This window comes from Phodopus roborovskii, unplaced genomic scaffold (assembly GCF_943737965.1).
Source record: "Phodopus roborovskii unplaced genomic scaffold, PHOROB, whole genome shotgun sequence".
NCBI classification, from domain to species: domain Eukaryota; kingdom Metazoa; phylum Chordata; class Mammalia; order Rodentia; family Cricetidae; genus Phodopus; species Phodopus roborovskii.
In genome coordinates this window covers 2,259,739-2,403,917 of record NW_026126481.1, presented here as the reverse complement: position 1 = coordinate 2,403,917, position 144,179 = coordinate 2,259,739, and the positions used below count along the sequence as shown (strand labels likewise).

At 41.3% G+C, this 144,179-nt stretch overlaps 4 protein-coding genes across 4 annotated transcripts; 1 reads left to right on the top strand and 3 right to left on the bottom strand.

The window, feature by feature from the left end:
* Positions 1–11,372: 11,372 nt before the first annotated feature.
* CUNH9orf40 (chromosome unknown C9orf40 homolog) lies at positions 11,373–16,871 on the bottom strand. Its single transcript, XM_051194073.1, has 2 exons — positions 16,443–16,871; positions 11,373–12,598 (listed from the first exon to the last, which is right to left on the bottom strand). The coding sequence occupies exons 1-2, from the start codon at positions 16,785–16,787 to the stop codon at positions 12,437–12,439; spliced, it is 507 nt and encodes a 168-aa protein (XP_051050030.1). The 5' UTR covers positions 16,788–16,871; the 3' UTR covers positions 11,373–12,436.
* Positions 16,872–27,634: 10,763 nt separating this feature from the next.
* On the bottom strand, positions 27,635–56,859 carry Carnmt1 (carnosine N-methyltransferase 1). The gene is made up of 8 exons (XM_051194071.1): positions 56,391–56,859; positions 50,720–50,915; positions 49,792–49,955; positions 40,550–40,690; positions 39,293–39,471; positions 37,378–37,491; positions 28,759–28,862; positions 27,635–28,084 (listed from the first exon to the last, which is right to left on the bottom strand). The coding sequence occupies exons 1-8, from the start codon at positions 56,834–56,836 to the stop codon at positions 27,983–27,985; spliced, it is 1,446 nt and encodes a 481-aa protein (XP_051050028.1). The 5' UTR covers positions 56,837–56,859; the 3' UTR covers positions 27,635–27,982.
* Positions 56,860–70,774: 13,915 nt separating this feature from the next.
* Positions 70,775–91,579, bottom strand: Nmrk1 (nicotinamide riboside kinase 1). The gene is made up of 9 exons (XM_051194067.1): positions 91,478–91,579; positions 86,550–86,613; positions 83,243–83,333; positions 82,947–82,995; positions 77,646–77,793; positions 77,481–77,552; positions 76,828–76,934; positions 73,877–73,960; positions 70,775–71,137 (listed from the first exon to the last, which is right to left on the bottom strand). The coding sequence occupies exons 2-9, from the start codon at positions 86,576–86,578 to the stop codon at positions 71,130–71,132; spliced, it is 588 nt and encodes a 195-aa protein (XP_051050024.1). The 5' UTR covers positions 86,579–86,613; positions 91,478–91,579; the 3' UTR covers positions 70,775–71,129.
* Positions 91,580–91,738: 159 nt separating this feature from the next.
* Ostf1 (osteoclast stimulating factor 1) lies at positions 91,739–142,656 on the top strand. The gene is made up of 10 exons (XM_051194066.1): positions 91,739–91,929; positions 120,655–120,701; positions 128,215–128,265; positions 130,783–130,846; positions 132,538–132,591; positions 134,685–134,792; positions 135,451–135,500; positions 137,383–137,461; positions 139,581–139,679; positions 142,167–142,656. The coding sequence occupies exons 1-10, from the start codon at positions 91,896–91,898 to the stop codon at positions 142,223–142,225; spliced, it is 645 nt and encodes a 214-aa protein (XP_051050023.1). The 5' UTR covers positions 91,739–91,895; the 3' UTR covers positions 142,226–142,656.
* The last annotated feature ends 1,523 nt before the right edge of the window (positions 142,657–144,179 follow it).

Here is a 144,179-nt window from a genome sequence, read left to right as displayed (position 1 = left end):
ATGAGTCGGCAGTAAACAAGTTATGGAAGGCTGGCCTCCCTATTTCCAGCCTTCCTCCTCTTCTTCATCCCACCTCTGCAGCTGCATAGCTTGACTTCATTGCATCACCGCCCACATTACATTTATTCCCCTGGCTTCTTTTGCTCACCCCTACCGCATGCATTGATGAATTAACTGTTTACCAAAGACTTCATGCAGACTGTCTGGGCCGGAGTTACTACTGAGTAGATTTCCCCAACTCTGGGTGTCATGATTTTGCCTTTATAACTGCTCAAAGATTAGCTTTTTCCTGCTGGATCTGGAACTGAAAGAACATATTACAGTTCCTGGAGATTCTAGCTGCTACTTTGCACCCTTCTGAAGGAAATTCATCCAACAACAACAAAGCATAGAGGGGAGAAGGAAGGAAAGGAGAGAGGGAGTGAGAAAGGAACAAGGAAGTGAGAGAGAGGAAGAGGGAGCTATTTTGAGCCACACAGTCTGGCTATTTCTCATACCAGGAGCATCTTTAAGCTACCATCTGCTGATTTTATTTTAGTTACATTTTAAAATTATTTGGGGGATTAAAAATGTATTTATTATGTATGTATCTTGCACTTGTGCTCACACAAGCACATGTCAGCACACCATGAAGGCCAGAGGACAACTTACAAGAGTGAGTTCTCTCCTTCCTCTATGTGGATCCTGGGGATTGAACTCTGATCATTATTAGCCTTGGCAGCAAACATCCTTACCTGCTGAGCCATCAACCAGGCCCAATTTAGTCTTGCAAGTACAACATAATAGGCTTCTTCATAACATTTTCATACACATACTATATATACTCATTGTACCTGCTTATGTTTTCTCCTTCCCTTTTGCTTCTTTCTCACCCAAACAATAATCTCCTTCATGTTTTATGTTTTCATCTATATATTCATATTCAGTGTGTGTCTTTAAATTCTAGTTGTTTTAGTCACAATGTTCTGTCACTGGTCACCAGAATGATCCCAGACACACGTAGCCTCTTCCTATTTTCCTCAAGGCCAAACAGAACCCTCCACAAATACAGAAGCCCTACACTAGAGATGAGCGGCAATTGCTCATTCGGTAGATGAACATCATGCCAGGTGTGTCAACTAATGCACTCGTATACTGCATAAGAAGTATGAAAAGGAAGGACAGCAGCCACAAAACTGTGCAGAATGAAGCATCCCCACCCAGAGCAAGAAGTCTTCACTGCCCTAATCATATACAAATAATTTTGCTTTCCAGGAAAGGAATTGAAATATTATTCTGCCATGACATTTTCGAGTAGATTTTAAGGGGAAAAAAATACTATCTTGCTGAACAGAAATGTGCAACCATAAGATAATATTTTTACTGGAATGGAAATTATTGGTCACTTGACCTCTGAACCCGGAGAATCCATACAACTTCCAGACTGATGTTTATGACAATCAAAATGATGCATGTTGTTTTCTTTACACAAAATTATCTCCAGTGTATTTACTGAGTGGTCATATATCACTATAATAACACAGAAAGACATTTGCTAACAGATCAGTTAACTAAGCACACTGTTTCATCATTAATAAAAGATGTGCTTCTCCCCCAAAGGCATTGAAGTAATTTTGTTTGCCATCCATGTCTCCCTGTGCAGTTTGATTCCTTAGTTCAGCCATAGGTTCGCCTAAACAAGATCAACCACTAAATTCATTTATTTGACTTGTGATGGCGGTTTCCCCAGTACACGCCTTGAGCATTTTGTGAAGCACAGCATCTCACATAAGAGAAATAAATGCAAGCAGGAGCAATGGGGGTGTTCATTGACTTACCCTCTTGGTTACCATAGCCAGTGTGTAAACTTGACTCAGTCTTCAGACACTGAATCTTGTCCGTCAGTTTCCATCCACCACACAATCAGATAAAGACCAGCTTGTGAGAATAACGAAAGGGTTCTGTAAAAAGAACTGCCCAGCACATTCCCATGCACTTAAATCTAGGCGGCAGAAATGTAATGTTCGCTGAATTAAAAAAAAAGCATCTAACTCCACTTAAAGCAGAGGGGCTGATTTCACTTTTAACTGGAACTTGTGACTAAGGTTGTGTGGTGGGAAAATGATTAACGTTCCTGCTGACATCTGTTAGAGCTCTCCAGCTGCAGACGCCTGGCTGTAGGACCTTATCAATTCTGGGAATGCAAGTTGTAAATTCCTTGTCCCACTCCGACTGCTGGCCCCACTTCAGCTCAAGTGCCCAGTTATTCTAAGTAAAAATGTGCCTGTGACCATTGCTAACTTCATGAGTGGCCACTTTTATTAAAGTGTATCTCTGAACGAGTTTATTCCCTCTTCTGCACCTCACATTAGAAGGGCAATTATCGCTTTGACCCCTTTCTTTGAAATTCCAAAGGTTTATAAGTAGCATTGGCAGAATGTCTGTGTTCCTGTGTCCTCAATGACACTTCTAAGCAAGTGGCCTTTTGAAGTGCCAGCACTTACTCCTCTGGAGCCTTGGGTCAGAGACAAAAGGGGGAGGGTGAACACTAGGAACACTTCATTTGCAGGCAATCTCAAGTCCCCAGAGAGCCCTAAGTTTTCTGCCTACATAGTTTGTCGTGAATAACAATATGGATAGCAACAATACCCCTTTCATAGATGCTTCTAGAAGAAGAAAAGAAATATACTCACCCCATAAGGGAAGCGGCAGAGATTTATTGGATAGCTGTCTATGCAATATCTTTAAACCAGGAGCCCATGAAGATGGGAGCATAGGCTTCTCTCTGGCTTTCCTACAGTGCTCCACTCAAACAGGGCAAAGTGAACCATGTGAGGCTGGGTAAATGTCCAGTGACAGTAAAACCTGGGCTTAAAATTCGGTGCTCTGGAAGAGCAAAACAGCTAGTCTTCAGCCGTGTTCATTGTGTTATAAACTTCACTTCCCTGATAGCCCTGCGACTGCTCTTTAGGAGGAGATTGATGACTCAGAGTTCTTATCATTTTCTTTTTTCCTGCCAAGTTAGTTCTACGAATGCAAAGACATCTTCCTGCGCTCACCCCACCACACCCTACCAAGTAAACTGAGTTTTAATGATTTCAGTGCTGTTGAACATTTAAATGAATTCAGCTCTATCCGCTCTCTTCACCTCTGCCTTCATTTTGGTAGCAAGACTTCTGTGTGAGCTTCAGATGTTCCGTGAAGGCCCTGAAATGCAGTGGGTACTCACAGATTTATCTGCAACTCCCTCCTTTTTGCCTAGCTACATTTGGGTAGGAAGTAGGGGGAAAATAATAAATTACACACACACACACACACACACACACACTCACACACACACACACACACACACACACACACTCACTCATCCACATAGTCATTCTCACAGTGCCTGCTACACTGTGAGCACAGAACAAAATCAATCACTTTCCATCATTAGTCAGTTCTCAGAGATTGAAGTCCACAAGTGTGTAAAAGAATTGGAAAAATAAAAATGTACAGAACTTACGGACCTACTCTAGACTTTAGCCTAACTATAAAGCAAATTGGGAGTCTTACAAACACCCATGAAGTTGCACTTAAAACATATGGTTGTGTGAACATTTCCAGAGAAACCATTGTTTATAAGATCCTTAACTGACAGGATAAATGACACACAGAAAAAGCCGAATCCACTGTTCCAGAAAAGAACTGAAAATATGGAGGGCTAGAGAGATGGCTCTGCAGTTAGGAACACTTGCTGCTGCTCTTCTGGAGGACCCAAGTTCAGTTCCCAGAACCCATGGTGAGACACTCACAACCTTCTGTAATTCCAGCTTCAGATCCAACACCCTCTCCATGGGCATTGTGCATATGTGGCAAAACCCACACAGAGACATATATATAAGAATAAGTTAAAAAAGAAAAATATGTAGTTGTCTGTGGTAAGCGTGTGGTGTATATAAACTCAGAACTGGATACAGGTGTCAGGGAAGGGTGATGTCATCACCATAAAATGGTAAAGCCCAATATTAACTATTTTGAGTAACAATGTTCACACTTTCATTGCACACATTATAAGCTGAATATCATCAGAATAGAGCATACACAGACAGGTGATCATTGTACATGTTCAACTGAACCAGAGTAAGCAAATGATGACCATATAAGGTATTAGCTGCATACAAAAAATGCATGTAAATGCTTTTACATAGTTATAACTAGTTTCTCTCTTCTTGCTTTAACTTTTCATAAGCTGCAATAACCCGGAAGTATTACTCCAAGTGCTGTCATCCTCCTTCAGACAGAAGAGTTGGTGCTGGAAGGCCGAGTAGTCACAAAGAGATGAGATCGTCCTAACATCATTTGGGGAAACAGGAAAACTATCTGGCCTCAAGTGGGACACGGAGGGCGGAAAACCAACATTAGATTCCAGTCTTCAATGTCCTCCAAAAATGTGTGTGCTGAAGGTATGACCCCTCCAAAAATGTGTGTGCTGAAGGTATGACCCTCCTGGTGCACCGGAACTTGTTGAAACATCAGGAGGTGGGACCTGGTTAGAGGAAGCAGGACACTGAGATGCAACTCTAAGGGTATATTGGGGTCCTGGCTCTTTCCTCTTATCCATTTTGCTCCTTCAGTTACAAGTTGAGCAATTCTGTTCCACCATGTATTTCCTAGCATGATGTTCCATCCTGACACAAACCCAAAGCCACGGTGCAAACATGGACAAAACCATGAGCCAAAATGAATCTTTCTTCAAGTCAGCCTACCCTGGGTGTTTTGTTACAGTGATAAAAAGTTCTCTGACACAAAAAAATTGGGCACGAGAATTGGGGCTTGTTGCTGTGTCTGGTACACACACACAAAAAAAAATGGGAATAACCGTTTCCCATTATTATTATTGAAAGAAATGGGAACAAAGAACAGAAAAAGAAATATTTGGAAAATACGCAATCTACTCAAAATAGGAGCATGTTGAAAGTTGCACCCAAAGAGGATATCAAGGCTAAAGAGTTAGGTACCACTAAAGAGAAATCAAAGGGAAATGGAGGAATAGCTCAGCAGGTAAGAGAATGCACTGTTACTGCAGAGGATCTGAGTCCATTCCCAACATCATGTCAGGTGGCTCACAGCCACCTGTATGCAGCTCCTGGAGAGCCAACATCTCCCACCTCTGCTGGCACTTGCACAGATGTGCACATAACCCACTCACAGACACAGCCACACATAATTAAAAATTAAATGGACTAAAAATAAAACAGCTAAATAAATCACGTGTTTTTCAGGAGAGCCATAGGAAAAGATGCCATGAGTGTATCTTGGCAACAGAAAGACCCCACCCACTCACAAACTCAAAGATGTAAAAGTGTGAACTCCAGGGGCTGGAGACATGACTTGCTGCTCTTGCAGAGGATACAGGTTCAGCTTCCTGAATCCATGTACTTAAGCCAGGTCCAGGGGATGCAATGCTCTCTCCATGGGCATCAGGCAAGCACATGGTATATGCACATACATGAATGCAGGCAAAAACACTTATACACACAAAACAAAACAAATACTGTTCAGCTGTCTAGGACTCAGGGCAGGGTAGCTGAGGTTTGAGCAGCTGAGGTTTGAGCAGGCTTGAGTGGTGCAGTTCATGCTAGTGAAAGACCTTAGCACTGTCTACATGTTGTTGGTTTTGTAGGCATGTAAAATCCAAGAATGTTTCAGCCATGGAGGAAGGTATCAAAGGAAATCCCGAGAGACTAGATAATATATTGGCTGGACTACAGACCCTGAAACTGGCCCCATGAAAGAAAGACCAATGTGTGAAGCTGTAACACAAGGGGTAGGGCAGATAAGCTAAAACTTCAGTAGGCTACACATGATTTCATAATGCTATATACGTAAATGTAATTGATTAGTAGAGGATTTATATTGTGCATTGTGGGAGAAAACTGGAGGCAGCAATCAAAACAGAGGTGTTTTAATCTGTCTTTGTGGTAGTATACAGCAGGGCAGGGTCTTCTCGTTCCCACAGGGAGCTGAAGCTGCACTGAACCAACTTCTCTGTCTCTGACTCTCTCTCACACACATTCTCTTGCTTCATCTAAAGTGAAAGCATGTAAGTCACCAATGCTGTTTTTGTGTGGGGAGAGTGAATGTAAGAACTATATTGAAAGTGCAGTGAAATGAACCAAAAGCACCTCTCTTCAAGCCAAGGAATGGGCATGAGAGGACTCGAGATGCAGAGAGGAAGATAAATGCATTTTTTTTTATTTGCTATTTGCCTTATAATCTTGCCTTTTTGACCTTCAAACTGCCTATCCTTAAGCATATTGTGATAGAGACTTATGTCTGGCAGATGATAGACATACATCTGTGTGTCTATCATCTCGGCCCTCAACTCTGATGTAAACCTCTGGTGTAAGTACTTTTAACTACTCTAAGAGATAAAAATGCAAAAGAAACATTTATCTAGGAAATAGCACTTTATTTCCTTTGTTAGAGTAAAATTGTATATAAATTTTTAATAATAAATTTCATGTAAATGATGTCCATTAATAAAACTATTTTTGTTCACTTCTTCTTAGTCCCTAATTGTCATTTGTCCATCACAGTATCCATTAAGAGGGGCTGGGTGGGATGCTCATCTCATGTTAGTAAGCATCACTTCTAAGTTATATTGGTGTCATTTAAAAATAATCTTTTTGTGTTCCACTCTTGGCCTACAATTTTACAAGTTGCTTCTTTTTAATAGACCGAACGCCTGTGTGTGTAGGTACATGCATGTGTGTATTACCCTTGGACAATTTCATATATATATATATATATATATATATATATATATATATATACACACACACACACACACACACACACACACACACACACATACATACGTACATACATACACATACTGAGTCTTGGGTTATGCTTACATACCACCATACCCTCTTCCAACACTTCCTCTCTCCTACTGAAAAATTGTAAATTTCAAGCTCATATATAATCCCAAAAGCAGAAGTATGATAAATATAATACAAAATCTGGGGGGCAGGGGACCAAATGTGTTCAACAATGTTCATGAATTACTTTAATTGAATAAACAATAATAGATTCAAATGTATTTGTATAATTATAGATAAATAGCAAGCCAAAGTATTGACTGGAGTTGTCTCTGGGAAATGGAACTTCAGTTTTTTCCTTTTACACTTCAAATTTCCTAAATATGCACCTGAAACATATATAATCAGAAAAGGTGTGCACACTATTAAGATGCTGGTAGATTTAGTTCTGCACAGATAGAGCTCGGCACCACGTATACTGCTTTGTCAGAGTCTGCAGCTGCTACTCTGACCTGAAACTCAGTATTCAGAAGATGCCTATAAAGCAGGGCTGGAATGCAACTGGGCACCAATGAATGATCCCACACTTTTGCACCTGCAGTTTTATGAGTTCACATTAGAAAAACTATCTAAGTGTAAGTAAAACTATTGTTTTGAAATTTTAACAAGCTTCATGCAATAGCTCCACCTTTCATCTGGAGGGTGAGCCAGCATATTTGAAAGCTGGTTGCTGGCTTAAATGCTAAGTTATTTATACACAGAGCAATGTCAACAACTTGGAGATTCCAAAGACTTATTAGTTCTTGTTACTAATCAAAACATGCTCAGGACCAATCATGACTACACTATCTGTCTTGAAACAAAAAAAAAAAAAAAAAAAAAAAAAAGAAAAGAAAAAGGAAAGAAAAAAGAAAAAAGAAATATGCAGATAAAATAAAAACAATTAGGTAAGTAAAAAGACAAAGGAATGGCTATTAAACTCATTTTGGATGTCAAAGAGGAATATGTATTATCTATGTTAATGAGTAGTTTTTCTTGATTTCTCACCATTTTGTAGCAGACTTTTATGCTTATGCTTATGAGAGTTGTTTTGGAGTCAGAGTGATATTGGCCTTGCAAAATTAACTGAAAAGTGTTTCTCCATGTTTCATTTCTCTGAAGGAAATTATGTTATTTCTACCTTAAATGACTGGAAGAGTTTTCCAGCAAAATTATATGACTCAAGAGTTTTACTGTTGGAAAGTTTCAAGCTATGAATTCAGTTTCTTTGACAGACATGAGACTGTTAAGGCTACTTATTTATTTATGAAGATGCCTATAAAGAATTTTATCCACTTGATCTAATTCCTCAAGATAAAGTTGTATATAATTAACCCCCACCGTCCCTGTATTTCTTTGGTGGTGAACCCAGGGCCTCACCACACACACCAGTAAGCATTCCACCACTGAGCTACATCCCCAGCTCAATGACTCCTAGTGCTTCAATGACATAAATATTCTGAGTTTCTATATTGCACCATGAGCTGCTGAGATTCTTCTGTTCCTTGTAGTAACATCCTTTCTTCTTGTTTTTGAGCTGTGATCATCTCTTTTGACCCACCATCAAGTTCACTGGCTCCTTCCTGCCATCTTTTTTCTATTTAGCAAATCTGCCAGTTCCCTCTCTATTTTTAAACCACTAAATGTAATACTTACCGGCTGCAGGTGCGGCTCAGTTGTCAAGAGTATTTGCCTGACATACAGGTTTAATCCCCAGCAGCACATAAACCAGGTGTGGTTTCACACACCTGTAATCCTAGCTCGGAGGTGGAGGCAGGAGGATCAGAAGTTCAAGGTCATTTTCAACCAACATACAATCCCATCTACCGAAGAATCAGATTAGATCTACAGATCTCAATTTGAACAAACTCGAGGTGGATCAAAGGCCTTAATTTAAAACATGAACTGCTGAAACTCCTTGGGGGAAGCAGAGGGACAACACTCAAATGTAGGTATAGACAACAATTTCTGGATAGAATTTCAACATCGGCGAGAGCAGCATCAAGAATTAACATGCAGGATTATGTAAAATTAAAAAGCTTCTACAAAGCAAGTTTCAATAGGGTGAAGAAATGGGCTATATATACAATTGTCAGTTACACTTCAGACAAGGAGCTAACTAATATCCAGAATAGAAAGAATTCTGTCTCTCTCTCATACACACACACACACACACACACACACACACACACACACACACAGCCAACCAATAAATGTGCTAATGAACTGAACAGAGGTCTTAGTCTTAAAAACAACACAATGACCAAAAAGAATTTTGAAGAGTTTAATATCTCTGGATAGCAGAGAAATGGAAATTGAAACTTACTGTTTACATCTCACCCCAGTCAAAATGGCTATCAAGAAAATAGATGCCAAGCTGGGTAGCTGGGTATAGTGGAACACACCTGGAGTTCCAGGACAGCCAGAGATACACAAAGACTACCTGAGGCGGGCAGAAGATGTGGGTAAAGAGGGATCCTTATTGTCTGTGGCAGTGTAAACTAGTACAGCCATTAATTATGTCATTGTGACGTTCTCAAAAAAAAAAAAAAGAAAGAAAGAAAAAGGAAAAAAAAACCAACAAAACAAACTAAACTAAAAATAGAACTACCATATGACCCAGTTACACCATTTCTGGACATGAATGCAAAGAACTTTGTATCCAACTAGAGGTGTGTGCAGCTTTGTGTTTATCCCTGCCTTAATCACAACAGGAGTAAATGCAAATCAGCCTCAATGTGTATCAGCAAGAAAATGTGGTACCTGTAATCAAATTTTTGAAGTTGCAAGAAAATGTATAAAGTGGAAAGTACTAGGTGAGGTAACCAAGTTTAGAAAAACAACTATAAAAAATTCTCTCTTAAAATAGATCTGCTTCTCATATAGAGACGGCTTACCTGAACAAGGAGGAGCTAATGGCCACTAGACTGATAGCTGGGAAGCCAGCATGGGACTGACTCAGGCCCCCCTGATTGTCTAAAAGACTTCAGACAGTGGAGCCAGGATGTATCCCTGGTGCACAAAAGAACTTAGCGAACATATCCCCCATGGAGGGATAACTGCCTTAATCTAGAGACAGGAGAGAAGCCCTAGTCCCTACTTCACAGGACCTGTCAGGTCTACATGACCCCAACTGGATGGCACTCCCCTACATATGGAATTGGGGTGGGGGGATGGGAGGGGAGGGTGTTTAGAGTGCATGTGAGAGGGCAGAGAGAGTAAAAAGGGAGGGAAGGAGGGAGGGAGGGCTGGGGGGGAGGGAGGGAGAGGGAACTGGGATCGACATGTAAAATAATATATTAAACTAAAAAAAAAAATGCTTTGACTCCAAAATTTAAGTTTAAGGACAAGTTACTGGGGAAAAGGATTTCTATTTTTGTTTCCACAGAAAATGAAAAGATGTGGATTCCTCCCAGACTAATGTGGTTTGATCACGCCAGACCGCCTGAAACAGAGTACAAGCTGATCCTACATTCAAAACAGCTGGACAAAACAGCCCTACAGACTACAGCCAGGATATCTGAATCTTCTTCGAATCCCCCAAGACAGCGCCCCTTACCAGCAGGAAGTAGTTTGGAAAGAACGATGCCCAAATTCCCAAATATTGTGTATAAATGTTTGTTTTCATTTAATTGGACTGTTATATAAAATTAAATAAAATTAAAAAAAATAGATCTGCTTCTGACTTACACATATTAAGAGGGAGTGAGCATGGGCATGTGTCATGAAACTAGACAGGAGTCTGTGATGCTGTTGTCAACTTGACAAGATCTAGTCACCTGGGAGAAATTATTTTGATCCTAATTGAGATAGGAGGTTGGCCACTGTAGGTGAAACCTTTCTCTGGGCTTGAACCCTGAACCATATAAAAAGTTAATGTATGTGCTTCCAAGCCTGATGACCTGAGTTTGGTTCCCAGGAAATATACAGTGGAGAGGACCAACTCTGAAGTTGTTCACTGACCAACACACAGTGACACAAGGGGTCCACATACACACAGAAATACAGCTATCATTTTAAAGGTTAGCTTAGAATCCTGCCTGCTGCTGCATTGGATACGGTGGGACCAGCTCCCTCAGGCTCTTGCTGCTGTGACTCACACATGGTGAACTATAGCCTCCACACAGAGCTAGAGGAAACCTCCTCTGCCCTAAGTCCCTTGTATTTTATCACAACAACAGGAAAGGGAACTTAAGACAAGGCCGCAGGAGGTGGAAAAGGTTTGAAGGAAGGGGGTGAAAAGGCTGCAAGAACAGTGGCATGCACATGCACAGCCCTGTGGACAGAAAAGCATCAGGGAAGCCTGGGCAGGCAGACGGTGGAGAGCAATGACAGCAGTATCGTGTACGGAAATGCCACATACGCCAATTAAAACAGGGGATTTTGAAAAGTAGTTACTCTGAGGTAGGTACTATTTATTATTTCTCATTTTCCTCTCATTGACATGGACTACCTTTTCTGAATTTTGGATTGCATTTTATGTCAGAAATACAAATTACCCTTCTGGAAGCAATGCAAAAATTAGTCATTGATACGTAACTTAAGCATAAACAGTGTACTTTATTAACAATAAAACTGTAACACAATAACTTAGTAGTGACAGATTTAATAATGTAACAAATTAAAGACAAAACTACTCAACAGGTATTGCTTCAGCTCACACCAGCGATCTCCTTTAAACAGGAAAACGACTAGCCTAGTAGTTCTGGCAGCTCTGCACAATACAGGAATACAGACTTGGAGCCAAAAACAACAACAACAACAACAACAACAAAAAAAAAACTATGAGCAAAGCCCACCTTCAAATAACTGAATGAAATCTCTAAGATGGGGCTCAAGCAGACTGGTAAAGTGCTATCAGTGTGGAGAAATGTGGGTCTAAATAATCAACAATAAAACTGTGCTCAAACCAGAAATCAATATACTGACTGTATCCTTTCTTTCCTTTTATCTCGGCAAAGGGCGGGAAGGGCAGGCATCTACTTCTTATTGTTCTTTATACATCTTTTGGCTGCATCCATTGCAGCTAGTATTTTAATAAACAGCAAATACTGAAAGTTAAAACAAGCTACCCAAATGGAAAGTCTCACTAGTTTAAATTTACACTCTCTTAAAAACAATATTAGCTTTAAGAAACAAGCTCACATTTTAATTTTGCATAGATAGTCAAGTCTGTTTGTTCAACCAAGAGGAGCCAATAAAATGTACTAGAAAGTATTTTCTTACCATCAGTCATAAAAATGCATTCAATCCACATACCACAAATAAGCTTTCTGGTGCAGAGGGGCTTTGGACAGAGCACAAGAGGAAGAGCTGAGTGCTTCCTCTAAAACTGCCAACACCTCCTTTTCCAAGATAAGCATCTTCCAAGTTAGAGCATGAACAAAACTCTTTTCATTAAAAATGCACACACAAAGTATTTTGCCCCCAGCTACACTATATCCTTAACAAATCTCCATTAGGACATTCAGTAGTAATTACAAGTATTTAGCCTCAAACTCTTCCTCATTTTTCAGGTTTGATAACAGTATCATGTCAAGTATGGGAAATAACATTTCCTTTAGTTCTCTCAGATTCAAAGAACCCTGCTTCTTCAGCTCCTCCTGTCAGGACTCCATGTCAATCTCAACTACTTCGTTCTTGTCCCGAAGTGTTTGTGTCAGGCTGTCTGCAACTGCGCTCACATCTTCAAGAGCCGCCAGGTCAATGGGTGGCAGAGGGTTCCTCCAGTACTGGAATGTATTATACTGCCAAAACTCTTCATCGGGCTTTAAGAAAAGATGAAAGAGAACAAACGTATCACTGGCTTGGAAAACAACACCACACACTCACTCTCTCTCACTCTCTCTCTAGGAAATAATTGCTTCCTTTCAGTCTGGTAAGTTGACACACCCTGAACCACAGCACTGAGAAGACTGAATGGAGGAGCTGTAAACTAAAGGCCACCCTGGACTACCCTGTCTCAAAACCAAAAAGGAAACTATGTATTTTTTGTTTGTTTGTTGACACTGATTTATTTAGGGGAGGCACATACCATGATAGAGATCAGAAGACAACTTCCAGGAGACAGTACTCCCTTCCCACAATGGGAGTTCCAGGAACTAAACTCAAGTCCTCAGGCTTGGCAGCAAGTGCCTTTACCTGCTAAGACATTTTGCCTGCCCAATAACTACTTTTTAAATTCCTGGTTTGAAAAATATACTCAACTATTGTTTAACCACTCTTTCATTTTCAACAAATAGTTTTGACTTTGAATAAAGCACTTCACATATCCAATCAAATCTGTGGTTTATATTTGCTAATAGTTTCATTTAAAAATTTTCCTTCAATAGCATCTTTTCAAAAATATTATAATGCCTTAAAATTTTTTATTTGTGTGTATGGTTATTTTGCCTGGATGTATGTCTGTGTACCATGGGCCTGCAGTACCTGAGGAAGCCAGAAGGCAGCATCAGATCCCTTAAAGACTAGAGTTATAGACAGACTGTTGTGAGCCACTATGTGGGTTTGGGGAATTGTACCCTAGTCCTCTGAAAAAGGAGCCAGGGTTAAGTTTCAATGAGAAACACGAGATTTAAAATTCATAAACACTGTTATGACTCTCTTTTGTTTCCAATGTTTAATATTGAGACTAACTCCTATAAAGTTTAGGGCATAAACTTAATAAAGTGAAGAACACATGGGGCTGGACAGATGACTCAGCGGTTACGGTTACCAAGACCAGCTGGTCTTTCCAGAGGTCCTGAGTTCATTTCCCAGTAACCACATGGTGGCTCCGTAATGAGATCTGGTGCCCTCTTCTGGCCTGCAGGGATACATGCAGACAGAACACTATAATAAATAAATAAATAAATCTTTAAAAAAGAAAGAACACAGAATTGACAATTGGCATGACTGATAAATAATTCCACCAAGCAAAATGAGCAGTGATCCCTTAAACATTAAGCTGTTTAACTCTAATGATTACAAAATTGCTTTAAGTAGTGAAGTTAAAATTGACACAACACCCTCAAAATACTCCATGCAAAGGGAGCAGCATGGGAGTCCCATACAGGCTGTCAGGTGACAAGTCTCAATCTGAAGACCCTTGCCAGATCAATGCCTTACTACAGCCACAGTATTACATTTACACTTGCTACAGCAACTCCATCCATGGGGAATGACAATCACACGCACTTACTGTTCTCCAATGACAAGGAAATAAAAACAAGTTACACCAACTTTGATCTTATTTAACCCAATGTAATACAGATATTGTTTCAATGAACGTTCAACATTTCAAAACAATGGCATAATACATTCTTTTCAAAACTAAGAATACACCTTACACTTCTAGTAATACTGCTGTGTAGTAGTGGTTACATGGAACGGCAATGCTCAGGGGCTATGTGACAGTGTAAGTGGTCACCCTCCTAGACTTTCAGGCAGATAGAATTAGTCTTTTGAGGATTTTTAAATGTTGGGCTAAAGGTACAATAAAGTCAAAAGACACAGGGCTGGTGAGATGGCTCAGCAGATAACCAAATGCATCTGGGTCTATGTGTCACACACACATAAAACTTATAAAGGATATATATAAAAAAAATTCCACTTTAATAAGTAAATGGGGTCAAAACAGTTACCTTCTAGTTCTCTACTTATGAATACCGAGCAAAATACAACCCAGTGACTGAAGACAAACTGCCACCAGGCATACCTCACTTTGAATAACTACCACAAAAATCTCTGATCTTGCCTCATTAGAAACATGAATTAGGATCTTTGTGAGAATTAAAAATTAGCATAGTAAATATTCACTACTGCTACATATCACATATCCTCAAATGAATGGATCAGTAACTCTCTCCCTAATAAAACATTCCTGCTGTTACTGAACAATACAATGTAATATAGGCCAAGCGACTGATTTGCATAAAATTATACTGTTATTAAAGATATATTTTATATATAACACATATGCATTCTTGGCTTTGTCTTAAGTATACATACACATTAAACTATCCCCTCTCTAGATACATAAAAAAGTTGTGTACACAAACCTAAACACGTATATATGTATGTGATTCTCTGTATGAAACAATACAGGACACATCCTGAAGCTTGACAAAATAAAGTAGACACTATGCCTGGAAAGAAGGCATTCATGGTGGCATTTCTTACATGAGACTATGAGGTTAGGGCAAGGATTTAAGCCTTAATCTGAACAAACAGAAATCAAACCAACACTGATGTCAATATGCTTTTTGTTATATCCTTTTCTCCTGGATGACAAATTCTTAAAACAAACCTTGTCTTTGGAGGCAAGAAAGATGGAGAATTTGTGTCTTCTAATAGTTCTGCATAAGAGAAGGAACTCAAGAGTAGACCCAACAGAATTTAGCAAGTTCTTCTCCTGGCTGCAACTAGCACAGGGCAAAACCTGCCAGATGTAGCCAGTGTGTGAGGCAAGAGCCAACTGTGTCTATCAGAGTTAAAGCAGGTGCCTTGCCTTGTCAGCTCATTAAAGGCTCCCCCTTGGCCCACTCTCTGACGTTCATCAGTCATGGGTATATAGACTGCACCTACACTGCACACTGTATGTTCTGGTAGAAAGAAAATCTGCACATGGAAAATAACCTCTCCCCACACTTTTAACCCCAGCACTCGGGAGCCAGAGACAGGCACATCTGTGAGTTAGAGGCCAGCCTGGTCCAGGACAGCCAGGGCTAAGCAGAGAAACCCTGTCTGGAAAAACAAAACAAAAAAGAAAGATAATCTCTCACAACCCTGGGTGTGGGGAGGGGGGCGAGTTCCCAACTAAAAATTTTGTTATCAGATTTCTCACGAAAATCAAAGGCAAAAAAAAAAAATCTCAATTATCTATTGATTTTTGGCATGATTGCTAGCTTCGTCATAAAATGCTTAAGGCACTAGAGAAAGGCATTGGGCAGATGCACCCCAAGATGGCTGAGGGCCAATCACCCCAACCTCCACCAATTTATATCAAAACTGTTTTAAAGAAGGCTCGGGAGTTGTGTGTGTGTGAATTCATTTGAAGTTTTCCAGTCACATTTTACAAAGTAAAATTTAACATTTCATTTCAGCAGAAAAGTAACTTACTTAGAGTATAACAATAGCACAGGCCCTGGTTCACTCCCCCCCCACCCTTTCGATTCTTGAGATGTTTCCCTGTGTAGCCCCTGACTGTCCTGGAACTTGCTCTGTAGACAAGGTTGGCCTCGAACTCATGATCTGACTGCCTCTGCCTCCAGAGTTCTGGGATTAAAGGCGTGTATTATTATCGCTGCCGCCGCCAGGCAACTCTGAGCGCTCTTTTACACTAACACATACATTTGGATAAGTTGCATTTCTTGTTGTTTTCTGGATCGCGTGGCTAGCAGACAGCGTAGAGCAAAGTGATTCCCAACGACCCTTTCTCTCAGGACTGAACGCTGTGAGTTAAGGAGCCCTTCCCTTCTGCTCAGACCAGCACCAAGCTCAAATAACTGAGGGATGCTGCTGGACAACCGCCGTTGGGCTGACCTCGGGGCCACGGTCCATTGGTGCAGCCTCGAGAGGCCCGGGCTTCCGCAGCCTGGGACGCGGCTCCGGGCTTGAGCGGGGTGGACCTACCTGCAGGTGCGCCCTGTCGGATCCCCGCGGGCTGCCCGCGCTCCCCGCCCCGTCGCCGCCGCCCGGAGCTCGGCCGCCCCGGAGTTCCTCCTGCTCGCCGGGAGGTGGCTCTCCCGGCTCCAGGCCGCGGCCATGCCGCTCCTGGCCGTCGTCCCCGCAGCCGCGTCGCTTGCGGGGCGCAGCCGCAGGCTCCGCCATGGTTCCCGCGTCCCCTTGACGTTTGCGGGACCGAGCCGCCCCGGATGGCGGGACCCAGAGCGGCGGCTCCTCGGGGAAGTCGCTGAGCAAGAGCCGCTTCCAAGGCACGCGGAACGTGAGCGGCTCAGCCGCACGCCGCTTGGCCATGGGCCGGGGATGGGCGGCACGCGGGTGCCGGCCGGCGGGAGGGCGGCACGGAGCTGCGGGCTAGGGCGCCCCGAGGGCGGCAGGGACGTTGGGGGAGTTGCAGCGAGGCGCCCGAGATTCGAACCTGCGCCGCGATGCGCGCGCAGCCGCGCCGGCCCGACGCGGATGCTGGTTGGTGGAGGCTCACGGCTTGCGTTCCCGAGTGCCCTTGCGGCCGGAAGTGTGCACCTCGAGGAGGCGGGGCGTAGAGGTTCTGCACCGCTTCTGCTCCTATACCCTGGCGGCCCCTGTGCACCTGCACTGTAGTTCGCATCCCCGCGTGCGCTTTCCTGTCCGAAAACCGTCCCGGAGGCAAAGACACAGGCGGGGGCGGCCTGGGGCCCTTTCATTTTTCATCGTGAATCTACTGCGGCCCAAGACCCCGCTTACCCTGAAGTAATCCTGCCCGCCGGATTCCAAGACCTTTCCAGCGGGTGGTGTCTGGCGAAGAGAAATGCAAACCCTGATGGATTTGCTTCAGCCTGTGTTTTAGTCGTTGGACAAAAGCAGTAACTACGCGCTGGGGCCACAACTCAGTGACAGAGTGCTTGCCTGCTATGCCCCAAGGCCGTAGGTTTAATCCCTACTGCTGTAAAGGAGAGGAAAAGGAAAAGAAGCAGTAACCAAACAAAACTAAAGAAGAAAATAAGGCCATCAGTACTCCGAAAAAACGATCTTGGAGAGAGAGAAAGCATGCAAGAAGTTAATTCTGTTTTGGCTATAGTTACTGAGAATATTAACTGCTTTATGTATGTGTACCAAGTGCATGCTTAACCATCTGTATTTAGAGGTGTACTCTAGAAGGTTGTGGGAGGACAGCAAGTTTTAACAAGCACAGACAGTAGTGTACCGGGAAGTTTACCGTAGCTCTTCAGTTTGATCTCTGCAATTCCTGTTTGGAGTTGACAGTTCTTCCACCTGGAACAAATGAAAAGTTTGCCATTTTCAGACTAGTGACACAGACCAGACTTGAAAGAACTTAGTCCTTCCGATGATTTGTTCTGCGTAGACCCTGCTCTGGAACGATAGAATACAGCGTGTGTGGCGGCTTGTGCCTTGCCTATGTACACAAGCACACACGTGGCTAAAATAGCCACAAAAGCATTTGAGTTGCCTAACCTAGTTTCAGAAACAGCACAGTGCCAGAAGGGCTAAAGAGCATCTTGTAAGCCTCCCCCACTGGCACCACCTCTCTTCTGTGCCCAGGTAGTCAGTCTTGTTTCAGACGTTATTTATTACTTCTTTGTAATTTCCCCACTAGCCACTCACGATGCTTTTGGTTTTGCTGACATTTTAAGATGTACTGAGGTCTAACTGACATACGATAAACTGCTTATATTTCAAACATGACGTTTTGCCATCACATACGCATGACAGACCTGATAGAGCACAGATCCATCACCTTAAAAATCTTTATCTAGTGCCTTTTTGTAATCATTCCCTCGTGACCCCCCTTCATATCTCCTAAGTGTCAGATTTGCTTTCTATCATCTACACTATGCATTTTCTCTATTTTATAGAAATGGAATAATGCAATATATACTTTTGTTTGCCTTTTCCCCCTTGGCATAAGTATTTTGAGATCCGTCCATGCTGCATGTTCTTTACTTTTTATTGGCAAGTAGTCCACTGCATGAGAATGTTTATGTTTGTTGATGAGCTAATTACTTTTCAGTCGAAGTTATTATGTGTAAAGCTGCTAAGAGCATTGGTCAAAAAGACTTTGTATAGACAAAGACTAATTTTACAAAGTGTTTTCCTCAGTTTAAAATTTGTTGTTTTGTTTTTTTCTGCATCGGAAGGCTATTGTCTATTTTTCCCCACCTTCCAGGCACCTCTGGAACTAGCTCTGTATACCCTCACAAAGACCAGCCTGCCTCTGCCTCCTTAGTGCTGGGATTAAAGGCATGTGCCACTAACGCATGGCTATTTTATTTTCTTTACATCCTCACAAGCAAACATTATGGTACGACACAGTGATGTGAAATGGATCTCATCTGGCCTCAATTTGCATCTTACTCAGTGAAGTTTAACATTTTTTTTCCCTCTATTTATAGATTTTTGGGTTTTTTTTTTTTTTTTTTTTTTGGGTGCAGAAACACTTGTTAATATTTAATGTATTTAATGATATTCTTTGCTAAACAAATTCTATACTTACATGTGGCTCAAATAAAAAGCCCTGTTTTTCCTTTTGGTTTGGTATCAATAAATGGTATCTATATGCTTACAGCTTTATAGGCAGGAACCACCCTTGCCTCAAAACTTACACTTGAACTCTATTACCTACTTGGCCCAGTTTGGATGGCTAGACATTGGTTAAAAGTGCATTGCATCTTTAGCCCTACTGAAAAACTAGACTGGGTGTCCTTTCTTTCTGATTTGTGAGAACCTTTTTATTTTGTGCTCTAGAAAATGTCTCCAACAGTAATTATTGGTGTTAGAAACACCAACTCCTGCCAGTTTGTGTCATATTTTCATTGCATGTCGTATTACTTCTAACTTACTTTTGAGATAAGTTTTCAATATATATCCCTGGTTGGCCTTGAAATCTCAAACTCATAGAAATCCACCTGGTTCTGTGAACTGGGATTAAAGGTGTGTATTACCAGGTCCAGCCTTTATTTTTATGTTGCATTCATTACATTTATTGTGTTTGCACATGTCACAACACACACATGGTCCAGAAAACAACTTGTGAAAGTAAGTTTTCTCCTTCCATCTTGTGGGCCCCAGAGATCAAATTCAAATGGTTAGGACTAGTGGCAAGTGCCTTAAACCATGGAGCCATCTTGTTGACCCTGCTATGGCTTAATTTTAATGTAGCAAAATAGATCCGCCATGTCTGTTTTAGTTTGTACATTATGTTTTGTGTAAACATTTTACAGTTTCTTTTCTTTTCATACTTAAAGTCTTTAATTCACTTGGAGTCAATTTTGTGTGTGTGTGTGTGTGTGTGTGTGTGTGTGTGTGTGTGTGTTGTGTAGTTGCTACTCTATGCTAACTCCATTCCTCCCTAAACTTACTCAGCTCAACTATTGTATTTGCAGTTGTGTCTCAATAAATGGTATCTATGTGCTTACAGCTTTATAGGCAGGATTGACAGGGCCAGCAAGATGGCTTAATGGATAAAAGTGCTTGCTTCCAAGCCTAAACATGAGTTCAATCCCTGTGACCCCATGTGGTACAAAGACAGAACTGACTTCAGCTGTTGTGTTTATTTATTAAGAGATTTGACAGCTATAGAGCAGTGCTTGGATATTTTCAGGATAGCCTGTAGGATACATAGCTCCTGTCTCTTCCATATGAAACCACCATGGCATTTCCCTTTGGATCTTTTGAGTTACAGTGGAATTAGAGATTGGTTTGGAGAGAATTTTTGCCTTTACAGTATCAAACCCACTCCCAATTCAGGGGTATTCAAGCTCTAGCTTCATTTTTAAATGTCCATTAAAATGTTGTCATTCTCATGACAGAAAGCTACCTTTTGGCCAGGTGTAACTGTATAACTTTGGTATAATATCTTTGTTGCCCGTCACTGCTATCTTTAAAAGACCTTGCAAGTAGTACTTGCTGTCACTTTGCCCTCAGTTGGACCAATCTACGTAGTCAAGGAATGTGTCCACTCAATCCAAGTTGTCATACTTTCTTGGTGCTGATGGAGACTAAAATGGAGTGTAGTCCTTCTCGTTGTTTATTTGGTCTCTTGAGACATGTTCTCATCTTGTAGCCCAGGTCACCTCAGATTCACTGTATTGCTGAAGCAGGTGCTGGGATTGTGGCTTGCAGCAGACCCAGCTGTCTTCTTTGCCAATACTAGCATTCAAGCTGCAATTTTCCCAATACTGCTTCAGCTTCAGTCCACAATTTCTGGTATGTTGTTTTCATTATTCTTGAGGTTTGAAATGCTTTTGAATTTTTTTTACCACCCCCATCTTCTCTATTAAATAGCCATAATGTTTTTAATTTCATTTCCATTTAACCCCTTGGCACTTTAGCTGTTTCTCTTTGCATTAATATTCAACAGTTCCTCTAAGGTTAATGTCTTGGGCTCGTTTTCAGAGTCTTTGTACTGCTTATGTGAAACATAACCCACTCATACCTACTTTGGTACTGACTCACTAGTGTCTTCTGTCAATTGTGCATGTCCCAGTCTGGGGCTGGCATGGTAGCTCAGCAGGTGAATGCCACCAAGCCTGACAACCTGAGTTCAGGCCCTGTTCCTGTATATGGTAGGAAAAATCCAACTGAGAAGCAATTCCCTGATAACCTAACACTCACCTCCACAGTATGCTTATGAAGTTTACACACACACACACACACACACACACACACACACACACACACACACAGTGAACACATGTAACAAAAATAAAAAATAGCCTGGTTTCTTTTTCAACACTACTATCAATAATAAACCAGAAGTTGGTTTTTAATTATCCCAATTTTCTTGGTAAAGAGGGAATCCATTCTTAAGAATTCACTGTTTTGTTTCCACACTATTTCATCCACACTGTCCTCTGATTCATGGATTCAGGAAGTCCTACCTCTGCATTCCCCAGTGCTAGAACTATCAGCAAGGGCCTCTGCACATGGCTTTGTTCTGACATGTCTGTTTCAGACAGGTAGGAATCTTACAAAGTAGTTTTAAATGGCTGCCTTGTTTTTTGTTTTGCAGACTTGCAAGATCTCAATATTTAAAAATGTTGAAACCTATTTCCAATTGAACAGGTAATCCTCCCCTGAGCATCGATCAAATCCTGGTCAACTTCTGTGTTTCCAGCTCTGGTCACCATATTGAAAAGTGCAGCTCGCACTTGTTATGCTTGTTTCCCACACTAGAAATGAGATTCTGGTAATTAGGGCTCTTCTAAACAATTATGATGTTTTTAGTTTTTGCAATTATATTATTTCCTCCCTTTTCTGTCCTCCTTCCCCCTACTCTTTCAAATTCATGGCTGTTTTATCTGTGTATATTCCTAAATATATAAACGCAATCTGCTCAGTCTGTTTTTATTCTTATGTATGCATCTACAATACTATTTGGTGTTGTGTAACCAACTGATGTGCTCTTCCCCGGAGAAGACTATTTCCCACTCTCAGCATCCCTTGGTTGTTTCTAGTTGGCAGTCTATGGCTGAGGCCTCATGAGATTTTCCCCTTCTATGTTAGCGTATCCATTGGTGTTGTTCTTGTTCAGTTCATGCTTTCACACTCATGTTCATGAGACTTCATGGATGTAACTTCTCTGACATCAGGCTCTTTGTATTATCTCCGATACACTCAAGTGTGTGGCATATATTAGGTGGTTAGTATTTGTTGAAATAGTCATTCCTACTTAGATATTTCACGGGTGTGTCCTTACTATATCCCACTGTTTCCCATGTGCTGGCACTCATACCAAAATTATAGCTGAAAGCCTCATCTTTTATTTATTCATAGTTCATTCTTTGAGTAACCACTTTGAGTACCCACTATGGACCAAGTTAAATAACTCCTGCCCTTCAATTCTCAGTGGTTTGTATTGAGGGAGATAGATATTAAATAAGGATGTCTAATGTGATTGAAAATAAAGGCAAATAAAAGGAGTTAGTGGGCAAAAAGGACCTCTTTTTGACTGTCTGGTAAAGTCCTAAAGATAGTGAAGGGGAAATCATATACAGACTGGGAGTGATCCTCAGCAGAAGTCACGGCAAGGGTGAAATGTTCTCAAGTCCAAACCTAATATAAGCACGCCTACCTGAGCAAAGAATCCACAAAGCCTTCTCTCCTCAGTCCTAAGGTTTCAGACTGCTTGTTTTCAAGTCTGCTATTAAAGCCAGCCTATTTTCCACCCCAAAATACTTTTCACTTTACAAATTCAAGTTGGATCATTTTTGTTCTTCTGATGTACCTGATAGTGTCTGAATATGTATGATGGAAGTTTTAACTATTCAAATTTTATAATCTGTGTTAGTTTGGGACTGGTCTCATTTCACTTATCTTTCTCCACTCTCTGACCTACATAGCAATTAAGATTTTACTTTTAATTATGTATATGCCTGGGTCTATGTGTGGATATGTGTACCTGTGAGCCCCTATGTGTCAGATCCCCTGGATCTAGAGTTACAGGTAGTCTGACACGAGTGCTTGAAGTCAGACCTAGATCCTCTCCAAGAGTAGTAAGTGCTCTTAACTGCTGAGCCTTTTCTACAGCCCCATTAACACTTTTTGATTGGCCATACATTCTGGATTTTATTTGCTGGGTATTAGATATTTTTCCATTCCTATAGCCTTGCTCTGAAAGGCTATTGCATAATCACAGCCCTATGGGAAGCAGGATGGTATGTGTGTAGACAGAAAGCAAAGGGTCCTGGAAGATTGGAACTAGAGACAGAGATGAGCTTGCCACCATTATAACAGCAGGTTTAAACAAGAAGCCAAAATGGAAGTAACCATGCTGGTCAGTTTTATCACAAACTAAGTCATTTTTGAAAGAGGGACATCAATGAGAACCCATCCTCCCCCTATGATACTGGCCTGTGGTGCTTGTTCTTGAAGTGGGAGAGCCCAGTTCACTGTGGGCTATGCCACCACAGACAGGTGGTCCTAGGATATGATAGGGGATGTCTTTCTATATGCTGTGAATGTTTCTTTTATTGGTTGATAAATAAAACTGTAGAGCTACCAGACTAGGAGAATTCTGGGAGGATTGTGAGTCTTGAGATGCCATGTAGTCACTGGGAAGTTAAGATGCCTGGGCATTCTCCAGTAAGCGAAGATCATGTGGAGATACATAGATTACTAGAAATATGTTAATTAAGAGAGAGCAAGTCAGTAATAAGCCTGAGCCATTGGCCAAACTGTTTATAATTAATATAAGCCTCTGTGTGTGTTTACTTGGGACAATTCTGACTACAGGGATATACAAGAAAGCAGGCTGAACAAGCTATTAGGAGCAACCAGGTAAGCACTGGTTCTCCATGGCATCTGCATGGAGTTCCTGCCACCAGGTCCCTCCCAACTTTCCTCAGTGATCTAGTTCACTATGGAACTCTGTAATCAGAAACAAACCCTTTCCTTCCCAAGTTGCTTTTGGTCGACAGTTTTACCCAACAACACAAACCCTAAGACAGTAACAGTCATAGTTTTAACTACATGCTGAAATAGAGTAAGAGACTGTGAAGGCTATCTTTGGTTGTCAACCTAACTACATCTGAAATGCACTACAACCCCAAAATGGAGGGCACACCTGAGATCCAGACCTTGAGGCAGGATGACACTTGCCTTTAATTTAGATTTTGAGGTGGGAAGGCACACCTTTAATCTGGGCACACCTGCTGGAAGCTCAAGGACAACGGGAGAAGGAAGGTTTGTTCCTTCTTCCTTTGCCTGTTTGCCCCTTGCCTTATCGGTTCACTGGCATTGGAGCCTACTTTGGGATTCTAGCATATACAGAAGACCAGCTGGGACACCCAGCCTCCTGGGTGGATAAATATATTTGTTCTAAAAGATCTGTGACTCTAGAGAACCCTGACTAATAACAGAAAACTAAACCAAAAAGAGAGATCTACTTCCCTCTTAACCCCTCCCAAAACAGTACACCCAGATCTAGTACATTAACAGATAGGTCTTCACCACCCAGGGAACCCTGAAAAGGTTTCTGCAATATTGTGGATGGGCAAATGCAGTAGGGACTGAGTATAAAAGGGTCCTCCAGTGGTAGATATGTTGAAGGCTCTGACCTCATGAATGCATTATTCCTTTGATGACTTCATAATTGGATGGAGTGTTGGGAGATGAAATCTATGAGTATCTATAGTAGCATGCCTCTGGGACTATTTCCATCCCTGGCCTTATGATCTCTTGCTTCCTCTGCTGCTCAGCTGCCATGTAGTGAGCGGCTTCTCTCTACTCTGTGCTCCTCACCCTCAAGTTCTGCTTCATGACCACAACAAAAAGCAGCCAAGTGAGCATGGACAGAAACTGTGGGACAGTAATAATAAATCTACCATCTTTACTTTAAAGGCATGTTGTCATAGAAACAGAAAATTGATAGTACAGAGGAAAGAAAGGACTAGGAGTGGAGAAAATACCAAGTAAAGTGTGAAGTCCTCCCCAGGAGGCTTCTGCTGACATACTCGGGAAGCCTCTGCCAAAAGTCCTCAGAGACTGACCCTCCACCCCAGTTGATGAGGAAGTGTTCGGGAAAATGAACCCAGAAGATACAAATGCTCATCCTGGAACTTTTTTTTTTTTTTATTCCCCAATTAGCCTTTGTCAAAATCAGTTTTTTTCCTTGGGGGATTCCAAGTTCATTATAGTGAACATGAATGAAACACAGTGAAAATAAACACAAGCCACTTTGGCAAACTCAAAGGTCAAATACTCATTATTACTAACTTTCTAAAGGCAAAGAAAAATTAGGATAAGAGTTGAAAAGAATGTGATCAATTAAATAATATTCCCATTATGGCTATCATTATATAGAGGGAAACAACCAACAAAAAAAAGTTATAGCAATTGGCAACTTTAATATTTAAGAAAAATTAAGTCCATATACACATTAAAAAATATAGGAAACTTCATGCAGACATGAAGCTTCCAATTCAACCTTCTGGCAATGTTTAGAATGTGAATTACATATAAATACCATATCCTTTACAGTTCTCAAACTTGATTATTTCATACTGTGATTTCTGCAGCTTCCCTGTATATTTTATATGCCCTATCTTGCTCACTGATCATAACCTAAATTTGTACCATCTCCGAAAGTCAGACTTAAAAACCAATAAGCACATGATTACCTTATGAAAATGAAAAATTTGTGTATAGAACAAACTTAAAAAGAATTTAAAATTTCAAGGCTAAACCTAAATATAAAAAATATAAAACCAAACTCCAGTGATACATCTATTAATGATTTATACCACATTTTCAAGTTTAGAATATATTAACTTCAAAAGCAATTAAGAGAAAAGTGATGCAAATTTATAAGGAAATTCTTTAAAAATATTCATGATATAAGGAAGAAAAACTAAAAATGAATGAAATAACTGACTTCAGAGTTAAGTAAAATATGTAATTTAGAAATGTAAGTAGTATTACAAAGAGTAAAACATGACAGAAAAAAAAAAAAAAAAAACAAAAACAAAAAACCTTTAGGTAACAAAACCAACCCACCAGTGTCAGTCTGTTCTTGCCTTGGTAAGAAAAACAAAACCCGGGCTATAAAAATACTACAAAATGAATAAAAAGCATTCCTAAATTACAACTAAGAAAACAAAAACATGCATTCCTTGCTGTTCAATGAATGTCTTTAAAATACATTTCTTTAATTTTTTTTTTTTTCCTTAAGAAAAAAATAATCCCAGTGCTGGGCATTGGTGGCCCACGCCTTTAATCCCAGCAGCACTCGGAGGCAGAGGCAAGTGGATCTCTGTTAGTTTGAGACCAACCTGGTTTACAGAGTTAGTGCCAGGACAGGCTCCAAAGCAATACAGAGAAACCCTGTCAAAAAACCAAAATACTAATTCTACTACTAATAATAATAATTCAGGGAGATTTTTCACCTTTGAAAATAGTGAGAATTTCCACCAAATGAACATTTATTAAGTACTGAGTACTGGAAGAACAAGAAATACTTTGAAAAGATAAGTAAAATTGACTCCATGGAGCCAATATACTTCAATAAGGGGAGGAGAGATGACAAAAATTCCTGCATTGTGTAGAACTCTCAACTAGAATGACAGCAGGTCCTATAGACTCCCAAACCTAAGCAACACAGAGGCCTAGAGGTTTATACGTAAGGCTTCTTATTAAAGCATGGCAACAAGGCAGTTATGCCACCAGCACATACAAACTTCATCTAATACAAATGACACAGAGGCCACAGCCATCTGTAAAATATTCAGCAAGAGCTTTCTTTTCTTGTAGATGTTAAAACATCAGCTATCTTTGCTTTCCTAGCTAATGGATACAGAGTAACAAACATTAACAGTAACAAGGAAAACTACCCCCCAAGACAGGCCTCCTTAGAGGTAGAAAATCAAAGCAGCATGCAGACTGTTTAAACTCCAAACATATTGGACAAAACTGGGATTAATCCGAAATTCCACGAATGGCAGCTGTCTAGGATATTGAAGACACAGACCATGGGTATTACCTTATCCCTGAATTTCATACTCAAAACTTCTCACATTAATTCTATCATGACAGTTTTTAGTAAAATACAATTTAACTAAAAAAGTGCTTGCTTTCATAAGCCACATATTTAATAAATGACATCATTGTAAACATTACACTGACAAACTTTATAACTCATTTCTAATTTGAAGTTATGTGTTCCAGATGGGCAGTTTTTATTCTTATTTTTTCAGTTACTTAACACTGATTTAAAAAAAAAAAAAAAAAAAAAAACTTTTGAGCTTCTGAATGTTTTTATCTTATAGATTTCAAAAGAATCCAGGAGTTAATAGAAGATTCATTTTAGCATGGACAAAGACTGAAGTTCTCTGTTGATGTATTTCATTAACTCTTCACCTGTGATACAACTGAATTAGTATTCTATAGAAGACACATTTGATGCCTTTCTAAATTCAGGTGAGCTAAGAAAAAAACAACCAAATTTGAATAATGAAAGGACAGTTTCAAATTTCTTTTTTAAGTATAGATTATTTAGGTCCAATGTAAACAAAGCTCCATTTCCAGATGCTGAATGTGAGAGGATCCTTAGGCTCTTCTAAAAGTAATACAGGCAACGGAAAAGCTCAACAGGAGATTAGAGTGGACTTTAGTACTATTGGTCATTAATATGGCAGACTTGCAACAGCTTCATGAAGATGGGAGTTTAGGTTTATTTTCTTAAAGAAAGACAATTTTGGGCTTCAAAGAAAAAAGTACTTGAAGATATTTCCTCCATTATATACCTGCATGGGAGATATTTTCTCCATTATTTTTCTTGTGCAGTATAAATCTGCATCATATAGTATATTTCTGAAAAAAAAAAAACCAATAGATATTATTAAGAAAATAGACGCTATTTCTAAATTTTGTTAGGAATAAGAAGGCACCACTGATTTGAGGTTGTGTCCTGTTGTCACTGATAGTTGACTGTGAGTTGTTTATTTCAGCATTTGTTCATATTAAACTTTTTTTCTGGGTAATATCACTTAAGACCATTACTGTGGCTTCCGGACCACAAACAAAACACATTCATAGTAGTATTTCATCATTGAGAGATCATTCACAGTATATGTTGACAATACAGATTCTTTTTCCACCTGTAATACAAACAAAAATCATAATAAGATCATGATGGCAACACTATTCACAAATAATAAGAAGTTAGTAGTGGGTGCTACCATAATTGTATGTAAACAATACTCCCCATAAGACTGATAGCATCCATAATCTCACAACATTAACAGGTCATGTAAGTTCAGTATCATACTACTAATGTGGTTAAAAATGGATTAAAATTCATGCAATCTTAATTACAAAATGCTATAAATGTATTGCTTCTCTTTATTCTTAAGAATAAATCCATTTTTGTAAAGAGTATAATAGTCCTAAATAAGTAAATAACCAACTCAACAGCCAAAGTACCATAAAATCTTATTTAATACAGAGGTGGGGGAGAGGAGAAAGACAGGAAGTAGGAAGTAAGATACAAAGAACTGCCTTCTCATTACCCACCTTCTCAGAGCCTATTTTTGATACCTGTCAGTGAAAAATTACCCAGGCCATTCATTATCAGCTACCATTTACTGAAAGTCTATTTCAACAGGAATTGTAGTTTTCCCTTTACATAAATACTGTCGTAAATCTTTACAATTAAGAAACAATAGCTCTTCTATCTGGCTGAGAAATAGAGAAGTGAAGATGTTAATAACTGCTATAATGCCTACTTCCCTGTTTAAAGGCTTTCAAGTTCAACTTTGGTACTCTTTCTTACCTCCAGTTGGAATCCATACTGCAGAACAACATTTTTAATATCCTCATAGCTCAATTCTATAGAAAGTTCATTTGCCAGATTTTCAAAATGGTACAGTAAAGGACCTATGGTATGAAGATACTATGAATGAGTTACATGAACATAAGCATGTACTAATAGCTTTGTACACTGAATTACAGATGAGTAGGAAATAAGGTAAAAATGAAAAGATCCACTACATTTGCTGAAAACAATTATTCATACTTGTGAAACACAAACCCATCAGTTTCAGTTAAGAAAACCCCATGTCACAATTGTATCCACAGATTACTCTATATAGTCTTGCCTTTACCTTTGATTGAGTTCATCATAAATCCTACATACTGCTCCATTTACACTCCTCAGACAACATACTGAGATTGAAAAAAAAAAAAAAAAAAAAAAAAAAAGCTAGGGAGATAAAAGTAACAAGTGAGTCAGTTTCTGCTAAGAGGCTTTGCCATCCTGTGGGTAAACTCTTATTTCTCCTTTAGTTTCCAGGTAGTGTAAACAGAGCTCTTAATTGGCTCAGATAATAAAAACCCAGAGTCAGACATAGAGGGAAATACTGAGAGATCAGAGAGAAGGAGCAAGCCACATCACACCTTACTTCTATACTCTCAGCAGACAAGAGAGCTATTCCCTGTTTCTCCCTGCTTATATCCTGTTTCTGCCCACCTACTTCACTTCCTGTCTGTCTATACAGACCTCAAGACCTCTTTAGTTAGCTAATGGCAAGCTCCATTCTCTGACCCTCAGACAGGCTTTATTTATACATGCAAGATATCACCACATAGCCCCATTTTTGTCTAAAAATTAAAAAAGGTTATAACTCACATAAGAAAAACTATATACAATAAGTACAGTTACTATATGCAATATATAAGTACATTAACAATATCCAGTCCATTAGCATATGACAAATTCCAAGAAAATACTCCATTCTCTATTCTTCCTTGATGAGTTCAAAGTCTTGTACCTAATTTACTTTCTATTTTAATTTGCATTATCAAATTATCTTTTAATGTCTTTCAAGCCTATTACACTTAACACATCTATACTGAATTTCTTTACTGATTCTGGTAAACAAGGTAAACAGGGAAAGATGTAACTATACTATTTACCCTTCAACTCCCTCAAAGATCAAGAAAGCAATAACATTAACTGAATAAACAAAAGTGTGAGCAAGCGACTTCCAAAAACTGTGAGTAATGACAGAAACAGCTGATTGCCTGGACAATCACCCAAGACTGCTCAGCAAGTTGGGGCATCCATCTTCAGCCTATAGGCCTAGCATATCTGACAGCCTTTGACATGGCAAGACTAGCCATTAGGGGAAGAAACTGCTCTTGCCTGGATTGTCTGACTGTATGCTGTATAAACAGGACATGCAAGACCCACAGGAAAGAGCCTTCTGAACTAGACAAAACAAGATGGGACAGTCCTTCAGTGTTCCTGCTTCATGGAAGAGTCTGCCAGACATTCTACAGGACACAGAGAAAAATGACTAACAAACTGCCAATACAGGCAGGGCAGTTTCAAATTTTCTGTCTTAATGAGCAGTCTTGCTGGACACTCTAGGCTTATAGGCTGAAGATGGATGCCTCCACATTACAGAGGAACTTTGGGTGACTGACAAGATGTCTCTGTTAATTCCAGAATTCATATATTATCTTTCTGAGGTCTTTGATGGAATTGAAGATAGTTATGGTTATGGTTTTTCTTAGTTACGATAAAAGAAGTTACATATACAATTTTAAACTCACAAACATAGGATAGATGACAGAATATTTTCTTTAAATTTTGCCAAATGTTACTGGGCTAAATATTGTTAACTATAGTTCTTACTTGATAACTGTTTTGTTATATATAATTTACTATGCTAAAGTTCAAACCTTCCTTTTTATTTAGACAGAAAAGAGGAGATGATGGGGGAATGTCCTTCTGTATATGTTTCTCTTATTGGTTGATGAATAAAATACTGATTGGCCGGTAGCCAGGCAGGAAGTATAGGCGGGGCTACCAGACCAAGAGAATTCTGTGGAGAGCATATAAAGAGCTGCCAGAGAGACACCATGTAGCTGCCGAAGGAATAACAAACAGGTCCAGACATTCTCCAGTTAAGATAAGACCATGTAGAAATACATAGATTAATAGTTATGGGTTAATAATTAAGAGAGACTAGCCAGTAAGAAGCCTAAGCCATTGGTCTAACAGTTTATAATTAATATAAGCCTCTGTGTATTTATTTGGGACTAAAGGGCTTTGGAACTTGGTGGAACAGAAACTTAGTCTACAAGGTAGGGTTTTTCAATGTAGCCCAGGAGGCCTTGAACACCAGATCCTCCCACCTCAGCCTCTCAGATGCTAAGAATTTAGTCATGCTGCCCTCCCCCTCACTTCTATTTTTTATCCTACCTAAACCACCAGAATAACTGTCCATGCATATAATTAATGTTAGCACACTTTTCAAAATAACAGTGGTTCTTCTTTAAAAACCTACTCTTAACTGAGACAATTTCTGGCCATCTGTTCAGTTCTAAACTGTATCAAAGCCTTTTTAGAGTGCAAAGCTTCACAGCAATCTTTATAGCCTTTGAAGCTTATTTTATGCTTGTATTTCACTTCCTTTTAAATGTTTATCTTTATGTGCATGGATGTTTAGCCTGTGAGCATGTATATGTACCATGTAGAGGCCAGAAGATGGCACCAGGACCTCTTAAACTGGAGGTAGAAGGTTGTGAGTGAGCCACTACCATGTGGGTACTGGGCCTAAACCTGGGTTCTCTGCAAGAGCAGTAAATTCTCTTAACCACTGAGCCATCTCTACAACCTTCCTTGCTCTATTGTTTTAAGTACATCTGAAAATACAGTTTTGGAGGTATAACCCCCCCCCCATAAGTCATTGTATTGTCTTTCCACTCCCTTGTTTGTTCTCAAAAGTCTATAAAGCCCTATCCCTCAAACTCAAACTTTAGCTATGCTTCAAAATTATGATGAAATCTGTTAAGTCCAGCCTGATCATTATTGCAAAGGCTAATCTTGTTTGTCAACTTGATGCACCTGGGAAGAGTTGGCTCCTTAAGACTGACCTGTGAGTATGTTAATGAGTCATGTTATGGTTGTTAATTTTGTAAAAGATCCTCATCCACTGTGGGAAGTATCATCCTTAGACATTTGGGCCCAGGGTGTGTAAGGAAAGTAGATGAGCAAGCCAGAGAAAGCAACCAGGAAGTAGAATTCCTTTGTTGTTTCTGCTTCAAACTCCTGCCTGCCTTGGCTTCCCTGCATGATTGACTATATATATAAACTAAAATAAGCCATTCACAGTACAACATCCTTCCTTAAAAACTCATTTACTGCAGTGTTATATCACACACTACCTTCAGGTGAGTATCAGTATTCTTAATTTGCAAACAAAGCATCAAGCAATATGACACAGATGATTGTGGTACATATGAACAGTGTGCACACCAAAGTCGGAGGATGACAATGGATATCCTTCTCTATCGTTCTCTACATTATTTCTTCAAGATACGGTCTCTCACTGAACCTGGAACCATCTACGGTAGTGGCCAGTAAGCCCCAGGGATCCTCTTATCTCCGTCTCTCACAGTGCTGGGGTTTTAGGGTTGCTCATGGCAACAGCTGACTTTTCATTTTATAAGCCTTATTTTATTTATGTTGTGTCTTTGTTGAGTGCATGCCACGTTTCTGCAGATACCTGTAGAGGCCTAAAGAAGGCATCAGATTCACCCAGTGATTGAAATACAGGCTGTTATAAACCATGAATCCTGGGGCTGGGAACCGAACCCAGCCTACCAAAAGAGTAGCAAGCACTCTTAACATCTAAGCTGTGTCTCTAACTGAATACCTGGCTTTGTATGTGGGTGGTAGGATTTAAATTCAGGTCTTCATGCTTGCATAGCAAACATTCCCACCCATATAACCATCTCACCAGCCCAAAGAAGATATCTTTAAATTTAAGTCTACCAAAATGACCAGTAAATGCTGATTATATAACTTAAGAGTTTATAACATTACCAGTTAAGGACAGTAACTGGTGTGAATACATTTTGTAGTCTTTTGTTATAAATTGTGCTTTGACAGATATCTCCGCATATCTCAGATCTTCCCTTACACAAAAATACTTCTTGAGACAACAAATATTTTTACTGACTTGTTTCAACCTGCCAAGAGTTACAGATGGAGGTCCCTTATCCAAAGTACTTGAATACAGATGTTTTAGACTTTAGAATACTTACATATACAAAAGGAGGTAGAGGAGAGGACTGAGTCCAACCACAAAACTAGTTTGCTTCACATATACTTAATTGCATAGCCTGATAGTTCTCTGGACAGTACTGAACAACCAAGGACTAAAACTAATTTTGTACAATACTTTTAGTACATGCTGCCTGTGATCTGTCAGATGAGATCATGTATGAACTTTGCCACCTGGCATATGAACATTTTAGATTTTTAAGCAATTTAGACTTTCAAGTTAGGAAAGATCTGCATAGATTTTTCACTCACAACTGCATGAGAAGGAATTGGAACTATTACTCTGGAAAACAGGTTAGTAGTTTCTGGCAAAATTTGCTACCCTCACCATAAATTTATTTGCTAGGTACTAAACCAAGAGAAATGAAATTTGTTTGTTTTGTTTTGTTTTTGTTTTTTAAGACAGGGTTTCAAGGCTGGCCTCAAACTCTCAGAAATCCACCTGCCTCTGCCTCCCAGGTGCTGGGATTAACGGGTATGTGGCACCACTGCCTGGCCCGTGAAATGAAATTTTATAGCCAAACTTAAGATTCTGTGCCAAGTGTTGATAGCAACTTTATTCCTAACCAGCAGAGTCTGGAAAACAAAATCAAATGTCCATCCATTGAGAACTGATAAATAAAATGTCACCTATCCATCCAGTGAAATATCACTCAGCAATAAAAGGAAACAACATTGGTTATGTGGCAACCTTCGTGAGTCTGAAAAGCATCATGTGAGATAATGGAACCCTGACACATAAAGCACTACACTGTAGGCCTCTGGCTATGCAATATTCATGAAAGGGGGTAACTGCAGTTACAGAAACCCAAACAACAGTTGCCAGTTTTTGTTTGTTTTTTTTTTTCTCTCCAATTATCAGCTCTCTTCATATTAAAAGGACAAAGATGCATTTCCCTTAATCATAAAATATAGAGTAAGCTCATAATAGACAGTTCAAGCAACATGAAACATCATCAAAAGAAAATAAAACCATTTCTAATCCATTTACTGACTCTCAGTAGAAAATATATTCTATCTCCTTACAGGCTTTCCTTGATGCACAGTATAAAGTATTACAAGTGTGGTGTAGCGTCTTAAGCTTTATTCATTATTTCTAAGGAATATGCTTACTATGGAAGTCTTAAACTACTTATCTATTTCCTGCTGTTAGGAGACAAGTCCAGTCTAAAATGTGTTGGGCATACCTGTTCATTAACTGACTTTTAGTGTTAGTCCTCATCTAATTATTTTCTTCTGACGGAAAATATAATTTAACAAATATATAATATTAGCAAATACTTAAGGCTTTGTGGGCCACATATACTCCCCATATCACTTATTCATATTTTTCCCCTTGCCCTTAAAAAAAAAAAAAAAAACACAAAGCATTCATAGCTGATAGGGCCAGAAAAACTGGAAAAGGGCTACATTTAACATAGACTTAACAGTTACAGTAACAGCTCATTGGCTTTCCCTAACCTGAGGAGGGTTATAGAAATTGTCTTAACTTTTCCTTTAAGGGTTTTATAAGTTACAAATCCTTACAATTCTGACTTGATACAATTTAGGGAGTTGGTCACTAATTTTGCTTCAATGTCAGAATGAGAAGATTGTTGGCAGCTGCAATCTTACATATGAAAATATTGATTCTAGTCTCAATAATCATACAGTAAAACCTACTTCCAAGGGGGCTGGTACAAGAAAACTAAGTCTCTAGATCCATGAGCTGATATCAAAACCATAGGGATGTCTATTTAGTAGTATAAATGCCACTGTTTCATGTCTCTAGGCAGCCAATTTCCCTGTCTGACTTTATTCCTTCTTTCAAATCTTTAATACATTCATCCATAAACATAGCAGTCAGTAAGGACCCACTATTTGTCAGGATCTATATTCAGTGACTAGGAGGCATTAGAGCCTTACTGTCATACAACTACAACATGAAGGGGAAGGGGCAGGTACAGGGGAAGACGCAAAGCCCTGAGAATTCAGATCACTAAAGGCATTGCATATAACCCTAAAGAGTAGAAATTATCAAAAAAAGCTTTATAATTCTGTATAAGGAGACTGCCAGGCACAGACTTGCATGTTGAAAAGGTAATCCTGGGGGAGGGCCTATGCTCTGCCCCAAATGATGAGACAGACTTTGATGATCCCCCCATAAGAGGCCTCACCCTTCCTGAGGAGTGGATGGGGGGGGTGGCATGGGGCACTGGCGAGGGGAATGGGAGGACAGGAGGGAGAGGGAACTGGGATTGGTATATAAAATAAGTTTGCCTTTAATATAATTAAAAATTAATTTTAAAAAAAGTAACCCTGTTTTGGGGGTGGGGAGGAAAAAGGAATATGGAGGATTACTAAATTAATCTTACTCCAGGGAAGCAATGATGAAGTTATAGCAATGGTTCTAAACTGGGAACAATTCTGCCTTGCTAAGGAACATTTTCCAGTGTCTGAAGATGATACAGACTGAATGTCTGGGACCCATGTCTCCCCTTTCCAGCTGGTATATGACAGCCTTAGTGTTGAGTTCAGCTGCATTTGAAGGTAGGGTCTATCAGGAAACAGGAAACAACTACAGTTAATAAGAGCATAAAAATGGGGTCAGGACCTGACCTAATTAGTCTCTTCATGTAAAACACCTGGTCCATTTCTTTTATCCTCTGGCTCCTTCCTCTCCAGCCCCAACAACCTTACCAAAGAGTCAGGTAAACATATGGCATCAAGAAAGTAGCTATGCTAGCTAATTTTATGTCAGCTTGACACAGGCCATAATCACCAGAAAGGATGGAGCCTCAACTGAGAAAATGTCTCCATGAGATCCAGTGCATGCAAGCCTATAGAACACTGGTTCTCAAGCTGTGGTTCATGACCATGGGCAAACATTTTTTCTGAAGGTCTTAGGACCTGAGACACTGTTGAATAGTGAAGTAGAGTTATGAAGTAGCAACAAAAATCATTTTATGACTGGGGGCCACCACACATGAAGAGCTGTATTAAAGGGCCGCAGCATTAAGAAGGTTGAGAATCACCGCTATAGGGCATTTTCTTAATTAATGATTGATGGAGGAGGAACCAGCCCATTGTGTATGGTGCCATCCCTGAGCTGGTGGTCCTGGGTGGGAAGATTTACTACTTTTAGCCTTGGTCCTGATGGGAAAAAAAAAAATTTCTAGTAAAAAATAATATCATTATATAGTACATTTTGCAGAACCTCAGCAATAAACTCTGTCTTTCTGTATCTGTCCTTTTCTGTGGTAGAGTCTTCATCATGAAAGTCTCATATTCAAAGTGGTTAATTTTCTGAACATAGGGAACACATCACACTTACGGGAGAGAGGTTCACTTAAATGGACATTTCACCATACTCCCTCTATCTTTAAAAGGAGAAAATAAGCAATTCCCTTTAGATTCTCGATAAAGAAAAAAAGTCATACTCATAATTTTATGTCTATTATCAAGCAATAGGCTCAAAGTACCAGGGTTTCTTGCATATATGAAATTGTATTTCTATTACTTCTTAAACTCATGGTACTTAGAAACATGATCTCATCTACTAGGGAGGAGAATTCCATGGTGGAGGTAAAATCCTTCTTCTAAAGATTAAAAACATTAAAAACATTCTCCTCTTCTATGTGTATGAACTTTTTTTTTTTGAAAATAGATTCTACTCCCATACATAATACATCCCAACCAGTTTCCCCGCCCTCCATTCTTTCTAGCTTCCCACACAGCCACTCTCTCCCAGACCCACTCCCCCTCCATTCCCTCTTCAGAGAAGAGCAGGTCTCCGAGAGATGCCAGTCAGACAGGACAAAACAAGATACAATAAGACAAGGTCAAAGCTCTCTTATCAAGGCTGGACAAAAAAAAACCTAATAGGAGGAAGAAAGTCTCCAGAGCATGCAGAAGAGTCAGATATGCTCCCCCCTGTGAAGAGTCCTATAAGAACATCAAGCTAAGCACCAAAGGACCTGGTGCAGACCCATGTAGGCCCCATGCTTGCTGCTTCAGTCTCTGAAACACTCTCTTGAGAGAATGAAATGCCACCACCTACATGGAGTGGGGAAGAGTACAAGGGACTGAGTACTGAATCAGCGGATTAAACTTAGTATATGCTCAAGTGAAGACCCATGCGGCTGACCTAAGAGGGTCATCCCAATGCTTGGACTGCCACAGCTTGCAGGAGGTATCACCTGCTCGGATGTAGTCTAACAGAAAATACAACAAAATTATAATGTTCATGAGCATCTGGTACTGTGCCACTACCAAATGGAAGAGAACTCTAATCCTAAGACAGATGTATAAAATGTTAATGAACATTAAAGCACTTACCAAGGTTTATCCAAATTCCACCTGGCTTGAGTATTCTCCATATTGTATCGATATAATCAATTACATTGTGAGCTGTGTCTATGAAGAAACAGGTGGCAATACAGTCCCAGGTATCTAATCAAAAGAAATCAGACCACTGCATCTGTTATTTTGTTTATGTTTTTTTTTCTTTCACCCTTTAAGCTTGTCAACTATTTCAAAGTATTATTATTTCATTTACCTGAAGGTATATAGACACTGTACTATAATGATAAACACTATAATCCAGATGATTATAGCACAGCAGATACAGTAATTGGTTTGGAAATCATTTGTTATTAACACATCACTACATATTACCAAATGAGCTAAAGAGTTGCTTAGCACCTACTCAACTGATAGCCTTTAGTCCCACTATGTCTACTTCTGTGATACTTGTAACTAAACCTATGGTCTTAAGCTAGGGAAGTGCTCTGTGACTGGGCTACTCTAGCTCTCATCTAAAATCTGTTAAAATTAACAGTCACCTTAAATTCTAAGTTCTGATTTAAACCAGTGCTAATCCCTGATTCTGGCAGGTTTTAGAAGTAGGCCTTTCTTGCCATTTTGAGTAATGATGACATCAAAATACCCAAATACCTTCCATGACTTGATAATCATTAGGGAGAAGATGGTTGGGGAAGACACAGGGAAAGGTGGGCCCCCAACAAGAACACTGTTTAGCTTTTGGAAGCTATTCCAAGCCACGCAGAGGTAGGGACCAGATTCAAGATGTAGTGTCTATTCTAATTCTGATGTGGTAAAAATGCCCTGCCTAAGAGATCATCTGAGTCCTCTTCCAGTCCCAGTCAGAGGAAAATTATTCTTAGTTGCATCGTGATGCTTTCCACTATTTCACTATTCTGAGATCTTGTTCCTTAACATTTACCTAACAGCTTAACCTGTGTTCTTTTCTAACTTCAGAATGCAGGTTGTCCCAATCTCAGAATTTAGGAAAATAAAAATCTGTTTTAGGAAATTAGATACACAAAATCTTTCAGTGCTCTAAGCCATCGTCTTCTTGAGGCTTTCTACCCCTCAGAGTACAACTCAATTTATTGCTTTGAATTGGCCTAACCAACCCCTCTGCCCTCTTCCCCACCCTAACCTTGCTAAACACAGCCAAGTGCTGCCCTAACCCCCTTGCTATTCCTAAACATGCAAGCGACAATTTCCTTCTTAGTTTCTATTTTATTCCAAACAATACTGTACCTTAGGGTCTCTCAGTCCCTTCCAGAGTACTACATGTCCTGTGGCTAGGGACTTTGTCCTGCGAACTGTTGTTTTTTTGAATGTCTAGAATGTACTCATCACTTCAGGTGGCAAACAGATTTGTTGAAAGAATGCTCTTGCTGCTGCTCAGAACTGTTTTCCTTCTTCCTGCTCCTGTCAGTTCACAAGCTCCCCTTTCCATGACTGCCTTCCTCCAATATCATCCATAATCTGCCAGACTGAAATTGAACTTCCAACCTGAGACAACTGAGTCTTCTACAACTGAAGCTAACCTACTTTTTAGGACATAGCTCCCATAAAATTTCTAACCCTGCCGTAGTCCCCGATGACCTTATTCTTTTGTGTCTTTGTACCTCGAATAACTATTGGTCTGGGTCCATCAAGTCACAGTCTCTTTGCTGAGAGCTCCATTACTGCTATTTTTATTTCCATCTTACTGCAGTAAGTACACATCATTTGGATGCTTTAAAAATTGTTTTTTATTAACAGAGTCAACATCTCTTGAATGTGCATCTATTTCCTGTTGCTGCCTTTTTCCCTACCTTAAAAATACTCTATAATGTCCCCGACATTGCACATCTTCTATTCTGTCATCAAAACAGTTATAACACTGGGTCACCATTTTGAGTAGCAGATAAGTTTTAAATACTTGCTTTGAACTTACTGCATTCTGAGTAAATCTCCTGAAAGTCTCCTGCTGTCATTGAAAAGTTAGAACCTGGAGGAAGGCTGTGGGGGTCAACATCAGGGAAAAAAATGGGTCGAATCTGATCAGCTGACCTCCGATTATTGCTAAACTGATGGATCCAGGGATAAAGTTGATATTTGTTTATTTCAGAACATCTGTAAAATATGAACATAAGGTTCAATGTTAACTATACATTTTACCAAAAAAGAATCTACTTTAAACACTAAAGTATCTATTGGTAGAAAGTTTTATTAACTTATTAGACTTGAAAAGTGTTAATCTAAACTTCACTCGGTTATCTGAACCTGTGTATACATGTAGATGACCAACCATGGATTAAAAGAAAGAAATCAGAGATTCTCATGTGTTATTCATTCGAATTTATTAAAAAATATTAAACATTTGTTGGTTTTTGAGAAAGGGTCTTATGTAGCCCAGCCTGGTCTTGAAGTCACTGTGTACTAAAGATGACACTGAATTTTTGATCCTCCTGTTTTTACCCCACAAAAGCTGAAATTAGAGGCCTGTGCCACCACACCCAGCAAAAATGTATTCCTGAACATCAAACCAGTAAAAACAAGGAAACTAGTCTTGGTATCTATTTTTACCATTTTATATGTAATCTTCTTCTTCCCCCATATCACCAGCAACTCATACTGCCACCAATAACACAGCCTTGCATTGAAGAACTCAGTAAGTTACCAATAATGTGCTATTGAAACAGGCAGCTAATTCTTTGTCTCTAACACACTGTAACTTCTGACTTAAAAATAGTAACTCTTTTCTACTACCTTCTGGTAGAAGACACAGAACTTCTCAGACCTCATTCAAAATCAGTTATGTGAACATGTGTGGCCACTTACTGCAAAGTCAGTTAGTGAAAACAGTTAAAAATGTTACCATAAACTCTTCATCAAGAAACAAAAGGTGAAAAAGCTTAAAAAACAATGAGAAAATCATAATTAACACTAACCAATCTATAGAGAAATTGTTTTAGTTTTATGGAATGCCCAATTACTTTCTAAACAGTTGTTTGCTTGCCCTGTGTCAACATGCTAGGTAATTAACACTGGCTACAGTAGCAATCAATATAAACATTATGAGTGTAATGTAAACATGATCTATATCAGTCAAGTACTATATACTTTTCTTCTAATTCAGAATTGGTCAAAAACAGGTAAAGCAATTTGATTTTGAGAAGTTACTATTTCCAGCAAAAAGTAAATTAAATACCTGTTGAGTACAAAGTTGGAAGAAAAGAGCATAAAAAAACTCCATTCATTTCCTTGACAAGCATAACCTAGCATAGCTATTTCCCAGGCCAATCTTCCTAGTCCAGCACCAGGTACCAGAATATTTACTTTAGAAGGATCCCTGAAATGAAACAAGGCAATTATATCCAGCCCCTCAAAGAGGAAAAAAAAAAAAAAATTAAAAAAAGATAAAATCCATATTAACAACCAAAAATTTACTGAATTATTCAATAAGAATAAGCTTACTCAGACTCTTAACTTCTTAAACTGAAATATTTCCAAATATCAATAAAAATAAGAGATAGAAGGAATCATCACATTATCAAGTGAGGGTTTTATTCCCCCCCAAAAAAATACTTTTCAGGAAAAAAAAAATGGAATCACATTGTATCTAAAGACTTACAGTTATTCTTATTTCTGGGAAGATAAATAATCCCAATGATCCCCGAATTACATATGGGACGTTTGAACAATTACTTCATTATGAGGAAGAAAACACTTTACTTCTTAGCTCATACAGCGAAATGATTTACAGAACCAAATGAACCATATTTAGATTTTAATGGGTAAAATCTATCTCTAAAATTTTATAGATCTTGGATCCAGAAAGGAAAGGGCCAAAGTTCTGGACACAGTAGTTCATACCTGTAATTCCAGGACTGGGAGGCTCACAGGACTACCATTGAGTTTGAGACTAGCCTGGTCCTCAATGTAAATTCCACAGTAGCTTGGGAGACAAAATAGGACTCTGTTTCTCCTGTCCCTACCTCTCTCAAAAGACAGAGGAAGGAGTAGAGGGACAAATATTAATTCTCTTGGAGAAAATGGGCAACTGCCTTCTTTTCCAAAGGGTTTCATTAAGTAGCCCAGACTGGCCTCAAACTCATGACCTTCCTGCCACAGTTCCCCTTCAAGTACTTCTGGTCAAGCATTCATCACAAATACACCGCGCCAAACCAGAGGACCTATTTATCCCATCACAAATACGCTACATGTTCCTCTTCTCTAAGTTCTGCTAGTCTACTTTCAAATTGCAATACACTTTAGGAAAATAAGAAGTAGGGGACAGGGAACTTTTCTCGGGAACCCTGGCAAATCAAACTATAGGGTCAGCAAGATCACTCAGTGGTAAAAGCAGCTGTGACTAAGGCTGATAAACCAGAGAGAACAAACCCTTTTGGACTATCCCCTGAACTCCACATGTACCATCATGTGCATGCACTGGTATACACATGAAGACATGCATGCACACACACATATAACTTTTCTTTAATTGGGGGGGGGTTCACATTTGTATAGGAAACAAAAGGAAACTGTGTGTGACCAGTTGGTAACATTTCTATAAAAAAAGGAATTTAACTGTTAACATTTCACAAATCTAATTCTATTTCAAACCATTCAAATCTTATAAGCTACTGTTCCCTGGGGTCTTGCACTCACAAAGAAATATGGGGTATTTTTACTAGCATTTTATTCTATAGGGAATCTTAGCATATTCCATTTAAAAGCAAACAAGAAAAGAAACTTGGGGCCAGGGAAATGACCCAGTCATTAAAGTGCTTGCCATGCAAGCCTGAGCCAGGCAATCCCAGCACCAGGAAGGCAAAGACATGAGGATCCCCAGGGATTGTTGGCCAGGCTGTCTAGCTGAATTAGTGAGCTTCAGGTTCAGTGAGAGACCCTATTTAAAAAAATAAGACGATGAACAATTGAGGAAGACACCAATGTTAGTTCCGGCCTCCACAAGCATGTGTACCCACATACACACGTACATCTTCAATCCCAGGAGATCGAAGCAGGTGGATCATTGTGAATTTGAGGCCACCCTTGACTACATACATAGTGAGTGAGTTCCAGGCCGGCTAGGGCTACACAATGAAAATTTTGTCTTTAAAGAAACAAAATAAAAAAAACCCAACAAGAACAATTTAGTAACTTATAGAAGATTAACTTTATGGTTGCTTTTATCAAAATTTCTCTAACCAGAACCACGTACTTTGTGCCAAGAGGTAACCTGATATACTGCTATTAAAAGGCACCAAGACACAAAATACAGAATACATCAAGTTAGCAGAGACTACTACAGATCTTCAAAATGTTTGTATTATGACAAACAGGTATTTTCAAAGGGCCTTAAAACAATTCAGTAGAATAAAAATATGATTGATCAAAAACCAAACAAGTAATGGGGGAGATGGCAAGAATGCTTTCCTAAATGTGTAATAGTAACTAGATGTTTCCCCCAAAGGTATACCTGCTGATATCAATCTTTAAGAAGTCTCAAGCATTTATTTTCATGGAGAAGAGAAATAAAATAATCAAATGTATCCTGCTTGAGATTCTCAGCAAAAAAAAAAAAAAAAAAAAAAAAAAAAAAAGCAGCAAGCTGACCAAGTAAGCAAGATGCATTTACTATAAATATGACCCCTAAAACACATGAGAAAAGTCTCAGCAGCTCATTTAAGACAGGAGTGAAGAAGAGGTGGGCCAATGAGGACAAAACCAGACAGACACAGGCAGACTAGACTGTCTTCCCAACAGTAAACATTCTTGACAGAAATTTAAGTAACTAACTGTACCTTTGCTTTACAAATTGCAAACTAACACACTATACTTGTTTTGTGGTATCAAAACAGTGACACTTGGCTGACCCCTGGTGGTAGAAATATTCTGGGAATTTAGTTTAACATCATCTGTGTCTGCTAGTTTACTTTTCTTCAAAGCACTTAAAATTACATATGGACCTTATATTTACAGTCTACATATGCTCATAAGTTCTAAACAGTGGTCTATACAAATAAACCACTAAAACATTATGCCAGGACCAGAACAGCCAGGGCTACACAGAGAAACCCTGTCAAGAAAAACTAAAATGAATAGATAACCCAACTACAGGCATCTACATTACTTCTAATGTTTTGGTATTATAATATTAGAATAATTTCCACATACACAAGTAAGTCTGTAAATTAGATTCAACAAAACTGGACTCTAAGATTTTGACGAACACCACCAAAAAAAAATATCCTCCATAAAATATTTACTAATTTTTCTTTCACAAGAAACATGTTTGTTTCTCCACAGCTTCACTGCTTCCTAATTATCAGGGTTTGCAATACATTATATGAAAAATGGCTTAACACAGCTTTCAGACTTGAATTTTCTTGTGAGATTACATTATGTTCCTTTTATGCCAATGTATGCCCTCTTTTTGAATTATACCACTGAGATATTATTCTAGAATTATGAAATCTGAGATTCTGATTTAAATGAACACATTCCTGTTTTCAGTCAAGAAGGCTTTCAGAATAAGAGACAATGCTCTTCACCCTAGACAATCGCATCTGGCACTCCACACTCCTCCATCTTCTCTTTTAAAAGGGATTCCCTTAAGCTAACAGATCCCTTCATAAATATAATTAAAGTCTTGATTTTAATATAAATAGAAAAAGGTTTCTTAAAACTGAGTATTTTTCCTAAAAACTATGAGAAAAATAAATTTTCACCAAGTCTGCCTGTCAATCAGTGTCTTCTTAGAGTACAGTGACATATCCGTAACATTACCCCAAATTGTCTTAAAATAGGCTACTGAGTTAAGATCTTAAAACAACTTAACTGAGCGTTTAAGACAGGCTCACATATATGTTCTTTATAGCACTGAACCAGCAGCAGACACTTGCAGAAACTGGACATCTGTTTTGTTGTTTTTCTCTGTTGTTTGTTTGGGTGAAAATTTCAATATACACTACGCTACCAAAGTATAGCATTACTCTGTCCTTGTGCTCATATTTAAGAAAACAGTTCAGCTAAGCATGGATTTTTGGTTTTTTTTTTTTTGCTTTGCTTTTTTGAGATAGGGTTTCTCTGTGTAGCCTTGGCTATTCTGGAACTCGCTTTGTAGACCATGCTGCACTCCAATTCAGTTTAAAGTCATGCACCACCAACGCTTAGCTAAGCTTGGATTTTAAATGAAAATAAAACAAAACAAAGAATACTGTTTGTTAACTTCAATGTGCAACTGTTCACAATAGCAGCATAGAAAACCACCTTAGGGTAAAACCAAAGCAGAGACCAGTGATCTGGCATTTGGCAAAATACAGAAAGCATTTCCTCATCAACACAAACCCCTTGCAGAATCTGTGCCTTCAAATTTTGTACTTAAAATTCAAGCACATTATTCCCAAACATGAACAAACAGGTAAAATAAACATATTTACATAAAACATGTTAATGATCAAACCCAAGTAGTTCTATGCATATTTGTTAAATATACTATCTTTATACACATTTCAGAACGGCCATCACTGAAATCTCAGTAGGTAAGGCAGTTTAAACTGAGTCCAATCCAGCTCAAGTAGAAATAAGGCTGCCAAGTTCTTATGCCTGCTGTGGCACCATCTGAGATAATGCTTTATCCAGAACTAACTTGAACTCTGAAGGGCTATAACTAATGTGCCTCATCCAGGTTCTTTTCTTTCTCTGAAACAGGGTTTTGCTGTGCAACACGGGCTAGCCTCAAATGCACAATCATCCCGCTTCAGCTGTGTAAGAACACAGGTACATGAACCCATGCCTACACCTGGCTCTGGGGGTTTACATTTTATGCGAAAGCTGTGACATACATATATATACATACATACATATATCCTTACTGTTTAAGTTTGTATCTACTATAAGGCAACTAATTAAGTAAAATAATACAAAATAATACAGAAGGAAATACATAATTTTCCCATCAGGTCTAAGACTGGGCGTATTAAGCATCCCCCCCATCCATATATTTCACGTAAACTTTGAGAGTGTGTGTATGTATATCTTTATGTCTATAATATTCCTTGTTATTTTCAGGGATGGAAGGTGGGTGACTGGAGAGCAGTGACTGAAGACTCACATCCTTCTTAACCCTGAACTCTGAGATCTTTTATCTACTGAAAAATACCCCTAATTGTCTTTTACCATTAATGTCATTTACTAGAGCCACCTAGAATTAGTTAATTCACCCATTTGCCTGCTTATAATCTGTCAACACTGTAATAGCAGAAAAGTAACTATAAAACAATAGTGAGTTTGCAAGCTTACTAAGTCCCTTTAACAACAACATGCTCTTTTTTTTTTAAAGGTAGGCTAGTATTGAAAGGGTGATTAGACACAGTAGTATATATTATTCAACAATCTGAGTCTGAATAAAATTATAAATAATTGAAATTATATTGACATAATTTCAAACTTTGTTACACTCAAATTTTAAAGAGCCTTACTTTAAAATCTACTTTCAGAAATAAAGATACTTTGAATTTCCAGGGACACGTAGCCTTTAAAGAAGCCATTATTTAATACTTTATTGACCAAAGCACTGATGACATTCAGAGAAAACTAGAAACATTAAAACAAATAATATCCCTATAGAAGTAATGATGTTTATAAAGGTTCGTAAACTTAAAGAAATTATAAAAACTATAAAAAGTTAATATGAGATTAGCTCATTGTTCTAATAGCTACAGAATCCTTCATGAACTAATAAGAATATTAGGTGGAAAGAATAGAGAGCAAGAAAAGAGATACCTTAATAGAGTGAGACATTGTAGGTTTAAAGAGAAATCTGGCACTAGGGAAATGTCCAGAGATATACTAGAATGACTTACCTCAACTAAGAATCTAAGCAATAGGGGAGAGGCTATCTTAAATGCCCTTCCCCTGTAATGAGATTGATGACTACCTTATATGCCATCCTAGAGCCTTCATCCAGTAGCTGATGGAAACAGAAGCAGAGACCCACAGCTAAGCACAGAGCTGAATTCCTAAAATTCAGTTGTGGGAGGGAGGAGTGATGAGCAAAGGGGTTAAGACCATGCTGGGAAAACCCACAGAAATAGCTGACCTGAACAAGGGGGAGTTCATGGACCCCAGACAGACATCTTGGAAACCAGCATAGGACTGACCCAGATCTCTTGCATGTGGGTGTCAGTTAGGAGGCCTAGACTGTCTATGGGGTCCCTGGTAATGGAACATTTATACATAGTGTACGAATGAACATTGGGAGCCCACTCCTCAAAGACACATAGGGGAAGGCTTAGGCCCTGCCCCAAATGGTGTGACAGACTTTGATGATCCCCCATAGAAGGCCTCGTCCTTTCTATGAAGCAGAAGAGGGATGGGATGGGGGTTGGTTGGGGGCATGGGAGAATGGGAGGGGAGGGAACTGGGATTGATAAATAAGATTGTTTCTAATTAAAAAAAAAAAAAAAGAATCTTAGGCAAGAGTGTAGCTCAGTGCTAGTGGCCATATGGCCATATGTCACATCTAAACAGATAAGTTGTAGTAGCGCTGATTTGAGGACAACAGCCTATAAGTGCTGAAGTTTGTAGTATTTCAACTCAAAGGAAAGTCTTCAAGATGATTCTTATGGAAGATTGCTTCTTATCATCCAGGGAAGAATAAAAAGCAAGCTGTTATTACCTCAATGTCCCATGGTAGAAGGCAAGGCTTAGTCCTAGCAAAAGAAACTATAGGCCTATCCCTTACAACGAATAATTGTAGAAATCCCAAACAAAATATTAGCAAATCTAACCCAATAATATGGTTAGGAAATTACTTACCATAACCAAATATGATTTATGTCAAGAAGGCAAAGGTGGTTTCACACAACAAAATGAGATTTTAATAAAATGGGGGTGGTGAAGTGAGGGAAGGGGTAGACCTCAACAAGGTTGTCTCAATGGACTCAAAGGTATTTAGCAATATCCAACATCCTTTCTAAGAAAGATAGAAATTATTCAACAAGTAAAGGGGAATTATGAAAACCCCAGTTAGTATTATACTCCATGGTGAAAAAGAGAAAGTGTTCACCCTAAAAACAAAAACAAGGAATAAGTCTTTCAAATTGGGAAGGAAGAAAGACTTTTTGCATATCTTACCTATGGAAATCTTCCCCACAACAAGAAAAAAAAAAAAAAAAAAAAACCTATAAGAATGCTAAATTCTAGGGCTGGAGAGATGGCTCAGCCATTAAAGGCTAGGCTCACAACCAAAAAAAAAAAATGCTAAATTCTAGCTGGGCATTGATGGCATATCCCAGCAACACTCTGGAGGCAGAGGCAGGCGAATCTCTGTGAGTTTGAGGCCAGCCTGGGCTGGAGGGCTACCTCAGCCATTAAAAGGCTAGGCTCACAACCATAAATATAAGAATGCTAAATTCTATTCAGAAAGCACAGTCCAAAATGCCAAAAACCCATACGCATTTACACCATGACTTTATGACTTTATGTTTATTCCCCTGAAAATAAACTACGTGACATAATGGGGAAATGCATGAATACAAGCCATGTGTGACATAAGTTCATGAAAATGCCATAATGCAGCCACCAGTGATTGGACTTTAGAACAGACAGGAAATGTTATAAGGAGACTACCAGGGCAATTATGAAATCTGAGTATATATTATTAGGTTCCTGAATTTGGTAACCGGCAGGGAACAGACTTAAGAATAAACTGTGCACCTGTGTGGTGGCACACACTTTTAATCCCAGACTGAGGAGGCAGAGGCAGATGGATCTCAGCACTCCAGGTCAGCCAGAAGTTCCAGGCCACCCAGGGTTACACAGTGAGATCCTGAAGACTAAAACTGTGAATTTTTAAGCAGTAAGAAAGCATGGCAAATACTAACAGAAGTCTCAAACAGCTTCACAATAATTTTGAATGTGTGTTTGTAGATCCATGTGCTGGAAGATGGAGGGAAGGAGAAAGTGAGAATGATACAATGATGCTGTAAAATGCCAAAACTTGATGAATTTTGGTAAAGAGTATATGGAAGGTGGTTGTACAATAAATTCATTAACCATAATTCTGAAGTTATTTCAAAATTAAAAGTTCAGAGACAGAAAGAAAAAGAACCATAGGCACTGACATTCTGAAAAGGATACACCCTGAACACAAGGACCTATGGAATCCCAGTGGTCTGAGAACAAAATTCGCTGGACTTAATGCACATGAGGAAAAATTAGATTTTATTTTATTATTTGTTAAAAATGGTCTACTTTAAATTGTATGTATATGTATGTATATAAATGAGCATATATGTGAGTACAGATGCCCGCAGGGTCCAGAGGGTCCAGAGAGGGCATCGGATCGTGCGGAGCCAGAATTACAGGTGATTGTAAGCCGCCTGATAATGTTCAGCTGTAAACAGAGCTTGAATCCTCTACAAGAGCAGTAACGTACATGCTCTAACTGCAGAACCATCTCTCCAGCCCCAAAAAGATTCTAACTGCAATAATCTTTACATTTGTCCTCAATTACAAAATGCAGGCAATGAGCAATAGTGGGTTAGGAATATCTGACTTTATCGCCAATAGAAATCACATTTTTATCAAAATAATGTACAAACTATTCAGCATTTTCATAATATAGTACTTATACCCACTGCCAGGCTGTATTTAATAAATACATTGTAAAACATATATAATATCACAGTATTTGCTTTAATTAAGACATATTGCTTACTTTACTTATAGAATGTGTCTGTGTGTGTGTATGTGTGTGTGTGTGTGTGTTGCACTAGAAGTTTATACTGAATGTCTTCCTCGGTTGCTTCCCACCTTCTTTTTTGAGACAGGACAGGGTCTCCCAGCTCAAGGACTACAAAGGGCCTGGCTTCTTAAGCAGGTGCTGGGGACCCAAACACAGGCATACCACTCCAGCTCTTCACAAGTTTCCTTTTTAAATATTTCAGTAACATTATTTCAAAATAACTGGTTCTTTGTTGTTCTGTGCATTTCACTTTATTCATTTACAAATGTTGGTCTGAAAATCAGACCATGACCTTCAGAATGGCCAAAAGTTCTATGTTCAAAAAAAAAAAAAAAAAAAAAAAAAGTGAATTACTTCTCTATGGTACAGATCTCTTATTTCTTTTAAATGTGTCTTAATGAGATAAAGTAAAATCTATCACTATTGCTTTGTTTTAAAAACAACTTAAAAAGCAGTGTGTATTACTGACTGTAATATCTAACTTAAGTTTCAAATTTCTCATAATTACTAGAGCAAATGTTATGAACATAAAAACTCCAACCTCACCCAACTGAAGCCTCCAGTAACAAACAGATCTCTCACACACGTAAAAACATGCAGGCACAGAGCGGCTATGAAAATGAATCACAAGATGAAATGCCGTAGCTAAGCTTATATGCCTTAAAGAAAGCCGTTAGAAATGCAGTAGTATTTACCATCTCTCTTTTGGAAAGTTTTTTATAATTTCTTTTATGATTGGATTATAGCAGGCATCCCTTTCTGTTTTTCCAGTTTCACTCCAGTCTCTTACAAACTGTTTCAATGTAGATTTTAACTTGTCCATGTCAAAAGTGGATGCTGGCATAATCTTTCCATTGCCCTGTTTAATGGGAAGAAAAAAGAAAGAATTATTTTATGACAGTCAATTTTAAACATGGTTAAATGAGCAGTCTAAGATATAGGTGGATGAATGAATAATTACTAGTCTCTCATCCTCACCTAGGGTGTGTATCTCAAGTGCAGCTTGAGACCCGACATGAGAAAAGTTTGGTGCTCTCACATCTACCCTCAACAGAGGAAGATTTATTAATCATGAATTACCACAAAGTAAAGCAGTCCTTACTCAGGAAAGGACCAGCACTGAGCTGCTATGGAGACATAACATCCCACCCTCCAGGAGAGGGAAGAAAACCCCTCCAGCACATTGATGGGCAGCACTGACAGTTCACACTGGACAGGCCAAACTGTCTACCATTTGGATACAAAGAGACTTCACCTTCTATCACTGCCAGTCACTTGAGATTTAAGTGAAAATATTTTTATTTTAAAGTGAAAAATGAATATCAACAAATGGAAGATACTGAAAAAACAACAAGGGATATTAATATAGCTAGTAAAGTCTTTTAAGAAATTTAAGTAAGTCTCTTATATGCTATAGCATTCAAAATACCATGTGAAAGCATCAACAATTACAACTGTTATCTAGGTGTTAGAAAAAAACAACGAACAAATGCAATCTCTTTATACTGTTCTTCTAGCTTCAAAACATGAAAACACCCTCAGTAAAGGGGATGACCCTGTTCAAGACTTGGACATACAAATGGTTACCCTAAGATAAAAAGAGATAGAATAAGCTTCACATACATCTTCTCCATATTCTTTATTTTCAAACATATGTACGCAATCATTCACAATGGTCAGCAGTATTTCCTGATTATGATCGATGCATTTCCGGATCTCGTCCAAGTGAAGAGGAAACCGAGGGAGCAGTAGCTGCTGGTTAGGTGGAAGTGATCGAAACTGTCTTTCTGTTCGGTTCACTCGCTCATGCATACTGGTGCTAAAACAGAAAAGGAGTTTATTTTAAATGGCAAAAGAAGTCTCTTGCCAGAGGCAACCTCATTTTAAGATTGTCACCCTATATAACTATCCCCTAGTTATGCCAGACACTGACCTTAATAACTATCCTTTGACTTTTGAAGGATATCAGTTTAGAAAGTTTGTTTCTACTGCATGAGGAATACTTCTCAGCGCAATGAACAACTCCAAAATAGGAGGAAAAAGATTAATTTACAATTTTTAAATTAATTTCAACTTTCAAATTAAACATTTTAGGCAAAACTAGAGAATGGCTTAGATTCCTATTTCCTCAAGTAGAAACATGTTGTTGTAAAAGTGTATTAAAATGGCCTGGGTATATACTTCAGTGACAAAGTATTTAACCAGCACATTGGAGGAGCCTAGATTAAATCCCCAGAATCAAAATAGTAATATGTTTTAAAACTAAGGAAAAGCCAGCCAAGTTGAATTTTCACAAATATAAAGCATATAATACAGAAGTATTATGCTAATGAAAATGAAGATTCTAAAGAGTTTCAAGGGTAATATTCACAATTTTCATTCCAAAGAGTTCCTAAGTCGAAAGGTTACTCTAGGAACTGCTTATTCAACAAGTAAAAAGATGAGCCTCATTTTTAGAACCTAAATATATACTCACACCTAAGTGTCATTTTACATCAACCAAACTGGCAAAAATATAGAAATCCAACTAGACCAAATGTTGGTGAAATTGTGGAAAAATTAGAACATTTACCCACTAATGGTGAATGCAGAGATGAGTACAACCACTCTGTAAAATAACAACATCCTTAGTGAGGCTTAATGTTCTATCAGCCCTATGATCTAAAAATTATACTCCTACGCATGCTCAAGAAGCACAAGCCATCTTCACCACTGCAATGTCAAATAGCAAACACAAAACCCCACAGGCCACAGAAAGCCCATTATTGGTGGTCAGGGTGTAGAAATTATAGTTACACAGTGGAATGTAGAGAAATGAACAAAGTACAGCTACAACTATTATGGGGGGGGAGTGGTGCCTCACTGGCACTCACTGTGGCATTCTTTATATTCTCTATATACAAATAAAACAAGTATTTCTTTAAAATAAAAAGGTACATACACACTTTCTGTGAAGAGCAATGAAGCACAGAAGAATCTCTTGCTATACACACATGTCACAGTCATGTTTCTAGAAGCATGTGTGGCACTCTGGTAGAGAGGCCCTGAGGGTGATGTAAGAGGCCACCTGGTCAGTGGTTGCAGGGACACTGCTTTTTTTACACTGGGAACAGTATGACGACTGTTCTCAAGTCTGTGTGATCCTTTTACACCCCTAAGTATCTTGATGAAACAAGATAAAAATAATGATCATGGAAATACCACTCATTGAAATGTAATAACTGCCAAGCATGTACATGACCCACAAGGTAGGTATCATGATAGTCCTCTGTTCATTCCATCAGCCTTTACTGTATATGAAAACTTAGTGAACAGAGTTAAGTACTTGTTTGGGTTTGGATATAAAATTCCTTTTCTCAAAAAAGAAACAAACAAACAAACAAACAAACAAACAAAAAAAGCCAAAACATGTACAAAAGGCCTGGTTCCTAGCAACTAGTGCTTTTTGGGGTCAGTTCTAGAAACTCTTGGAGGTAGCTGGAGGTGGTAGGTCACAGGGGCATCTTGTCCAGAGCCTCATTCTTTCTGCTTGCTGGCTGCCAGGATATCAGTCATGTTTCCTCACAGCCAACTGAAACCTTTGAAACTATGCATCAAAATACATTTGCACCACCCCCTCAAGTTGTTTACACTGGGATTTATCTCAGTGACAGCATGCAAGATAAAGCAGGCATGCCTACTTTCTACATATTAACAAATCCACAGAAGAAATGCCAGGAAAAAAAAAATGTAGAAAAGTAAAACTACTCAGGAAAGAGAGATAGCAATCTCTCTTCTAGAAAGAACTACTTCTAACCTTTCACATATAGCTATTAAAGACACTTTAGCTGTTAAAGACAGTTGGGCTGTTAAAGACAAATTCATCCAAGATTGGGTTCACAAATACTAGCTAAATGCATTTATGGACCATAAAGTAATATTTACCCCGAATCTTCACCTCTCCACTCCTATCTGATGGTTAACTACCATTCTTCTCTTCTATCTGTGTCTGTTTAGATTCCACACATAACAACATGAACTATCTGTCTTTCTGGGCCTGGCTTGCTGTCATGTAACAGCTATTCCAAATGCAATAGCAGACCTCTCAGAATGGTTAGGAATGTACATCAAGACAGACCTATGTCCTACTGAGCTGGCCCCTGCCTTTAGCTAAGACTTACAGGTGATTTGGATACACCTCAGTGTTTGAGAGGCATTTATAATTCTTTGTCCTTACAGGAAGAATTTTTGTCATGTTGGATAAATGTTCTCAAATATAAATGAATAAAATGGTTGTTTAACATTCTACTTTATGCAACCAAAATTTACTAATCTATTCCCTAACTACTGGGCATTGAGTAGTGAATTTTTTTTTGTGTGTATTCACAGTCTGTATATACTATGGTTTGAAAGCAGCCACAAAAATGCACATTAAAATTTAATCCTCATTGTGAGGTATAAAGGATGGAAACATAAGCCAAGTATGGTATTTGAAGGTAGGACTTTTGGGAAATACTAAAGTTAAAAGGTACCTGAAGGGTAGGGTAGCTCTGATCTGATGGGAGTGTAGCTTTAGAAGAAAAAGAAAGGAGAACCTGAGGATGCCCAGTCCCTTCCATCATGTGATGTCCTACACTACCTCAAGGCTCTATGGGCATTCTCTCCACTAGCAAAAAGATTATCAATATCTATATAGTTCTAAAATTGTCTTAGTAAAGTTAGGCAAACAGAAGAGTGGCAACAATTTGAAGTTCACTGTAAACAGCTCAGTCTTATTATACTTTCTTCCTAGTATTCCTAAGCAATTGTCCCATCATCATCTCACCACACCTCAAAACCCACAACCAAAACTACCAAACTCACTTTTAGTATGGTGTCTCCCCCTTTCTTAGTTAACAGCTAACACTCAAGTCAGAAGTTATCATCTCCAATTGACTTTTCTCAGGCCCACAGTGCACAGGCCCCACCCATTATGGCTAAAGAGTAGTGAAGGGCTTGCTAGCCAGGAATATTGCAGCTAGATAGATGCTGTCACCCCCTCAAAGTCTCCCCAACCCTCCCCTGCCCTGCTAGTGATTCTTCTAGGTACAACTTCCATCTTTATCACTTTCCAGTCTACATTTCAGTAAGAACAACAAAAATCAAGCATATTGTTGCTTTGGTTTTTCATGGTGACTATCCATCCCCCTGGCAGTGGGGAAGGTGAGCTCTATTTACTTATTACTTATTAGTACGCTGCATTTACTCAGACGACTGATAGGTAACTGCACAGAGAGGGATGAAAGAAAGCACATTCCTTTACCCCTAGTGATCTAGTTGTCTTTAGAGCTGCCAGAAACAAGGTTTCAGCTGGGGGTGGGGGGAGGTAGCTCCATTAGGCACAACCCCTAAAAATGCCCCCAGGCATTTTACCAGAGCTGAAAGCAGTTTGATCTTATGATGCTATAATTGGGGTCATGTAACTGTCATGGAAACTACAAGCTAAGGCCCACTAGCTAGTCAGTCATTTTGTACCCTCCTTCCAGAGCAGCCATCCAAGGCCCCTTGTTCACATAATGTTCATGTGTGAGAAGCAGAATATTTGTAAAGGCCTCATTGGTCAAATAGAGTAACTTTGATGGTACTCTGCTTTTAAGGAATGTCATCACTCTAGCTTCTTTGGTACACTCAGGAGCTAAATGGTATTTCTTGCCCTGTGACCTTTAGTCTGAGTCATCTATTTACTATAAATTTCAGTGTAAAACCAACCCCTTCAAAATGTGCTAGGAGTCTAGAACAGGACTGGTTGTCAGAACTGACTTTGATGATGAAAAGACTTCTAGCCATACACTACTAACAAGTGATGGAGAACTTGATATATGGCTAGTGAGAGACCAAGCAACCCATTTCTTTCAGTTCATTTATGTTTATGTCTATCCCCATATGAGTTAGTGGCTGCAGTATTTTGACAGTCTGGCTCTTCAAGACTGTCAAACAAATTCACAAAAGCAACACAGTGCTCGCTATACCCCTCACCTCTTATATTTAAATACCATATTACTTATGCTACACTACTTTTCCAGAGATCTGGAGTGTTTCACACAGACAGGTCATACGAATAAAGAAACATTTTAATGAACCCCACACTCAATGTGTTAAAGAGAGATGAAAGCATGGAGAAGCGGGTCACAACTAGAAAATGCATACAGCATCTTTTTTATACTACAACACTCAAGACAAGTTCCAGGTCAAAGGTCCTCTCCTCCAAGGTAAGGGCCCATCCAATACCTAATAATAAGCACCAATTCTTGGCTCCAATATATTAAAACTGAATACAATTAACATAAGTTTAACAATCTACTATATGCCCAGTTGTTTCCTAAATTCTTTCTACATTTTACAAAAGTAAAGTAAAACGTGCCACTAACAAAATAACCCCTCCTTCTGAGTTTAATTAGGCAATTATTTCATCAAAATCTATGATTCAAGAAACAAGTCTGTCGTGAGCCTGTAAGTGTAGCTAAAGCAGTAGCGCTCCCTGGAAAGCCTGAGGCCTTGAGTTCCACATGTCTGCCACACCTGTCACAATGTAACCGTCAGATCCTAAATAACTACTCAATTTAAACTAGTAACAAAGTAATGTAACCACTGCTAAAACTGGAGCGGGCTGCATAAGAGTGTCTTTTTCTTTGCTACTATGTTTTATTCGTTAAAAATAGAGCTTCAACTACGTTGCCAAGTGCTGTGACATAAAAATAAGACTACCACGAGGGTCCCATGTATGATGGTTTGACATGTTCAAGGGGCCATGCCCGTCTTTCTGCTTCCAACTACAGGCTGAGAATATAGCTACCAGTGCGATTTATGATTTCTCGCTTACCAGAATGATTTATCTTTGCCCAAAATTCCAAATGCACGAAGACCCTTTCAGACACACTCTGACTAGGCTATCTGAACACCTATCTAGACGAAACGTCGAAGTTAGGAAGTTGGGATTACGAATGGGGAAGCACACTTCAGGGTCCTACAACCACGCCTCGCCCACGAAAGGAATTCCATACTTACTCGCAGACTACAAGAACTCATAAAGCCACCTCCGGTTCCCGCTCTCTTTCCCTTACCCTGAATCCACATTTTAGGATTCCGGGATCACTTCTACCCTTCACCATCCGGTTAGAGCCACTCAGCAGCACCGTTCAGTTCTCTACAAAAGTGCACGCTCTTTCCGGGCGGCTCCGGGGAAAGTGGGAAGCCGTCCCCTAGGAGCGCGCGCAGGTGACCGCGGGCTCCGCGAACCCGCCACGAGGCTGGGGGACGGGCTCAGGGCGCGCCTTACCCGTAGTAGCGGAACGCGTTGATGACCTTCCAGAAGTGCTCGCGCTCCAGCCGCTCCTCATCCTCGGCGGTGCCGCGCGCCGGGGCCCCGGCAGGCGCGGCCGAGCCCAAACGCCCGGCGGAGAACTGCACCTCCACCTCCTCGTCGCGCCCGCCGTCCTGGGCCGGCTGAGGCGCGGGCGGAGCGCGCCGCCTTCGCTGCATCGCCGCCGCGGCCCACGATCTGACCCGCCTGCGTCTCACCGCGCCCGAGTGCGTGGTGGCGGACGGCCGGGCCTCCTCTAGACGGCGCCCGCCGCGGCCACGGCCCCCGCTCGCGGCGCGCCCCGCCCCCGCCGCCCTCAGGCCTCCATTCGCGCTGCGCTCCGCCAGGGTTTCGGGACTCGCGCACTCGGCGCGCACGCGCTGACAACGAGGCCAAGGCCCCGCGCGGCCGCCCGCGCTCATTCGCTGCCGGGCTTCCGCTACGACGCGATGACGTAAGGTGACGCTTAGGGGCGTGGCTTAGGGCCAGGTGGAGGCGGAGCCCTCTGTGGGGGCGTGGCTCGAGCAGAGTACCTGTGAAGGCCGAGTGGGCGGGGCCACGAGCCTGACTGGCTGGTTGGAGCAGGGGCGGACTCTGAGCTACAAGGGCAAGGAAAGGGAAAGGAAAAGTAGATTTCCATAAATTTATTTAGAATGTTTTAACTTTAGGAACGCAAAAGGGGAAGATCTTACGCTCCTCTTTTAAACTCATTTGATTTTAAATGGATTCTCCTTTAAGCATCCAAGGAGCTGGGAGGCACAATCACCTGTGGTTGGCATTTTCATGATTTAAGTTAATTGAAATGAAAACAATGCTAAAAACTTTATTTGTGGCTAAACTTACACGAAGATGCTTTAAAATTTTACTGTACTTAATTTTTAAAAATATTTTCATTTATATGTATGTGGGGTGGGGGTAATACCACATGTGTGGGGTTGCTTACAGAGGCCAGAAGAGGCCTTTGAATCTCCCTAGAACTCAAGTTACAAGCAAATGTGGTTTCTGGGAACCACACTCCCACCTTGGGGAGAAGAGTAAGCATTATCAACTGCGGAGACATCTCTCCAATGGAAGCATTACCTCTATTGATAGTTTAGGATTACCAGAGAAAACTCTAAAAAATAGGGGCAACAAGTTCCCAAACAATGAAGCATAAAATTTCAGCAAACAAGCTAATACCCTTCACCAGCATGTCCTTCCGCACTATCTTCCAGCCTCTTAACCCTGCTCTAGAACAGGTTCCAGAAAACTCTTCTTCTATGCCCTCACCCACATGCATAGGCAAGCTTGGCATACACCATATCAAACTTGTGATCTAGGGGAACCTGAGTCTCCATGGTATCTATGATCTTGCTCAGAATGCACACACCTCAATGTGTCTTCTCTAGGACTCTACTAGGTCATGGTCATATGTAGCCAGAGGGAAGTGATGTGAGGGTAGGATATCAGGTTGGTACGGAATTCTGTTGAATAAATATTTAGGGCTCCATCAAATCTGAGAAAAGTAGTGTTGGAACCATCATTGGCTGGTGAGGTGGTTCCAGTTAGTGTAGTTTGGGTCTTGGGTATTATGGTTTCTCTGACCATGTTTCATGTCTGCCATGAAGGCAGTTCAGAGTGCTCTGATGGGTGGTGATCAATGGAAAAGTCTTAAGTTGCTAGAATCAAGAAAGTCATTTCATTATTAGGGAGATGAGCCAGAATCAAATCAGTATTTCTGAACAAGTCTTTGGAAAAGAGAAACAAGCTCTGAAGCCTTGTGAGCAGGTCATTCATTTTGCAAATCCAGTCCACGATGGAGTCAATGGCCTCTTTGCCCATGGTGTTATGTCTACAGTCATAGTCACTGGCACCATCTTCCTTGCCTGTGATGAGCTACTCAAGGTGGAAAAGCTGACAAAAGGTATTAGTGTGAACTTCACCAATGATTGTGAGTTCCAGGTCTACTAACACTGCCCTGAGCACACACTTGCCAGTGCCTGTCTCCCCAAATAAGGTGAATAAGGTCTCTTGAGTAATGGTCCTGTCAGTTGGTATCTTGTCATTAGACTGGATATCATATCCTAGGCAGTAGAGCTCCCAGCAGGCATTGCCCATCTGGACCTTGGCCTGGTCAACATAGATACAGATGCACTCAAAATCTGAGCCTTGTAGCACTCCATGGCAACAGAGGAAATTGGTGGAAAGTGTTTCAGTGGGGTGTGTGTGTGTGTGTGTGTGTGTGTGTATGTATGTAAGAGTACATACTTGTGGCTGACCCCTAGAAGTTGGTTTGTAGCCCTGGCTGTCCTAAAACTCAAGAGATCCCATGAGATAGTGGTGGTGATGCATACCTTTAATCCCAGCTCTAGGAGGCATAGGCAGGCAGATTTCTGTGACTTCAAGGCTAGCCTGGTCTACAGAGCTAGTTCCATTATAGCCAATGATACATGAAGAAACTCTGTCTGGGAGAAAGCAAAACCAAACAAACAAGCAAACAGAAAAACCTCAAAGATTCTGCTTCTGCCTCCTAAATATTCGTATTAAAGACCCAAACCACCACACCCTGCTTTCAGTATATGTCTTAAGAGTAACACACTAACATGTGGCTCAAACTCTAATGAAAAATGCAAGAGTACAAATACAATGTTTTTATTGTAGTCACCTGTAACCCTTCTCCAGACACAATCCACCAATTCCTTGCTTGTCCTTCCAGATTCCTATTTAATTCCCATTTTTCTTAAACACTGGTGTTTGGAAATTATACCATTAGCTATTACTAATTCTGCATTTGTGTGTGTGTGCATGCACACACACACACACACACACTCACACTCACACACACGTCATAATATTGACATAGGCCTGAATAGCCTAATTGACACATTTCAGAATGTCATGGGTAAAGATATCACTTACCTATTTTTCAAATTCCTGAGAAATAAAGTAAACATTTTGAAATTATGTAAAGGATAGGTATTCTCTGTTAAAATACAGTGTGTTACCATGGTGCTTGAGTGTAAACATGGCTGTGATTTGCACATGAGGAAACCAAGGGATCAGTATGGGGCCATACCAGCAAGTTCCCTGCACTGTCCTACCCATCATGCATGCCTACATTTTGTCAGTTCTCCTTATGGCTCTGACTGTACTTATATTAGAATATAATGTAATCTAACACTCATAATTTACATTTTTCACTTTCCCCTATTTTGTGAAGGAGGTGGCATTACCTTCCCTTAGCAGGTAAAGAAACAGATCAGACAAATCAATTTTCCAGGCACATAAACCACAAGTCTGAGATTCTTCTCTTATTCCCTTTCTGTCTTTTTTTGTTGTCATTATTTATGTATTATATGTTTTTTAATATGTACACATATAATGAGATGCATTAAGCTTAAAAATATCATTTCTTGTCAATTAATATGTATACTCCTTTTTTAATTTTTTAAAAAATTTCATTTAACATTCCAGCCACAGCCCTCCCTACCACCCCTCCTCACTACCCCTGTCTCCCTCCCACCCACCCACCCCCATCTACTTCTCCCAATGGGTAAGGACTCAACAAAGTCTGGGATAAATACATGAGATAGATTGACACATGATTGACCTGTTATCTCAATAACTGTCTTTTCTTACCTCTTCTCAGAGCCTTTCATTTCCAGTTAAAGAAACTAGACTTTTTACAAGATGTTGAGTCCCCAGCAGTTTCATTATTCATAAGAACTACAGGTAAGGACTGGAGAGATGGCTCAGTGGTTAAGAACCTTTTCTGCTCTTGCTGAGGATCTGGATTTAGTTTTCAGAATCCACATGGTAGCTTACAACAAGCTGAAAAAAAAAATATTTTTCCTTAAGACTTCCTTGACCTGACTTGTTTGCAATGATTTTCCCCTATGGACATCTTCCCAAAACATGAAACCAACCATGGGGGCTAAAAAAGGCTATGGACTGTTTTTATCAGGTAATATCCAACTGGGAAGCAGAGGCAGGCAGATCTCTATGAGTTCAAGGCCAGCCTGGTCTAGGAAGGAAGTTCCAGGACAGGCTCCAAAGCTACAGAGAAACCCTGTCTCAAAACAAGTCAAAAGTAAAAAGAAAAAAGGAGGGGGTTATGGCCAGGAACAGGAATAACCAAAATAAGCACAGTCAAGGTCATGTCCAGGAATATCAGAAAAGCACACTTCTACTCTCTTCCATTGTTCTACAGAGCTGCTAAATAAGCATTTAAAGTGCCTTCGTTTGTCTGCTGTTGATGAGAATGTGGAGTGACAGGCCTGCCTGCTCTGGGAAAGTGCAAAGGAGTGTGATGTTTGATGGTTTCCAAATCCTGCCTCTACTGAGACAGAAAACTTGCATCTATTTAGTTACATGAAGCAGATTCATTATGTACAGATGGGCAGCAAGGGTCAGTGGAAGCCTGAAATTCATTATGAGCTGGTCCTGCCAAGACTCAGGAAGGCTGTCCAGGGAGGTTGGAGTCTCATTTGTGAATGTGTCATCTGTATCACAGCTGAGAGCTGCAAGAAGCAGACTACCCTGGCTTTTATATCCTGAACCATATGACACACTGGGTTAAACCACTGAAGACCATCTTGTTTCTAGGGATCAGGAACAGAGATGAGACTTATTTCAGGACATTGAGTCTCCAGCTGCCTCATTATTCATAAGAACCACAGGTAAGGGCTGGAGAGATGACTCAGTGGTTCAGAGCATGTTCAGTTTCCAGAACCCATGGTGGCTTACAACTGCCTATAACCTCAGTTACAGGAGAGCCAATGCTCATCTTGTGATCCTTTCTGAGACATATACACATAAAATAAAAATTTAAAAACACAAGTGAAAAAGGGGTGGGGTCCAGGTCCATCTAGGGTCATTCCGGGAACTGTTCAGCAAAGGCTCTAGTAGTTCCTTACAAAACCAAACACACACACTTACCATGAAGCCCAGTGTTCATATGCATATACAGAGAATGAAAACACGTGTGCACACAAAAGCATGTGTAAGGTCAGTACAATAGGTTGTATTTATTTAAATCTATACATAACAATCTAAAGCCAGGGACCAAAAAGAAGCCAAATGTTCACCAGCAGATGAAAGCAAAGATAAGACGTAAAGCTCAAAGAAACTATTCTGATATGGTTTTCTTTCAAGAAAATTTCCAGTAAACATACTACATACACCCTGGACTTTATTAAGGACACATGGAAGCAAGATTCACTAGACTCAGTACAGGTTAAGTGAGGTTTATTAGGCAAGAATGCACTTACACATGAAATTGATGAACCGCAAGTTCATGCTCCAAGGATCCACACCCAGGTTGCTCTCGATGACCTAACAGAAACCAAGAGAGCGAGCTGCGGTCGGGGACCCCAGACCTAACCTAGCCCTCCATTATGTCCGCACCCGTGACCACGCCCAAAAGGGCGTGGTCAGTGGGGGGGGCGTGGTCAGTGCTATAGGGCAGGGTGGATATCTCACTACACTTTGTAATATGTTGAAATTTCCTCTGACTCCTCTGACAGACAACATAGCCCATAGTTTTGTATTGTTTCTAATTTTTTTTTTCATTTCTGCCTCCCTCAGATTTTTAGGATGTGTGGAAGGAAGTGAGATTCTTTGACAGAATATAACACAAATGACCTTTAGCTCAAGTTTCAGTTTGAGAATTTCTGCTCCTTTCTGAAACCGTATCAGCCAGGCATGGTTGTACATATTGCCCGGCATTCAGGAGGCTGAAGTAGGAGGATGCTGATTTCAAGGCCAACTGGCACATACTGAAAGACAGGATCTCAAAACCTTTTTTTTTTCCTAGAGCTGAGGACCAATCCTAGAACCTTGTGTTTGTTAGACAAGTACTCTACAACTGAGTTAAATCCCCAAACACTCAAAAAAAAAAAAAAAAAAAAAAAAACCAAAAAAACAAACTTAAAGTGTTGCATACTGCATGCTGTATTCATGTTTTTGAATACTAAATGGAATAGCTGGTAAACATATTAAGAGTATGGTTGTGAGTATGAGACACAAACAACGAGTTTATTTCAGGTCTTCTCATGACTAGATTGAAGGTATCCATTTTCAGCAACTGCTCTACAGAAGTGACAACCTTCCCAGTGAGTACAAGAGTCAGTGTGGTGCCAGTAACGGAAGGCTTCCAATCAAGCAAGAAGCACAAAGCACACTACAATTTAGTAACAAAAATCTTGCAGCTAGGACTGATCTGGCAGAAGATTATCAATGAAACAATTTGTTAAGAGGCTGTTGATATTGATTAGGTAAGGGATGAGATAAACAATGGTTACTTGGTCCAAGGCTGGAGGCCAGGGGTGAAAGCTGGAATATGAGACTTTTAAGATAAAAATAAAAGGATTTTGGGGGAGATTATATGTGTGATGAGACAGGAACTAAGGAGAATTGAGACATTAGGTAGATTGATTCCATTCCCAATTGGCAGTCAGGATCTTCACAACAAGATTGAAAACCAGTATTAGTTTGTCATGGTGTCACTACTACATGAAGCTGCTTGCCTATTCTTGAAACAGATAAGAAAGAGAGGCAGAAAAAGATGTTCTACCTTCTACCAACTCATTTCCTAGCTCCAGTTTTGGACATTTAGTATCCTTTGGTCCATGTGTGTGGGCTGAGGAGGATCAGCCAGAAGCCAAACATGACACTCTCACCCTTGTCTCCTCTGCACAACAAGGACCCTTCACAAACACTTGAAAAATACTGTTGAATGGTTCTTGAAAGAATTATCATGTCTGAGTCATCAGTTAAGGAGATCGGCAGTAGATCACGGTGGGAGTAGTAAATTCTTCCATGGCCAATGAGACAACCACACCGTACACCTTTGTCTGTCATAACCCAGGACAGCAAAGCCAAAACATCATACTGGCTTCTGATTTAAAGGTTATGTACAGTTGGAGGGCCCACTGGCACGATGGCTCAGTGTTCCAGGTGGTGAATCAGCACTGGCTCTTGACACACTGGTGGTCCTGCTACTTTGCCACACAGCCCTTTTTTATGCAGGATAGATCGAATGATTTCCTCCAGAATGAGTATTCCAAGAGAACAGGGCATAAGCAGCTGGATAGAATGACATGGCTGGTGTTAAGATTCCCTTGGGCAGTAGGAGGGGTAGAACCCAGTGAACACACAGGTTGAATAATCCCTTCCAAGGGCTGAGGACTACTCTCACATCATCTCCCATCCTAGAGAAAATGTACTGTCCACCCCACCCACTCAGTTTTTACAGAATGAAACCAACTACAATGAGTATAATGAGACGCTTTGAAGGGGAAAGAATCATAGTTTTAAAAACCCCAAGGGTTGTAAGTGACTCACCTCTAGCCACAGTAACAGGCTTAGATGTTTCTAATAAACTTTTAAGGGCTTTAGCACTTGCTGGGCCTTTTAGATGTTCCTGGATGACTTCATAACATGCTATTTGATCTTGAGAACACTTTTAGGTCTGGAGGATGGATTAAGAGGGTTGGGATCAGAAGATGGATCTAATAATATCAAATACTCACCAGGTGCCAGGCATTTGATGACACTCTATGTCAACCCGTAAACAGTTTTGTCAGGCCCAACAGAATCATTTCAATTTTGTGCTAAGTTAAGGTTTCTTTAGTCATAGAGAAGTAAGCAGCACAAATGTGCTCAAACTACAAAGTTAGATGCAAACACAGGATTATCTTTCTCTGTTCTGTGCAATTTCTATTCACTTCTATGAGCCTTTCATTGAAAACATGATTTCCAGGCAGTACACATCATCTATATTAATGGCTCCATCTAGTTAGTTACTTTTCTAACTTCCGGTTTCATCAGAATGTGAAGCAAATCACGGCAAGTAAACATCACTTCTTCATGTGATTTGTGATTTACTGTAAGCACTAACAATAATCTGAGGTAATCCTATATAAATGTTAACTTTACTTTCAGGTGCCTTCTGTGGTATTGCACCACAAGCACAGAATATTAAAACATGGGAAGGTGTCTCTGAGATCTTCTTAGATTTTAACTATGAAACTTTTAATAGCGTACAAAATGGGTGGCTAAGGATGGTGATGGTGTTATTGAGATGTGGGTTCAGGAAGCTGGGTGTCTTAGTTACTGTTCTATTGCTGTGAAGAGACACCATGACTAAGGGAACTCTTATGAAAGAAAGCATTTAATTGGGGGTTTAATTACAGTTTCAGGGACTTAATCCATTAACATCATGGCAGGAAGCCTGGGGGTGGCATGTATGGCATTGGAGTAGTAGCTGAGAGTTACTGTATCCTGGTCTGGAGGCAGAGGTGGGGGAGAAGGAGAAGGAGAGAGAGAGAGAGAGAGAGAGAGAGAGAGAGAGAGTAACTGGGCCTGGCCTGGGCTTTTGAAACCTCAAAGCCCACCCCCAGTGACACATTTTCTCCAACAAGGCCATACCTGCTAATCCTGCTAATCCTTTGGCCCACTCCCTGATGAGTAAGCATTCAAAGACATGAGCATATGGGGGCCATTCTTAGTCAAATCACCACACTGGGCCACAGAGTTAGTTTGGGGACTGGCCTGATAGGATAGCATAAGTGGTTAAGAGTGTCACTACTTGAACCATAAAAGCTGAGTTTCCAGTCTATCTCCCATGAGTGCGGAAAGTATGACTTGGGATAGTTATTGTACCACCCACAGTCTCATAATGATATGTTTGTTTAACCGTTAAATAATGTATGCTACCTTTCATGCAGTTAAAAATATGACTTGTAGAATATAAAGCCAGCATGTCTCAAAGATTCATTTAAGAAATTAAGAAGATGGCAAGATAGTAAGGCTGGCTCAAAGAGAATTAGAGATAGAACTTGTGTCTATAAGTACTGGAATAAGATCACTTTAATGTAAATTTGTGTAAAGCAATAAACTGAGCTTTTAGGGTTGTCTCTAACAGAAAAACGATTTGCATTTCTGACAGCCAAGTTAATTTTGCTTCATTATCAGCTGTTTTCAAGTGGGGGACGATTTTGTCCCCAGGGGGCAATGGCAATGGGAAATGTATTAGAGTTACAACTTGGGATGGGGTTGAGGGGTGCACAAGAAGAAAGGGATGGTCGTAAGTCTCTTCAGCGTGTAGAATACCACCCTTAAAAGACCTCTCTAGACTCAAATGTGACCTGGGCTGAGGAGAGAAAACCTGGTGATGTTTGTACAGGTTAACATTTACACTTACAAGATCTAAACTATTCTACTCAGGAGAGAATTTCAGCTAAAGAGTGCCTGCAGAGACTTGGATAATCTTTGGCTGAGTCAGCTAACCCTGAAGGGACAGGAAAAAAAAAAAAAACCTTTTCTTTTTTCCAGGCTTTAGAGGATGGTTCTTCCCTCCCACACCTCCCACCCTTGCTTTTTTTTTTTTTTTTTTTTTTTTTTTTTGGCGTTTTTGAGGTAGGGAAGGTATCACTTATTTAGTTCAGGCTTGCCCAAAACTGGCAATTCTGCATCAGCCTTCTAAATGCTGGGATTACAGGCACTGCCAACAGCCAAAATGGAATTTTGTTTGCTTTTTTTTTTTTTTTTTTTTTTTTTTGTTGAGTTTTTGTTTTTGAGACTTCGATCCCAGGCTGACCTCAAACTGAGACTGGCCTTGATCTCCTGACCCCCCTGACCCCACCCTGACCTGTGTGCCATTATATCAGGCAGCATATTTTCTTACAAGCATTTGACACTGTGTGTGGATAGGTTAACTGCTCAGGAAAGATTTTTTTTTAATTAAATTTTTTTTTAAATTAAAATTTCAGGTTCTAGGTAGGTGTCCGTATGCTTGTGTGATAAACAAAACCTTCAACAGACTTTGAATTGTTAAATAACATCATAACAATATTACTATTGGGAATTATTTTACAGATCATTTCTTCATGGTCACTTTAACGTGTTAAATCCATATAATCTTCAAACTAATGCATGGTAGGTTAAGGCAAACCATGTTTTAAAAGTAACCTGAAATATAGACTCAAAAAACCCAGCATCTCTTATTTCCCCAAGGACTGTACTGTCAAATGGAGAGCATCCAAGAATTAGAAAGAAAACCCACCAGATATCTTATGTGAAAAAGTTATGGGAATGCAAACACCACAGAGCTGCAGTTAGTGGCACATTAATTGACTGGCTTATTGATCGATAGGGTTGGGGATGTAAACCAGGCAAATTCTCTGTCACTGAACTACATCTAGGCTCTGTCTGGAGCACTTCTGACTGTCAAACACATTTTTCCTTATGGACAAATGGTGTATGCATAATATCTCAGAAATAAGAAATGGAAAATTAAAAAAATACAGGAAATGAAGATGAATAGTTATCCAAATTCCTCTTTTATAATTAGTTGAACATGCCCAATAGTTGTGTTAGTCTGAGTCCATCTGGCACACATGATAATGGAAGGCCACATAATAATGAGTACTAGAAACTAATACATAAGGAATTGAGCATATTACTTATATAAAATCAATAATTATTTTAAAAATAATTGTGCTTATATAAATATAAAGTATATAAAATACATAAGTGATTGAAATGCTTAAAATAGACATGTTTAAAGAAAGTACAATGTAAAACAATAGAATACACACATAACTTCATAAGTACAAGTAGGTATTTATTCTACAAATAAAAAATCATCAGAAAGTTGGGGCTAGTAAGGAACACAAAGAACTGAACTGTTAAGAGGAACTGCCCATCTTATAGGGCTGAAAAGACACTCAAGGAAACTCCTTTGTCCTCCTTTCTCTGCATCAGGGCTGGCCAGACCTCAGAGAAGGCACTGCCATGATACACTAAATGACAGAGTTCAGTCTGGCACGTTTTCTGGAGGTTCGTTCTCTAGAATTCTGAGGGAGTCCACCCTCTCTGGAGGTACAGCTGCTGGCCTCTGGCAGCTGCTGCTTTCCCTGTTCCTATTATCTGGACCCCGGGGGGGGGGGGGGAAGCAATGTTTGCTGCAGGCTCCTGGCCAGCAAACCCTAGGGACACAAAATCAAACCCTTTCCTGCTGCTATTTCTCCAGCAGCAGCTACAGATGATTGATGGTTTTTAGTGGCCACGCTCTATCAGTGGGAACTCTTCTGTGTGTGCAGCTGCTATCTGCTGACTACAACAGTAACTGAAATGGCCCTCTCTGGGTCATTGATGCCACCATCACCTAAAAGTGTGCTAGAAATGTCACTGTTAAGACTATTGCAATCTACAGAGTCAGAAGTTTGAGGTGGAGACTGGTAGTCTATGTTCTTAGCAAACCTTCCAAATGATTCTCAGATATACTAAAGGGTAGGAACCAGTGAATTTTCAGAAATGTGCATGTGTGGGTGTGACAGAAACATACATACACACACACACACACACACACACACACACATACACACACACAGAGCTTTGAGAGCTTTGAGAGAGACAGAGAGAGAGAGACAGAGAGACAGAGAGCTTTACAAGAAAAGCCCACAGATGATTCTATACTTCACTTCCAACTTCTTTAGCATCTGTTTTCATGGGCACAAACATAACACCCTGTTCCTGATGTTGTGTAGGTCATGCTGCTCTGACTAGAGCCTCTGAGCTAGTATTAAAAATTTCAATGAGTTTCTGTATGTATACAGAAGTGGTGAGCATTGCCTTTCTTGCCTTTTCCTTCACTTGCCTCTATTTCCTTCACTTTGGACCATTGACAGCGTACTGAAGGATCAGCCTGTGCCACAAACCTAAGGTCAGCACAGTCAGCATCATGGAGCCTCCAGGAACTTATCCTTGTGCCTTGCCCTATGGCAAACCTCATGAGCTGGCTAGCTTCCCTGACTAGGTCTCAAACCAGAACAGAAAGCTTCATCCCCTGCCCCAGGGCTCTTTGTTCCTTTCTAGGGAGGGAGAGGTGGCTCATTTTAGTAGGCTGTTTCTGTGATTCATTGTAAAATAAAAAAAAAATCTATGCCCATGCTGGTGTACTGTGGGGCCATGGCCTGGCCCTGCTCTTGCCATTAGCTAGCATTAGCTAGCTGTGTGGAGTAGTCTGCCTCACTAGCTCTGGTTTCAGTGTCCACACTGAGCCAAATAATAAACAAGCTTACTCTTAAAAGGTGAACTGGTACCTACAAATGTAAAGCTTGCATCTTATCCACTGGTGAGAGGCCGCGTGTCGTGTCTTAATGCACAGTCTTTGCTCAACCTTTGCTACACTCATCTTGTCTTCATTTCTGTGTGATGAATACACGTGTTTGTGTATGTGTACATATGTATGCAGGTGATAGACACTTGGACACAAAGGCCAGAGTTTGACATTGGGAACCTCCCTTTATTGCTTTCCACCTTATATTTTGAGACAGGGTCTCTCATTGCACCCAGAGCGCATCAATAAGTCAGGGTGGCAGACCAATGGGTCCTAGGGATTGATCTTTTCATCTCTCCAGCCTTCAGAATGCAGGCCAGTGCCACTGCACCAGGGTTTTCCCATGAGAGTACTAGAAATGCACACTCAGGTCCTCATGCTTATGTGCCAGCTGGGAGCCTTAGCCTTTAACAGCTGAGCTGTTTCTCCAGCCCCAGTCTTGTCTTTCCCATCCTCTGCCATGTTTAATATTAAGTACAAGTCTTCAGGCAGCACACCCTATAGGGATCGAGAAAGTGAGATTGATTTTAGCAGACTTGCTCCTTGTCAGTACAAAGAGCAGACACTGCTTCCTTTATCTTTCTGGATTCAGTATGATCACGAACTGATAAAGGGCAACTGCAATATGAAACGATACATATGGAAACCAAGCACTGGAATTTTTTATTTTAAATTCCTGATGTATTTCTTACTGATACTTGTAAGCAAAAGACAGTAGTTTTTTTTTTTTTTTCAAACTTTGTACAATGTTTCCATTTTTAATGGCCACTGTTCAGTTTCCTCACATAATTTCCCCACAAGGCAACCCTTCTCTGCTTATGTCTTCAATGCTGACACAGCAAAAAGTTAAGTATAAGGGTTCTCTATCACACCTTATGGTGGGGGGGCATCTCAAATTCTTAATAAGCTAAAATGTACATGAAAATGTATATATTACAAGAGGGTATGGTGGTGTACACCTTTAATCCCAGTACTCAGAAGGCAGAGGCAGGTGGATCTCTATGAGTTCCAAGCCAGCCTGGTCTACATGATATCCAGGTCAGTCAAAGCTGCACAGTGAGAGACTATATATTAAACATCAACAACAACCTAAAAACAACAAAATCTATTATGACAATAACACAAATGACAACCACTCAATTTTGACAGAATCTTGACTAGGGAGAAGCTGTGGCATATATTTTCAGTTCCTGTTTCACCATCCTTTCTTGCTGAAATATCCTTGCTTTGTCCTGTGGCAATGTTCCAAGGTAACCAATGAGTCAAGACTGGCATGAACTTATCATTCTGGCATTCTCTCCCAGCCCCCAGGCAGAGAGAAGTGACCATATGGCCCAGTTCTGACAGAAACTGAGGGCAAGGAAGCTAGATCAGAGAGGACCTTGGAGGCCACAGGGGGGATTCTGAAACCCACCCTTTAATCAAGGGTAATTAAAATCAGGACTTTAAACAGCTTGGCCAAAAATATGTATGTAGCTGCTAATTTGAGCCTAGGTTTTGTTTATGTTTTGTATTTTTTGTATTGTGTACAACCAAAACCACTCAGTAGTTATCAATAGATGTTAGGATAAAGAAATCATAACAACTGACGAGATGAGTAATATAACTATCACTGTAACTACACACAAATATGTGTGTGTGTGTGTGTGTGTGTGTGTGTGTGTGTGTGTGTGTGTGAATTGAGAAGATTATGGACAATCTCCTTTATTATTAACAAACAAATTTCATATTTAAATTAGGACTGTTCTACACGTATACATAATTTTAACCCCAGCATTGAAAGAGGCATTAAGAAATTACACAATTCCCGTCCACTGCCCATGCCTTCCAAAGAAAGGGCCTGGTTTTACATATGATTGGACTTTATAATTCAGACTGTTGGTTCCAGAAAACCAAGTGACACACACCAAATCCTTCTATGGATAAAAATAACCTCATCACAGAGACACACTGGTATTGGACAAATGGATGAAAACCCACTACTACAAACCACAGAGTCTCCAGATGCAGCAGGGGCTGCTGACCCAGTCAAAGTGAGACCCTTATTTTGGGTAATGTTGCTGATTGCAAGTGGGGAGCATTGTTATGTGATTGCAGACAGCATTTATCAAATTAAATATTGTAATCAGTACAAAAACAATGAAAACTAGAAAAAAACATGTATAGTGTTTGAGTGTGTGTATACAACACAAATATGCATAACAACTACACACACAAATGTAGAAACACACACAACACAATACTCATCTTTTTTTCACTCTAGGTCCTAGGAAAATCTCACCTCCATTCTTATAGAGGTGCATGAATGTGCTGTGCCTTCTGCAGAGTGAGAGCAAACCATCTTGTATCCATGAGAGATTCCTGTCCAATAGCATGGGCATACAATCAATACTCTCCATATTGTGAAAAATGATAAAATGTGATAAAATGAACAAAGACATAGAAGGGCTGTCACTGTCCTGCAGGGCACACTGCATCCTGGTTAATGTTCTTCAGCGCATCCCTCCATGTTTCTTTCTTTTCCTTTTTTCTCCCAAGACAGGGTTTTGCTGTCCTTAAGTTTCTTAATCCATCTCAGGAGGACTTGCTGCATTCCATTTTTGTGCTGTTACTCACACACCTTAGGAATAAAGAGAAAAAAATATGAGTACCCCAAGTCTTATTTGATTAGGTCTTCACATCTAATACCTAAGACTGTTAAGATTACAAGGACTTTTGAAGCAAAAGTTCTGCTTTCTCCACAAAGAACCACACTGAATACAAATACCATTGTTTTAATCCTTGCATCAAATTTTAAGCCTGTCTTTGGAAATTAGACACCTCAACAGTAGATGAAGACTCATTACTGAGAACAAATGACTATTTAGTGTTAAGCCTCAGACAGGACATATGCATCACTACCCCGCCTCCCAAAGCATTACTGGGAAGACATGTTAGTATCTGGGCACTAAAACATTCTGAGCCCTCTGGCTGGGCCAGATTGTATCTTGTCTTTCTCGGATAAGTAGTTCTGGCTCTGGGTTTTCATTTGTAAATCTGAGCAACTCGCATCACCCCATTGCTCTTCATCTACTTGTGCTGGTGGGCTGGGCTGAATTATGGGAGGCCTACAGGTGGCAAGGTGTGTGTCAGGGTGAGATAGCAGGGGTGGGTGTCAGGACAGTTTCAGAGTGGGGTGGCAGGGTAGTGGCAGACTTGGTAAGGATTATTAGTTCTATTTATCTGAAGAAAATTCAACATGGTCCTAAAATTTCCTCAAAGGGCTTCCTGCCTATGTAAAGGGCTGACCTTACAACCAGGAATAGTCAGGATCAATAGGAGGCCCAGATGGCTTGTATGGCTAGTCAGGGAAGAAGTGCAAAGAGAGGTTAAACTTAATTCTTACCAAGTGTTTGACATGCGGGCCACACCGGGGATTTCTCACTCCAAACCCTGCTACATTCTTCCCCGATGTTGAGGCTAATGCTGCTTTTTCTTGAGCCAGCTGACCATGACATTTGATCTGTGTTAACCACAAGAATCTTTTCCCTTGTTTTGAGATAGGCTGTCACTCTATAGCTCAAGCTATCTTTGAACTCATGACTCACCTTCCTTATCTACCTGATATAGGCATGTACTATCAATTCTGCATAGGAATCATTTTATTTTGTTTTTAAGAGTTGTTTTTATTAGGTCAGGTGTGGTGGCATATGCCTTTAATCCAGCACTCTGGAAGGAAGAAGCTGGTGGATCTTTGTGAGTTCAAGGGAGGCCTGTTCTACACAGCTAGTTCCAGGCCAGTTGGAGCTACATAGTGAGATCTTTATTAAAAGAATTTTTTAATGATTATTTGTGTATGTGTGTTATGGGGAGGGGAGAAGAGGGAAGGGAGGGAGGGAAGGAAGGAAGGAGAGAAGTATACATGCACGTGGGTGTTAGCAGAGGTCAGAAGAGTCAGATCTCTCGGAGCTAGAGTTGCAGGCAGCTGAGAGCTGCCCAATGTGGGTGTTGGGTACTGAACTCCAGTCCTCTGCAAGTGTAGCAAGTGTTCTTAATGCCGAGCCATTTCTCCAGCTCCTATTTTAATTCTTATAATTCAAATCTAGCCACTAGATCTAGAGTTTTGTTTTTCCAGAATGGTATTCCAATTTCCTTCTTTGTGTTCCTTTTTACTTTCTCTATGGAAATTTTTTAAAAATTAGATCTCAGGTGGGACCCAAGAAATATCATTGCAAAAACCTTCCCTGGATCATTTTAGCTGAGTTACGTTGAAAAATCACTTATAAAAGTTGTTGAATTCCAGGTATATAACCAGTGATGATCAGCACATGTACGAAGTCTGGGTATATAATCAATGATGCTCAGCACATGCATGAAGTCCAGATATATAACCTAGTGATGCTCAACACATGTATGAAGTCTGGGTATATAACCAATGATGCTCAGCACATGCATAAAGTCTGGGAACATAATCAATGATGATCAGCACATGTATGAAGTCTGGGTACATAACCTAATGATGCTCAGTATATGTATGAAGTCTGCATATATAACCAGTGATGCTCAGCATACACATATAGGTCTGGGTTTAATCCCTAGTACCACAAAAACAAACCTGCCTAAAATAAATAATAGGAAGTAGTAAAGATAACATGGGAACATCTATCTCTGCATGTATCCACTGATGGCAAGCTTGGAAATGTTAAGCTATCATTTCACATTGGACACTGACAGCAGATTATCATGTTTGAGGGTAGAGTGAGCCTGATTTAAAAATAAACTTAAACAGAATTATGGCAGAGCTCTGAGAACGCTATTCTAGCCCCTTACTCCAGCTGAGCCTAAAGCTATGCCACCTCTGGATTTTCTTTTCACTGGTGCCAGATTTATGTAGTCTTCTACACCTTTCAGGAAAGTTGTATTTGAAAACAAACACCCCAGCCTGGTCTACAGAGCTAGTTCCAGGGCAACCAAGGCTACACAAAGAAACCCTGTCTCAAAACAAAACAAAACAAAAAAAACCCAACCCTCCCAACCCAAATAACCTAGAAACTTCATGAAAAATATTTAAGAGCATAAAGCAAAAAGGGGAGCTCCAGAAATATTAAAATCATTTCCAGTCCATTTTGTTAGCCTCCTGCTATGAATTTAAATTAAACAACACAAAACCATTAAGAGATGCAACAGAGATAACTATTTCCAAACCTAAAGTTATCTGACAAACAGAATGATCAAGATCCAGACAGGCACTGTATCCCTGACTCTGAGCTTCTCAAGCAAAGGATGAATGAACAGTGTTTGTGCACACTGACATTGGAAAGCAATGAACTGTTCTCAAGCTTCTTTTTCCTCCACCATCCGATTTGATAGAACAGTTTACCAATTTGCTTCTCTAACTCTTGCTTGACATCTTCATACACTTGAGAAAGGAGGTCCTCTTCAGATCTTGTTCCATCCAGATAAACTGAGAAGTGAGAAAGAGCAGTTCAAATATGCTGAGGAATAATCCTTCTGTACATTGTGAAAATGTGTTGCTCTTGTTGCTAATAAAAAGCTGATTGGCCAGTAGCTAGGCAGGAGTTTTGGGGGCAGATAGGGTGCTGGGAAGAGGAAGGGTGGAGTCTGAGGAGTGGTCAGGCAGACACAGAAGAAGCAACATAGGAAGTTCAACAGTGAGGTAAAAGTCATGAGCAGCACATAGATTAATAGAAATGGGTTAACTTAAGCTGGAAGAGCTAGTTAGTAATAAGCCTGAGCTATTGGCTGAGCATTTATGCTTAATATTAAGTCTCTGTATTTGGGAACTGGCAGGCAGGAAAGAAAAGTCCGCTTACAGAAATGTTAAAGGATACTTTGGCATTTCTTTAAAACACCAATAGCTTTCACTAAAGAACCCAGAACTATGACCTAAAGAAGGAAGAAAGGAGGGAAGGAATGCAAAGAGAGAGAAAGAAGCTAAGAATTATGCATATGGCATTCACTGTGTACCTATTTCTTCTGCATTGAGACATTGCCTCCTAGAGAGAGGAAGGAGGCTCATCACACTCCAAAATAAATGAACTAACTGGTCCATTGAGCTCCTGAGAGTTAGTTAGATTCACAAGGCTCCATCCAAAGGTTACATCAGCAGCCAGAATGTGGTACAGGCAGCTCTGGGGATTCTGTTTTGAGGAGGTGTTTCCATGGTGACATGGGCTTTTTTGGTGATGCAATGTCTTTGAGTCACCAAGCTCCTTAAGTACTCCCAATAAACTCACTGGCTCACTATCTGGGCCTGTGTAATTTCTCTGGTTTGTTCTTGGTGCCTGACTGAACAATACACATGAGGAGACTGCAGTGGTGCCTGCATCAAAGAGGAGCAATTCACAATGCATGCCCAACTGGGATCCTCTGTGAAGCCTTTAAACCATGGGTCAGTCTGGACTCTATGGTACACTACTGAGACCTGAAGTTACACATTTTCAATAGAGCTGCCACAAACACTTTTGGAGAAAAAGAAGTTACCTGAGTTAAAGAGAAAAGGACCCTTGAGTCGTACCACAGCAAGGATGAGGAAATCTGAACAGAAGCTGCCTGCTGGAAAGGGTGGGTGGCTGGCGGCAGAGAAGGAACAGCACAGGAGATGAAGTTTTGGAGAAAGGGTGTGCCTTGGTGTCTTTATAGGGTTTATCCCAAGAAGCCGGAAACCATGGGCTGGCTGCATTTAAATAGGGTGTCTTAACTTTTACTTTTACTTTTTTGGTGCTGTGATAAACACTCTAATCACTTCCTTGGGGAAGAAAGGGTTTATTTGGCTGACACTTCCAGATCACAGTTCACTGAGGGAAGTCAGGGCACAGACTCAAAGTGAGAGCCTGTCACGCGAACCATGGAGGATGCTGCTTGCTGGCCTGCTCTCTGGCTCGCTCAGCTAGCTTTCCCACACAGCCCAGGCCCAAATGCCTATGGTGGCATTGCTCACAATGAATAGCTCCTCTCTCACATCGATCAGCAGTCAAGCCAATCTGTCACAGAGATGGCTACAGGCTGATCTAATCTAGGCAATTCCTCAGTTGAGACTCCCTCAGATGACTCTAGGCTGTGTGGATTACACATCTGACATTAACTAGGCCAAAGAACAAGGACAAAGTTATTAGACTTGGACTTTAGAAGTAGTGAGCGAAAGATATAAGAAGATGTATCTCCTATACAGCACAGTAGCTGCTGGTTCAGTGCAACCCAACAACAGCTCTGAGATGGATTCTGTGCCTTTTCTGCACAGATCTGAGGCCTTCCGTGGAGGGCCAACAGGCTCTATCCAATAGGAATGAGTTTCCTTTGCTCTGAAAAGTATGCCAGTCTGATTCCTCTGTCTTGTTCAACAGACTTATGCCACTGTCTCCCCATGAGCACAGTATATAGACTCCAGTCTCTTAGCTCAAGGCCCAAGTATTCATATTGCCTCCAGACTGGTACATTGTCTCTCAGGTACCTCAATCTTATTTCCTGCAAAACACATGTGCAGTCCTTCCTTACATATCTACAACTCCTTCATGTCCCCCCCCCAAGATATCACCTGCTAGTTCCTTTGACACTTTTATGCCCCAGTTCTACTGAGTACTTGTATTCAATATGCAACCTCTAAATCTACCCTTCAGATCAGGAGAGATCTTACTGAAAAGAATATGTACCAACCATGGCTGTGTTTAGAGCCTGTCTGTAGAGTTTCCTAGTTCTCCTAGGACATCCTATTAGCATCAAAGGGCCTGGCCCTTGCCCATAGCAGCAGCAGCACATCCTTCCCTTGCTTTTCTCTTCTAAAAACACAATGGTCTCTTTTAGTTATTGCTCATGCCTTCCTGTCCCTAGGTCTTTTCTCTGTTTTTTCCTGTGGTCAGGATGACAGTCATTCCCCCTAACTTAACTTCCCCTGCCCCTAGGCCAGCTAAACTAGTAAGTTTAGTGACAGATAGCTTTCTCGGGGACCTTGAGATAGGCAGACTCCCTGGTACTTAATATCCATGCTTTCCCGGAGAAAAGACCTGTTTGTAAGGCACACACTTTGAATGGGGTTTCTTGGTATAACCTCAGCTGGGTGAGAGTAGACTGGGTCTGGCTCCTTCACCCCTCCCCCCCCACCACCACCACAGGCAACAATCAGGCAAGGGTGGTTCAATGAATGACCATGTGGAATCTGGCAAGTTTGACAAGAACTACCAGGAGAAAAAGAAACCAGCAAGAACCTGAGCATCTCTTTAAGAACTCGAGGAAAATGTTTTCCAAGTAGTCCTTTCTGTGCTTTGACATAGGTGAGAAGGAAAAGTCCTTACCAGAAACCGGGGAGGTACTTACCAATCTCCCAGGTGATGGTACTCATTTCTTGTCTGTGCTTTAGGTACATGGGCCACACGTGGCCATCAAAGTACCCTGGAGGGTCAGGAGGCTCATATACCCTTGTACTGGAAAAACATGCAGGAAACTTGATGTTAATACAAAATTATGATTGACAAAGTAAATGAATCATGGTCAAGACAATGTGAAAATCACTCATGTTAACTCTAAAGAGGAATTTTTTCTTAAGCTCAGTTGTACCGAGAAAGGTAGCAAAATGGATTTGGTTCTCTAATTTAAACAGTAAGCCTGTAACTCACTAATGCTCATAATTATCTTTTCTCAGCCCCCCATGTTTTATAAAAGAATTATGGATCAAGTTCAAGAAGAAATAAGGAGTGAAATATGGACAGGCTGGCTTCCTCTCTTATCTAGCTGGGGGTCTCTGCAGTGACAGCAGAGCATGTGAATGGAGGGCGAGGAGGAAGGGACCTGACAGGGTGACACCAGCCTTTCCTCTTAGAGAAGTTACTGTATAACCACCCCAGGTGATGAGCACTTCTGCAAAAATGTTTGATTTCCGAGTTAAGGCTTGTTCAATAATGCGACTTTTCTTGTTTTCTCTGTATTTCATCTTTTGGGTACCAAGGCACAAAGGTGGTTTTGAAGCGTACCTCCGCCTCCTCTTACATTCTTCATATGGAACAGTCAGGAAGTAACTTCGGTTCCATATGGTGTCCAGTGGCCTAAGATAACAACACACTCAGTTCACAAGGCTCTCTCTCCCTCTCTCCCACCCCCACATTCCCTCAGCTTGGTATTAGAGTGGGAAGGCTTACTTATAATTAAAGAGGAGGAAGCCTTCGATAATTAAAATGGGAACCCTCTGAGCACTTTCCAAGGCTGCTGGTCCTGCAGAGTGCCCTGGGTTTTCCATCCAACATGAAATGGCTGACATCATTTTTTCCATGTTAAGCGCTTCAAGAACTGAAACAAACACAAGACACATGAAACTAATATAGCAAACTTTTTTAGGTGGTCGGCTTTTTGTGATAAGTCTCTCCAGGGCTCTGTAAATGTATGACATAACAGCATTTCACTTATCTTTCAGGGTGCCTAATAATAGATACTTTAAACACCCAATTAAAACACTAATGGAGACATATTTGAGTGGTATGTCTGAGACATTTTAATTATGGAAAAACAAAGATGCACAAATGTAAAATATAATTAACCGTATGCTACTATTTCTAGCTGTACTTTTTTTTTATATTGATGTACTTATTGTGTATGTGTGTGTGTGTGTGTGTGGTGGGGGGGGGTCAGAGGACAAATTGAGGGATTCAGTCCTACCACGGGGATCTTAGGTATAGAACTCAGGTTGTGAGGCTTGGTGGCAACCTGTCTCTCAGCTTTGACTATCATATATTCATGGCTGACTATCCTATCAGCTCCTTCCTGATACTGAAAAATTAAAAAAAGAAAAGTTAAGGTACTGGAGACTAAATCAAGGATTCTGTGTGTGTGTTCTAGGTAAGCACTTAACTACTGAACTATTACATTCACTGCAAAATCTTTAAAATTAAAAATTAAATTAGTGCTGGAGCCATGGCTTGGTGGTTAAGAGCACCCAATGTTCTTCAAGAGGAAACGCATGGTCAATTCCCAGCAGTCACATGGTGGCTCACAGCTGCCTGTAATTCTAATTTATGGAAGACAAACTATAGATACATTTGAAAGATAAATAACATATCATAATCTATTTGTAAAGTAGCCACCATTAACAGCAAAGGATCTCTAATGAACAAAAAACTCTTTATGGGTGTTTTGCCTGCTTGTACGTCTGTGCACATGTACACAGTGCTCACAGATGCCTGAAGAGGACATCAGATCCCCCATAGACTGAAGTTGCCTACAGTTTTAAGCTGTCATGTGGGCGCTGGGAACTGAACCCATCGCTAGAAGGGCAGTCAGTGGCTAACCACCGAGCCTACATCTCTCTAGTTCTACATGAAATCTTGGCAAAGTTAGAGGATACAAATGCCATTTTAAACCCTGAACTGTGCAACGTCTAGAGCTAACAAATGTGACTGTGGAGAAGCAGAACAGGTATTCCTTACACATGGTCTTCAGACCAGCCTGGCAACTTGTCAGACACGAAAATCCTCAGCCTCACGCCTGGACCACTGACCGCACCACATACCCTCACAAGTGTTTCTACTGTGAAGTTTTAAAGTGTGGGCGAATGAAGTTAATAGAGATAAGACTATTGAGATTTTCTTATGGTTCTGCTGCTGGTTTGGCTAAGTGCCACTTTTTCCAGGAAACTGCCAGTTGCATCAAAGTTTCCAAATAAATCTCCTAAGAATAGCCATAATTTGGGTAAGCACACGTGTGCACACACACAAAAGCAGGCAAAGCACCAGCATCTGTAGGATGTTTCCCATGTTTGCTATTTGTAATTACTTCTTCATCCGTTTTGTTTAAATTCTGAGGGAGTGGGGTCACTCAGATTCTTCAAACAGGGGTAATGTGAAGTCTTAACTATTATGTCTCCGAGTCCTTGTTTCTCTTTCTGAAACTCCACAGTTAGAGATGTTAGGGCGTTTGCTAGAGTAATTTCTTGGAGTTTCGGATCTTTTTCTCTCATGTTTATTTTTCCAGTGAGCCTACCCAGACAAACAGCTGTAAGATATGGGGTTATTGCACTTTTCTTTTTCAGTTACCAAATTTCTTCCTGTCTCCTTTTTCACATTTCTATTTCTTTCTTGGGGCAGTAAACGTTTCTCCTGTTTCAATCCTGTCTGCAGTTGCCTGCAGACCTTTTTGTTACAAAGCCACTTTAAAATGTTTGTCAGACAATTTTGACAGTTGTCAGCCCGGAACTGAAGTTCATTGGCCATTATTTCTCTAATTCAAGTTGAGGCTGCCCTGCCTCTTTGACTGACATGTGCCTTTCGGGGGTACCCTGATGACCTGCAGGGCTACTGTGTACTGAGGGTACTATTTAATCTCCTTGTCTTGTTTTGCAGTCACTCTGAAGTGTACCCGGGTTCAGAGGTGCATCTGTATTCAGTACCCTTATGATACCGGCTGGGTGGGAGAGGGTCACAGAGGGAAACAGGCATCATGGCTACTGCATGAGGGCGGAAGCTCAGTGTTCCACTGTCTTCTGATGACAGTAGCTGATATGACACGGCCTGGGTGAGCAAGATGGAGGGCCAGCCTGCCCTGTCTCATTTTGACTCTGCTGTCCACACTTTGGAAGTTTGGTTCATTATTTGGATCTGCTAAATCTCCTGTGGGTGGTGCAGAGGCCAAGTCACTCCACATTGCTGGTGGTACGGGAAGGCCTTGGGGTGTAGCCTGCCACTAATCTATCTTACTTAGTTCATGGAATCCATGTGTCTTGCTTCACACGAAATCTGATGGTACTTAGGATTTGCTTCAAAACAAAAACAAACAAAAAAAAAATGCAAATGGAAAAAATGGGTGAGAGTAGAGATGAAATATAACTGCCAAGGGGCTCATTATCTATAAAGCTGGTAATAAACTCATGACCATTTATTATAGTTTTCTGTCTGCTTTTGTATGTTTGAAACTGTCCATAAGAAAAATAATTTTAAGTAACTTAAAAGTACTCTCCTTTCCTACTCATCCTCAATTTATAGAATTGAAATACAGTTTGCAATTACCAGAGCTCCTCTATGCCCTTATTCACTTCTATGTTGGGTACCCATTCTATACACCCACTTGTTCAAGTTGGTTAAATATTATTCAGTTAGTGAGTTTTTTTTTGGTTTTGTTTTGTTTTTTGTTTTTTTTTTTTTTCCGTCTAGTTCTAAGAGCTAAGAAGTGTGCCCCCTTGAAACTTCACATATTGAGGTCTCATGCCCAGTAGGTTGGATTATGATCCTATTTGGAAGTATATTAATGAGGTCACCTTACATAATTAGTTAAGCAGCAGGGCAGGCACCTTCTGTAGTGAGATAGTCCTTCTGTAGCACTGACCACGCCCATTGGGGGGTGGAGCCATGGGCGGAAGTGACCTGTGGAAGGAGGTCGGAGGGGGCCAGGAAAGGCTCTCTTTTTCTGGCGTGACTCGGACAGGAGAGAATCGGGTTGAATTTCCTGGTGTTCATCTGTCTAGGTTGTAAGTTATTTCTCCCTGAATAAACATCTATTCGGCCTATTTGTTTATCCTGATCCTTATTTACCGCAATAACCTTCTGTAATGTGACTGATGTCACTATAAAAGGTGGAAATTAAGATACATACGCACACAGGGAGATGTCCTGTGAACTGAAAGGAAAGATGGTGGCAATGTAGCAAAGGCCAGCGTGTGGCACAGAATAGACCGTCTCTCGTAACCTTCAACAGCAACCAACCCTGACTACATCTTCATCACAGACCCCAGCTTCCAGAACCATGTGGGCAGAACCCTACTGTGGCTTAAGCCATTCAGTGTGTTATAGATTTGTTAACTCGCTTTTATAAACTGCCATTTTAGTGGTTACAAATGTTGAGTCTACGTGGACTCACTTTACATTGCGACATTAACTTGGAAAGTTGGCTCTTTTCCCTAAAGATAGACTCTTAGGTATAGGATATATGAACTTATGGTGGGAACATTTCAAGGCATTTGCGTGACATATTTGTGTTAGTTTGTAATTCCCTGTAATGTGCACAAGGGTGATTGCTTTGCTGCGTGCATGCCATTGGGTCATTATTCCTCTATTACAATTCTCTGCCTACTTCAGAACTGGAGGAAAGGTGATTGCAATTATTCGATGACCTCTGCTTTTTGGAAGGTTTATTCACATTTTTCTAGCATTTTTCCTATTGAAATACTACCTTCTTATTAGCTAGTTTATGAGAACACCCCAGTGAAAGGGAACAATAATGCTTGTCACTGCTCAAATTATTTTTTTCATTTTCTCCTTACCAAATGTTTTCTAAGTTTGGGAAGAAAGGGAGAGAAGAAACAATGTATCAAGATTGAAACTTGACAGAGAATAGCAAAGAAAGAACTTGGTCTGAAAGTTACAGTGTGTCTGTAAGAACTGCTACACAACACTGAATCCTCTGACCCTCAAAGACGAAGATAAAGAACAAGACATTTTAGGAGAGCCCCTAGGTCTCTATATACCCATGAAGGATAGCCTGTTAATTAGAAAAGAGAGTAAGAACACAAACTCTATTATACTAGTCTCTGCAGGAACAGAAATGCTTTCTGGCTGACTTTGATTCTTTGGCTTCCAAACATTGTCAGCCTTGGTCAAGAGAATTAAATGAATACAAGTCACATTCTAAGATTTTCTAAGTGTCAAAACAAACAAATAGGCTTCCTGGTGCTTTGTTACCAGGAAGGGGAAGCTCAACTCATGAAAGCTGAATGTGATGTAGATGAAATATTCTGGTGGGTGAGGCTCAAAGTAGTAAACATAGCTAGTCACATTTGCCAGAGCCAGGGGTAGACAGAAGGATGGCAAACCTACCCTGTCCTAGCCTCTGGGGGAAAAAAATCTACCATCCAAATTTTGGGTTTAAAATATAAATCTTTGGAAAGGTTTCTATTTACTTAAATAGGTGAATAGAGATAAAAAACAAAAACAAACAAACAAACAAAAACACCCCAAAAAACTGCTGGGTGTTGGCGGTGCCTGCCTTTAGTCCCAGCACTTGGGAGGCAGAGGCAGGCAGATCTCTGTGAGTTCAAGGCCAGCCTGGTCTACAGAGCTAGTTCAAGGACAGGCCCCAAAGCAATACAGAGAAACCCTGTCTTGAAAAACAAAAACAAAAATCCCCAAGAAACCTACAAAGGTAGACTCAAAGTATAGCGATATTTAAACATTCAAAACAAACTCTTTGTGTGTGTGCTTGTGCGTGTGTGTGTGTGTGTGTGTGTGTGTGTGTGTGAGCCGTGTTGGGGGAGGGCTGCATGCCACAGCACCAGAGGACTAATTTACAAGGGAATCAAACTCAGGTCTTCAGGCTTGTGTGACAAATGCATCAACCCAGGGATCCTTTTTGTCCTCCCTATTTAAACACTTAGTGCTATGTTAATGGAGAGAGATGTTGTTTATTTGGAAAAGAAAATGAATATACACTCATAATATTTTACAAGGGACTCTACTCACCATCATACTGCAAAAATCCATTTTCATCTATGTCTATCTCAGACTCTGGCTGGAAAGACAAAACAGAGTGGAGGGCAGAAATGAAGCAATATTCAATTAAAAAGATAAGCTTTTAGTAAATGCTTAAGATAATAATGCTGAACAAAGACGGTCACTGACAGATGGTGCCACCTAGTGGGCAGGTAACACTATTGCACCAAGTTTATCCTCAGCCAAAGCTTTGGGATGTAATTTAATTAACTTTGTTATTAAATCCTTTTGTGTTAGATAATTTACCCAAGAAGCATCATACATACCTTAAAGAAGTCATCTTGAGATATTATGCTGCAATTGGGAAGGTGTTTCTGCAAATTCTTAGCCAGAGTTGTCTTCCCACCATTTGTCACGCTGAGCCAAGAAAAAAACAGATTCAAGAAGACATAGGGGAACATGGAACATTCTTCAACAATACTTTTCTAAAGGATATTTAAAACAATATTTACTGGTTGAGATAAAAATTCTCATTTTACAGATTATGTTTTGTTTTACAGGCAAAATCATAGGTTTGAAAGATAAAGTTGTCCTAATAGTAAGAGTCAAGTGAAGGATGGAGAGAGGCAAGTGATACTAAAACTTCAAAACGCAGACACTGTGCAGGAAGCAAAACAACACTTTGACTATCTAAACAGCTCATGTTCGATACACACTCCAGAGGATATCCTTGGCACACCTTGCTGCAAGTTTATAGAACTGCTTGCTCTTTGTCACTGTGATTGTTTCAACCACACAGGAAAAAGGAGGCGTGGCTTATTAGAAACCTGCCCACCCATGGGCCCACCTCTTTCCTGTGGCCTGCCTCTTTCCCCTCTCTCTGTAGCTGGGGCCCATGTGAAGGTCTAGGGTTATATCTCCTATCAAGTCAGTTACTTGTTCCCTCTGGCTGAACCTTGACATTCAAAGGCACAGGCACCCAACTAACTAGTGTATCCTATTTCTTTCTACCCTGCATGTGAGGCGCATTTCTCTAGCCAATCTTTCTTTGCGTTTTGGGTTTCTCTTTTGAAATAGGGTGTCACTCTGCAATCCATACTGACCCCCTTACTGGGTAGCCCAGGCTGCCCTGGAATTTACAGTGAACCTTTTGCCCTAATCTCCTGAGTGTTGGGATTACAGGTATCAGTCACATGCCTGCTTATTTTATTATTTTTTTTGCAAAGAAGTGATTAGCTCAGATCTCAGTCACATCCAAAGGATCCATGAAAGAATTCAGGGTCATTGTGAATTTGAAAGGAAAGAGATTACCCCATTTTTATAAATGCTAACAGAAACTTAGCAGCTCCTTTTATTATAAGTAGTAAATTACAGTAGTGATGATGCCAGTGACTTGGGCATCTACAAGAACTGCACCCCCTTCCACTCTGAGATGTTGAAGAGCAGGTGTCTTGCTCACTATTGTTTCAAGCTTACAGATGCTACTTATTACACAGATTTGTTTACAAATATTTTATACCTGTATGTTAATACAGGTTTTTTTCTTTGTATTTCTTTATTTCATTTTGTGCATTTAAATTCACCCTCAAAAGAGGCCAAGATTTCACCCCACCCCAAATGTTCATAGCACAAATCTCCTGACTATACACCTGTTGGCTAGAACCCATGATTAATTCTGGGTGAGATCAACCGGACCCTGTTTATAATCTAAAAGAGAGAAATACATTTATCAAAAGTACTTGTTGTGAGGCTGGGCATGGTGGTGTGATTCTGATACTCAGAGCCAGAGGCAGGTGGATCTCTTGTGAGTTCAAGCCCACCCTGGTCTACAAAGTGAGTTCCAGGCCAGCAAGAGCTACATAGTGAGACCTGGTCTACATTTAAAACAAAAACAACTTCAAACCACCAAAAAGACTCATCCCACCAAACAACAACCACCACAACAAAACCTAAACAAAATGCTTATAAATCATGTAATCATTATCATGTAATGTAATTGTAAATATGTAAATGCCTTATCAAGTAAATGCCTTATACCTGCAAAGTGGAAGATATTAATACTACTGTCCATTTTACCTTACAATACACAGGTAGGTAAAGTATGGAGCTGTTACGCTACATACTGAGAACACTGATATGACCTTTCCTTCCTTCCTTTCTCTTTCTTTAAACAAATGTCTATAAACCATACTGCAAGCCCATACTAAAGATACCAAGCTTTTGTTTAAAAGGAGGAATCTACTATGATCTGAGAAATCTGGCCAGAAAATGTGTCATTTCTTATACGTTCTCTTTAAGATGGTGTATTAAATCAGCAATAAACAGACCCCTTCCCACTGATTCAGCTGCAGCCACAGTGAAGCATCCTGCAGGGCATGGACCAGCTGGGAAAGAGAGTTTCATCATTGAGCACAGAGCCTGTAATCCACAAATGGAATGTGACCATTCCAGTGGGTCTGGTGACGCCTCAGAGCCTGCTCCTTCCCCTTCAGCAAGCTCAGAACCTCCTTTACCAAGCTCTCCAGATCCCAGGGAAGAGCTCCAGTGGATGCCTGATGCCATTCCTTTCCTGGTTTACAAATAAATACATAGTTCCTCATGTAACAGGAGGGTGCAGAAGTACAGGCAGATGCTGAAAACAGTGTTTGCAGTTAATCAAACAAGATGAGAACACTTTCTTGTCATGGCTCACCCCAGGATTAAACTGCTAGAAGCGTACAGTACAGGAAAATTAGAAGATTATAATTAGGGCATGATGGCCTACTATGGGAGAGTGTGAAATGCAGGGGAGGTTAGAGTAGTAACGCAGCTTTGGCTCCGGGCAGACAGGAGCCACAATAAGGCACATTCTGGTGTCCAATTCACTCTTAATTTGTTTTGTTGTTGTTTTCTCCTTTGTCTGATGCTAGGGTTAGAACCTAGGACCTCACACACGCAGGCAAATGCTCTGCTACCCAACTACACCCAGTACCACCCGATTCCTAATTGGTTCCTGCTTGGATGTACTAAAACAACACAACAGCTTACCTCCCTCAAATTACATTTGTAGTATCTCAATTGATCTTATAGAATGACAGACATAATCCGGTAGCGAGACAAATAATATCTTTCCAGTTGCTTTCGATGTCTCATTTGCACATCGGCCTTTGGTGCCACAGGTCAGATGACCACACAAGTTAGAATACTTGAGACAGAGGGATTCATGGTTAATATTAACACTAGGGCAACACAAACTAGCCTAGCCAAATAGTACCCCTGGTTACCCTAAAGGAGGAGGAAGACTGGAGGAAAGGAAGCCTCTTGCACTCCCAGATTAAAAGCTGGGCATAAAAAAGGGAGTGTTATTTTTTTTTCTTAGACCATGCCAGAGCAGCCACATGGGAAATAATAATCACCCTCAACCAAAGGAGTGACCAGTTAGACCTCATCTCCAGTAAACAAATGGAAATGTTGTTAATATTGAGGGCCCCTCCTCTTCCTTCCCAGGGAAACCCTGGCCCCTCCCACTGATGGTCAAGCAACAGCACTCTCCTGGGACTTGGGACTCCCCACAGCTTTCTCCACCACGTTCACATGAAGCACCATCTGAACATCTGCAGTGCCTTGCCTGCTGTTTACGGAGGAACTACTCACCCGCCAATTCCAATGACAAAGGTTTTCATAATTGGCCTTGGAAATCACGTCTTCTTAATATTTTCTAATATAGAAATATACATAAAATAAAATTACTATCGTTTGGTTGTCCACAGTTAGTCCTGAAAAGCAGTAACAGCTAAGAGGGGATCAGTGGCCTCAACCTCTTATTCCCCAGTGACTGGCTTCCTGTTGCCAATAGCTGGTGTTTTCTTAGGGCCTGTTAACTGGCATGCTTGTGTGATCTATTTCCCTGGGTTACCTTGTGGTAACTATTCATAGTTGTCAACTTGACTATATCTAGAATGAACAAAAATCCAAGCAGTTAGGCACACCTGTGAGGGATTTTTTTCTTACTTAAGTCACTTTAAGTAGGAAGACCCATTTATTATTATTATTATTTCTTATTTTACAAATCGATCTCAGTTCCCTCTCCCTCTCACTGCCCCCCCCCCAACCCATTCCCTCCCATCCCCAGGGAGGGTGAGGCCTTCCAGGAGGGATCATCAAAATCTGTCAAAGTCATTTTTGGGTAGGGCCTAGGCCCTCCCTCCTGTCTCAGGGTTAAGGGAGTATCCCTCCATGGGGAATGTGCTCCTGAAGTCCTTTAGTGCACCAGGGATACATCCTGGTTCCACTGTCAGAGATCCCTTAGACTGCCCAGGCCTTCTAACTGAGACTCACATTCAAGGGGTTTGGGTCAGTCCTATGCTGGTTTCCCAGCTATCAGTCTGGGGGTTCATGAGCTTCCTCTTGTTCAGGTCAGCTGTCTCTCTGTGGGTTTCTGTAGCCTGGTCTTGCCCCTTTGCTCATCAATCTTCCTTCTCTGCAACTGGATTCTAGGAGTTCGGTTCAATCTTTAGCTGTGGGTGTTTGCTTCTGATTCCATCATCTGCTAGATGAGGGCTCTAGGATGGCATATAAGGTAGTTATCAATCTCAGTATCAGGGAAGGGCATTTAAGGTAGCCTCTTCAATACTGCTCAGATTGTTGGTTGGGGTCATCCTTGTAGGTCTCTGGATATTTCTCTAGTGTCAGTTTTCTGGAAAGACCCACTTTTAATCCAGATCTGAGTGGGAAGATATGGCTTTGGCAGGCAGCCTATATAAAGGACATTGAAGAAAGAAGGGTGCTCATTGGGCATTGGTGGCGTATGTCTTTAATTCCAGCACTCTGGAGGCAGAGGCGGAGAATCTTTGTGAGTTTGAGGCCAGCCTGGTCTACAGAACGAGTTTCAGGACAGGCTTCAAAAGCGATGCAGAAAAATCCTGCTTTAAAAAAAAAAAAATAAGAAGAAGAAGGAGGAGGAAGGATTCTCTTTTCACCTGCTTGCTGGCAAGTTCATTACTTCACTGATATTAGAGCCCATTTCTCTGGAATTCTGGCATATACTAAAGACAAACTGAGACATCTAGCCTCATGGATTAACAGACTACTGGATTCTGGGACCTTCTGCTGGTAGATAGCCATTTTGACTAGCTGGACCATAGCCTGGAAGCCATCTTAATAAATCCCCTACATGTTTCTTTTTCCTATCAGTTTTGTTCCTCTAGAGAACTCAAAGATACCTCTCCATGCCCTTCCTGCTTGCCTAATAAAAGAAGGCACTGTCACCAGTGGCAGAGACAAACAGAAGTCAGTCTGTCATTCCAACCTCTCTCTGAAAAGTTTTCACTGCTACAATATAAATTCTGAAGCTTTGCAGAAGTATAAACTGGTCCAGCCTGGAATGACATAAATCCATTTCTAGAAAGGTCAGGAAGGAAATTAGATCAACTAAGTGAACATCTTCCTATCATCGGCAGAGGCTCTGAAATGCTTCATTACCAAGAGGACAAAAGGATATTGCATGTATGCTGGCTTGTCAGGCTCTGGTGGATAACCCATGTCATTCTTATTGGTGTGCCATGCCATGCATTTGCTATGTACAGTTACTGGAAAATACTGGTCCCCTTCCTGCCTGACATATTTCTGTACATGCATCAGGATACTGCCTCAATTACATAGGATGTAAGTAATGACTGTGGTTGTGGTACTAGAAAGACTTAAGGGGGTTACCTGTGTGGAGAATCTAACAATTCAGAGATGTGAAATGAAGTGGAAGAACCTACTTGTAAAACCCTTTGGGTAAGAGGGGTGGAAATTCCTGCAGCCAAATACAAGGAAACACAAGGCTGTGCTTTTCTCTCTCAGATCCAAACAGCACCCCCACCCCAAAGCCTGATAATCTGAGTTATTCACTACTAGCTTGGGGATTGGAGTTCGATCCCCAGAACTCACATGGAAGGAGAGAACTGATTCTTCTGAGTTGTTCTCTGACTTTTGCATATGTGCATGGCCCTCATGTGCCCACATACATACTAAAGAAATAACAGATGTTTAAAACCCAGACACCCAGGTCTACATTAGTTAGCAGCCTGGGACTATCCAAAGCAGTGTTTGGGTAAATGCTGGGCCTATCTCACCAGCAAAGACAGGTGATAATGCAGGAGGGGAGGAGAACGGAGCCATGCAGAAACAAGGCTGGGGCTAGGCTGAGTGGCCAGTGAGAGCCTAAAAATCCCTGAAACTGTCCTTTTCAAAATATGTTGGATACACAAGGCAATCCACTCCATGTTCAGACATGGCACCAGCAACTTCCATTTCATTATAAGTTAGAGCCTCTCTAAATATGGTTTGAGGGACTGGAGAGAGGGCTCAGTGGTTAAGAGCATTGGCTGTTCTTCCAGAGGACCCAGGTTCAATTCTCAGCATCCACAGGGCAGCTTTAATCCTAGCACTTGGAAGGCAGAGGTAGGTGGTACTCAGTGAGTTCGTGGCCAGCCTGGTCTACAAATCTAGTTCCAGAACAGCCAGGACTGTTATACAGAGAAACCCTGTCTCAAAATCCTCCTCTCCCCCCCAAAAGAGTTGCCAGGCTTCTCAAAAAAAAAAAAAAATATATATATATATATATATATATATATACACACACACACACACACATATATATACATATACATATATACAGATGTGTATATAGACATGTATACACACATTTGTTTCTTGTTTGTTTTGGAAGCTTTTCACGTGCTTCAGCCTGAACTTAGAGTGCCTATGTAGTGGAAGATGGATGTTCTTATATTGATCTTCTTGCCTCTTACATGCAAGTGGTGGGATTACAGGTATCTGCCTCTAACTCTGCCCTTGCTGCAGAGTATGTACAACCCAGAACAAAGATAAACTGGAAATCTTATGAGGCCTCTGGAGAAAGAACCTTTTGATCTTTCCAGAGTAACAAAATCAGGGTGCCCTCTCTCACCTTGAATCTCGTGCAGTATTTATGCAGTTTCTTTTCCTCAGCAGCTGAGACCATTTGCCCAGGGAGCGAAGAACAGACTGAGCAAGGAGCAAGCCTTACTGAGTCCCTTATGTTTTTTTCAAGTTTATTTATTATTAATATCATCTTGTGACAGCATCTTACTATGCAGGCTGGATGGTCAGGAACTTGCTACATAGTCAAGGCTGCCTCTGTGGCTAGGCTACCTTCCCTGGGATGCATCACCAAGACTGGCTCTTTTGCAGATTTTTAAAAAATACTTTTGATTTGCTCTCAGTGAAATGTTGAACTGTCTTCATAGTTGGTTTATGTTTATATTTCATATATTACACTTCTGAACATGGTTTACTTAGAATTCTAAGATGCAGAATGATTCCCAGGGGCATGTGAGGAATCAGCAGCCCCACCACAAATCTGAGAGATGACAAGGGCAAACGTGTGCTCTTCACATGAGTTCCAGACATGTTTCCAGGTCTTCTGTCTTCTGTATTTTATTTCTCAGTGACCTGACACTCTCCCACGAACAGGACAATCTCCTACTATTAATTGAAACTTTGATCCCTTTTGGCAAACAGGTATCTGCCACAGCTGGAGCGCCTAGTAAGCATGGCCTGGGAGTATGGCCAGCACATGGCTCCTAGTAACCTATGCCTCTTGAGGCTTCACTGACTTTTTAAAGAAACCAACCTTCATTCAGTAGACACTTTGACCTCCATTTTATGAAGGTTCCTTTATAAAAAAAAATTGCTTTGTTACATTTGTATTTATGTTGTATGCATGTATGTGGATAGGTACATGCTCATCACAGTACACAGTACACATGTTGAGGTCACAGGTCCACCTGTGGGTGTCAGTTCTCTTTGCGTCATGTGGTTGTGAAGATTGAACTCTGGTATTCGGGTTTGGCAGCAAGGGCGGCTGAACCATCTTGCTGACCCTGTAGAGTCTTACGTAATCAGTATTTCCATTTTTTATTTCCCCTAATATATAATAGGCATAACATTGTGAGTTTATGAATGCATGAATACAATATCATGAGACAAACTGTCGGTTAGACTTGGGCAACTTCTGTAAAGTACCAGCAGTATATAGTTTTGGCATTGTGGGTAACTATTCAACTGAAGTTGTAATGAGAAAGCGGTCACAGTCAATGTATAAGACAACGAGCATGGTGTGTTCTAAGAAAATTTTATGGACTCGGAAATCTAAGTTTCCCCTGACTTTGGCGTGTCACAAGCCACAAAACACTGTGCTTTTTGCTTTTGTCTCAGCTATTTAAACACCAAAAAAAAAAAAAAAAAAAAAAAAAAAAAAAAAATTCTTAGAAGGCTTTTTACAAAGCCAGGTAGCAAGTGGGTGGGTTGGAGTTTGTTAACCAAATGCTGCTGAAAGGAGCGTCCTGTCCCGTGGGAATCAAGACCCGAGTTCCCTACCAGCAAATGTATGATTACCTATCTAGAGCTAGCGCCCTCCCAGTCAAGAGCGCCTCTTAGGCGCGGGAGTCCCAAAGCGGTTTCCTTAGACGCAATCAGATTCTAGGTCCCGCGCAAGAGACTCAGGAAGGTGCCCAGGCCTCGGCGCGGCTACGCAGCTGCCAGTGAGTACTCACCGAAGCGGGTTCGAGTCCTCCCCAGCAGGGCCGCAGAACAGGTCACACGAGGGTCTCAAGGGAACCACCGCCTCCGTCCGTGCAGCCCTCTATCAGCTTTCAAGGTCCCCACCAAGGAAGGCCTGGGGGCGTGGCCACCATAGGGCTCCTCCCCCACGGGGAGGGCGGGGTCCTAGCGCTCGGGAGCAGGCTGGACATCGGAGGCTCCGCCCGCTCCCCGCAGAAGCCAATCAGAGGTCGGCGAGGCGCGGCCACTTCCTGGTAGGAAGGCAGAGCTGTCTGCGGAGCTCGCTGGTCCGAGTGTCCCGCATCGGCTGCGCGCGGGTCCCGAGCGACTGCGACCAGCGCAGGCTTGGCGCCCTGTTCCCGTCCGCGTGTGGGGCTCCCGCGGCTGAACCTAGCTGCTCCGCCTAGCGCCATGTCCAAGCCACCTCCCAAACCGGTCAAACCAGGTAAGAACTCCGCGCGCCGCGCGTGCGGATCTCCAGGCTGCGGGGCGCAGGGCTGGAGTTCCCGAGCAGTGCCCTCGGGCTCCCTCAGCTCTGCTCGCCAGGACGGTCCAGCGGGAATGGTGGTGGCAGCACCTAGGTCGCGGCCACTTCCTCATAGCTCGGCGTGTCGCTGTCAAGTTGGAGTTCTTGACCGGCGGGCGAACGGGAAGTGCGCTGCGGCTGGGTGGGGTTTGCGCCCGCTGCCTGCGGGGCCCGGAGGAGAGCGAGCCGGGGACCCGGGTTCTCTGGGTCGCTTCGGAGAGCTGCACGCGCGCTACCAGCGGGACAGTCTGGCCCCCGACCCTCTCGACTGTTCGCTTTAGGCTCTGTCGCTCTGCAGTGCGTTCTAGTGCTTTGCTTAGGGTGACTCTGGAGAACTAAACTGGAGAGAGCACGAAGTTCCTCAAAGCAGTTTTCTTGACCACTCTTCCTGGTTCACTTTTTAAAAGTTGTTCTTAGAATGTTTTCTGTGGTGTGGAGAAACGAGAGCATTTAAAGGGACTGCTATATTTCAGTTCGGCTTAATAAACTCGTAGGAACTTTCACTGGATTGGTAATTACCAGGCAGGATCGTAGAAAGTGGGAGAATAATACTGACGAATTCCCAACCCTTTTCTTCCAGCCTGCAGTCTTGGTATTGCAAAGGCTGAAACTTGAAACGAGCCATTTACATCATCCTTTATGGCAACTTATGCTGCTTCAGTATTTTTTTTTTCCTCTAGAGTTCTTTTTTTTTTTTTCTTCTAAGTGTCAGTCACTCCAAATTTAATAATTATTCAGTTTTATTCCTTTGTGGCAGTATCAAGCTGCCGAATTTGAAAAAAAAATGCACACACATTTGTGAAACAGGCATTTTCTGACGACTTCAATTTTTCAGGGCCGAGGGTGAAGGAAGTGGCTCAGACTGGCTTTGGCCTGAACAGAGTCAGGGCGGTACTGGTTTGCTGCCTTCGATGTGAAACCTGAGAAGTTTGCAATTTGCAGTTTAGATGCGGATGTATGAGGTGGCAGTTTTGTAAACTCAGATGTAAGTCAGGACCTCAAGTGTACAGCTATGTGGAGTTCTTTGATAGCTACCCGAAGGGCTCGATTTTGAAGAATGTCCCTAGAATCAGGTCGTGAGGTTTTTTCATCCAGACAGACACATTAAAAGTGAAGGCCGTTTTGCATCTGTGAGTGCTAGCAGGAACCTGCCTTCCTGTATGTGGTTGTGAAAGTGTATGTTCACGCACCTTTGGGTGTGGTTTAGGACTCATCCTATTACTAAGTGGAGATATGCACTGGAAGCTAGTTTTGTTGTCTTCGTCTCTGCTTTGTCCTTTAGTAAGCCAGAAAACACATGGCAAGCATTTTTACTATTTAGAGAGAACTCTGACTTCACAGGGATTTACAAGTGAGGCCCAGACGTAAATAAGTAAAATTGCCGTGAAAATCATTTTGTTGACTTAGTAACTTACAATGAGAAATATTAGTGTCAGTAGGACTTAAAACTGTGCTTGCAGACCAAGACCCTTATTATCATACTGGCCCACGTGTGCAGTGTGGTAGACCCTGGTCTAGTCACTCATTCATGTTTGAATTCATTCACTTCTCTCAGCAACTTTTATCAGGTCAGTACCATTTTTTATTCCATTGCCCAAAGAGGAAATCAAAGGGAAGGCACGTAAAATTAACTCATCTCAGGGCAGCAGTGGGGTGGTAATGGATGGAGCGTGGAGGAGTGGAGGGCAGGTAGTCCGACTCTGAGCTTTGCCCCCATGTGAGGGGCCCTGACTATTTTATAGCTGGCTAGGAATCTTAGGTTTCTGGCCCTCAACCATACTGCCTTATCCAGAGTAGCGCTGAACACCCCTCGTTGGTGACAGCAGGTACTTCCAGGCAAGTTGCAGGGGTGAGGGTCTATCTCCAAAGAAAGCCAGCTATCATGAGAACATATTTAGGGTTTAGATGTTCATTTATTGCTTTGTTGGCAACCCCCATCCCAAAATATTTTTTAAAATTCACATTGTTAGAGAGTTGGGGGAGGAGAAAGGAAAAGGCTTGGGGTAGAGAAAGAAGAATAAAAAGAAATGAGAAGGAAAGTAAGCTGATAGGTACATATGTCATACAGCTCCTGTAAAGTTACTGACCTGGGCTGTCATGTCATTCTCAGCTTCAGGAAGACAAATGGAAGACCAATGGTAAGGTCCCCAGTGCTGAGGAAATTAACATGACTTGCTTGTTCTGGGAAGCAGTTACTTTAATGGCGCTGAGATCTGAGGCACGGATCCTCTCCATATGTTGGACTGGATATCTGTACAAGAAATAGCAGAGGAATAAGGCAACATGACTCCCAATGTACAGGGCAACATTGCAGATAGAGCAGAGGGACAGAGGACTTACTGAAAGAGTCTAGTTGTGTCTTACTTATCTTTCCTGCTGCAGTTTAAGAGACTAAGGATTTCTTTTGGCTCACAGCTAGAAAGTTCTGGAGGGAGGAGTGTGAGGCAGCTGGCCACATTGTGTCTGCAGTCAAGAAGCAGGGAAGGATGTACGGTCCTGCACAGACCATTTTTGTCCAGATAGAGCATCCAAACCCAGGGAATGGTGCAGCCCTTGCCAAGAATGAGTCTTCACAACTCAGTTAACCTAATCAAGGTATTCTTAAAGGATGACCTAATCTAGATAATCCCCATAGGTAAATCTGGAAATTTGTCTCCTATATGATTTCGTAGCCCAATTTAAGTCAGTAAACCATCACAAATAGCAAGCAAGGGACATTAAACAACAATGGGGGTTTAATGCATCTTTCAGGCCAAACAACCTGTACCCAGTAAGTGTCAGTTAGTGGAAGGAGTCTTTCCAGGAAAGTTCTGGTGAGATCTTGCAAGCAGAGAGTCCAGCCATATTTGAATTACCAGAGGATGGAGCAGAATCTCACCATGCATGCTTTTTTATTTTTTCTGGCCCATGTCAAGAGTGTCTTTAGACATTTCCTTTTCCTTTTCTGTTTTTTTTTTTTTTTCTCTCTCTCTATTTGCTTCTTTCTCTGTTCTCACTATCTACCCCTGGCTGATCTGGAACTTACTGTGTAGACCAGGCTGGCCTGGACCTCACTGAGCTCAGTCTGCCTCTGCCTCACTACCTTGTCTGGTCTTATGTTTAGACAGTTCTTACTGTACTTTCTATTATTGGCCTTGTGCTGGGCACTGGGGGTTCCCGGGAGCAATAAGAGAAGTCTACAGCTAGATGGCTGATCATGTCCATTTATTTGTTTAATCTTGTAAAAAAAAAAAAAAAAAAAAAAAAAAAACCAGCAGAAACTGAATGTATGGTGGTGCATGTCTGGAATCCTAGCACTCAAAAGGCTTAAATAGGAAGAGCCTTGCTATGCAGCACCTACTTAAACAAACCATAAGTAATATAATATGTTTTCTATTTTAGAATGTTTGGCACATTCAGATAATAAATATAGTAAAATTTAAGAAACATCTTTTATCACCTAGAGATAATACATGGTTTATATAAATAAACTCTCAGGTTTTTATTACAAAAGGGAAATAGTGGGCTGGAGAGATGGCTCAGAGGTTAAGAGTACTGACTGCTCTTCCAAAGGTCCCAGGTTCAATTCCCAGTACCCACATGGCAGCTTACATCTGTCTGTAACTCCAATTCCAGGGAATATGGCATCCTCACACAGACATACATGCAGACAAAACCCCAGTCCACATAATAAATAAATAAATAAACATTTTTAAAAAAGGAAAATGGAAGCAATTATCTTTAGAACGGTGTCTGAGTATCAGTTTGAAATGTCTTGCTGTGGGGCTGGGATATGTTTCTGTTCTATTTTGTCTGTATTATGCTTGAAATACCATTTCAATCACAGTTTATCTATGCCTTGCGCAGCATTTTATCTGCTCTGGTGTCACTTTTGGCCCTTGAAGGTTTGTCATTGAAACCCTCCCCCTACTCATTAGATGTGGCCTCCTGGCTCAGTCTTCAGTGCCTCGGACTGACCTGCCCTTCAGAGCCCTGAGGCCTCTCAGCTTGTGCAGAGAACTTTTATGTGGTTTTCAGCCACCCCAGGAGCCAGGCAAGGAAAGCGGCTCCACCTAGCTTGAAGTTATACAGAACAGAATGTAGTTCTCACAGACACTGAGAAATTTACTGAGCCCTGGGATAAGGAAGGCACTGAAACTTGAGGCCATCTCATTTCGGACAGATTTGATGACGGCCCACTGTAGTTGGAAACCTGATGTCTGAGCCTGGCCATCTTCTCCAAATGGCTTATTGATTTGGGTGGTGAGAGGAAAGCAACATAAATATTTCATGTGTCCTGTGAAAATAAATCTGTGGAGCTTAAAAGAAACTAGCCAGTGTTCTGGCTTCTTTGTTATTCGTCACAAAAGCATAAAAGGTGTTGTATATATGCTCTTTAAATATAACTTGAGAGGAAAAGAGTCCCCCTGTAAATGGTCTCAACTATTGTGTAATCCATCCCTGCATAAATAATGAATCATTGGTGAGAGTGATCGCTAGGCTTTCAGATATACACCGGGACTGTTTTCTTCTATAAATGTGATGTGTTTATACCCAATGGCTGAGTAAAGTCCGAGGGAAAGCTTGGGAAATTCCCTGGATGATGGAGATAGTGATGGGGAAAATAAAGTTTAGCTGGCTCCACGTGTCAGGCATGGTACCAAGCACTCCATGTCCTCCAGCTTGTGTGTTCATTATGACTTCACTGGGAAATAGGCCCCTATGTCCTTGTTTTACTCAGGATAAGTAAGCTACTTGATTCCTCAAAGCTAGCTGTGTATGGTGTGGCTTGGGGCTGAAGCTCAGGCTTTAACTTGGACATGTTGTGGGGAGGACGTTCATGTTTGTGCATGTGTACCATAGTCATCTGTGGAGGTCAGAGGGCAGCTTGCCAATATCTGTTCTCTCTTTCACCATGTGGATCCAACAACGCAGCTTGTTAGGTTTGGCTGCAGGTGCTTCAACTCACTGAGATATCTTCCCGGCCCATGTTAGAGTTTGGAGGAAAATGTACATATTGGTACAAAGAGAATCTGGGTTCCTTTTAAACTCCTGCATGATATTGGCTGATGTTTATTTAAGGGAATCCTACTAATGCACATTTCAGTTGTTCCCAGTCTTTTGTTGTAGCAGTGTTACAAGAGATAGTCTAGTTTTGCAAATCCACAGGATGTCGTCCTGTAGTGGGATTTGTGTATTAGCAGGGGGATGCACTGCCATTTTCAGAGACATTTCAAATTGATCGTGTCAGTTCACCTAATCCTCAAAAATTGTGACCCAGCCAAAGCTGGGGTGGGGAAACAATACATTTGACTTGGATACTGTTGCAGATGATCACAGGGTTGGGAGCATGGAACACAGAGCTTGGGGAAACTGAGAGGATGGCACAGAGGAGGTCTTGAGAGCTGAGTAAGAGTTTGCTGGAGTGTGAAGGGGAATGCCCTTTGACTGAAATACAGAGGAGACAACACATCCTATTATGTGCACTTGACTGATCACACGTGCCAAGTTTCTCTAAGAATCCAGGGATCTGCAATGTGTGTGTGAGTGTCTGAGTGAGTGAGTGAATGAGTGTGTGTGTGTGTGTGTGTGTGTGTGTGTGTGTGTGTGTGTGTGTGTGTTGAGTTAAAGAGAAAGCCATCTTCCTACTTTTTGGAAAATGGTTCTTCCACACAGAAAATAACACTTGAAGTGTCGAATTCTAATCCTCCCTGCAGGTGCATCTGAGAATGTGGTTCAGCTATTGGTTGGCTGTGGCTGATGAACTTGTAGCCATAGTTAAAGAGGGTTAGGTGCCTCAAAAGGATGAGACGAGTTATCCGGGGACTGTGGTGGCCACCTTCCTGTTCTTGCCATTCATTTTCTGCTTTATTTTTAATACCTGAAGAACTTTTTGAGCACTATAGGCAAGCTTCTTAACTTATTTTGGAGGCAGGAATTGAAGGGCAATTTTGCAGTTGTACATATTTTGTTCTGTTTCTGTATAGCCCTAGCCATCCTGGAACTCACTCTGTAGACCAGGTGGGCCTCAAACACAGAAATCTGTTTGCCTCTGCCTCCCCACTGCTGGGATTAAAGGCATGCACCTCTACTACCCAGCTTTAGTTATACATTTTGATTGGCAAGGGATTTTAAAATTGTATCATTCCTACGAATCTGATGATCTACTCTGGTTTTATATTCTTGAGATTCACCATGCATTTGGAATCTAACTTTTCTCCTGGCTCTCCTGAGTTCTTGGGAATTTGGGAGCAATTTGAACTCAAAACTAAGGAAGATGCCACAACCAATGGCATTATACCTGAGCCAGAAGACTCACTTAGGCCCCTTACAAGAATCAGAGAGAGCACCAAGCAGGGTTTTCATGACTTGCCTCGTTCTGAGAGACTACTGGGTTCTATTTCCCGACTCCCTTCTGGCCATCCAGGGCCTCACTCACTCCTGTGAGACAAGAGCTACCTTCAGCCTTGAGTTAATCTAGAAAGACCACCATGTGTCTTCTTGAGAATCTCTGGAGCTGCCACATCCTAACCCTCTGATAGGGGATGGCCTTAGATGAGACTCAGCTGACAAGTGTCTCTACTCTGGAAGTCAGGAAGATTTCTGTGTCCCATCTTTGCTTACAGTCCAGACTCTGATACTACTTATTTCTGATGCATTGCTTGCTGAAGTTTCTGGGGTTTTCCTAGAGCACATACTCTTTTAACTGTTTAGAGGTCTGCTTTCTTGAGTAATCAGAAGCTTCATCTTGATGGTACTCCTGGTGGACTTCAATTGGGGACATTCTCATGGAGTTTCAGGCTATGATACTGGCTTTGAAACATTGCAACAGAAAACCATTCCCTCTCAAGTTCATCTACCAAATATGTGACAGACTTGAAGGGGTTCCGAGCCTTAGTTTTCTGTTGTGGAAGAAAGCTACCTCTTCAACCACATCTGCATTTAGGGTCCAAATACAAGTTTCCTACAATCTGCCTCGCAGAATCTGGCCCTAATGTGGCTATTGTCTGAAGCAGGACCTGCTGCCATGGCAACTGCTACCATCCTCTTTCTGAGAACCCCTCCCCTGCTATAGGGGTTCTGGTTCTTGCTGAATACTTCCTTCCCATTCTGGAGGGCCCAATGTGTAACTAACTAGATGTTGAGGCTTGGGGGTTCTTTGAGGACTTTTGGTTTCTAGGACTTGATTCTCCTTGTTGGGGGCATTGTTTTCTGTAACAAGCTCTTGCCCGTTTCCTGGTTGGACTGGGGTCTCTGATATCTGATTGCCTGTCCTGGACTCCCTTGACTGGTATCTAGGTCTCCAATGCTCAAATTGTCCTTAACACTTGTCATTTGCCACTATTTTACTGTCTAGATGCCTGCCCAGATGGGCCCTTTCTACTTCACAGTTGGCCTGTCTGCTTTTGGGTAGGCTTTGGTGTGGCTTTGCTTCTCTCTTCAGGCCTCATCTTAAGCAGACCCTAATGGCATGGCCAACTTGTTTGGGCATGATGGTAGCACCTTAAGGCACCGGGGTCACAGGCCTGGGGAGCTTTACCTGGGGAGCATCTTGCTTAGGATTATCCCAGGCTTCCTCACTTATAACAGTTAGAACTTGGTTTCCATTTTTCTCTGTCCATGGGCCCTGAGGATGAACTCATTGCTTATCTGATAAGTTCACCATCAGTGTTAACCCAATCATTGATCTATTGTCGTTTTCTAGCTCCAAAATACTTACATTAAAATATACTTTAAGAGTTAGCTAGTAGAGTGCTTGCCGAGTGTGCACAAAGAACTGAGTTGGATCCCCAGTATCATAAACCAGGCATAGTGATGCACCCTGTAATCGCAGTACAGGAGGCAGGGGAAAGGGGATCAGAAATTCAAGGCCAGATTCACTGACATAGCAATTTTGGGGCCAGCCTGGGCTATATGAGACCCTGTCTCAAAACACACAAAAGGTGTATATACAGTAAGTAAGAAACCCGCTGCTGGAAAGGAACTCCCTGAATAGTGAGTGGCTCTCTAATGGCAGGATTCAGGTATGGAAACCACCCAAGGTGAACATTAGAGCCCAAGGCTATACACTGTAGAGGAGGAAGCCACTTATAGAAATGAAAACTACAACCCAGCTTTGAGATTAAGTTCTGGTCCTGAGTTTTCAGTTAACTTGCTAGGTGACCTTGGTAAGTCACAAGACCACTCTGGCCTTCAGTTTCCTCATCACATCTTAAATCTGATCCCAAGTGTACTTCATTGCTTTGGACTGGCCTTGTATGTAATTTCTCCTGTTTGTGGATAATTTCATGCACACTGCTTCTCATAAAACCTTGGATCTTGCCTGTTGCTCTGTGCTGTGTGAATCCACACTGTGGAGAGATGGGGTGCTCCAGGTCAGAGTTCCATGACCGATACTGAGAGGGAGGAGAGGATGGCATGAGACCTAGGGTGGGGTACAGTGTACTGATAAGTAGACTGATAAGTAGATCACTTATTCTGCCTGTGTAGAATAGGCTTTTGTTTGCAGCTAACTGGAGAAAAAGAGCATTGGGGACCTAGCAAGGATGCTTCAGCACACCACATGCACTGACTCTAATGAGACCATTGTAAAATGGGACCGTGCATGCGTGACTGCCAATGCAGGTTACTTATTTCTCTTTGTGACTTATTTATTTATTAAACTAATATTTTTATGATTTGAGAATCTTTTACAATATATTTTGATCATATTTCATATACTCCTCTGCCAGCTCATTCCATACCTAACCTTTACCCACCCTACTTACTCCCAACTTCGTGTGCCCCCTCCTTTTTTTTTTTTTTTTTCCCATAACCCACTGAATCCAGTTTATGCTGCCTCTATACTTATGGCTTTGGGGCCCTGCTCTGGAGTGTGGTCAACCTAGCAGGGGCTACACCCTTAAAGAGAACTACTCTCCCTGCTCCCTCTCCCCCCAGAAGCCATCAACCCATGCAGGATTTTGTGTTTAGCAAATGTCAGCTCTGTGGACAGGAGCTCTAGGAATATGACTTGTAGTTTTTACAAATTCATTCTCTGTGTAAAGTGTCCTTTAGAGTTCACCTTTCTGGGCACTCCCGTCTTATCTTTCTGTCTCTATTAAATGTGGCAGTCTTAAACTATGGGCTCAGGGTCAGGCTTGCTTTACAGGAATTCCCATTTCGATTCTAGGCAAGAGGGTTTTCATTGCTGATCTTTAACCAGAGGGATGAGACATCTTCCCCTAAAAGGGTGACTGTCCATTGATGTGTGTCTCACTAAGAAACCAAAAACCTCTTATTCTCTTCCACCCCCACTCTCTGACTACTAAGTAAACAACTCTTATACCAGAGGCTAAGGGATTAAGGCAAGAGTTTATAATTATAGTCATAGGAACAAGTTTCACTGCAGTGACTTTAGGATTCAAAAATTCTACTTAATGGAGATTATAATACTTTGATTATTAATTTGTTGGGATAGATGGTGAGAGATTGTGGGCTACATTTGAATGTAGATAATGAGTATAGAGAAGAGTGAATTCTGTGTCTATCATTGATCCTGAGTTCAGGTGACAAAGTTATGTGGGTGGGGTTCTTCAGTCTTTACCCCAGCCATTCTATTCACATATTACACAGCAATACCGTAGGATCTAGGCTTGAAAGGGAGGCAAGGGCATCCATAGAGTGTAAGGGCAAATGTCATAGTCTTCTCCCATACTCATAAGTATGTGAAACTATGCCCTGGGTACCCATCAATGCAAATGTGTTTTAAAGCAATCCATGAGCCTAGTATGGCCTTATAGGGTAGCAGGACCTTGGGTCTTACTTATTGTGTCCTGGAGGTGAGGTACTGAAGTTTGTGACTTCTAGGGGTTGCCACCTCCCTTGTCAGGCCCTGAGGGAAAAGGGGGTTTCTACTCTAACAGTCCTGTAATTTACCCTATTCTGATTGTGGCTCCAGAAAAACCACATCTTTAGCTTAGCAGGCCCTGTTCTCCAGGGAAGTTCTAGAGGTGTCTGTTCCCTTTGGCCTCTTCCTTCTTCCTAATCAGAGGTGGTTTGGGGAAACACCATGATACTACCCAGTAAAGGTCACCTGTGGCCTTGTGGGGGTCACTTGGACTTACTGGGGCTTTCCAGACCTCCTTATTTCTGTTAAAGCCCTTTGTCTCTATAAAGGGTCTCAACTGTGAGGATCAGGGCTCACCACCTGTCTGTCTGTCTGCTGCTTAGTGGCCAGGGTTGAAGAGCTGGAGACTCCAGAGCAGGTCCTGGAATGGAATGTCAGTAGAAGCACATTTTAGTGCCACATTTCCAGGGCCACCATCCATCCTTCCCTCCTGTGCCTCTCCTGTGATAGGTGTGGTACAGACCTCTGAAGTAATGCGGCCCTGCTTGAGAGAAGATGCAGCCAGGCTAGCTGTCTCTAGCTGAAAGACAGGTCAGTGGGTGTGACTTCTCTGGACACTCGCTGATTTCATGCAAATAGCTTCTCTGAGCCTGTTTCCCTTTTTGGAGCCCCCCCCCCATCCATGGCTGTGTCCCCCGAAACAAAACAAAACAAAACAAAACAACTGGGCACTCGACCAAGGGCCTCATACATATTACCCTTGAGCCACATCTCCAGCCTTCTTTTTGTTTTGGGAAAGTGTCCTCACTAATTTGCTCAGGCTGACCTAGCCTGGCCTTGAATTTGCAGTCCTCCTGCCTCAGCCTCCTAAGTATTGTAGGACTTTGCTATGAAGCCTGACTCCTTGAGACAGGTTCTTTGTAGTCACTTTGGCATGCTGCAGAGAAAAAAAATGGAATCCTTTTGTTTCTGGAAGAGGAAGGGCTCAGTTTTCAGTTATTGTTGAGTTTTTCCCCCCCTTTCTCATGATTTTTACATTTCGAACATGCCTGGGTTTTATTTTGTTGCGCCAGAGTTTGAGTATTAACTTTCTGCCACAGATTTGGCCACCCAGCTGAGGCTACATTTTGTCCCCCAGTGATTCTTCCTGTCTCTCCCATACTGCAAACCCTTGTTTCTGTGCCAGGTTTCAAGAGTTCATTCATCCTCAACACAAGAGGGTTTGTATGCATTGGACACATTTCTCACAACACTGTCTGCTAGGGTGTGCCATGGGAGCTACGTCTAAGAGGGTTTCATTAACCCTAGTGCTCTAGTTATTTGAATTTGAAATATTTTTGTTGCTTTCTTCACAAACTTTCTCAACACTGGTTACACACATTAATACATGAAATGATCTGACCTGTTGTTTCAAATTACAGACCTCCCAGTAGCAGGACAGAATGTCTGTAATTAGTTATGACTAGTGTACAGAAAGGGTGAAGGCAGGGGTGTGGATGCTTCAGGGGGAGGAGAGAATATAGGAACAAAAACATTGAAGTGAATCACTGAAAGAAAAGGGTCTTTTTTTTTTTAATAAAATTATCTTTAGTTTTATGAAAATGTGTGCACGTATATTTGTATGCCTGTGTTTGTGTGTGTATTTCCTGTGAATCTATTTGTTTTTGTGGGTCTTTTTTCAAGCACCTGAAAGAATGCCCACATAGGCTTAGACATGTAAGTGTTTTATTGATTACTGCACTGGAGGAGTTGGCTAAACCTGCCTTCTCCGATTGTGTGGGATTTATAAGAAGTTCCCAGCTATTGGAAATAATGTGGGAAACCACTAAAAGATAAGTACAACCCCCCTCCCCCTGCCTCTCTGATCTTGAGAAAGCCCTAGCACATGTTCATGCCCCAAGCCTGATCTCTCACCCCCTTTCCACCCTTCTCCTCAGGCACTCTGATCTGGCAGTTGTCCCTGGAATGCACTTCCTGCCCTGCAGCCCCTGTGCACTCACACTGGTCTTTGTTCTGGGGCTTCCTTTCCCTACTCTCCCTTTGCATGGGTACCTTATGTTATCATTCTAAATAGAAGTAGACGTTGCTTCCTGTAAGCTGTGCTGATTCTGTGCTCACTGGTGTCTGTGAGTGTTTTTTGCCATTGTAGGGGCTTGTTTGCCTGCCGTTTCTTTTCATGGCTGTTTCAGGGAGAAGATGGGGACCTATTAGTAGGTCCTGATAAATTGTACATGACTTCCAAGTTGTCCTTCAACAGGACATTAATAAAGAACATATTTTCTTGTAATTCCTATCCACTCTTGGCAGTTCATGACATAAAGGAAACAAACATGATGTGTAGTTCTGCTACCCAAGGAAATATCATTTCATGTTTTCTTGTAGATTTTCTTTATGCATATCTTGCTGGACATTGCTAATTGCATGTACATCACAGCCAGTCTCTTATGTAATAGCAATACATAAGTGTGTGCCCCCAAAGCTATATTTTTCAAACACTTCTGATCCTGGGGCCTTGCATATGAGACAAGTACTTTCGATTGTCCTGGCCGGAATACTCACCCTGCTGCCTTATGGCTTTGAATGTGTGGTCTTACATCCTGCTTGAACCTTCCAGGTGTCTGGTAAAACAGACTAATGCCACCGGGCCTAGCACAGAAACCAGTTTTTTTTTTTTTTTGTTTTTTTTTTGTTTTAAAGAAAATGGTAAAAGTTTAAAGGCAGCGTGTACACATTAATGAATGTTTTAAACCTATGAATAGTTCCATATTCATGTCCCTAAGTCTGTTTAAAAAGTACACATTTAAACTCATTTAATTCTCTAGTACATCCAGGATGTAATATATGTTCTGTTCTCTTAATTAAAGCATTGAGATAATTTTGCCAGGATATTGTATGTGATGCATTCCCTAATATACAAGACTGCTGCTAAGAAGTCACTCCCCTCAGGGCAGGCAACTGTAACCCTTGGAAAACAGGAGAGATGCTTTCTAATGCAAAATGCTAATGTTCTTTTGGCTCCTGAAGCCCTGAAAGTGCCCTAACCTTCCTTGGAACCTGAGATGACTAACTGCCCCCTTTTGCTTCCCCCTCCTCCATCTGGTGCTGGGGTATATAAGCTAGCCCCTGAGTAAAGTAGATATAATAAAAGAGCCTTCTTAATATCAAGCAAGAATCCAGTGTTATTAACCTCGACACCCTCCGCAGTTTCTCGGACTTGTACAGCAGCACAGGTGCCGCAGACTGTTTTGTGTGAGTGACAGCAAAGACATGTGCATTAATTCCTGAATAATGTACAAATACACAAACTGACAACTCACAAGGGCACACGTGTGAGAAGCTGTATGTGCTACTCTATGTATATTAATGTTTATACTCTTAGGAACATGTGGGTTCTCCACCCAGTGCCTAGCTTGGGTTCTTCGCCTTGACCGCAGCTATCTAGTCTAAGCCTAAACCCACCACAGCCCTAGGGAAGCTTTTTCCTTGTTCTATGGACCCAGCCTAGGAACGTCCCATCCATAACTATAGCTCCTCCACTGTAAAATATGGTTAATAAAGGATTTGAATTGTTTCAAGGATTCTTTGGATCACTGCGAGTGCTTTGCATGGTGCCTGGCCCATGGTAAATCGGTGTCTTGTAAATGTAAGTATAGGAGGGTCATTTCGTTTTCAATGAATGGGTTTAGTGTTGGGGAATTTCTTCTCTCTGGTCATTTGCCCAGCTAACGGTCTCCTACTGGAGGAAGCTGGGCCCAGCCTCATCTGGAGTCTTTGTAAAGCCCATAGCTTGCTCTGCCTTAATGTGCCTTTGTCTAACTTGTTACTTTCAGAAGGGGCTTTTTCCGTACAGGGGCAGGTACTGATTCGTCCAGGCTTGGTGGGCTACGTGGGTCTGTAGTGTCTTCATGAAGTATGAGAATGAAGCAGACAGGATGCAAATGAACAGCTATGTTCTGAGAAGTGATAAGTCTTCTGTTCTGGCCACTGAACTCAGATCATTTTCACGAGCTGGGAAGAGCAGTTTAAAGCTGTAAATCTATTCTTAGGTCGTGGGTCATATAAAATGAGGCATTGCTGTCCGAAGTCAGTTATTGGGCTTTCTGCCTTTCTCAGATAATGGTCTGTATATTCTCAGAACTGAAAACATTTTCTTTCACTTTCCCTCCTGGTCTGCTCAAACTATTGAGGAGTTTTTAGCAACCCTTGTCCTCTTTCTCTCATATTTAGTTACCCAGGGCGTTGTTCTCAAGGAACTTGTCATTTGGAAGTTTGAATCCTGTTTTTTAAGATGTTGAGAAATAAAAGTAGCCAGCACATATGATCTTCCAAGAACTAAAAGTAACTAAGTTGCTGAGAGGTCCTGCAGAGTAGAAGCAAATGAAAAAGAAAAAAAAAAAAAAAAAAAAAAAAAAAAAAGGACTAGAAAGGCACACTGTTAATAAACAGAACCCTCTTGTCGGGAAACACATTGGCTACTGTTTGTAAGGAGCCCGCCATTCCTGCCCTGAAATCAAGACTCATTGCAAATTCTTCTGTCTTCCCACCCCTTTTTGGATTGGATAAGGGGGAGCAGTCAGTGAAGGGGTAGTGTTGGAATAAGAGGAATACAAATGGTGTTCATGTTCATAATCCTTTCTATTGATTTGCTTTAATCCCAGAACATGAGTATGTGGGAAGAAATGTATTCAGTTACATTAGTCTTGGCTCTTGGACGTGCCTCAAGTCACACTGGTTTTCTGTCTCTCTTATTTTTGAAGCAGTGGGCTTTTGTGGAATGATACACATGGAAATCCAAGCCAAGAAATGTGTTCTGAGATGATCTCCCGTCTGTGGGCGTTGGAGTCCACAAAGCCCCAGGGAGGCCTGTGTTGGCCCCACAGAGCACAGCTGTTTCCTTTCCCCTCAAGAGCTCAGGAGAGGAAAGATGGCTATAGCTCTTGGATATCGTCCCTTAGATTCCTCTGTTTTGTTTCTGAGCAGAAAACATCCTGTTTCAGGGGCTGGAGAGATGGCTCAGCAGTTAAGAGTGCTTGCTGCTCTTGAAGAGGACCCAGGTTCAATTCTGAGCACCTATGTGGGTCGGGACAGCTTGTGACTTTAACTGTAGCTCCAGGGGATCTGATGCCTTTTTCTCTCTCCCCAGTGCCCCTGTACTCACATGCACATACGCACACACAGTTGTAAAGTATGCCTGATTAAAAAGAAAAGAAATCTAAAACTAAAAACAACAGTTCTATTTGGTCACGCATGGATGATATAATACCAATGACTGGTAGAAAACATTAAAACTTTTACTTACCTCCAAAATATTAATATTCTAAAGTTTGACACTTTTTTATGGCCACAAAGTATATAAGATTAATATTGTTTTCATACTCTTAGGAAAATGTAAAAAAAAATATGCATATACCAAATTAATGTTTTCTATTATTTTTGGCCAAATGGCTTTCTTCCTTTTGAGAACTCTAAAATTGGTTGTACTATTTGCTTTTGAGGGAGAGGGAGAATATTGTGTTTTTAGTGCATAGCTGAATCTTAAAACTAAAACAAAATTGAGGAAATGTTTCATATTCCTTAGAGAACTCTTCAGCAGATAGCCAGGATTCTGATTTTTGGGGTTTAATCTTTTGCCTTGACTTCTATTAAGACATGTTTTGCATGATGATCTAGTCCATAAAAATACATACAAACATGCATACACATATCTACACATACACATCCCCCACACTCAGGAGTGTAGTAGTATAAGAAGTTCATCTTAGCCTTATACTTTCCTTAGAACCTGCCTCTCAGCTTTCACCAACTGGCCAGCTGACAACCCACATACAAGACAACTGCTGAAGTAAGCATTGTAGATGGCAGAGGAAAGTTCATACCAAATTTTGGTATTCAACTAGTCGTCAAACAAGGCATGGTATTTGAGTTTACTATTATCTTAATGTAATCATTAACAGTGATTGTGAAACCAAGAGTATTAAGCCCCAGATCATTTGAAGAGTGAAAATTATATGTACATAGTGAGAATTATTGTTGAGGTAGCATGGTTGCTAATAATCTTTGTGGGATCATCATCATCTAGTTACGTCCAGGTGATGAGAAGGTACACACTGCCCTCAGCTTTGGCTACTTAGGAACCAAGGCTTACTATCACACTGGCAACCTTATCATGTGCAATGGCTGTCATAGCCTAGCTGGCATGATATCGGGCTTAATTTTACAAAAGTCCCTTGGAACTAGACTCATGGTGTGGAGAAATTATGGTTCACATCTTTCTTATATGAAATTCTGAAAATTTGTGTCCGGCCGGTAGATGGCTCAGTGGGTAAAGTACTTGCACTCAAGAATGAGAACCCAGGTAAAAACTACACATGTGGTGTGAGCATCTGTAATTTAGTACTCTTATAGGAGTTGGAGGGTTGAGACAGGATTCCCAGAAGCTCTCAGGCCAGCTAGCCTGGAGTATATATTAGAAAAACAAGACCCTTCCTGGGAGGCCTGGCCTAGTTCTCTGAACATGAATGACTGCTTTCACAAATGTAAACACAAGCTCACATTTTACAGACAAACACATGTCTATGAGCAAAAAATGAAAAAGGGTCTTCTAGATCATCTAGTAAGTTTATAATCATATAGTTTAAAATTTGAATAGTTTCCTGTTTTTTTTATATTACAGTATTTCATTCTGTGTTGATGAATGACATTTACTTTTACCAAATATTAATTTTAACAGTTTCTTGTTTGCTACCAGTATGCCAAAATCTGTATTTGATAAATTCTAAAATATCTATTTAGGCATTCATCTATCCCCAGTGAGCAAACATTTCACAAGATCATATTATTTTAGCTGAGTATAGTATGCTCTCATCTTTTTTGATCTAGGTAATCGTTTTATTTATTTATTTATTTTCAGACCGTCTCAGTGTGTGGCCCAGACTGCACGGAATCATCCTACCTCACTATCCTGAAGGATGATAGTTCTGTGTCATCCTGTGTGGCCTTACTTAATTTTTAAAGCTACTCATTTTGTTTCTCAGCCTAGTAATGGCTTCTGACCTGTGTTTTTAAAATGCCGAGACTCACTTGCTCTGGCAGTGGTGAGACAAGGACAGGTCATTTTGGCATGTGATACTTTCTTGTGCAAGGGAAAGGGTTTTCTAATTTTGTTCTTTTCCTATATGGAGTAGTCAGGGTTTCAGAACTTTGGTTTAAAATCTCAATGTTACATTAAGACTTGTGGAAAATGGGTTAGTGCTATTGCTGAGCAGTTTCTTTGGCTAATTCCTGCCAGCTATTTGAGAATTTAAGTGGTTCTATGTTTTTATTAACATGGCAAAAATTACCATATGTGCATCACTTAATCTTAAAACTGAAACAAAATTGAGGAAATATTTTTTATTCCTTAGAGAGTCCTTCAGCAGATAGCCTGGAGTGTGGCTTTTAGGGTTTATCTTTTGACCTTGACTTCTAGTAAGACATGTATTGCTAGATGATGTAGTCCACAAAAATACAGAAACATGCATACACATATCTGCACATACACATTCCCTACACTCAGGAGTTTAGTAGTTGTTTTTTTGTTTTGTTTTGTTTGTTTTACACATAAGAGTTTTAGTGGTTGAACATCAGTAAGCTGAACATTCAAAATCCTAAGTGTTCTGGAATTCCAAACTTGCTTTTAGAGAAGTCTTAAATTCCCAGCAAGATTGAGTGCAAGGAACTAAGATTTCCTGCCTGTCCCTTGTCAGCCCCCATGTGTAGCCTCTGAGCTGTTGTTAGCAGTTTCCCTGTTGTGTTTTGTTAAATTGTTCTATTATCAATAAAAACTTAAGAGTTAGATATTGGGGTGAAAAACCTGATAGATTAAAAAGCAGAGGAGGAGGGACCAGCTGACCTTCCCTGTCTTACTGGAGACCCAGCCAGCTAGTGCCCCTTCTCTCCACTTATCCCAGACCAAAGAGAGCGCATGGATTCCAAGTCCTTCCCTTCTCCTTCCTGTCTATCTTCCCTGTCCATATTCCTGGCTTCACTATGGCTAATCCTGGTCAGCTAGTCGCTGGCTCTACCTCCTGATTCAAAGTTAACTTTATTAACACAGTCTAGGAGTGTCACAGTATGATCAAGTATTTCACAGTATCCCCCACTATGTTTTCAGTTCCTGTGACAAAATACTATGACAAAAGCAAGCAAAGGAGGGAGAGCATAGTTGGGCTTGTATTCCTGGGATTAAGAGTCCATCTTGGTAGGGGTGGGGGTGGGAAGGTGAGGGTGGGAGGTGGTGGGGGCAGATGCGGACATGGCAGTAAGCAACAAGCATGTCAGTTGGATACTAAAGCAGGAAGCGGAGAGCTCGCATCCTTAATCACACCATGGAGCAGGGAGCAAACTGGAAGTGGCAAGTTATTTTTAATCACAATGCCCACCCCTCATTGAGGTACTTCTGACAAGGCTATACCACCTAAGTTTCCCTAAACAGTTCCACCAACTAGAAATAATCAGGTGGGGGGCCATTCATTCTCACTCACCACCATATTAAATTCTCTGGTCCCCATAGGCTCATGGTCATACCATAAAGCAAAATGCATTTAGCCTAACTTGAAATGTCTCCATAGTTTTTTACACTCTTAACACTGAGTCTCTCCCAAGAATCAAGGCACTCTCTTAATGTAACCCCCTGTAAAATTAAAAAGTATAATAGTATGCTAATACAGTACACTGCCGATTTCAGCTGCTAGCATGGGATGGATGCTACCCTGCCTTGGATCACATCGGCGACAGAGTGTTTATTATTTAGTTACTGTGAGGAGAAGATGCCTTCAGCTCTCTTCTGCAGGTTGGAAGCTTAGCCAGTGGGATGGTGCCCTGAGGACACCCTCCTTTTGCTCCAGTGCAGAGTAGGCCTCTCTAATTCCTAACAATTACAACTTCAAGCCTCTAACATTAAGCTTCCTCTTGTTTTTTCTCCCTAAACTGTACATTTTGCCCTGCTTGCTCTTTTTTCATTGTAGACTACATAAAAGTTATCAATGATAGCCATACCACAGGTTGTTTTGAAATTTCTGCCAAGGAAATTAATCTGTCATTTTTCAGTCTTAGACAAGTTCTTTGGACAGAGGCAGTCTGCCAGCTAGATTTTTAGTCATAGTATCACTAGCCCGGTGCTGGTAAAGTCCTTGCTTCCCTCTGAAAACCTTTGAGCTGGGCTTTCGTGATCCACTCTACTGTCAGTACAGCTGGCTTCTAGGTTCCTATGTGGATGGCTCTTTAAACTCTGCTTATATCATTCAACTGCTTTCTAGTTCAGGGTTCCAAATCCCTCCTAAAAGTAACATGACTGGATTCCTTACAGCAATAGCCCACTCTCTGGTACCAACATCTAGAAAAGCAGAGCCTAACAACAGGAAGTTATTTATTTATTTATAGTGTTGAGTGGTACCATTCCCTATTCCTAGGTACTTGAATCCTGGATGTAGAAGAAAAAGTATCATGTAGTAGATGCTCATTCAAAGCTTATGTTGTCTTCTAGAGAATCTTGCACCAGCTGTTCAGATGTTTACCACCATTGACACTGTAACTGTGTCTTTAAAAAGGCCATTTTATCAAGCCATTTGTTTTAGTATGGTGGGGAACATGGTAAGACTAGTGGATTCCAAGAGCATACACCCTCTGTTGCAATTCTTTGACCATGAGAGTTCCTTGGTCAGAAGCAATGCCGTGTGAAATAAAGTGATGATAGAATGCCATGATAGTGATAAGGCATTCTGGAAGACCACTGTTGGTAGTTTTGCAGATGCAAAACATGCAGCACAGGCAAATCTATAACCAGAGTAAGAATTCATCCCAGTAAGGTCAAAGCAATGCCCTTTCCACAGAGAAAGTATAATCAACCTGCCATCATGTTTCTGGCTAGTCATTCCGGGGAATGGAACCATGTCATATCAGGACTCATTGTTGCCCTCTGTTGCTGGTAGATCCACCACTCAGCAGGAACTGCAGCCACTTGGGGAGTGGAAGTCCATGCTATCAAGCCCTTACATAACCTCCATCTCTGCCACCATAGCCACTGGTCATAGCCCAGCAATGACCAGGGCAGGGATGGCTGGGGAAAGAGGCTGACTGTCTGCAGAATGGGTTATTCTGTATTTGATTATCAACTCCTATGCTGAAGTCGTCTTTTGATGAGCGTTTGCACGGAACCTGTTTGGAGAGCTCTGTCCACCTATTTCTTCTGCGAATATCTTTCTCACCAATTTTTCTGTGATGCTCCTTCCTAGTCCCCGGCCATCCAGTCAAACCATTGGCCACACAGTTCTTGAGTCAGTAAACAGTCACCCGGCCTTTTATCCTTATAAGCAAAGTATAAGCCCATGTGTACTACCCGAAATTCTGCCCACTGTGAGTACTCTCTTTTACCCGTGTCTTTCATGGTTTTCCCTGAAGGGTATGGTAACACTGAAGCTAGCCACTTCTGGGTTTTGCCTGTGTAAACTACCAGTAAACCAAGACCTAGTATTATCTTTCTCAGTCAGCTGATTAGGGCAAACTCAGTGAAGCCATCAGTGCGTGCTTGGAAACAGAAGGCATTCTGACAGGAGTAAAAACCACAGACATTTGGGCAGCTTCTTCATGTAACTTGATTGTACCCTGCTTGAGCCTGCTTGAGCCTGATCATGTGTATGTTACTAACATTTGATAATGGATTGCTGTGGTGTACCCCTACATTATGGATTAGGGGGTCAGATAATATTCACATTAGGTCACATGGTGACTTGGTGCTCCTCCCCCCAAGTTCCTACTAAAGCTTAATAGCGGATTAAGAGCTGCTGCCTTTATAAGGGAGACCAGTCAGCAGACAATGATAGAGCCTTGCTTCAGAATCCCCAGTCCATGCTGTGATTTACGAATAACAGCCTGCTTAAGAGCCCAGACAGTATTCTTGTCTGCCAGTGATACCTCAGGTACTGTAGGATCTGCTCAATCAAATAGTCCAAGTGGTGGAGCAACCAGGACCTGTTAAAGAGCTCTCTCCTGGTCCCACTCAAAGCTGGCATCATTCTGAGTACGTTGGTACATAGGAAAGAGAAACAAATCTAAGTGAAGAATGTGTTGCCTCCAAAACCCAAACAGGCCCCTAAGCATTGTGCTTCTTTCTTGGTAGTAGGATGGGCAGGGTACAACTTATCCTTAACCTTAGAATATCTGTACACATTCCACAGTATAGAACTAGAAACTTTACTGAGTAGAATACTCTTGAACTTTGGTTGGATTTATTTCCTTTGCTCTGATGTATGTAGGCATTACCCACAAGTCCAAGGTGTTTGTTGCCTCCTGCTCACTTGGTCCAATCAGCATAATGTCATTAATACAGTGGACCAGTGTAATATTTTGTGGAAGAGATAAGTGATCTAGATCCCTTCAAATTAAGTTAAGACACAGAACTGGAGAGTTAATATACCCTTGAGGTAGGGCAGTGAAAGTGTATTGCTGGCCTTACTTCTTGTGGTCCTTATAAACAGATATTTTAAGAAAAAGTATTTGCTGGATAAATGCCTGCATATCAAGTACTGGGAAATGTGTTAATCTGCTTAGGTAAGGAGATCACGTCTTGGATAGCAGCTGCAATTGGAATTACTATTTGATTATGTTTTCGATAGGCAACTGTCATGTTCCATGATCCATCCATTTGTCTTCTACATAGGCCAAATAGAGTTAAAGGGAGATGTGGTGAGAACCACCAATCCTACATCTTTCAAGTCCTTGGTGGTGGCATTAGTTTCTGTAGTTTATTTCAGAATGTGATATTGGATCACTGCTTTCCTGTTGGGTTTTTTGTTTTTGTTTTTGTTTTTTGTTTGTTTTTGTTTTTTACTCTTTTGGGGCCTGCCAGGCAGCTCCCAAATAAATACACAGATACTTATTCTTACTTATAAATGTCTGGCCTTAGCTTGGCTTGTTCCTAGCCGGCTCTTCTAAATTAACTTATCCCATTTCTCATTAACTATATTTTACCTCTGGACTTTTTATTTTTCTTTATTCTATACGTCTTTCTTCATTCTTATTTCATGGATGACCCCTGGCATCCTCTCCTCCTTTTCTCCCTCTTCCTCCTCTTCTGAGCCTAGATTTCTCCTCCTGTTTATTCTCTCTGCCTGGCAACCCTGCCTGTTTCTATTTCCTGTCTAGCTATTGGCCATTCAGCTCTTTATTAGATGAATTGGGTATTTTCAGGCAGGCAAAGTAACACTTAAGCAAATGCAACATAAAAGGATGCAATACAACTTTGTATCATTAAACAGATATTCCACCGTATAAGCAGATGTATTACAGGTTAAATTGATATTCCACAACAATGGTATGTTAGACTATCCAGATTATATCCTGTAAGCCAGTCTAATAAAGCCCCCTTTAATATATGTATTCATTCTGCTCTCACTTAAGAGAACCCTGACTAATACAGTCACCAACATTGATAACATCTCTATCACCCATAGGCAAATTTAGAGTGATATGCATCCATCATTACAGTGCAACATAATCATTTTACTGTCCTAAAGGTTATCTTTGCTCCCCCTTTTCTTACATTTGATCTTTGTGCTATTTCTATAGTTTTTCCCTTTCCAGAAAGGAACATAGTTAGAATTATTAAGATATGTGGCTTTCTTAGATTGATCTCTTTTACATAGTAATATGCATTGAAGTCTGCCCCATCTTTTCATAATTTGTTAGCTCATTTCTTTTTATTGTTAATAGCATTCAATTTTCTGAGTATGTCTTCTAGGCCAGTTCGTTGTTGTAGCTGCTGAATTTATAGGTGGGCATGGTTGATACTAGTTTTCTTTCCTAGTGGCTCGACTAGCACCTTCCAGCACTATGAAAGCTGGCATGTGGGATGAACCTTCAAGGTCAACACCAGCTTGATTTTGCAATGTTTTATGACTTAAGCGTGTGGTATGTTTAGTAATAAGACCTTACCACCAAGTTCTAGATGATAACCTAGAGCATTCATTGGCTGTAATATTTGTGGGCCTAAAGAACCTCATTGACTACTGTTTGACACAAGCCGGAGTTATGTGGGAGAAGGGAATATCAACTGAGAATAGTGGCCTGTGGGCAAGTCTGACTCATTTCGTTGATTGATGATTGATGTGAGAGGGTCCAGTTAGCTCCTTGGGTGGTGCCACCCCTGGGCTGGTGGTTCTGGGAGCTGTTAGAAAGGTTGTGCAAGCTGTAGGGAGAGCAAGCCAGTAAGCAGCATCCTACACAGGCTCTGCATTAGCTACTGCCTCCAGTGAAGTGTAACAGTAATAAACCCTGGCCTCCAAGTTGCTTATGGTCATAGTATTCCATTCCAGTAATAGGGACCCTAACTAAGGCACTAGCCAACAACTCCAAAAGAAATAGCTCATACCTGACATGCTTTTTATTTATTTTTATTAACTCTGTCTTTACTCTTTTTGTGTATATGTTTATGCCAGCTAAATAGAACTATGTGGAGCTCCGCCAGCCCTTCACTAACAGAATAGATCTCACATTTTCTGCCCTCTTTTGTGTCATCTATGTCTTGTTCCCAGAGGTGCAAAGATAAACACTGGAGAAGCCCACACTTCCTTTCTCCTGCCTGTGAAAGACCAGATCCCTCCCTCCTTTTTCACCCTTCTGTGACCTTGACCTTGACCTTCATGTTTTAAAGTCTGGGCCAGCCTTCCTGCAGAGGAAGAGGCAGCACTTGTCTGCTGATGGCAGCCTCCCCCTCTCCAGCAGCAGCAGGGAGTTAGTGAGAAAAGGGAAGAGCAAGGCTGGAAAATGAGACCTCAGAAATGGTGTCTGTGGTCAGTGGTGGTGGTGATTAGAACTGCTTAACTCGAGACCAGCAGATCTTCCTGCAGTACCAGTCGGGTACTGGATCTCCCAGACTGAGCCCACGTGTAAGACAGAGGCTATGTTGGGTCTTTTTCGGGGCCTTCATTCTGATGAATACCAATTTGAGGCCATTTGCAGTCCCTCAGCTCCCAGGTCTCTCTTTGTTATATGTAAGCATTCCTGTATGAGAAAATGATGAGCGGTGAGCCTTAGAGAACATGTGTCAGGTGAACAGCAAACAGCACAACTCTTTTGACATTTGCCTTCCTTACTTAAACTTGGATTGATCAGGGCGTGCCTTTGATCTGTCTTGATGCTTCTGTTGGGTGTTGGTAAGAATGTCAGCAAGAAGCAGTGCTTAGGTCTTGTTCCCTAGACACTGCCGTGAGCCTGTAGTCAGTCTGTGGAACACTGCTCAGAGTTAACACAGTATGTCAGAAGGACCAGCGGATTATGTATTAGTATTAATTGTTATAATAACAAACTATTAAGGCCTGTTGCCCAGCAGTTGTGAGCAATCTACTAGTTTTGTGATTCCTTAGCCTCTGGATGTTTCATTTTTAGTTGACTGAAGTTTGAGAATTTGGGCCCTGATATTTTAGAACATGGAGTGAAAGGCTAATGCCCCAGTACTAATCAATAAATAGTGTCCTGTGTTAAAGTGTCTTCTGGATTTCACAGATAGAATGCTGCATTATGTATTAAGCTAATTGCTGCTGTCCAGTATTTAGTATTCATCAAAGCTGAAAGAACTTTGATTATGCAAATTAGTGGTTCAGTTAGTCACTTTCAGGTTCTTCCATTTTTATTGAGTTTTATCTGAGCCCATTAAAGTTGCCATTGTATCTTGTTTCCAAGATTATCCACATCTTTCATCCTTACCGTTATCTTAAGGAACTAGAAAGTTCAGTGTTGATGTTGATCACAATGAACTGCTTCCTTGCTCTTTGGAAAGTTTGAAGTAACTGAGATAACAAATTTCCACCGTCTGAGAACAATCAGCTCCGCAGAAAACCATCCCTGGCAGCTCTCCCCATGCCTTGTTTTTTGCACCAGCTCCCTCTACGTAGTTCAGGCTGTCCTGGAACTTGCTGTGTAGGTCAGTCTGGCCTCAAACTCAGAGATGCGAGTGTTGGGATTACAGGTGGGCACTGTCATACCTGGATTCTCCCTAAGGGTTGTGAGGTATGGATGGAGCAAACAAAGTACCAAAAACAAGAAAAAAATTACATTTATTTCTGTCAGTGACTTTCCATAGAAACAAAGAGACAGGCTGGGTGGTGGCAGCGCATGCCTTTAATCCCAGCACTCGGGAGGCAGAGGCAGGCAGATCTCTATGAGTCTGAGGCCAGCCTGGTCTACAGAGCCTCCAAAGCTACACAGAGAAACTCTGTCTCAAAAAATAAATAAATAAATAAATAAATAAATAAATAAATAAATAAATAGAAACAAAGAAAGAAACAGAAACAGAGAGACATAGCACAAGAATTCAGATTGCAGAGTGGTGTGTGTGTGTGCGTGCGTGCATGTGTGCATGCATGTAGTCACAATTAACTTCATGGGTCCTTTCTCAGGTACCAAACACCTTCTTTGCAGGAACTTTATTTACTGAGTTTTCTTCCCCAGCCCTGATAGATATTTGAGACAGGGCTTCACTCTATGGTATTGGCTGATCTGAATTTTACTATGTGTGTGGCCCAAGATGATCTATACACATGCCAGTCCTGCCTTAGCCTCCAAATGTTATAATTACAGGTATGATTCGCTCTACTTGACAGAGGTTTCCTGGTAGACACATTAGGTGAGAATACGAGCTGTTCTTCCATGGTTGGATGTTTAGAGTGAAGAATGATGTCTTCCCCTGCTTGAAATGAGTGTGGTTGCTATTTTTACACTTTGTAAAAATGTTTTATACATTAGCGAAATGAATGTAAACAGGAATGTAATTTAGAATATGAAGGACCTTATAATGGTGTGGATGTTCAAGGTCTGTGTGTGAACTTGTGCATTCGGTGTGTGTGTGTGTGTGTGTGTGTGTGTGTGTGTGTGAGAGAGAGAGAGAGAGAGAGAGAGAGAGAGAGAGAGAGAGAGAGAGAAGAGGCCAGAGCTTAACACTGGGTACTTTCCTCAGTTGCTCTCCACTGAACCTGGAGCTCTGGCTTTGGCTAGGCTGGCTGGCCAGTTATTCTAGGAATCTGCCTGTCTCTTTCTTTCCCATACTATACTGATATTACAGAAACAAGCCCCCACACCCAGCTTTTTCATATGTGCTAGGGACAGAGATCCAGGCCCCATGTTTTCCAGGCAGAACCATGATTTTAGCCCTTATATTTTCTTCATCAGTTTACCCACCAGTTGATGGGCATGTAGACTGATTTCATAACTGGTACCATTCTTTCTTAATGATTCCATCATGCTGACGAATTGGTTTTGACTTAATGTAGTTCCCTCCAATGGACATTAGACTCATTCTTGTTTTCTCTAGTCCCACATTCTTCAGTATGCTGGTCATCAGCCATGTGTGGTAGATGGTTTAACTTCATTAAAAGTAAATGATATTAAAACTCAATCCCCTGGTCACATGAGCCCCATTTTATGTGCTCAGGGTCTACATGTGCCTAGCATGACCAGCTTTTCTGTGGCTGTGTGGAGTTTCATTGGACAGTAGTCTTTCCCTTGCTGCTGCTGATTTGCTGTCTGTTAGAGCACTAACTTTGGCACTTGCCTTTTCCCACGTTCTTCAGTCTGCAGCAGGGATTTCTCAGAGCCTCTAATGGGCAGGTCTCTGGGCTATACACTCGGAATTCTGTTGATGAAACATCAAAACTAGATCTTCATCCTACCACATTGTATTAAACAAAGATTAAAAAAAAATTCTCCCAGTAAGCATGTATGTAGTTGCAAATGGTATCTGTATTAAATTATGTTCTTTATTATAAAATATGTTCAAATAGCAACCAAAAAAGAGTGTAAGATAAAGATATATACCCTGAAGCAAGCTTCCTTATCTACCTTGGAGTCAGTTTGAATGATAGACTTGGTTTGGATGTCACCTCTAAAGGATCTTCCAGAATAGGACTGAAGTGTTATCAGCCTTTAAAGCAGTGATTCTCAACCTGTGAGTGACAACCCATTTAGGGGTCAATGAACCTTTTCCGGGGGTCACCTAAGACCATCAGAAAACAGATATTTACATTACACTTGAGCAAAATTACAGTTATTGTAGCAACAAAAATAATTTTATGGTTGGGGTTCACCACAGCATGAAGAACTGTGTTAAAGGGGTTGCAGCATTAGGAAGATTAAAATAGATAGCCCTTCTATTTGATCTCTTTCTTAACCTACTTATTGTATGAAACATGTCCCCTTGTTTGCTGTAGACCCATTACAGATTAAATTTGTATTAATTTTGTGAGCTTAAATTTATACTGTATATATAGTAGATGCTGGGAAATTGGAGAAGATGGGCCCTTTCCTTCAGATGGATGGGGGATAGTGCAGATGCTATAGTGCGCTGGGGGAGTGAGTGAGGATGCTGCTGTGTGCTGGGGAAGTGAGTGAGGATGCTGCAGTGTGCTGGGGGAGTGAGTGAGGATGCTGCAGTGCTGGGGGAGTGAGTGAGGATGCTGTAGTGTGCTGGGGAAGTGAGTGAGGATGCTGCAGTGTGCTGGGGAAGAGAATGTGGATGCTGGAGTGTGCTGGGGAAGAGAGTGTGGATGCTGCAGTGTGCTGGGGGAGTGAGTGAGGATGCTGCAGTGCTGGGGGAGTGAGTGAGGATGCTGTAGTGTGCTGGGGAAGAGAGTGTGGATGCTGCAGTGTGCTGGGGAAGTGAGTAAGGATGATGCAGTGTGCTGGGGAAGTGAGTGTGGATGCTGCAGTGTGCTGGGCCAGTGCAGATGCTGGAGTGTGCTGGGGAGTGTGTGGGATGGAAGGGTGATATTGCTCTTGCATGGTTCTTTTACTTTCCTCCATTTTTCTGTTCTGTTGGAGAATATAAGGTCCCAGTGGATTGGCCTAACAATTTTAAACACGTTCATATTGTTCTTTAAATTTTTGTTAAGATGTTCAACCTTTTTATTAATTTATTTATTAATTTTTCATACAGAGTCACTGAGTAGCCCTGGGTGACCTGGAACTTGCTATGTAGACCAGGCTGACCTCAAACTCAAAAAGATCTTCCAGCCTCTGTCTCCTGGAGTGCTGAACTTGCTGGTGTGCACCACCACAATTTAGTAATCATTTCTCTCTCTCTCTCTGTCTGTCTGTCTGTCTGTCTCTCTCTCTCTCTCTCTCTCTCTGTGTGTGTGTGTGTGTGTGTGTGTATGCTATGTGTATATGTGGGTTCTTGTACAGACCAGAAGAGGGCGTTAGACCCCCTGTAATGGAGTTGTAGGCAGTTGTGAGCTACCTACATGGCATCTGTACTGGGTCTTCTGGAAGAGAGACAAGTGGTCTTAGCTACTGAGCCCCCTTAGCCCCTCAACTATATTTTTAAGCTTGACATTACTCGTAGGAGTTTCTCTACTTAGGGCAGAAATGCAGTGCAAATCTATAATTCCTGTCAAATAAAGGTATTCCCCAAAGACATGTACTTACTGTTGCATGCATGTAATAAACATTTTAAAGATGAATCCTATGGGGACATTTGGTGGGGGGGGGGAGGGCGACATGTCAGACATCCCTTTCACAGGATCACCTAGGCCATCAGGAAACACAGATTTACATTATGATCCATAACTGTATCCAAATCACAGTTATTAAGTAACAGTGAAAATAATTTTATTGTTGGGGATCACTACAATATAACAACTATACTAAAGGGTCATAGCATTAGGAAGGTTGAGGAACACTGTTCTAAAGTAACATTCCCAAATAGACCTTTAATTTGGGAATTCTATCAGGGAAAATCAGTAACAATTCACAATAGTTAGAAATAAAATAATTAATCAGATTTTTTTTTTTCCTTCTTCTTCTTTTAGGGCAAGTTAAAGTCTTCAGAGCGTTGTATACATTTGAACCCAGGACTGTAAGTATTCTGATTTAAACTGTAAAATTGACACGCCAACCTAAGTTGCCTTTATTTAGATACCTGTTCTGGCCCAAGTAGTCTGTGCTTTCTGTCACTTCCCACTGTTCTCCCCCAGTGAGTGGAGCTGAGCCCCAATTGATTTGCATGGCTTGAGTTTGGAGGTCATAGACTCCCTCACATTGCTTCTCTCCTTGTGTGTGGTGACATCTGTTTTCAAGTCACCAAGTGGCCTGCCTACAAAAGTATCTAAACTACAGAGACCCCAGTCTTGTGGATCACCAACCTCTCTTAACCTCTCCTTGACTCTCTACCTCACACCTCCTGCCAACCTCCTAGAGCAATTCTTTTATCTCTTCTGGATACATTTTTCTGTTGTTGTGGATCCTGGTGTCCACCCACCCACTCATGTCTTAGAGAGCCAGTTCTGTGCCATACACTGGCTGAGTCCTGGGATAGTGCAGCAGCAGGTAGAAGAAAGCTAGCAAGCACCATTCCTCCTTGATTCTCACGGTTCCTGCTTGGGTTCCTGTCCTGTTTCCCTCAGTGATGGAAATGTAAGCCATGCCAGCCCTCTCCTTCCCTAAGCTGCATTTGGTCAGAGTGTTTTATCAGAGCAACAAGGAAGGAAAGCCAGCACCCACCATAGCTTCCATCATTTCTCCCATAGCTTCTCCGTGGCATCCATCATCATTTGTGTGTCTCCCACTCTGAGTGATGACTCACACCCTGGGCCAGGGCCTGCTAGGAGATCACAGTCTGCTGTTTCTAAACTTCCACCCAGTTCCTCATTTGAACATGGGATTACTGCTCACTGCTCTACACTAGAGCTGCCCTGAAATCCTAACAGGAGGTTTCTATTTGAGGTCTGTTGGTGGTAATCAGCTGGTGATAGCGACTAATAGCCAGCCCAGATGAGCTTTCCCAAGACTTCAGAGACAGTAGGATTCTGGAGCAAAAAGGGTGTTACTCTTGCCACAGGAGGTGGGTAGAGTGTTTACAGAGCAGGCGATTGCAGCCGAATCACAGGTCTGAAATTTTAGCCATGAACATACAATTTTTCATAATCCTGGAAGCCAGAATCCCCAGATTGAGTTGACAGCAGGGCTGGTTTCTTCTGAGGCCTGTCACAGTGACTTGTAGTGAGTCACTTTCTCCCCACGTCCTCACATGGCTTCTCCCTGGTTATGTTGGTGTTCCAGTCTCTTGATGGATGCCAGTTGGATTGGGTTGGGATCTGCCTTGAAGCCCTCATTGTATCTTAACCATCTCAGTATTAAGACTCCATCTCTGGCTGGGAGGTGGTGGTGCACACCTTTAATCCCAGCAAAGGCAGAGGCAGAGGGAGGCAGATCTTGATGAGTTTTGAGGTCAGCCTGATCTACAGAGCAAGTTCCAGCACAACCAGGACTACATATCTCAAAAAACCCTCCAAACAAAATCTCTCTCTCTCTCTCTCTCTCTCTCTCTCTCTCTCTCTCTCTCTCTCACACACACACACACACACACACACACACACAGAGAGAGAGAGAGAGAGAGAGAGAGAGAGAGAGAGAGAGAGAGAGAGAGAAAGGGAGGGAGGGAGAGAGATCTCTGAGGACAGTCACATTCTGAGGATTGGGGAGGAAGTACAAAACGCCATGACAGGTAGAGTAGCCCAGAGTCATCTTTACTTTTGCTTACAGGAACATCTCTGATGGGGTCAGGATCCCCTGAGGAGGATAATTGTGGAGGAGAGCTTGCAGCATCGTCAGTTGCTCCTCCAGAGCCTGCAAGCACGAGGCCACACAAGCCTCATCTAGAATGAGGACCTGTGTTTCCTGAGGATGGAGACTAAAGTGACTCTTGACACTTCTGCTGCTGCCCCCGGGTGTCCTTAGCTGGGTCACTGTTGTCCTTTATCACTGACCTCCTCTCTGTGTGGCTCCTCCTGACCTTTTGCCTTTCCTCACTTCAGTATGACTCAAGCTTCTCTATTCTGTTTGTGTCCCCTTCTGGGTAAATGGTTCCAATGTGTGGCTTCAGCCCCCCATCTGCTGCACATCTGTCTTGCACCGTGTGGTCCTCTACGGAGTAGCTGGCCCTGGTCCCAGCCCCTCCTCTTCTTGTACCACCCCGAGGACTCTCAGTAGAGCCCATCCCCGCACCTTCTCCGGACCCCTGGTGTTGCCCCCTCTATGCTTCATATGAACTGCTGGTCACTCCATGAATCCGGCACTGAGCACTCCCACCAGAAGTGGGTGCCTCTTACTGTGACCTGCTTAGGCACAGTGCTGGGCAGGCAGGACCCATCTAGGGAGCAGAACCCTGGTTCGGAGCCTGTGTTAGCTTTCTGACTAATGTCTCTGCTGCTTGTGACTTGGAGATTACTTTGCCCTTGTTGTTTCGATTGGTTTTAGCAAGACTATGGTAATGTAAGGGCAACAGCAGCTGGAATAGTCACTGTTGCCAGTGAGTGAGTATTGGTTGCTAAATTGATAGACATTTAATTTAACAAGTAATTTTCTTTGTTGGATATACTGATTACTAATTTACCTCCATTTCTTCTCAGGAGGAAGTTTCTCCATGCTATTTTTTAAAGCCTTAGTTATTATTGAATATAGAGGAGAGATACATATTTAATTCATTAGTTAATTTAAAAAGTATTCTATTCTTAAACTATGACTATAATTTTTATATGCTAATCCTGAGGATCAATAATGGCTATTCCACATCCTGTCATCCCCACACTCCTTCACGTTCTTCCTTCCATCAGTCTAGATACTAAAGTATCTAATCTAGTGAACAAGAGACCACCAGCTCACATAGGCCTTCATTTACTTGTTATTAAATATTGAATACCCTCCCACACATTCATTTACTTTTGGGAGTGTATGAACCTGTCTCTTGGACAATGCTGGCAGCATAGTTTGTCCCCCTGTAACGGGCAGTCATCATCTTTGTATGGACACACAACACACTGACCACTCAGCATGTCATGTGCAAGGCACGCACACCACACCCCGTGGCACAAGGACACCATAGCACAGCACAGTGCATGCTCAGAAACAACAAGGGCAACAGTTCATATGAAGCAGCCTCCCACACATTGAGTATACCACACGCACAACACACCATTTACTCAGCATGCCCTGGGCACAGCACTCTGAGAACACAGCACGCTGAGGATGGAGCACACCTTGTGCTTAGCACACTGAGTTCACAGCACACTGCAGAATACACTGAATATACAGCTGAGTGTGTAGTCTGTACACAGCACAGAATGAATCGCTCAGTATACTGAAGTCACAGTCTTCCCATACTGTACTCTTGGCACACCAAATACACCGTGTGCCGCAGGCATTGTAGACTGAGCTCATAACACATTATGGTTATAGCACACCAAATACCTCTTTAAAGCATTGTGACCTGGAAATACTGAAGGCTGAGCTGGAAGCTAGGGACCCTTTGCTTGCATATACAGCAATCTCTAGAAGGCTATTGTTTTGCTTTTAGCACCTTACCCAGGAGACAGTGAGAGTGACAGCAGCTCTAGTTCTAGTAATGCATTGGCTGGGTAGAACAAGGCAGTTTAGGCTCTTGATTAGCTATCTTGCTTAAAGGAAAGGTATTTCTGGCATCACCCAGCCTTCTACAAGTGAGTCCAACTCTCCCCCAGCCCCCATTTGGATGAAGTGTCACACAGACACCTGCCTGGACTGGATGGACCAGTGTGAAAGCATGTTGACTGGGAGGAACAGTGTGTCGGAGGAGTGTCAGTTTCAGAAGGAAAACCAGATGGACCTGCTTGGTCATACAAGGCTTGCATGGCTAACCTAGGTTATAATGTGAGAAGGTAGGTCTAGAATGGGATCCAGAAGCAGAGATAAGATTCCAGTCATGCTCCTTGCTCTGATCTTTAGCCTTTCTGTGACCACTTGCTATATGGTAACTATGATCCACGTCTACCTAATAGGTTTTTGCAAGGACCCAGTGAGGTCAAGCATACTTTGCATGGGAAAAGGACTGCTTTTGATATGTTGTCCTGAATTATTGAGGAGTTAGGATAAGGAATGTTTACCAAAAATCACCATCATTGGATTAGGGCATGGTACCATGATGACCAGTAATGGAGATGTGTGATGTTTCTGTGAGAAAAAAACTAAAAACAAAAGCTGGGGTTAGGAGTTGGGGCTCCATTGTCTGGGTATCACATGCTGTGTGACAATCTCATCTTTAATATGGCAATAAAAATGGCCCTACTCTTTAGTATTGTTGGGGAAAATTAGATTGCTATTTGCAAAGGTCCTGACAAATTCATGGCACATAAATAACTGTTATAAGTGAAAAAAATTCATGAAAATTTATTTTCCTTTTGGATGATTTTGTATGTTTAGGTTACCAAGTCTTAAAAAAGAATTCAGAAATATATCACAGTTTTTCTAAACTTAAAAAAAACATATTTGCATAAACCAAAAAATTACCGCCTTGGGACTGTTACCCAGAATATATAGAATAGGAATAAGAATGTACATTTGCACTTGGTACTAACTTTTGCACTAGGTTCTACTGTACATTTGCACTCAGTACTGCTTATTGCTTTCCTAGAGACAATGTCTCTCTCTGCAGCCCAGGCTGGCCTTGACCTTAGAGCAACCCTCCTGCCTTAGCCTCCTCAGTGCTGGGACCAGAGGCGTGAGTCACCATGTCTAAACCACTTCTTTAAGGCATAATGTTATCTTATTGACTTTAATCCCAGCACTTGGGCCAAAGAGACTTTATTTTGTCCTTTTACAAGACCATACTGTAGTATTGTATTTGAGAGCTTTTAAAGGAAAATAAACTATAAAAACTAATAAAATGGCTGAGTAGTGGTAGCACTTGCTTTTAATCCCAGCCCTTGGGCCAAAGAGATAGGCAGATCTCTGAGGCCAGCCTGGTCTACAGAGCAAGTTTCAGCACAGCCAAGGCTACACAGAGAAACCCTGTCGCAAAACAAAACAAAAACAATACAAACAACAACAAAACCAAACTTAAAAAATGGCTAGACCTTTTTCTCCCTGACTGGCTACTGGCTGTTGCCTCATTTGATCAACAAACCTGACAGGTGGAAGGGTGGAGTGGGGGCTGGGGGGGGGACGGTGCAGTCGCCTGTACAGAACAGCTTCTGTTCATTTAAATCTGAGTCAGCACTGTGAAGTCATCAGATGACTCAGCTTAGTGACATTTTTCCAAATGATGCCCTTTGCCAAGCCACAAAATACATGAATTACCTAAAAGATGCTGAGAGTTTTGGCTTTGTTTTTAAAATGGAGATAAAACTCAAAACATAAAATTAACCATTTTAAAGCAAACAGTTGAGTGGGATTAATACAGTTGCTAAGGTGAGCAACAACTACTTCCTTTACCAGGCACCAAAATGTTTTCACCACCCCAGAGTAAAACCCTGTGCCCAAAAGGGGCCACTTCTCATTTCCCAACTCATTATTCAGTTCATATGGAAGTGATTAGAGATTTGATATGTGTGCATATGTGTACACATATGCCTGTTGTGTATTTTGGGCTTTTTTTTTGGTAGAGTTTTTTTTTTTTTCTTTTCATATGTTTTTGTTTGTTTCACAGGTTGAGGGATCTACTAAAGATGGAAATGTAGGCAGAACTGACTTTTGAAGGAGACTAAAGAGGGAAAGGTAGCTCCTTGGCTTCTGCAAGGCACTGATTGGAGGGGGCTCACTGTGGGCTGTGAGTGGACAGGTACAGAGTAGAAATGGCCCATGACGTCTGTAATGTGGGACGGGCACACCCGACCCTTATAGAACTCCAGGAAGTGCAGTCATCACAGAAGCAGCTGCGGTCCACATCTACCTCCCTGCCCCCCCCCCACACTCATTCTAAGTTCCTCCTTCCTTCCTTTCCTTCTTGCACCTTGGTACTTTCTAAGGAGAGATAGTCAGGTGATGATAAAATACCACTGTAATGCTCTGAGATGGCTACTGTGTGCCGTGCCATGCTGTAGTGATGAGTGTGGGACTCTCTTAAGTGTCTCTGAGGGGATCCCATTTGCAGCTACTGTTAAAGGAAATTGTTTCTCTAATCACTTTCTATGTCTGGGGTGAATTGAAAGTAATGTTGGTCATCCATCTTCAAAACAACGGCTAGAGAAAAATCTCAGAGGCCTTCTGTTTCTCTCCTCCTGAATATTATTTCCAATGAAGTTACAGTGCACTTCCTCAGGTCCAGTGGATTTAACTAGTTTTGTGTAGCTTCTGCTGTAAATCTAGTCTCTGCAAATCAAGGTGTAAAGGTAATAAACGCTTTAGGGTGTTGCCATTAAAGGAAGTCAGCCGTTTTGGGGAAGCCATCAGTTACCATTCACTAAGTTTTATATATGGTGAGTCTTTCATCTGACTTCATATTGTGGTTGCTTCAAGCATGATGCAGTTGCTAACAGTCTTTGTTTATTTTCAGGGGAAAATGGCAGTTATAATAGTGGAGATCAGCTTTGAAATGAAATCCAGGACAGAGTCATATATACTCATCCCAATCTGCTCCTGAGAGGAGGCAACCATTTGGGGGAATGAATGGATGAAATATTTGTTTCACTAGTATAATTTTTATTGTATGTGTGGAATAGGTGGAAATAAAGTCTTTTTCTCTAGATATTTTTCCTACTGGTATTATAAAAGTATACTTGGCAATAGCAACAAATTTGGAAATTACCTGTGAATATCTTATGCATCATCATCATTGTATCCTGTGTCTGTGCTTGGCATTTTTTTTGACTCTGCCAATGTTCTGAGATTCTCTTTCAGTGGGTATTGTACTTCCTGTTTACCCAGAAAGTCATGATGTTATCTGTCTACTGGAAGTAACAAGATATGTAAACCAAGTGCTGACTGTCTTTAGAGAGTTTGCAGGGTACTTGATGGGTCAGGCCAGAGTAAGGGTACTAGCTATGAAGTTAGCTCCTGGAGTTGCTAGGGTTTCTGGATGACTTCTTGTATTTTTAGCTCTTTAGGCTGTCAAGGCTGAATTACATATTAATACTCATGTATGAGAAATACTCATTCTCTCTGAGCATGAAGACCAGGTAATACTTTTCTGAAAATAAGCAAATATAAGTATTAATTTTTTCATGGTTTTAATTTTAGACATTTACACACGTACATACACATATATCACACATATGTTATATAATGCATCTGTATATGTATATCATCTACCATTATTTCTAAGAGGGAAAAGTTTTACCAGTGGTGTGAAAATCCTTTGCTTAATGATGGAAGAATGTAAAAGATGTTAGAAACTCTTATTATGCACAGTTCTTTGACAACCGTCATTGTGAGACAAATCCAGCTTTAGACTTCAAGTATTTACTACAAATCTTGTATAGTTTATTTGTTAATGTTAATATAGAATATTGTCTATAAGAATACTTTGGGATTTAAAATTGAAAATTGAAAAAAAATCACTGTATTCTAAGATAGGAAAAACTCGCATGGAATTAATGTATGTTTGTTTTTTTTCCTTCTAGCCAGATGAACTGTACTTTGAAGAAGGAGATATTATCTACATCACTGACATGGTAAGCCCAGCTACATGTTCTGTACTACAATATGCATACTATAGATACATCAACATGGGGCTCCACTGTTATATGTAGCCATAATATTGTAAATTATTTCAAGTGTATGTTTACACATACACACACATATGCAGAGTCTCACTTTTTGACACATTTACAGCAACATATCATTGACAGTAGTCGTTTTGTTCATCAACAGGAAATAGTTGAATAAGTTTTTTTGTAGCTACAGATGGAACTCTGCAGCCATACGAAGGAATGAGGATATCTCTTATATACTATTCTGATGTAATTTAAATGGAATAAAGCGAGATTAAAAAATGCATATATTAAGCCTTACTTGGCTAAGAAAGGATGAGAGACATAAATGTGTTTCTATTTTCTGACATTGAAAATAAAGAAAAAGTTGCAAACCATGACTTAAAAAATTAGTCTTCTATATCCGAAGGAAGAGAAGATAGATTTTTTTAAATTATAATTTGTTTTAAAGGTTTAACTTTGGAAGCATACAGATTTTTTATGTGGCTGTAAAATTAAATAATTAAAAGCAGTCCCTAAAAACTAAGATCAGCCACACAGAGCATCTTTCCTCTCAGTAAGACTTGGAAATTTCTAGTGACTATAGCAAATGGAACAGAATGCCAAGAAAGGAAGGAAGGGAGGGAGGAAGGGAGGAAGGACAGAAGGAAGGACTGAAGGAAAGGAGGAAGAAAGAAAGAAAGAAAGAAAGGAAAAAAAAAAAAAACAAAAAACAAAGAGCGCCCATCTTGAGCAGCAAATGCTCCGAGGCTTCTGTGTGTGGCCTTTGAGGGCAGATGAGTCATCGTGTCACTGGTGTCCATTGTGGGTTCTCAGCATGGGGGGGGGGGGAGGAAGACACCTGTCAGTCAGTAAAATGAAAGAGAAATACAGAAGTCCTTCATTTGAATCAGAAAAAGATAAATCACATTTTGTCTTTGAAGGGGGCCTTAGAAAATAACATATTACTGTCATTGAAAGAACAAGGGCCCTTTGAGAAATGGCTAGTACCAGCCCTGGTCCATTAAATGTACAGGATGAACTGACTGTCTTGTGACTGGACTAGAAGGCAGCTTCAGAAGACTGCAAGGGCCACCACACTGGAGTGACAAGGGAAGCAGTGTGCACTGCCCTGAGACGGGGGCAGTTTGCCCCCAGTCAGGGAGGGCAGCAACCTTCAAGGGTGGAAACGCTGTTTTAAGTTTATGGTTCCCTATCGTTTGAAAATAAGTCTCATTGGTACTGTGAGGAATGGCTTTGAAGCGAGGGTGTTTATTCTGATAGCTGGTAAGGGAAGGAGTTAGTACCAACTCTCTCTCTCATCTTTCTTCCTGAACTTTATCTTGAATGATCTGAGAGTTGGTAAGGGAAAGTGACTTTTTAAAGAGACATGCCACTTATTTAAATGAAAAAACACCCCCATTCTGCAACCCCTGTGATTGACAGCAACTGTATTCCTGCAGAGGCAGCCTTGACTTGTGTGTTTCCTGATGGGGGAAATCAATATTACCCATGCAATAGCCTTCCCAAAAATGTACGGCTGAATCTTATGCTTTTAGGACTCAAAAGCAACTCAACGCATGGGCAATGCATGGAAAAGGGAAGTTTAACAATAGCATAGTTTTACAACAGGCAAAATCCAAATTGTTTCAGTGTCTATAGAAGAAATAAATTGTTTCTTCAAATATGTATGTATGTATTATAGTAAAATATACCAAGAGCTGAAAAAAAAAAAAACAACAACAACAACAACAAAATTAGCAAAGAAAAGAATGGAGGAGGAACATGTAAGTTAAAAGTGATGTAAAAGTGAAATTAGTAGTTCTACGTGGTCCTTATTTGAAATCTCAAACTGTGGACCATTAGGAATTTTGAGTTTTGACTTAGATATTTAATGACATTAAGGAATTATTAAGGGAAAAGTTTGAAACTGTGGTAATGGTGTCACAGTTGTCTTTGAAAAATTATTTGTCTTTTAGATACATATTCTGATTTTACAGAGTAAAAAATAACACTACCAATCACTAACCCTGGTAATTCAAGAGGGGGAAATATGATGGGTGGTGGGTAGTATTGGTCACAAGCAATGAGTCATGCAGTTAGGAAATATATCATGGTTTCCTTCTGCTTCTATACAGATATGAACTTCTCTGTGATTAGAAGTGAAGATAAACAAGAAGAAACTTTTGAAAATGATAAGAGTTTATCAAAGGAGAGATGTTAAAGTCTAGATCCTTTAGCTATCTAGATCCTTTAGCTATAGTCTAAATTAAACTAATGAATTCTTCCCCATTTCATACATGCTCTGGTTTGTCTGAAGATCTGTGATGTGTACCTGTTGTGAATGGAGGATGCTTCTGTACTTGTGTTTGTGATAAGGGGCATGGACACAGATGGCGAGGGTTTGAGAATTTTGACAATGAGGACCTAAGTGAGGACTTGGGAACCCAAATAATTTCAGATACAAAATACATGTTGACTCCCCTGCTCTCTTGGCAGAGTGATACCAGTTGGTGGAAAGGGACATGCAAAGGCCGAACAGGACTGATCCCGAGCAACTATGGTAAGTGACCAGCTGCATTGTGAACCCTGTTTATAAAGTGGCCATGCATACCAGGTGTGTACAGGCCCAAATCATTCCAGCGAAACACTAAGGATTCTGCTTTTAATATTATTTTTAATGCTCTTAAACTCCAGATCACAGATTGTTCCTCTAGTTTAGCAGCTCTTAACCCGTGGGTCAAATGGCCCTTTCTTGTTTTTTCTTTTGTTTTGTTTGAGACAGAGTTTCTCTGTATAGCTTTTGGAGGCTCTCCTGGAACTCGCTCTGTAGATCAGGCTGGCCTCAAGCTCATGGAGATTCACCTGCCTCTGCCTCCCGAGTGCTGGCATTAAAGGCGTGTGCCACCATTGTCCAGCTCAAATGGCCTTTTTACAGGCGTCATATATCAAATATGCTGCACATCTGATATTTATATTATGATTCATAACAGTAGTGAAATAAAGTTATGAAGTAGCAGCAACAGTAATTTTGTGGTTGGGGGGTCACCACAACATATGAGGAACTGTGCAGCATTAGGAAGGTTGAGAACCACTGTTCTGGTTTGTAGTAAAGAAGTGTTACTTTAAGTGACAGGTAGACCAGTTGTACTCATTAAGTGCTAATCAGAGCAGCTTGCAGAACTTATTAAGATGCAGCTTCTATGTAAAAACTATTAGTACTTCTAATTGAAAGATGGGCAAAATAGGCAAAAACATGTAAGCAGAAACTAGCAGAGTAAAGTTAGAAAGGCACAGGATTGCTAAACCAGGGTTCCTGCTTTTAGTCTTTTTCTTCCAGTTAGTAACAAGGTACATTACTGCAGATGCCCCTGAGTGATGCCTCTGGATTCAATTCCACATCTGTGTAGTGGGAGTGCCGCTGTGGTTAGCTGTGTTTTAGGCTGTAGTGGTCCATGACTCCTTAGACTGATGATAGAGCTAGCATCAGGCACTGGTTCCCAGCGCTGCCAATGGACTTGGCAAATGTCAGAAACATGGAGGCTATGGCCAGTTCAACCTCAGGAGGAGCTTGGGCTTCCTGTGGTTCTGTTCTTTGAAGTCCCCTACCTATCTTTCTACGTGCTGCATTTCCAACCTTAGCCATAGACACTGATGTAAAGTCCCGAAAATGGATATAAAGAATGTCTACCCCAGTCCTTTTAGGATGGCAGGCATGAGCCTGAGGTTACCCTGAAGCAGCAGCCTTCCTCTGGGCACTCCTACCCACTCGAGGGCCACAGTGGTAGAAAGCAGATAGATGGCTGCTGTCCTTTGTGGACATAGGCAATGCAGCATCACTCATAGTCCTGCTGCTTGCCTCTAGAAGGGAACCAGAATTATTACCAGGTGTCCTCAAACAAAGGTGTTCACAGAGTCCTTATACCATTTATGGCTGTTTCTTTATTAAATACTTGAGTAAACTTGGTGTTTGCTCAGGGTCTGTTTGGGTTTTGTTTCCGTTTCCGTTCATGGCTGTGCTTGCTGCTTGCTGTTCATGCTCCCGGTTAATTGCTGTGTCGCTGACTTATTGCTTGGCTTGGTTTCATTTAACACAGAATTCATACTATCAGTTACTTTCTGTTCCTTATAATCCACACTGAGTAATTAATCAAGCTGTTGTATCTGAGGTTCTGGCCACGAAGCTGGGTGCCCAATGGGCACCACCAACTCCTGTGAATCACTGAGTGACTTCAGTTTCTGTTTTCTGTCTAGTGGCTGAGCAGGCAGAATCCATTGACAATCCATTGCATGAGGCTGCAAAAAGAGGTAGGTTTGATTATCTTTTTCTTTTTTGATAGACGATATGGTATATTAAAATGCATAGCTTTTTAAAAAATATTTATTGTTTGACAGTCTCATACATGTGTACAAGTATTTTGATCATTCTCCTACCTGAAGCTCCTCCTTCCCTGTAACACGTCCTCCTCCGAACTTCATGTTCTCTTTTTTAAAAATAGACCCTGAGTCCAATTGTTGTCCTTGAGCACATGGCTGTGGGACCAGCCGCTAGAGTGTGAACAACTTACCAGTGGTTACACCCCAAAAAGAAATAATGACTTTTCTTCCTCCATCAGCTGTCAGCTTGGAAGAGCTCCTCAGCTGGGAAAGGCGCCTCACGCCCCCACCCTCTCAATTCAAATAGGCATTTTGACTGGTTGGATGTTGTGCCTATAGTGAGTCCATGGGTGCAGCAGCCATGCCTTGCACAGAAGACAGGCTTTCCCCGTGCTCTTTCTTCTCCATCCTCTTCCTTTTTTTCTGTTTCTGTATTCTGACATGTTTCTTGAGCTGTGGATGGAGAGGAGACGGTGCAGGTACTCCAGCTGAGGGCTGAGCACCCAGCACTTACTTTTTCTCAGCACTTTGACTGCTTGTGAATCTCTGCAGTTGTGAATCGCTGCCATTGCAGAAGCAAACTTTCTCTGACCGAGGTTGAGAGCAGCCCTGATTGATCAGTGTAAATATGTATATTTAGAAGGCTGTTGGACAACCTAACCATTAAAGCAAAACAACAGTTGTAGGTTACCTGTTATGGCCTATGACATCTCCAGCCATAGGCATTGAAAAGGGTTACAGCACCAGGCATGAATTCCCCCCTGTTTAACAGGTCTCAAACAGAATCAAAGAAATTGATTATCCCTAGGTTTTAATTATATGCTTTGATAAGTTTTGTCAAGTACATATACCCAGAGCACCAACACCCAGATTAAGATCTAGAACATTTCTGTCGTCTCATAGTGTTCTCTCAATGTACCTTCCCACTCAAAACCCTGCCTTCCCTAGAAGCAACCTCTGTGCTAACTAGAAGGGGAGGCGTGATTTTGATTTTACAATGCCAGGTGACACACTTTTTTGAGTACTTCCCTGCACTGTGCTCAGAGCAGGACTAGGCAGGTGAAAGGAGGGTCATGATCTGATTCTCAAAGCTAAGGGGCGGATAGGGCCAGCTGGGTGTAACAGATCATTACAAGGCAGTGATCTGAGTCCTGGGGGCAGGAGGGCAGCAGTGTCCTGGGACATAGCACTTAGCAGAGTGTTGATGGAGGGGGGAATTGTCTTGGTCCCCACCAGCCTGGCACACTGGCAATATGAGGGGATTTTGACTGTCACAAGAGACTGTGACAAGTCCTCTCTGTCATAAAGCATTCTTCAGGTAGAGGCCCAGGCTGTTGCTGACATCCTACAGTATCTAAGACAGACCCCATAACAGAATTTCTCTAACCCTGAACATCCACGGCGATTCTATTAGGAAGCCCTCCTTTGAATAATGGGAAATCCTGATGCAGCCTCAGCAAGCGATTTCATTCTGTCCCATATCTGTATGTGCAAAGGGAAGGGCTTAGACTAGCTAAAATAACATAAAAAAAAGTGTAAATGAGATACTTAGGATATTAGCCTGAAATTTTAAATTAATAGCTCTAATTTAGCACAGAGCAGTAGTATTGAGCATCTTACTTAGCTTAAGGTACTGCATTTCTTTTCTTCCCCAGACTGAAAATGTCTTTAAGCATGAATAGAGAGAGTTGCTGTTTGTAGTTAGGTTTCTTGTTACACCCTGCCTTTCAGAGTTAAACAGAGATAATAACAGTATGTCTTTTTTTTTCTTCCTCTGAAGAAGAAATACTTTTAGACCTATTTTTGCAACTTCTCCTACTAAAAAAATGGATGTTATTGCTGTCTGTCAATAACCCAGAGAGCAAATGCACCATGATAGGTGCATTAGCAGGCAGGTCTTATTTTAGGATTTGCTGATTAATCCATCACAAATGGGAGCTTACAGTGATGCAATTGATTTAAAAGCGAAACAAGGAATAGAAACCGTTTTCTCGTGTTTTTTTATAAGTGTAAAATTCTTTCAGGCAACTTGAGCTGGTTGAGAGAGTGCTTGGACAACCGAGTGGGTGTGAACGGCCTGGACAAAGCTGGGAGCACTGCCCTGTACTGGGCCTGCCACGGGGGCCACAAAGGTACTGTGTCTCGCTAGTTACACATGTCTGTGCTGTTCAAACTCACCTTCACCTAAGGGAGCCTGCTTTCTAACATGGTAAAAGCAATGCTGCAAATCCTCCAAAGTCTGCCAAAAGCTGTGTTTCCAGAAACTACAGAGCAGCGAGGTTGGGATGTGCCTGGTGAGCCCCACTGAAAGGCTGAGAACTTCCTTTCCTGTCTCAGGCTTCAGAATATGCCAGAAAACACCAGTAACAGGAATACAAACCCACCGTCACATGCCACAGAGCGAGGGCCCAGTTGGCTCCTGTAGCTTTTCCCTAGTTATGCTTTTGTCCCTACATTTTAAATTTAATGCAAAATTCAGATGTGCCACACTGGCATAAGTCTGCAGTTCTGTTGCAATCAGTAATAATGGCAAGGTGAATTCTGTGTACTTCATTGTAGTCCAAACCCATCATCCACTCTTTTTCACCAACTGAGCCATACCTTCAGGTCTGAAGATTTTCTTTTGTGATCTACCTTTTAGGATGTGTGTGTGTGTGTGTGATTTGAGAAATGTGTATGCATTTTCTAGAACATTCTCCTAACAAGTTTTTTGCAATTATGATAACTGCTTTTACAAAGTTCACTGTTTCTGTCTTTAAAAAACCTTTTGTTTGTTTGTTTGAATTGCAGACATAGTGGAGGTTCTGTTTACTCAGCCGAATGTGGAGCTGAACCAGCAGGTGAGACTCCTTACCATGGGGAACACATTTAGCATACACACCTCTTTCTCTCTGACACAGTACAGCTTGTGTGTATGTACAGTATTTTAGTTGAAATGCTACAAGCACAAGGAGTTTTGCTGTTGTGACTGTTTTGTGTTGTGGTACTGGGGTCTGCAGCCAAGTCCTTATAGCTGTCTGTCATCTGCGTGTCAGAGAGCTGCATCCTCGATCCTTAAGTGCAGTTCTCTGGCCCTATGACACATGCTAGAGATAATCCCTTTACAGAGAGAAAAGGTTTCCCTCCGTCCCAGTTTGGGAAGTGCTGTTCCATGATCAGTTTGCCCCATTGCCCTTGAGCTGGTACCAAGGTGAGCAAGCATATGGTGGGTTGGAATTCTGAGCATCACATCACAAGGTTTGGGATCTCACACTGTAAAGCTGAGGTTCTACTGGACCTGGGTTCTTGGGAAACTTGAGGCTCCTCTCCAAGCTTTCTGCAGTTGCTGAGAGTTGAGCTTTTTGCCCCTGTAGTACTGACGCCCTCAGCTTTTAGATGCCCCATCCTTCCATCAAGAGCCCACAAAACCAGTGTTTGCTGTCCTCCTCATGGCTAGTAGGTAGTGGTGTTTGCTCTGCCATTTGACCTTTGTTTTTAAAAGCGTCCTGATTAGATGTGGCCTACCCAGAATAACCTTCCTTTTGGTGAATCCAGTTAAGTATTGTCTGCAAAGTGATGGGCTTTTTATTTTCGAATACAAGGTCTTACTGTGTGCTGGCCTTAAACTTGCTGTGTAGACCAGGACATGCTTGAGCTCACAGAGATCCATCTATCTCTGTCTTTTGAGTGCTAGGATTAAATGCATATACCACCATGCTCCACCCAAGAGGAGTGATGGCATTTATATTCTCTGACTTCACCCACGCTTGAGGACAAGAGGGTTGATATGGGGTCTTTGGGGGGGGGGGCAAGGGAGAGCAGGTATTATTGCGGTCATGCGAGAAGGTTGTTGAACACAAGCTCTATTTCCCTCTTACTTTTATGGCATCGTTTTCTTGTTTGATTGTAGTACCATCTTATATGGCTGACACATTAATTGTTCTCTGTTATTTACTGTGCTTTTTTTTCCCAGTCTTTTATTTTAAGTTGGCTTCTACTCAAACACTTAAGCTGCTTTCAAACACCCAGTGTCTTGGTTCATCCATTTATCCATATGATTGGAAGCTATGTACACTTGGTGGTGGTGGTGGTGGGGAGGGTGCTCCTGTATTATTGAGTGTGCTAACATAAATGCCACACCTTCCCCTACTGAGGGGCCATACTGTTTGGCAGAGGTGATCTGCACTCTCCTGTCCTAAGTCACCACCTTTCACTCTACTCACTGGGCAATGAGGTGGTTAAAAGTAGCTGAGTAAAAGATCTTCAGCTTACAGGTTTTCATCTGACTGGTTCTTGTCACCTTCTCTCATACCATTGTACATGAGCTGGGGAACTCTGGTAATTTCTCAGCAGGGTAATTCTATTGCTGTTAGTGAGACATCTTCCAGTGACTGGTCTAGGGGTTCTAGTGATGTTGTATAAATCCATTTGGCCACTCTTATTTTCTCTCCATGCCTCCTTCTTGCCCAGTGCCCCTAGGAACGCTCAATTCCTGACTGTTGCTCGGTCACTGCATTTCCTTTCGAGGCCTCCCTCTGCAGGAACCGGTGCCTCAGCCTACCTCTGCCATGTTAGTTTTGTTCCCCCATCCCTCCCAGAGCAGCTCTTCTCATTGCTGGTTCCTCTTTCCTCTTTGGAATTCCACATGGTTCTGGAGCTTTGCTCTCAATTTAGATTTACATGGGTCTTCATCCAGTCCACTTTGTGTTTTTATAACATGATTTTCCCTTTCTTTCACCATAGAACAAGCTAGGAGACACAGCTCTGCACGCAGCTGCCTGGAAGGGTTATGCGGACATTGTCCAGTTGCTACTGGCAAAAGGTAAAGTTTTTATTGAATTTGCTTGGCCATTTGCCTTGAAAAATAGCTCCTAGTGAAGTAGGCCATTTGAAATAGTAGGAAGATTGAGTCTCCTTCCATTAAAGCTGGAGTTTTAACCTCTACTCTGTCTATAGTACATTGTTATAGTAATTGAGATGAAGTTATTGGGGGTACATTTATGGTACTTTTTACTGTGAATTAAGACCTTGATAAACTTTAAAAGTACATATAAATGTATTAATTTTAGAAGGAACTTACTTTGCATATCTGTAAGGCTGAAAGATTTTAGGAGGGAGGGTCTTTTAAGGACATCGTGTCCTGAGAAAGTTGGGATAAAGTTGGTGAGGCTTGTGCTTGCTTGGGAGAACCTCAATAGATAGTAGAAATGCTGTAGCTGCTCTTGCCTAAGCTGAGCCAGTGCTAAGGTGTGAATGAGGGATGCTTTGATCCCATTGCCTGACTGCTGTAGCTTGTAGCTGGCTTTGCATCCTGAACCCTCAAGCAAACTTTATTAAATCATAAATAACATATCACCACAGTACGATTCAGAGAAAACAGCTAAATCAGGGACTGCTCATCCATTTATCTGCTTGTCCCATAAATATTAATGGGTCTTACAGAGGGCTGGGCAGGCATGTCACTCAGGGACTTGGCCCGGAGAACAATACTGTGGAACCTTTCTCCAAGCCACAGTTATAGATTCTATCTTTAGGAATCTTTGGGGGACAGTGATGTGGAATTTATGAGCATGGATGTTTTTGGGTTAAGTGAGATGATGATGCAAACCCCTGGTCTAAAAGATTATTCACCATGGGAGTTGCTGGGTTTTCCTAAAGGTCATGCTGAAGGCTGTGCTGTCTAATGTGGCAGCCATGAGCTGTGTGCTGCTGAGCCATACTTAATGTTTTATTTTCAAAGTGGTTGCAGGCACCCACTGCAACCTGCCTAAATTGTAGGAATACTATGATAAAAGGCCCATGCTTGTAGAGCTTTCATGGAAGCCCGCAGTAGTGCATCTAGTGAAGCCTTTGCATGAACCTGTAAACAAGTTGTTGGGGATACTGCTCATTATACTGTTAGAAAGGATGGAAATCAGAAAGAACCGATTCCTGTCAGTAGAGCTGTGAGGAAATACGTTTTACAACATCCACAAAATGCAATCCCTATCAATGTTCAGATACATCGAGTTTTGTGCGTACTCCAACAAGAACTCACCGTTACTTAAATACTGTTAAGTTAAAAGTGAAGTTACAAGGCTGAGGAGATGGCTGAGCAGGGAAAGGCACCTGCCTCCATTCTGTGGACTTGAGTTCAGTTCCTGAGATCTGCATGGGGGAAGGGCTTCCCTGGGCAGCATGATACAGGTGCTCACACACATACATACAAAGGAGATAAGCGGAATTTTAAGATGGAGTTACAGAGCAGAACAGATAGTTGGCTTTGTGCCCATGTTCATATGTGTGCAGATCATTGGCAAACTTAAAGAGAGACCACTGGAATAGTGGTCACCTTCGAAGAGCTTAGTTCAGGGGAGTCAGTGCACTATTGAGCACACTTCTGTATATTTTGTTCCTCAACACTGTAAATGTCTCGCTGGATTCTGATGTAAGTTTTAGCACAAAGACAAGGTAAAAAATGAATGGAAGAGGGCATACAGGGACAATAAGCCTATGAGTTTTATTGTTTTGCCATTCTGCTGATTTACATATGGATGTACCTGCAGATAAGAAATATTAATCCCCTGACCATCAACCCATTAGTGAGTGTTTGTTTTCTAAAGGCTCTCATGAACTGACGGGTGTGCTAGATGGAAGCCCCAAAGCCTTCTGCTGAGATCTACATAACCGTTGAGGCCATGGTTATGGCTGTGCTTTAGGATTCACCCAGGACCTGTAAAGGCCTCATTGAAAAGTCAATGTGCAATCCCTTGCAGCTGGGAAGGGAAGGGCAGCTTTAATGGAGCTGCAACAGGTGCTCCGATGACGTGTGCCAGTCACATTATTTCTCGGCCAGAAGTGTTCTCTAGCTTTGCCAAAGTGACTAGCTTTGTTACAGAGCATTGGCTACTACAGCGTTGAGTCTTCAGAGATACATAGTTTATTCTTCTTGTGTCGGAAAGGTGCGAGGACAGACTTGAGAAACAACGAGAAGAAGCTGGCCTTGGACATGGCCACCAATGCGGCCTGTGCGTCACTCCTGAAAAAGAAACAGGCAACAGGTATTTGTTTTAAGTCACTCTCCTTGCTTATGACTGAGACTTAGCATCTTTTTTTTTTTTTTTTTTTTTTTGCTTGTTTTTAAGATTTATTTATGGGGCTGGAGAGATGGCTCAGAGGTTAAGAGCATTGGCTGCTCTTCCAGAGTTCAATTCTCAGCAACCACATGGTGGCTCGCAGCCATCTGTAATGGGATCTGATGCCATCTTTTGGTGTGCAGCAAACATGAAGGTAGACTACCATATACATGAAGTAAACACATCTTTAAAAAAAAATCTTAAAAAAATTAAAGTATTTTATGTGTTTATGTGTGTGTCTTACTTAGGCTTTCTATTGCTGTGAAGAGACAACATGATCAAGGCAACTCTTATAAGCTCAGAGAGGCTAAATAAATAAATAAATAAACAAATGTAGGCAGAGGTTTGCTGGAAGGGGCAGTGAGAGAGGAAGAGAGGGAGGGTGAGTGTTGTTTGTGGCCGGAGACAAGAGAACAATTTTCAGGGGTTGGTTCTTTCCTTCCACTATGGAATTTGGGAGTTGAAGTCAGATCTCAGGCTTCTACCTTCTGCCCTCTGAGACATTTCCCAGGCCCTCTACTGTCTTAAGTTTAGTACTCCTTCCAAGTATAAGGGAAGCCAAGGCTTCCTCCACCCTCTAAGAAGAAACAGTGTAACAGGAGGCTTACTTATGCAAGTGCTGATCACCATTATAAGCCTTAGTGTCTACAGCTCAGCTGATCCATGTCTGTAGACTCAGGGTTTCCATTATAGAGGTGAGGGACATTTGGTTCCATGTTAACCTAGTGTATCATTTGTTATCTCTTCCATAGATCTTTTTCTGTCTAATGGAAAACTGGTTGTATTTCTCTTTATTACTTTTGGGTTTTTTTGTTTTTTGAGGCAGGATTTCTCTGTGAAGCGCTGGCTGTTCCTGGAACTCACTCTGCAGACCAGGCTGGCCTTGAACTCACAGAGATCCGTCTGCTTCTGCTTCTCAAGTGCTAGGGTTAAAGGCATGCGCCACCACTGCTTATTCCCATTAACGTTTGAGCCCTGTGGAAACTAATCCCTCCCTTGGGTGTCCTTCATAATGAGAAGTAGCAGCATGGCACTTTACTCTGTACCCTACCCAGCTCCCAACAGAATCAACAACAGAGCCACTCCTTAGTCCCTGGCTGTAGCCCATCAGAAATTGTCAGCATCCTTCCTCTCTTCAGGGTTTAAGGGAACTTCCCAAATTTTCCTTCCCATTACCACGTCCCATCTTAAACCTTCCCATGAACCTTGCCTTTTTGTATTATCTCCCCCTTCAGTTCGCATACAGTGAAAACCAGCCTGGAGTTTGGTGATTTAACCCTGAGTTAAATTGTGCCTCTTTAAAGACATTCATTTATGGATGTGGGCTCTGGAGGGAATGACAAAGTGTTTGTTAGCTTGGCTGGTGGTGCCTGGCTACAGATTTGGGAAAATGTTAGCAACTACGTGGTGACAGAAACTAGAAACCACTTTTGTTGTTGTTGTTGTTGGGGGGGGGGTGATTTTGTTTAAGGTTGTTGACTTGGTCCTTGGTGTCTAGTTGGGTCAGGAGGGAGGGCTGTGGCCTAACTTCCTTTCTCTGCCACTGACTTCCTGTTGCTAGACTAGTACTTTCAGAGAGACTCCACTGAGGTGAAAGGTTTCTTAGGCACAGAAAGTTCTCTTTTTTATCTCTTGAGCTTGGCTTGATCAGCGAGCTATGGCTCTAGCTTGGCAGGGTTCAATGCCCATCCTCCCATACCCTCTCCAGACCTGGAGCAAGTCAATTTCCTTTGTAATCTGGACTGTACTAGTGAGAGAGTGCAGTCTGGATGCCATGCTGCTCCAAGAGCACATTTGTTTTTGAGCTGCATTTTCCCTCTCAGGAAATCTGCTAGTGTAAGAATTTGACAAGACAGCTGAAGAGACCTTAGTTACATTAGCTGTTTTTCATTCACTCCCATTCAGGATTGCTTTAGCATCTGACAGGGTCTAGTGCGCGTGCGTGTGCTCACGCACGTGCACACACACACACACTTCAGTCTCTTCCTTCTTTGTATACTTAATTTGTCTAAAATGAAATTTAGGCATCTGTGTTCTTGCTTTGGTTTCTCCCTCATTAGTTGTCCTTCTCTCGTCTGCCTTCAGGTAAGGCACAAGCTATGGACTGACTGAGGCCACATCTGGAGTGGCTGCTGGTATGCTCCATGTTGGCCACAGTGCATGAGGTGGCTGCTTTGTGCTGGAATCAGACAGCTGGTCCCCCTCCCCCGTCCCTCCCAACCTACCACCAGATGCCTCATTCTTCCAAACAACTTGGCAGCCTCTAGTAGAGAAACTTCATAGGGTCTCAAGGACCCCACAATCCCTGGGTCATTGGAGAGATTGTATTTTGAATTGCCCAAAGCACTGAAAGTAAAGAAGATTCTGGACCGTCAATAATCTCTGCTTGTCTCCTTCCTGTCCTCTCTTTAGATGGGCTGCGAACGTTAAGCAATGCCGAGGACTACATTGATGAAGAGGACTCAGACTGATTCCTCCAGGAGCTGCTTGGATGCCTAAACTTCTTTTGCTTTTGCCATTCCAAAACCTTGGTTGTTTTGCCAGAAGAGTATTGACAACCGTTCCTTTTTGAAGTCCATACTGTGGTCTGTGATGAGTCTACCTGGCATCAGTGATTCTCACCTGTGGCTTGCCAATAAGTGATGGGATACTCTGCTGTATAAATGCTATGTTCACCAGTGTAGAACAAGAAAAGATTATATCTATTTATCAAGCTAAAGGAATTTTTAAATAATTTTTTCTTTAAAAAAATATCAGGATTTTTTTTTAAGTTCTTTACCTCAAAGAATGGGATGTTTGAGTGGTATTTTCAAGGGGGAAATGCTTATTATAACAGTAGACTAAAACTCTCAACAGAATATTGTCAGCTCTTCTGACAAAAATAAACATTTAAAGAGATTTATTATCTGTTCTTGTGTGGTCAGTCATTGCTGTTAAATAAATAAACCTTTTTGTATTCAGGTAAGAACTGATTTTATCTTACTTCAGATTGTATTTTTAATTGATTAGCACAGAAGAATCACAGTGCTGTGTTTCTCTTGCAGCTTCCCATATCTGCTTTCTTTAATCAATTGCATGTCTTAGAAAAGATCAAATTTTAATAGTTATGAAATACTCAGAATTGTGAGCAAGGTAATACTTAGAGTGGAGAAACTCAGTAACCTCAGTGTGGAGGATTTAAAAAAAAAAAAAAATCTTGATTTCCGTCAAGTGGTAGTGGTGTACACCTTTAATCCCAGCACTTATTGAGGCAAGCAGATCTCTCTGAGTTTGAGTCCATCCTGGTCTACATAGTGAGTTCCAAGACAGCTAGAGCTACACAGAGAAACCCTGTCTTGAAAGACAAAAAAAAAAAAAAAAAAAAAAAAAAAAAATTTGTGTCACTGCAGAAATATTCAAGATAACACGGTCTCATAATGTGTCTAGATTCCCAGCCTGGGCCCAGAAATACATTTTCATTTTTAAGAATTCACACCTCATTTCAAAAGGCTTTATTGGTCAAGAGAAGGAAATGTGTGAGGGAGGGAGTGGGTCAACTCAGGAAATGAGTAACCGGTGTAGGTGCATCTGTCTTCTGGCTTTAGCTGCTTTTCTCTCTGTAGGTCAGGTCCCTCGACTGAGAAAAGTCCCTGGAGTAACCCAGTTCGAGGTCAATGAATTTAGTAGAAAAGAATCCAAGGAAGCATTAACAGCAAAGGGTATCACTGCCTCCAATTAAATTTGCTGTTACATCATGTTTCTTTCTGGTTGTTTGAGATGGCTGTCCTGAGACTCACCATGTAGCTCAAGCTGTCCTCAAACCCTATCTTTGCCTCCCAAGTGCTGGAATTGTAGGCAGGAGCTACCATGCCTGACTTGTTAATAAATTTAATCTAGCCATTTGTATTTCTTTATAAGCAGAGATGAAAAGATACCATTCCTTCCAGAAATTTTCTTCCTTCCCATAGAGCCTGGAAGGACTTTTCATTGAAACAGGGCATGTGCCTCAGACAAAAGCTTTTAGAGATCCTGAAACATTTCATTCTTCAAACAATGATTGACAGGGCACAGCCTGTATTTTTGGAGGGAAGAGAGTCACCTTTAACCTGCTACTACTGCATAGGCAAGCCATCCCTCCCTGCCATCCTTGGGTCAGACTTTTCCAGGAGCTTGTTCAGTCCCCCATCCCTATTGTCCTCCTCCTCATGTTACCCCTTCTACCCTCCATCCCCCATCCCAGGCTTTGCTGCCTTGGCAGGCAGGAACTCTTGCCCATACTGCTGCTTGAGGTCCCAACTTTTGAGTTGCTTAATTCTAGCTGATACACCCACTTTCTTCACCACTGAGTCCCCTTGCCTTTGTCTTGCTCCTGTGTGACGATTCCAGATGCAGGTGTTTCAAGGCTACGATGCATCCATCTAACAAAGCCAATTCCCACTTCCTGCT

What these genes read in the sequence shown, in the direction of transcription:
- CUNH9orf40 (XM_051194073.1), bottom strand. Translation starts at nt 16,787, where the DNA reads ATGGCCAAGCGGCGTGCGGCTGAGCCGCTCACGTTCCGCGTGCCTTGG. An exon ending in CCGACAGGGCGCACCTGCAG is followed by an intron (nt 12,599 to 16,442) that starts GTAGGTCCACCC and finishes CTTTTCTTAAAG; the next exon opens with CCCGATGAAGAGTTTTGGCA.
- Carnmt1 (XM_051194071.1), bottom strand. Translation starts at nt 56,836, where the DNA reads ATGAGCGCGGGCGGCCGCGCGGGGCCTTGGCCTCGTTGTCAGCGCGTG. An exon ending in GGAGATTTACTCAGAATGCA is followed by an intron (nt 37,492 to 39,292) that starts GTAAGTTCAAAG and finishes TCTTTTGATTAG; the next exon opens with ATACCTGGGACTGTATTGCC. An exon ending in TGGAATTTGGATAAACCTTG is followed by an intron (nt 28,863 to 37,377) that starts GTAAGTGCTTTA and finishes TTCATACCATAG; the next exon opens with GTCCTTTACTGTACCATTTT.
- Nmrk1 (XM_051194067.1), bottom strand. Translation starts at nt 86,578, where the DNA reads ATGAAAACCTTTGTCATTGGAATTGGCGG. An exon ending in GAATGTAAGAGGAGGCGGAG is followed by an intron (nt 76,935 to 77,480) that starts GTACGCTTCAAA and finishes ATGTTTTTCCAG; the next exon opens with TACAAGGGTATATGAGCCTC. An exon ending in TACCATCACCTGGGAGATTG is followed by an intron (nt 73,961 to 76,827) that starts GTAAGTACCTCC and finishes CTCACTTCTCAG; the next exon opens with TTTATCTGGATGGAACAAGA.
- Ostf1 (XM_051194066.1), top strand. Translation starts at nt 91,896, where the DNA reads ATGTCCAAGCCACCTCCCAAACCGGTCAAACCAG. An exon ending in CTGCCACGGGGGCCACAAAG is followed by an intron (nt 134,793 to 135,450) that starts GTACTGTGTCTC and finishes TTTGAATTGCAG; the next exon opens with ACATAGTGGAGGTTCTGTTT. An exon ending in CCAGTTGCTACTGGCAAAAG is followed by an intron (nt 137,462 to 139,580) that starts GTAAAGTTTTTA and finishes TGTGTCGGAAAG; the next exon opens with GTGCGAGGACAGACTTGAGA.